General features: G+C 38.7%; 5 protein-coding genes and 1 pseudogene across 8 annotated transcripts in view; 4 read left to right on the forward strand and 2 right to left on the reverse strand.

The window, feature by feature from the left end:
• CD300LG (CD300 molecule like family member g) overlaps positions 1–2,673 on the reverse strand; it is a 7,635-nt gene extending 4,962 nt beyond the window's left edge. For 2 of the 3 annotated variants that reach the window (XM_074223772.1, XM_074223773.1), the window contains exons 1-2: positions 2,437–2,671; positions 1,481–1,813 (exon numbers count right to left, since the gene is read on the reverse strand). In XM_074223772.1, coding sequence (XP_074079873.1) covers positions 1,481–1,813; positions 2,437–2,476 — 373 coding nt within the window. In that variant the 5' untranslated portion in view covers positions 2,477–2,671. Of the gene's footprint in view, positions 1–1,480; positions 1,814–2,436 lie in introns of all 3 variants that reach the window. The other variant, XM_074223774.1, reaches the window with a different exon arrangement.
• Positions 2,674–17,424: 14,751 nt separating this feature from the next.
• LOC141512040 (cytochrome c oxidase subunit 5B, mitochondrial pseudogene) lies at positions 17,425–17,829 on the forward strand (annotated as a pseudogene).
• A 10,019-nt stretch (positions 17,830–27,848) lies between these two features.
• MPP3 (MAGUK p55 scaffold protein 3) lies at positions 27,849–71,258 on the forward strand. Its single transcript, XM_074223775.1, is given in 21 exon segments — positions 27,849–27,970; positions 29,173–29,257; positions 30,775–30,893; positions 31,442–31,519; positions 32,023–32,103; positions 33,981–34,118; positions 35,528–35,609; positions 37,163–37,248; positions 39,133–39,207; positions 41,719–41,915; positions 44,649–44,713; positions 46,919–46,939; positions 48,007–48,048; positions 49,936–50,091; positions 50,179–50,259; positions 53,582–53,675; positions 53,786–53,894; positions 58,710–58,832; positions 68,665–68,845; positions 70,660–70,682; positions 70,684–71,258. Coding segments are annotated over 20 exon segments (1,884 nt in total). The 5' UTR covers positions 27,849–27,970; positions 29,173–29,232; the 3' UTR covers positions 70,792–71,258.
• Positions 71,259–73,681: 2,423 nt separating this feature from the next.
• On the reverse strand, positions 73,682–80,388 carry CFAP97D1 (CFAP97 domain containing 1). Of its 2 annotated transcripts, none has more exons than XM_074223777.1 (6): positions 80,133–80,388; positions 78,875–78,945; positions 78,417–78,535; positions 76,223–76,346; positions 75,313–75,369; positions 73,682–74,297 (listed from the first exon to the last, which is right to left on the reverse strand). In XM_074223777.1, the coding sequence occupies exons 1-5, from the start codon at positions 80,272–80,274 to the stop codon at positions 75,313–75,315; spliced, it is 513 nt and encodes a 170-aa protein (XP_074079878.1). In that variant the 5' UTR covers positions 80,275–80,388; the 3' UTR covers positions 73,682–74,297. The 2 variants fall into 2 exon arrangements, with proteins under 2 accessions (XP_074079878.1, XP_074079879.1); XM_074223778.1 differs by having other exon boundaries at positions 73,873–74,297; positions 80,151–80,384.
• Positions 80,389–80,434: 46 nt separating this feature from the next.
• Positions 80,435–100,902, forward strand: DUSP3 (dual specificity phosphatase 3). The gene is made up of 4 exons (XM_074223776.1): positions 80,435–80,541; positions 82,917–83,479; positions 90,089–90,315; positions 100,699–100,902. The coding sequence occupies exons 1-4, from the start codon at positions 80,500–80,502 to the stop codon at positions 100,896–100,898; spliced, it is 1,032 nt and encodes a 343-aa protein (XP_074079877.1). The 5' UTR covers positions 80,435–80,499; the 3' UTR covers positions 100,899–100,902.
• A 23,462-nt stretch (positions 100,903–124,364) lies between these two features.
• Positions 124,365–129,217, forward strand: SOST (sclerostin). The gene is made up of 2 exons (XM_074220542.1): positions 124,365–124,756; positions 128,160–129,217. The coding sequence occupies exons 1-2, from the start codon at positions 124,540–124,542 to the stop codon at positions 128,582–128,584; spliced, it is 642 nt and encodes a 213-aa protein (XP_074076643.1). The 5' UTR covers positions 124,365–124,539; the 3' UTR covers positions 128,585–129,217.
• The last annotated feature ends 14,962 nt before the right edge of the window (positions 129,218–144,179 follow it).

Consider the following 144,179-nt stretch of genomic DNA (forward strand, 5'->3'; position numbering starts at 1 on the left):
TGAATTCAGATACTCCCTAGCTGTGAAATCCTGGGTCATTCACTTAACCTCTGTCTGCCTCAGCTTCCTCAACTGTAAAATGGGGATCATAGTATCACCTACCTTTCAGGATTGTTGTGAGGTTCAAATGAGATATGTGCATATATTAAATATTAAGTACTTATGAACTGCTGAGCATAGTGGTAGGCAGAAGGTACTTAATAAAGGCTTATTTCTTTCCCTGTATAGGTTAGAGGAAAGTTTACTGGATTATAGCTATGTGACTTTAGATTTAGTAACCTCTTGAGATCTCTGAGAAGGAATCTTAGAGAGAATTTAGATGTGAGCCCTAAGATCCCACAAAACTAAAAAATTCAATGAATTTAAACTCAAAAATTCAATGAACTTATGGCCCTAACCCCAAACTCTTCCCTTCCCAGTATCCCTCTTTGACCTTGACTTCGAGCACCCAAGGCTAGTCCTCCAAACTCTCAATGACTCTTGTCCCAAGAACCGTAATCCTCCAAGTGCCCCAGATTACTCAAACTCTTTAGGGTCCTCAGCTCTAACCCAAAGAACTTCAAGATGCTGGGTCGTGGGGGAAAGTTAAATATCAGCTGAGAACTACAGAAAGTAGTGACTCCATGATGTCCTGAGGGGAGTAAGGAGAGACCTCTTATGTAGTTTAGACAGAAACTAAAGAGTGTCTCCTAGTAGCCACCAGTGGGCTCTTAAGATTCCAGTAGACAGCAGTTCTACACTGAATAAATAGTAAATATGGTAGGGCAAGGTGAAGATGACTCAGAAATACAGTATCATCCCAGTGTCAAAAATACTTGGGAATGGCTTTGACCTTGGTGGAGGGGCATTCATTAGGGGGTCACATCTTTTGCTTCCAACCCATGGCAGCTCTGTACACAATAGTATTAAAATATCATAGTCTCCTCCTTTTACAGGTGAGGGAACTGAGATCTAAGGATGGGGAAGTGACTTGCCCAAGGTCACCTTGGTGAATGAAGGTTCAAAACTGTGCCAAAGGGAGGCTAGGTAGCACAATGGATAGAACACTGGCCCTGGAGTCAGGAGTACCTGAGTTCAAATCTGGCCTCAGACACTTAATAATTACCTAGCTGTGTGGCCTTGGGCAAGCCACTTAATTCCATTGCCTTGCAAAAAAAAAACTAAATAAATAAAACAAATTCCTTTTAATGGGGCGGCTAGGTTGCACAGTGAATAGAGCACCCGCCTTGGAGTCAGGAGTACCTGGGTTCAAATCCGACTTCAGACACTTAATAATTACCTAGCCATATGGCCTTGGGCAAGCCACTTTAACCCCATTGCCTTGAAAAATCTAAAAAAAGAAAACTGTGCCAAAGCCATCAGTTTCCAATACTGACTCTCAGAATATGTTTTTGTTCCTTTTCCTTGATCATCCCCATAACACTCTTCCCAGTCCATCTTGGTCTCAGTACTCTAAGTTTGGAAAGAGGAAAAAAATTACCTGAGAAAACAACCACAGTCACTGGAAGAACCTCATCAAATCCAAATTGGGCGATCCCACACTGATATTTCCCAGCATCTTTCAAGGTGACTTTCCTCATGATTACAGTGAATGTTTGAGTTTGGGGATCATCCTTGATAGACACGTTGCCTTCTGTCTTTTCTTTCCCTGCCTCTGTATTGATGACAGTGACACAGAGGCTCAAAAACAAACCATTGTCTTTGCACCAATATTTTTTCCTTTCTTGATGCTTATCATCATAGGAGCACTGCACAGAGAGAGAGCTTCCCTCTGGTCCACTGACTTCTTTTGGACCCACCATGACTCCATAACCTGAAATCAAGTGAAGAAAAGTTGGCAATGCCTAGAACTACACTGGCTCAGTTCCCTGCAAGGGAGAAGGAATGGGGTCTTTCCACTCAGAATTCCTCTGATTCTTCCTTTTAACACTCTCTGAGATCAGTAATTCCTCCCAGGTTCCCTTGGACAAAGGAGTCAGGATTATGAGCTCCACTGTCAGAAAAGTGGAAGAGTGAAAGGTGTGAGACAAGTAAAGCAATTTACTTGACTCACATTGTCAAACAGAGGCAAGAGTGACCTTATAACTTACAAGTTCAATATCCTGAGCTCAAGAACTTTTCCCTGAACTGAGTATCTCTCTCTAGGAAACCACAAGAACCAATACTTTCTTGGCATCTCAAGATGGAAGAGGGAGAGCAGATATTGTTGGTTTGGGAACAGTTGGGTTGGATGGGATAAGTGAAATGGGAGAGGGAGACTGAGGTGGATTGATCAGAGTTGGCTTGTAAGGCTGGTTCTGGGGAAAGAAAATATAATGTCCAAAGTCCTTCACTCTGGAGGAGCTCAGGTGTCTTGCAGATCTACAACAAAAGACTCCAAACCCCAGTCCTCCTACTACCCCAGGGACTTTCCAGTCAAATACATTCTGTTCTCACCTGGAATGATGATCCACCCCCAGAGCAGCAGAAGCCTCATTGTCTGTTCTGCAGCTAATTCTGAAGGGATGGGGAAGGATGATTCTTTGTCCTGGGTCTACAGTGAAGGATTCCCTGGGTCTGTGTACAACCTTGCTGATTCTCAAAATGTTAGTGGAAAAGTGAGATCTCAGCAGTCAGTCTCTCCTTTTAGGAAGAAGCATTTAGAAGCATCATTTCCTCAAGATATCCCAAATAAGAATGAAGAGGGAAGTGGAGAGGGTGTGTGCTTACCCATCTGGATGGGAGGGGTTTCTGTCAGTTGATTCATCAAGTTATTTTCTTGTAACAGTGTCCATCTACCTACTTTCCTCCCTAGTTCTGGGTACTCAGAGAAACCAGGAACTCCTGCCTCCCTCTGACCCTTCCCAGTCCTACAACTAAGAAAATACCAAAACTTTTTCTTCTGTGTTTGCTCACCCTGAATAGTCACCACACAGTCTGCAACTAGTTCTGGATGCAGACTACTTAGCTCCAGGATAGCCTTATCTTCATTCAGATCCAAGAGCCTTCATTTAGGACTATCAGAAAATGACCATTTCTGGAAAATGACCACTGGATGGCAGCAGAAGGTTGAGACGAAGGCTCTAAGAAGCTTCTGTCTTGTCTTCAGAATGGTCTGAAATTAAAGGGATGGGAGGATGGAATGGGAAGAATGGGAAATGTGGATTTTTTTTTGCATTTTGTCAAGGAAAAATGTGAACCAACTTTCTTTATTATTCCCTATAGAGACTATCCTGATCCTTTTAGCCTGTCTTAGATCATTTCCTCTCTTTCCACTTATAGGACCTGCCTGCTCTCATTTACTGAGAGGAAGAAATTGAAATGAAAATTCTTTAACTCCTTCTAGTCCTGCAAACTTCTCAGCACAAATCCTCACTCTCTTCACCTTTTCTCCAGTATTGGACAAACTGGTCTACTAATTACTCGTTGTATGTAACATTCCATTTCTCATATCTTTGACTTTGCATAAACTATCTCAAATGAAGGCAAATTAACAAGCTCAGTATGCACCATGTGGGACAGATAGGCCATACAGTAGCTAGAGAGAGCACCTGGCTTGAAGATCTGACCTCAGACATTTACTTAACTAGGTGACCCTGGGTAAGTCTAACCCATCTTTGCCTCAGTTTGTCATCTGTAAAATGTGTTGTGACAAACTGGAGAAGGAAATAGCCAACCATTCCTTGGAAAAGATGTGGCCCCATAAGAACATGACTGAACAGCAATAATATCATAAGCTGTGGTCATATAAATGCAGGATAAAAAGAAAGACAGACTCTACCTTCAAGGTACTTATATTTTATTGGAGTTAAAAAGGAAACTGAATGTAGTGGGGAGATGAAGGTTCTCTATAGGTGGATATTGTAGAGAAAGTCTAGGAGATTCAAGAGTACAGCCTAGAGAGGAATGAAGATATGGATGGCTGGGCTTCTTTCTTAAAACAGAAATTCTAGGAGGAATCAGCCCTTAGGAGGGAGAGGCTACAGGGCAGAGAGTACTTCTAGTATGAGGTTATCCAGGGTGGACTGAGTTGGTGGACTGAGTTTCTAGAGGAAAATAGAAAAGGTTCAGGAGAGTCAGAAGTGTAGCCTGGGGAAGAATGGAGGGAAGGTTTGTTTTTTGCTATGGGGAAGGATGAGGAGTTTAGGTTTCAGCTTGCTCAGTTTAAGGTCCATGTGGGATATCTGGTGGAGATGTACAGCCAACAGGAGAGATATGAGATTGTGACCTCTAAGTCATGATAATAACTTGTTCTTAGAAGATGAGAAGTATTTTAAGACTATATTCCTCTTTTTGGTGACTTTCTGCATCCCACAACAATTTAACAAGGAGTGCCCCCCTTTTAGACCCTCTCTTTTGTGTCTGTTGTATCACCCTGTTGCTGTATTAGTGTGGTGATGGCTCTTAGGAGTAGGCATCTCTCATGATTAGGAGGCCTTGAATCTCCTTTTCTACCCTCTCATCTGTACATGGGCCACTCAGTAGAGCCCGCTTCTTTCTACACCTTGAGTTCATTAACTTCTTCGTCAGGAGGTGGGTAACAACAATACTCTTTGTATATTTTATACAAGAGTGAGATTTAGCTGATACCTGTCCCCTTACCCCTTCCATTTTTTTTACCCTTCTTCCCAAGTACCTCAATTCTGAGGAACAAGTTACACTCCTTTCCTTTCCCTTTCTACACTAATGTAGCCTTTTTTTCTCTTTTGTCTTTTTACCCTTTTCAAACTCTCACAATGGAACCAATCCACCCTATTTTTCTCACTTCATTCTTTCAATGCCATTTGAAGATGTTAAGATTCTGAATGAATCTTTTCCCTTTATTAAAATATTGGGATTACAAAATCAAATGGCCCTTTCCAGTTGCTAAAATAAATGTACTTTTCTAGGTTTCTCTTGACTCTTGTGATGGCATTTCAAGGTTCCCACTCAGCTCTGATCTTTTCATAAAAAATGCTTAAAAGTTCTCTATTGCATAAAAGATCCATTTTTATTTCCCTCTGGGATTATAACTTTGGACTTCTGGAATGTTTGATGACAAGATCTCTGCTCATTTTTAGTAGAAGCTACTGGTTTTTGTGTGATACTGTCCCTGGGACTCACTCTGATTAGAGAATAGAGCTCTAGAGTAGCCATCTATTTACCATCTAACTGCATTTCTCTGAACTTCTTCATCAAGTCCTCAAATTGAATACCTTCTCTCTTTACCATTCCTCCCTTTTCAGTTTCTTTTTGTGTGCTGTCTTCTGAGCTCCTTGAGATACTATCTTCCTTCTTTGTTTTTGTACTCCTAATGCTTAGCATATAGTAGGTGAGTAATAAAAGGTTTTTGACTGACAGGTCATTCTTTCAGAATACTTGCAGTATCTTTTCCTTAATATGGGAGCTCTGGATTTTAACTTTGACATTTTTGAGATTTTGGGGACATTTCACTAGCTGATTAGATGGATTCTTTCTACACTTTGCTTCTGTCTCTAATAAATTTATTAAGTTTTCATTTATGATTTTTTGAAACATAGTGTCTTGTTTTCTTTTAAAATCATGATTTTCACCATCTGTATCCAGAGAAGAAACTGTGGAATCTAAACAAAGACCAAACCTATAATCTTCAATATTTAAAAGTTGTCTTATGTATTATATAATTTTGCTATCTGTAATGTTTTCTTTCTTCCTTTTGGATTTGATTCTTCTCTCACAACATGTTCAATTTTGATCTATTCTTATCATGGATGCAAATGTAAAACTTATATCAGATCACTGTCTGTTGGAGGGAGGCAGGAGGGAAGGGAGGGAGAAAAATTGTAAAACTCAAAACCTTACAAAAAATGATTGGTAGAAATTATCATTGTATGTAATTGAAAAACAAGTATTTATATAATTAAAAATGAAGTAATAAATTGCAAAATATTTTAATGACAAAATAAATCATTGTATTCAGGGTCAAATGATTTTAAAATTATCTCTCCTTGATTGATTTTCCAAGTCATTTTTTTATATCAGATATTCTAAATTTTCTTCTATTTTCAAACTTTTGATTTTTTTTGTCTTAATATTTGTTGCTATTTAATGGAGTGTCTAATTTTTATTCTAGTTTCCAGGGAGTCCATTACTTTGGTAAGGTTTGTCGTTTTTTTTCCAAGCTATTTATCCTCCTTCCAAATACCATATTTTCCCATGTATAAAATGCATCCTTTCCTGCAAAATTTAGGGTCTAAAAACCAGGAGCATCTTATAGAATGGTTATAGGGTTTTTTTACTTGCATTTCCCACTTTTTCATGCTTGTTTTTGCCTCATTGTTGTAGATTTTTTTTACTTGTCTTTCCTGATTTTTTTCACATTTGCTGTTTTCATGATCATTGTTTCGCATGTTACCAGTATATTAGGTAATGTTTTGCCACATTCTGCCCATAAATGGCTCAGAAAAGTTTTGTACAGTGCTGAATTTAAGTTCAAAATGATCCAGTTTGCAAAAGTGAATGGAAATCATGCTGCTGAACGAAAGTTTGATTGTCTTTCAACTGAGAAAACAATCTGAGACTGGCTACAGGAAGAAGAAACTCAACTGAAAATGCCCCAGCAAAAGGCCATGAGAGGCAAATCAGCCAAGTGGCCTGAGTTAGAGAGGGAATTAAAGACATGGATTGAAGAGCAAAGGGCAATGGGAATTCTTGTGTCCACAAAGATGGTTCAGTATGAGGCAAGAAGAATTGCTGATGAAAAAGAAGTGACTGTTTTTCAAAGGTGGACACCACTGGTGCTTCAGGTTCATGAACCAGATTGGACTAAGCATGTGTCCATGCACCAGACTTGCCCAGGGAGTGATTGTGATCAACCCCAGACCAGAGCAGAAGCAGGAGAGCTGTCAGAGCCTCTCCTAAGACAGTGAATCATCATCAAACACAGATGAGGACAAGCTAATGGATGGGAGTTTTGACAGTAATGAGAAGTTATATGAATTTTATGATGAATAAAACTCGGCTTCAATAACTTTATGTAATACATTTTTAATCAAATTTTGGACCCCCAAATTAAGGTGCAACTTATACATGGGTAAATATGGTATATCCTTGAGTATTTACTTCATTTCTTTTTTAAAAACTCTCTTACTTCATTTCCTCTAGGTATTCATGTAATCCCTGTGGAAAATTCATTTTTTTTCTTTAAGACACTACTAGAAGTTCTTTTTTCTTTTTTTCTTTTCTTTTCTTTTTTCTTTTTTCTTTTTAATATTTAATATTTATTTATTCTCATTTTGTACAAATGTTTTTTATACATTAATAAAATATTCTTGTTTAAGAGTAAACAAAATACCCCCTCCCTCCAAAAACATAGACTCACTTGAGCAATAAAGGGGAGAGAAAAAAATTAAAATTAAAAAATAGTAATAATTGTAGATATGGCCAGGTGGCACAGTGCGCAGAGCACCAGCCCTGGAGCCATGAGCACCCGAGCCCACATCTGGCCCCATACACCCAACAATCACCCAGCTGTGTGACATGCAAGCCACCCGAACCCCACTGCCCTGCAAAAACCAAAAAGAAAAAGAAAAAAAAGACCCAAAATAAAATAAAATAGTAATAATAGTAGGGGCGGCCGGGTGACAGACAGAGCCCTTGAGCCAGGAGCACCTGGGTCCAAATCTGGCCTCATACACCCAATGATCACCCTGCTATGTGGCCCCAGGTGGGCCACCCAGCCCCATTTGCCCTGCACCCCCCCAACATAATAATAATAATAAAAAATGTGCTTGAGTCTTTGTTCCAACACCAAGAACTCTGTCACAGGGGGATCACATTCTTTATGATAAATCCATGGCAAAAATTACTTCCATATTTTTCCACGGTTGCCATTGCTGATTGCAACTCCCTCCTTTCATATTTCTCTACTACCATGTACTATATTTTCTCTCTCCTTTCACTGACTCTGCTGTAGGGTTGCTGAGTGGTACAGCAGACAGATCCCCGGCTCTGGGGCCAAGAAGCCCTGAGCCCCCATACCACCCCTTAGGCCTAGCATCCACCTGGCCCTATGGTCCCAGACAGGCCATCCAATTCCAGCCCCTTGCAAGAAGTAAAAAAGAAAATGTGTTATATCTGACCACTCTCCCCTTATGGTCCATCCTCTCCTCCATCACTCACATCACCCCCCTTCCCCCTGTCCCCCTCTTCTTACTCCAGATGTCTATACCCCATTGAGTATATATGCTGTTTCCTCTCCTAACCACCTCTGATGAGAGCAAAGATTCCCTCATTCCTCCTTACCTTCCCCCTTTCCATATCATTGTAGTAGTTCATTGTAATAAAGAAAAATCTTATTATATGAAATATCTTGGCCTATTCCCCCTCTCCTTTTTCTTTCTCCCATTATATTTCCCTTTTTTCTATTGACTTCATTTTTACTCCATATTTTATCTTTGAATTCAGTTTTCTCCTGTGCTTCAACTATACAAGTTCCCTCTACCTGCTCTATTAACTGAGAGGGTTCATATGAGTATTATCAGTGTCATTTTTCTATGCAGGAATACATGCAGTTCAGCATCATTAAGTCCCTCACATTTTCCCCTTCTCCTCCAATCTCTATGCTTCACCTGAGTCCTGTATCTGAAGATCAAACCTTCTGTTCAGCTCTGGCTATTCCAACAGGAGCATTTGAAATTCTCCTGGTTCATTGAAAGTCCATCTTTTTCCCTGGAAGAGGACATTCAGGCTTGCTGGGTAGTTGATTCTTGGCTGTATTCTAAGCTATTTGCTTTCCAGTATATTATATTCCAAGCCCTATGAGCTTCCAATGTAGTTGCTGCTAAGTCCTGTGTGATCCTGACTGCAGCTCCACGATATTTGAACTGTGTCCTTCTGGCGGCTTGTAATATTTTCTCTTTGACTTGGGAATTCTGGAACTTGGCTATAATATTCCTAGGGATTGGTTTTTTGGGATCTCTTTCTTGGGGGGATCAGTGGATTCTCTCCATCTCTATTTTGCCCTCTGCTTCTAGAATATCAGGGCAATTTTCCTGTAGTAATTCTTTGAAAATGATGTCAAGGCTCTTTTCCTGATCGTTACTTTCAGGTATTCCAATAATTTTTAAATTATATTTCCTAAGTCTGTTTTCCATATCAGTTGTTTTTTCAATGAGATATTTCACATTTTCTTCTAATTTTTTATTTTTTTTTTGGTTTTGAAGTATTGATTCCTGATTTCTGGTAAATTCATCAGTCTCCCTGAATTCTATTCTTTGTCTGAAGGATTTGTTCTCCTCAGAGAGTTTTCTTATCTCTTTTTCCATCTGGCCAATTTTGCTTTTTAGAGCATTCTTCTCCTCAATAACTTTTTTTTTTTTAGGTTTTTGCAAGGCAAATGGGCTTAAGTGGCTTGCCCAAGGCCACACAGCTAGGTAATTATTAAGTGTCTGAGACCGGATTTGAACCCAGGTACTCCTGACTCCAGGGCCGGTGCTTTATCCATTGAGCCACCTAGCCGCCCCTCCTCAAATAACTTTTTGAACTGTTTTATCCATTTGACCTAAGCTGGTTTTTAGCATGCTATTTTCTTCAGCATTTTTTTGGATTTCCTTGACTAGGCTGCTGACTTCATTTTCATGTTTTTCCTGCATCTCTCTCATTTCTTTTCCCAGTTTTTCTTCTAACTCCCTCATTTGATTTTCAAAGTCTTTTTTTGAGCTCTGTCATAGCCTGAGCCCAATTTCTGTTTTTCTTGGAGTCTTTAGATGCAGGAGCTTGTGCTTCCTCATCTTCAGACTGAGTATTTTGATCTTTCTTGGGCTCATATGCAAAATATTTCTCAATGGTGTTCCTCTTTTTTCCTCTGCTTGCTCATTTTCCCAGCCTAAGCCTGTTTTGGGGATGCTTCCTGAGCTTTTGGGACACTCCCACAAGGGTCTCAGTGTGTGAGGCTCTGTCCTCCCTCCTGGTCTGTGAATGACCATATGCTCCCCCCTCTGCCACAGGGATGAGGTGGGGGGAGGCCCTGCTGTTCTATTGGGAGGGGGCCTAGACTGCGATCAGGATCTGAATATGTTCAGAGCCCCAGAGTCCTGTTCCAAGGGCAGAGCTCAGCAGTCTCTCTCTCTCTTCACTCCCCTCCCTAGGTTCAATGGGCTCATGCCCTGGGGTCTTCTGCTTACCAGCTCCTCCTGCTTCTGTTCCTGGATCTGGACTGTGATGGCCACTGCTTCTGGCTGTGTGCCCCGAGGGCTGGGCTCCACGTGCTCACTCTGGTAGAGGTCCCCTGCTGTTCCCCCAATTTGTGCCCGGTGCTCCCAGGGGCATAGCTCAGGAAATCCCCCGCTGCTGTGAGCCGTGGCTCCCAGCACCCTGGGACTGCCTCTGGGGGGCTGAAGTTCTTTCGCTTTGGCAGGCCACCCCTCTGGCGGGCTGCCCCCTGACCCCAGGAAGCAGAGCCTTTCTGCTCTTTTCCAGGTTACCTTGAGTAGGAGAACTGCCTCACTGGGTCCCTCTGTGGGTTTTGTATCTCGAAAATTTAGAGTCCTTAGCTTATGAGTTTTATGAGAGAGCACCTAAGACAGGATCATTTCTTGTTGCCATCTTCTGCTAGAAGTTCTTAAGGAGTTATTCATCTTTTCTTTGGAGAGATCTCTATATTTGCAGTTGTTTTTTAATATATTGGATTGTATTTTCTTTGATTTATTCATCTCTCCAACTTCAGATTGTGAATTGGGACTTTGTTTCAAGGCTAGATTCCACTTCTTCCAGCATGTTTTGGTGAGGTGGTCAGCTCAGCTTGGTCCCACCCTGGATCACCTAAATTCTTTTTTTTTTTTGCAAGGCAAATGGGGTTAAGTGGCTTGCCCAGGGTCACACAGCTAGGTAATTATTAAATGTCTGAGACCGGATTTGAACCCAGGTACTCCTGACTCCAGGGTCAGTGTTTTATCCACTGCACCACCTAGCCACCCCTAGATAGTCTTCCCTCTTTTGACCAGTTCAGAAGGAAGTTAAGAAATTTAAATGTCATCTACTTACCTCAATCCTTCCTCCTTGTTTATATGGTCTGCTACTTGAACATCCTATGTAAGCATACTATGTGAGATAGTTTTCCTATTCTACCCCCCCACCTCCAAGTGTATTCCTTTCCTTCCCTCTTTTCTATCTTCCAAGGTCATTAAAACAAACAAAACCACTCTGTCATCTCATGTCTTATATGACTTCCTCTATGATAATTAATGATGTTTATCATTCTGAGGGGACATTTGAAATCATATGATGATCTGGCTCTTTTATTCTCTTTTCCTTTCCTTTCCTTTTTTCCTCCTCCTCCTCCTCTTCCTACTTTATTTTTTTCTTCAGTTAGGTTCCTGGATATTGAGATTGAGAGCATTAAATATAGAGAGTCCCCTATGGTAGCTCAGGATAATGTTAGGACTTTTAGTATCCTGGAAATTCCCTGTCTGAGCCTAACTGACTCTGATGTCTGGTGTTTCCTGAAAAAAGGCAAACTCTGAGACTTAAAAACAATTTTTTAAAAATAGTATTTTATTTTTCTCAATTACATGTAAAGATAGTTTTTGCCATTTATTTTGTAAATTTTTCTTTTTAGGTTTTTGCAAGGCAAATAGGGTTATGTGGCTTGCCCAAGGCCACACAGCTAGGTAATTATTATGTGTCTGAGACCAGATTTGAGCCCAGGTACTCCTGACTCCAAGGCCAGTGCTTTCTCCACTACGCCACCTAGCCGCCCCCATTTTTGTAAAATTTTAAGATCCCAGTTTTTTTCTGCGCCCCTTCCCAAGACATCAAGTAGTTTGATATAGATTAAACATGTTCATATTTCCACATACTGTGGATTTTAAAATTTTACAAAAATGAATGGTTAAGTCTATCATTGTTGATCATTACACAATGTTGCTGTTACTGTATACAATGTTCTCTTGGTTTTGCTCACTTCACTCTGCATTAGTTCATGTAAATCTTTCTGGGTTTTTCAGAAATCTGCCTACTCATAGTGCCTTGTAGCACAATTGTATTACATTACATTATATACGAACTTGTTCAGCTAATTTCAATTTCTAATTCTTTACCACCATGTAAAGAGCTACTATAACATGAATGTGTTTTCCCTTAAAAATAAAAAAAAATTGTACTTTTAGATCCAAATTCTATTCTCCCACTTCTCCTCTACCCATTGAGAAGGCAAGAAATAAGATACCCATTATATATATATAATATATATATATATTATATGAAGTAATGCAAAATATATTTTCTACTTTAGCCATGTTGCAAAAAAAAAAGACAAGAAAAAATCTGCACTTAGTTTTTGGAATTGTAGAGCAGAGTTGTTAGATCTTTCACAGTTGATTATCATTACAATATTGCTATTATCATATTTCTCCCCATGCCCCCTAAAAAAATACCTAACTGGAAAATAAGCCCTAGCATGATTTCTTTGAGAATGTTTGTAATATAAATCCTACCTCCAAAATAAGCCCCATTTAAGATCATCAGTCAGATGGCTGCATTTAGTATGCTATTCCATTGCAACATATGATGGACTTACTGGATTATAAAATAATAATATTAATATATAATTATATATAAATAAATAATATTATTGACATTAATACTTAAAAGGAATGATAATAAAAATTATAATTAAGTATTTGTAACTACCCAAGTAAATGTCTGTGCATGGAGGTCCTTAAGAATAAGCCCTAATGCATCTTTTGGTGCAAAAATTAATAGAAGATCTGGTCTTATTTTCAGGGAAACATTATATTGTATACAACATTCTCTTAGTTCTGCTCACTTCACTTTGCATCAACATGTTTTAAGTTTTTTCCACCCTGGGGCTTTCTTCCTGGAACTTTGCAGTCTTGTAGATTCCAGACAGAGAGCCCTGAAGGCCACGGGTGCCCCTAACTCAATCCTCTTTGTTCTAGGAGCCTGTTGGCTTGGTTGCAAGCCATGGAGCAGTCTTTGTTAGTTGGGGAGGATTGCTTTTCCTACTACCTGTGGTCCTCTTGGTTAGCTTTTGTGCAGTTCCAAGAGTGAAAAATTACCTAAGTGTGGGTTTCTCATTAAATTTTTAAATCATAATTATTTAGTCTAATATGAATTCCAAGTTTTTGCTAGAGTAGCTGAGCTGGAAGCTTGCTTCTGTTCAGGCAACCATCGTGGGCATAAGCCTCTGGGAGCAAAACTTTCTCAGAAGTCATGGGGGGTGGGGTGGGTCATAAAGTTAATCTTTTCAACAAGACCCAGTGGTGACTTCTACGGGGGAACTAGTGAACATTAAAAGGATTTATAAGGTCATTTTGAAGGTAGAAAGCAGCTAGGAAAACCAGCTTGCAGAGTATGCTACAGTGATTGATGCTACTGGGACCAGATCTTGGCAGTTAGCAGAGCTGGTTGGCATTGGAAAGGGCCCCCTTGGACATTTTGCTAGGCACCATGCTTCCTGTGGTGTCAATAAACATTTATCAATTGAGTCGCTGTGTGAAGCACTGGAGTCAAGGAAAGGTACATGTATATGTAGTATATGTAGCATTACCCATGGAGACTTGAGCCAGAAGTTCTATTATTTGTTGACTAGTGGAGTTTATGCCCCTAGGTAGCTGTAGCTTCAGAGGAAAAGGAATCAGATATGCAAGTTCTTCCAGAAAAAAGATGAAGATACATCTAGCCTAGTAAGTATAGAGCTGAGAGTCTGGGGTTGCCTACTATGATTATAATTAAAACAGCTTGCTGGGTCTACACCCAGCAACATGCCATTTTCCATGGACTTCAATGAACAAAAGGTACTACCAGGCTCCTGTGACCAAGACACTAGAATTTCATTGTCATCTTCCTGAATCTCTTCTACCTTGGGAGCAAAAGGTCTTGGAAGATAAAATCATTTAAGTTTACCAGTTTAACCCATTTCTATATATGAATGGGATGGAAGCCATTGAGAGCAATGTTCTCAGAGATCAAGGATGAGAACTGAAGTCTTTTAAATCCTCTGTACCATTGCCTCTGGATTTATGTCCCCCTAGACCAAGGAAGAACTTAAGTGGTTCTTGGGATTACTTTCTGATCATAACTGGAGCATAGGAACCAAAGAACAAGAAATCAAGCTAGACATAGTACATCAGGAGGGCTGAAGGGCGCTACCTCATATCATCTTCTACTTGGCAAGGTAGGAAAATGAGGAGAGAGATAGACAGAGACAGAGAACATAGAGAGAGAGACAGAGACAGAGAAGAGAGGGGAGTGAGAAGAGAAAAGATAAGAAAGGAAGAGAAAATAAAAGGGAAGGGAAGACAAATTAGAGAAAGGAAAGGGAAGGAAAGGAAAGGAAAGGACAAAAAGGAAAAGAAAGGAAGGGGAGGGAAGTTAAAGAAAGAATAGGAAAGGAAAGGGAAGGGAAGTTAAAGGAAAAAAGAAAAGGGAAGGAAAGGAAGGAAAGAGAAGGGAAGTTAAAAGGAAAGGAAAGAAAAAGAAAAGAAAGAAAAGGGAAGGGAAGTCAAAGAAAGAAAAAGAAAGAAAAGGGAAGAAAAGGAAAGGAAAAGAAAGAAATAGAAAGGAAATGAAATGAAAAGAAAGAAAAGGAAAGGGAAGGGAAGAAAAGGGAAGTGAAGAGAAGGAAAGCAAAGGGAAGGAAAGTTAAAGAAAGGAAAGGAAAGAAGGAAAGCCTTGATCGTACTGTTGATTGTCTGCTGGAGGATGCATTCAGTCTAACATTGGATTTTTTTTTTTAAGAACTTGTGATTTCATTGGCTTGTAGAGTTCTAGGTAAAGGAATTCCTACCTATACAGGTCAGTATTTTCTCTGCAATTCTTGGTTTCTTGCTCAGTCTGTGTCAGATGTAAGATTTGAACTCAGGTCTTTGTGACTTTGTGGCCAGCTTTGTTTCTACTGTACTATGCCTCTTAGCATCGTAGGTTTTTTCTTTTTGTAAGGCAATGGGGTTAAGTGACTTGCCCAAGGTCACACAGCTAGTTAATTATTAAGTGTCTGAGGCCAGATTTGAACTCAGGTCCTCCTCACTCTAGGGGCTGGTGCTCTATCCATTGCACCACCTAGCTGCACTCCCCCCTGCATTATAGGTTTTAATGGAAATATAGTTCACCAACTAAGTCAGGATTCATTTGGGGCTTCTCTTTCTCTAAGTCAGTGTTTCCACTTCCTTTATGCAATGCACTTAGAATAGGACAGCTAGGTAACATAAAGAATAGAGCACTAATCCTGGAAAGCTATTCAGTGAAATTGAGTGACTTTATATACAGGAAGCATAATTGGATTAGCTGGAGAAAACTGGTCACATCTTGTAAGTCTTTTATAAAAGAGCAAGCCGATATGGGACCCAGTTTTGAACATCTGTCAATATAGAGGGAAACCATTTCAGCTAAGTCCCTTCTCAGGGAATAGCTGGGGAGAAAAGCAAAAGAGCCTTTGTCTCCTTCCCCTCTCCCCCTTCCCTCATTCAGTGATCTTATGATCTCTATGGTATTTGAATTTCTCATCAACATCTTAGCATTCCCAGAATATAAATAATTGACAGTAACACCTATATTTCTGCCTGAGAACAAACAAGCCATATTGAGGAAAGGCAATTTCAGGCTTTTTTTCTGGTTTTTGCAAGGCAGTGGGGTCAAGTGACTCACCTAAGGTCACACAGCTAGGTAATTATTAAGTGTCTGTGGTTGAATTTGAACTCAGGTCCTCCTGACTCCAGGACTGGTGCCCTATCCACTCACTACACCACCTAGCTGCCCCCAATTTCAGGACTCTTCAGAAACCCAGTAGAAAATACACCATATGGATCCAGCCTCAGACACTTAATAATTACCTAGCTGTGTGGCCTTGGGCGAGCCACTTAACCCCATTGCCTTTCAAAAACCTAAAAAAAAAAGAAAAAGAAAAGAAAATACACCATGTGGGATTGTGGGAAGATGACAGAATAAGAAGATATTACCTGACTCTCCCAATAACTTAAAGATATTACCTGACTCTCCAAGTAACTTAAAATGATGCTTCAAATTAAATTTTAGAGTGGCAGAAATAATGTCAGGTAAAGTAAAAAAAACTTGGGAAGACATTAGGAAAGGTATGACCTTCTGAGGTAGTGTTCTAACCAGAGCAAAGTACAGATATCACCAATCAACAACAAATGGCAAGCCTTGGTGGCAGTCAAATCAGTAGCAGCCAGAGCTTTGTGAACTTTATGCTTGACTGATGGTGAAGGAATCATGAGGCTGGTCAGGGGAAGATCTTGGGACCCTCTGCTGGCACTGGCCATGGAGCCCAGGAGTGTTGAATAAGATATATCCTAGACCATGGCTATGGGAAAGAATGAGCAATAATCACTATTTCAGAACAGAGAGGACCGAATACAGTTTTTTTACAGGAGAGTAGAACCACTGTTTTGGTTCCAGGTCAGAAGGGTGAACTGAGGTTTGTGGGGAAGGAGGGAGAATTGAGTCTGATGGTACATTTTTGGTGTAAGAGCATTGCAGCAGTGGTAGTGAAGAGGGTCTAGTAGTGGTTCACAGTTGGAGAAGCGGTCACTCATAAACCAAGATATGAACTGGAAGAATAGTGACCACATCTAGCCTTGGATCATAGAACATTGTTTGGAACAAAAAGTATAAGACCCCCAGATAAAGCTCTGAAAAGAGCAACACAAAAACCCCGAAACCTGAGACATTATCTCCCACATCTCAACAAGCACAAAAGAACCTGACCATAGATACCATGGTGATAAAAAAGATTATGGTTCAAACTCAGAAGAAATGAAGTCAAAACAGCTACTTGTAAAACTTCAAAGAAAAATGTAAAATGATATAAGCCCCAAATATATTTTTGGAAAAACTTAAAAGGACTTAAAAAAACAATAAGAATAGAGTAAAAATTGGAAAGATAAATAATGCAAGAACATTATGAAAAATTGGAAAAAGATGTCCAAAAACTTACTGAAGAAAATAATTTCTTAAAAATTAGAGTTTTCAAGGGGAAAGCTAATGACTGACTTCACAAGCCATCAAGAACATGAAATATTTCATTAGGAAAAACAACTGACCTGGAAAACAGATTAAGGAGAGAGATAATATAAGAATTGTTGGACTACCTGAAAAGTCATGATCAAAAAAAATCTAGATATTATGCTTCAAAAAATATTAAAGACAATTGCTCTGAAGTTCTAAAATTAGTAAAAAAAAATTGAAATTTAAAAATTCCACCTATAACAGCCTGAAAGAGATCCTAAATGAAAATCCATGGGAAGATTATAACTAAGTTTCAAAGCTCCTAGGTCAAACAGAAAATATAATCAACTAGATAGAAACAATTCAAATATTGTGGAGTTACAGTCTAGATAATCCAAGATCTAGCAGCTTCTACATTAAAATCCCAAAGGGCGCTCTTGCCTGGAGGCCTCATTCCGAAAGCAACGCTGCTGGTGAGGGTTGTCTCAGTCGTGATGGCTTCTACTGCGGGGCACCGGGGCCCTAGCGGTCCAGGCCCCGAGGGCCTCCGGTCGGGCCCGGGCAGCTGCGCGCTCAATGTCGAGCAAAGGAGGTATCCCTTCTGATGAGGAGCAGACCACTGGCTTGGAGAGAGAGATTATGATGGCTGCCAGGAATGATTTGGATCCATACAATATTCTAGCCCCAAAGGCAGCTCCAGGAACTAAGGAGGAGTCCAACCTGGTCCCTTCCATCGCTGACAAGCGAATAGTGGGCTGTATCTGTGAAGAGGACAACAGTGCAGTCATCTGGTTCTGGCTTCACAAAGGCGAGAAACAGCGTTGCCCAAACTGTGGAACTCACTACAAGCTGCTACCCCACCAGTTGAGCCACTGAGCCCCAGGACTGTTTACTTGAGATATGTATTGTTTTCTTCCCTTCAATAAAAGGCTAGCCATTTCCCTGGCTCTTCCATAAAAAAAAATCCCAAAGGACAAGAAATATGATGTTTCAAAGATCAAATGAACTGAATTTGCAACAAAAAATAATCTATCCAGCAAAGCTGAGTTTTATGCAAGGGGGAAAATGGATATTTAATGAATTAAAGGACTTTAAGACATTCTTAAGGAAAAGATCAGAACGGAACAGAAAATTTGACTTTCAGATACAAGAATCAGGAAAAATCATAAAAAAAAGTAAGCATGAAAGACTATTTATAAGGGATTAATAATGTTACACTGTTTGCTCTCCTTTATGAGAAAATGAAATTTATAATTCTTAATAATATTATCATTATCAGGGTAGTTAGAATGCAATGTACATAGTTAGAGGGCTTGGGTTTGAGTTGACTATAATAGGATGATCCTAAAAAAATAAAAAGGTGTAGTGAGAGGTAAAATGGAACAAATTATTTCATGCAAAAGAAGTGTGAATGGAGAAAGAAACTTTTACATTGGAGGGGAGGATGGGGTGGTGGGCAGGTAGTAAGGGAACCTCATTCTAATCAGAACTAAGTTAAAGAGGGAATAACATATATCTAGATGAGTACAAAAGTCTTCTTAACTTACAGATAGAAGGGCATAAAGAGAGGATAAGGGAGGGACTCTTAGTAGGGACTCTTAACAGATTATGGAGGCAGTGGTCAGAAATCAGAAGTAAACTAGACTTCTGAGGAAGGATAGGGTAAAAAGAGAGAGATAGAAAAAGTCAGTGAAAATAAATAGGATAAATAAAAATATACAACTAGTATTTAGAACTTTGTGAATGGGTTGAACTCACTAATAAAAGGGAAATATATAGCAAAATGGATAAAAAAAACCCAGAAATTGATAATATAATGTTTACAAAAAACACATTTAAAAATGAATGATATAAATTGAGTAAAATATTTTAAGTGTTGGAGTAGACCTTATTATGCTTCAGCTGATGTAAAAAAAAGCAGGGGTTAGCAATCATATTAGACAAAGTTAGGACATAAATATCTAATAGTTAAATGCAGAAAAGAGAAATATTAAATATATCTTTTTGGGATCATAATGCAATAAAAGCTATATTTAATAAAGAACAATGAAAGATTGAAAATTAATTGGAAACTAAATAGTTACATCTGAAAGAATGAATGGATTAAAGACCAAATCATGGAAACCAAATCATAAAATTATATAATTATATAATAAATTATATAATAAAATTATATAAATACTTTTATTAAATACAATGAGAAAACATACCAAAACTCAAAAGATGCAGCAAAAGTGGCAATCAGAAGAATATTTATGTCTTTAAATACTTAAGACCAATTAAATAAACAGCAGATCAATGAATTGGATATGCAATTTAAAAAAATACTAGAAAAAGAACAAATTTAAAAATCTCCATTTAAACATCTAATTGGAAATCCTAAAAACTAGAGTTGAAGGTAATAAAAATGAATGTAAGAAAACTATTGAAATAATAAATAAAACTAGGAACTGATTGACCCAAAAAAACCCCAATAAAATAGATGACTGGTTAATATGATTTTTTTTTTAAAAAGAGAGAAAAGAAAACCAAATTACTAGTATCAAAAATGAAAAGAATGAATATACCAATAATGCAAATGAAATTAAAACAACTGGTTAAAGTTATTTTGTCCAATCATATAGCAATAAATTTAACAATCCAAATGAAATGGAAGGGTACTTTTAAAATTATAAATAGCTCAGATTAACAGAAAAACCTGTTTTAGAAAAAGAAATTGAACAGGTCATAAATGAACTTTCTAAGAAAAAAATGTTCAGAAACAGATGGATTTACAAGTATATTTTGCCAGATAATCAAAGATCAACTAATTCCAATATAAAATAAATTATTGTGAGTAATAGACAGAGTCCTACCAAATTCCTCTTATGAAACAAATATTGTACTGACACCTAAACCAGAAAGAGCAAAAACACAAAATTTATGGATCAATTTCACTAATGAATATTAATGTAAAATACTAAATAAAATATTAGCTAAGAGAATGCAGCAAAAAATTCACAAAGATTATTCATAGTAACCAAGTGGGATTTATTGAAGGAATGCAATGCTAGTTCAGTATAAGAAAAATTATATACTTAATTGATTATATCAATAACAAAAATCATATTACACCAATAGAAACAGATAAAGTTTTGATAAAATATAATACTTATTCCTATTACAAAAAACACTTGAAAGCATAGTTATAAATGGATTTTCCTTTAAAATAGTAAGAAGCATCTACCTAAAAACTCAGTAAGCATTATCCATAATGGGAACAATTTAAGAAACCTTCCCAATGAGATCAGGAGTGAAGAAAGGATGAAGGGATGGCTAGGTGGCACAGTAGATAGAACACCAGCCCTGGAGTCAGGAGTACCTGAGTTCAAATCCTGCCTCAGACACTTAATTACCTAGCTGTGTGGCCTTTGGCAAGCCACTTAACCCCATTTGCCTTGCAAAATCCTAAAAAAAAAAGAGTGAAGAAAGGATGCCCATTAAAATACTACTCTTATTCTATATTGTAATAGAAATGCTTTCACTAACAATAAGAAAAGAAAAAAGAAATTAAGGGAATAGAATGGGCAATGAAAGAATAAAACAATCTCTTTTTGCAGATATGTGATGATATACTGGAAAATTCTAGAGAATAAACTAAAAATTAGTTGAAATAATAATTTTAATAAAATAAAGCTACATAAATCATCAACATTTCTATATATTACCAACAAAGCCTAGCAAACAGAAATAGTAAGAGATATTTCATTTAAAATAACCATAGATAATATAAAATACCTGGGAGTATACTTGCCAAGATAACCTCAGAAACAACAGGACCATAATTGCAAAACACTTTTAAAACAAAGTCAGATTTAAATTATTGAAAACATAATCATTATTCATGGGTGGGTTGAGCCAGTATAGCAAAAATGACAACTCTTCCTAAATTTATCTACTTATTTGGTGCCATCCCAATTAAACTACCCAAAATTATTTTCTTGAACTAGAAAAAATAAAAAACTCATTTGGAAGAAAAAAAGTCAAGAATATCAGAGGAATTTATGAAAAAAATGTAAAAGAAAGAATACAATAGATACACAATCAGTTGTGGTGAACTTTTCATGACCCCACTGAGTTTATTGGCAAAGATACTGGTATGGTTTGCCAGTTCACTTTACAGATGAGGAGCTGAGGCAAATGAGGTTAAGGGAGTTGCTTAAAGTCATGACTAGTAGGTATCTGAAACTGGATTGAATTCATGAGTTCAAATGATGTTTCCTGATTTCAAGTCCAGTGTTCTATCTTCTTCACCATTTAGCAGCAGTTAAATAACTATAGCAACCTTGTGGTTGATAAATTCAAAGATCTAGACTTTTATTTAAGAATTCACAATTTGGTAAAAATTGCTGGAAAAATGGGAAAGTAGTTTGACAGAGACTTAAAATAGACCATATCTCACATCATTTACCAAAATAAAGTCAAAATGGATACATGATCTAGACTAATAAAAGCACATATCATATTGGAGCATATCACCCATTAGATTTGTGGCTAAGAGAAGAATTTATGAATAAACAAGATAGAGAGCATTGTGGAATATAAACTCAGATAAAGGCTAAACATACAAATATGTAGAGAACGGAGTCAAATTTATAAGACTTTGAATCATTTCCTAATTGAAAGAAGGTCTAAGAATATGAGTGAACAATTTTTAGGAGAAGAAATCAAAACTATATAATAATCACATGAAAAACTGCTCTAAATCGGTTGATATCATCTCACACCTACTAGATTGGATAAAATAATAGAAAAAGGAAATGACAAATGCTGGAGTGGTTTGGGAAAATTGGGACATTAACAGAATTGTGAACTGATGGAAGTTTCTGTCAGCAATTTGGAATTAAGCCCAAAGAATTATAAAATGGTTTGTGCCCTTTGATCCAACAATACCACTATTAGGTCTATTTCCCAAGATGATTAAGGAAAAAGGAAAATAATCTATATGTTCTAAAATATTTATAACAACTTTCTTTGTGGTAGCAAAGTATTGGAAATTAAAGTGATGCCCATCAATTTGGAAATGGCTGAACAAGTTGTGATAAGTGATTGTGATGTAAAAATATCATGCTGTAAGAAATGAAAGATAAGTTGTTTACAGAAAATAAAAACCATGGAAAGACTAGCCTGAAATAATGTAGAGTGAAATGAGCAGAACCAAGAGAATGTTGTACATGGTAACATAAATATTTTTTGAAAGTGACTGAATGACTAAGCTATTCTACTTAATATGATCGTTCAGATCAGCTATGAAGGAAAATTCCATTCATCTCCAGAGAAAGAACTGATAGATGGAAATATATGTTGCATGATTCCATACATTTTATGTATGTATGTATAAACATTTTATATATGTATATACATTTATAAAATGTTGACCTCCAATGTGGGATTGGGAGGAGGGAGGAAATTTGGAACTCAAAATATAACAAAAATTAATTAATTCATTAATTATAAAAAAGAAAACTATACCTTAACTTTGCCGAACATCTTGAAAATTCCAGGAAAAGGACTTGCAGGATGCAGGATGTAAGCTTTGCACATGCATTTTTGTGTGTGTGATTAAAATGGCTTTTATTAAGATATCTTTTTTTGGGGGGTTATTTATTTTTATATTATTGCAATAAGTGAGAGTGAACATAAATCCCTCTCCCTCCAAAAAAGAGAAACCTCAGGAATAGTGAGAGAGAAAGAGAAGTGTACTTCAGTCTGTGTTCAGATTCCAATGGCTCTGTCTCTGGAATGAGTTGCCTTCTTTATCATAAGTCCACCAGAGAAGTTGCTTGACTATTTTTCACACAGATGCTATTACTAGCTGTATTTCCCTCTACCCTATTCTTCCTCATTCTTATTTATTCTATTATTTCTCTTCTTTCACCCTGTCTCTGCTCAGAAGTGTATTGTATCTGAGTACCCTCTTCCATGATCTTCCCTCTCTTCTATCACCTACTCCCCCTTCCCTCACCTCCTTTCCCCTTATCCCATCCCTTTCCTCTCATTTTTCTCTATGGTAAGATAGATTTCTATATCCTCTTAAGTGTGTATACTATTTCCTCTTTGAGCCATTTCTGATGAGAATAAAGTTTGCTGGTTTGCCCTGGCCCAGCTGAACCGTGCTGTGGCTGTGGCTCACTCATTCCCCCTTGCCTTTCCCTGTTCTACTCCATTGAAAAAGCTTTTTCTTGACTCACTTATGTGAAATATCTTAGCCTCTTCTTCCTCTCCTTTCCTTTCCTCCCAGTACTTTCCATTATCATCCACTGACTCTATTTTATTACTATATTATACCATTATATTCAGCTCCTTCCTGTGCCTTGTCTATATATGTTTCTTCTAACTGCTCTTATGAATGAGAAAGTTAATATGAATTATCAGTACCTTCTTCCCATGTGGGAATGCAAACAATTCAACATCATTAAGTTCCTTATTAGTCCTTCTCGTTCACCCCCTCCATGGTACACCTGATTCCTATACTTGAAAATCAAACTTTCTGTTCAGCTCTAGTTGTTTCAGTAGGAAAGTTTGAAATTCCCCTGCTTCATTGAAAGTTCATCTTTTCCCCTGAAAGAGGATGTTCTCTTTTGCTGGTTAGTTGATTCTCGGTTGTAAACCAAGATCTTTTGCCTTCCAGAATATCATATTCCAAGCCCTATGAGCCCTTAATGTAGATGCTGCCAAACCTATGTAATCCTGATTATAGAACCATTGTAGTTGAATTGTTTGTTTCTGGCAGCTTTTTGGTATTTTCTCTTTGACTTGGGAGTTTTGGAATTTGACTATAATATTCCTGAAGTTTTTCTTTTCAGATCTCTTTCAGGAGGTGACTGGTGAATTCCCTCAATTTCTATTTTACCCTCTGCTTCTAGGATCTAAGGGCAATTTTTCTGTATTATTTCTTGAAAAATGAAGTCTAGGCTCTTTTCCTGGTATTGATCTTCAGGTAGTCCTAATCAATTATCTCTCCTGGAATTGTTTTCGAGGTCAGTTGCTTTTCCAATGAGATATTTCACATTTTCTTCTAATTTTTGGTTCTTTTAGTACAGTTTTATTTCTTCTCGATTTCTCACAAAGTCATCAGCTTCCTTTAGTTCCATTCTACATTTGAAGGAGTTATTTTCTTCAGAGAGCTTTTTAAAATCTCCTTTTCCAGCTGGCTAATTCTGCTTTTTAAGCATCTTCTCCTCATTTGCCATTTGTATTGCTTTTCCCATTTGGCTTAAACTGGTTTTTAATATTTTATTTTCTTCAGTATTTTTTGTATTTCTTTCACCAATCTACTGACTTGGTCCTCATGATTTATCTGAATTGCTCTCATTTCTCTTCCCAACTTTTCCTCTTCCTCCCTGAATTGCTTTTCAAAGTCTTTTTTAAGCTCATCCATAGCCTAAGCCCATTTTCTAGTTCTCTTGGAGGTTTTGAATACAGAAGCTTTGACTTTGATATATTCTGCATATATATTTTGACCCTCCATGGAATCAAAGTAATTTTCTATGGTCAGATTCTTCTTTTTCTGTTGTTTATTTATTTCCTCAGTCTATGACTGATTTACCACACTTCCAAGGCTTTGGGTCTTTTTTGGGACACCCCTACTGGGACCTTAATTTCTCCAATGTCTTATGAGACTGCTCCTCTTGCCTATACTCTAGTGTGTGGACATCACAGGCCCTCCCCTCTGCCCTGGAGCTGTGAGGAGGGTCCCTGGTCTACTATGGTATTATGGGGCCCAGACTGCAACCTGGATCTGAGTGTGGACAAACAGCAGAATCCTGCCCCAGGGAAAGCAGAGGGACCTCTGCAGTCTCCCCTGACCCCCTTATTTCTGTGGGCTGGAAGTTCTGGAAGTGCTGGGTATCTTCCCCAATTCCCACTGCAAGCTCTCACCACAGGGTTGTTCTGAAGCCGGAGCTCCACTCACTCTGGTGAAACAGAGTTCTCTCACTATCCCTTCAGGCTCTCCCTGGTGATCCCTGGGCCACCCCCCTGCCATGGACCCAGGCACCCCCAGGCACCCAGGTGCTTCAAGGGGCTGCTCCTGTAAGGCTGGAGCTAGTTTGCTCTGGCCCAGCTGCACTACGCTGTGGCTCTTTCCAACTCCCAATCCAGTGAAACAAACCTTTCCTGCAAATCTTCTAAGTTGTCTTGGACTGGGAAATTGTATCACTCAATCTTTCTGTGGTTCTGCCCCTCCGCCCCTTTGGCTAGAGTCATGATTTGATGGCTTTTGGATTTTTTGGGGGAATGAGTTTCCAGGAATTCCTGCCTTCAAGCTGCCATCTTGGCTCTGCTCGCACGTGTACTTTTTAAGTTTGAATCCACTTTCCCCTGGACTTTGTATGCACTAGTGGGAGAGTATGTTACAGACTTATAGGGGAATGATTTATACCACCTGTTCTTCCTATACCACTTTAGTAAAAGATCCCTTCTAAAAGTTAGTTAATTCCAGCTGTCTAAATGATAACAACCAATAATAATGGAGATTGCACACCAGTGGACTTGTGAGGTATAGCTATTCAGGAGTCTGTAGAATCCTGAGGGGATAAGAAGCTTTGGGAACCTTATCCACCAGAGTAAGTGGGGATTAGGAGAGGAACATAGTGTCTAGATTAGGAAAAGATGGTCTTGCTATACTTTGCTTTGGTCAATCTAGGCCTGGAATATTATGAGTTATGAGCACATTAAGACTTTGACTTTCTCTGTGTCTTTGTCTCTGTATCTTTGTCTCTGTGTATTCCTTTCTCTTTAATTGCCATGCTCTAGAATTAAAAAAGCTGATATTTGGCCAGTCTTAGCTTCAGTTTGTCATTAATATTACTATTGACTTTAAAATTTTTTGGCAAAGTTCTTTTTTATACTTATTTTTTATTATTATTTAGGAAATTAGAAAAAGAGAAGATTGAGGGAACACATGAATATTTGAATGGCTGTTACGGGGAAAGGGAGTAAACTTGTTCTGGTCATTCCCAAGGGTCAAAACTAGGAGTGGTTGGTAGTAGTGGCAAAGAAATATATGAAAACCTCTGAACAGTTAGAGCCATTCAAAAGTAAAAGGAATTGTTTTAGGAGAGGGAAAATTCCATTTAAATGAAAAAAAATTCAAGTTGGAGAAGACACTATCAGTAGGCTGATGGTCTTTCATTTTGTAAGAAGACCAATAACATCACAAGAGTACTGTTTTGATTTGTAAGTGAATTGGATTTAAGTGAGGTAGAGCTTGACAAAGTTGGAATGGAGAGTCTTTTTGCTTAGGTGGGTGTTGAACTAAATGTTCTTTGAGGTCTCTTATGCCTCAGGAATTCTATGTCATGCCAACCACAGTTTGGGGGATTATTTTTATCTTCCCATATCATTCTCCACTGATTCTCACTCAGTTTCTTCTTTTTTTTTTAAAAAATATGGCATCTGTGAGCTTAGGGATACTAATTAAGGTATGTGTTACTGAATGTTTTACAACTGGAACTCAGAAAAAATGTAAACAGGACTTAATTTCCGGTTTTACTATCACTTTCTCAAATCTATACAGTCAACAAAGCTGGGGCAGCTAGGTAGCGTAGTGGATAGAACACTGGTCTTGGAGTCTGGAGGATACGATTATGAATCCAACCTCAGACACTTACTAGCTGTGTGACCTTGGGCAAATCACTTAATCCTGATTGCCTCACATCCAGAGTCATCTCCAGTCATTGTGATTCATATCTGGTTACTGGATCCAGATGGTTCTGGAGGAATAAGTGAGACTGGTGACTAAGCACAGCATCTCCTCATTCAAATCAAATTCATGTGCTTGTCATGGCATCATCTCCCTGATGTCATGGTCCTCTTGGAGAAGGAAGGACAAAAAAAAATTTCAGCCAACAAAACACGGAGCTCTTTGTAGTAGTAGTGCTTGCCGATTTCCAGGTATAAATGGTCACATTGAAAAGTTACACTCCTGCCTCTTTCCCATGAACATTATTATTGGAGTAGTCTTTCTATCTTCAGGATACTCCCCAAATGTGCTCTCTTAAGGACTCCAGTCCTGTTGATTTTACTTACCTCCACCTTATCTTCCATCCAAATTCTTCTTTGCTTTCCTTCCAACACTACCTCATTGTAGTCCTTGGGTACCTTTGTGTCTGACTAAACATCTTTTGGTGGGAGGGACCCTACTCAACTTTCCTGCCACAGATTCTGGATGCTTTCCTAGATACTATATTCCTTTTCTTCCTAAACACACATCACACTCCAGCTCCTGGTACCCTCCCTGCTCGCTTCCCTCCCCAGAACATCTATTCCCTCCCTCCAGAACACTGCTCCACCCCCCTCCACATATCCACACATCCACCTGCTCTAAGGATGCTTCTCTACCTCCATCCTAACAGCACATATATACCTTATAATTCCCTGACATTTACTCCATTCACACCTCAATGCACACATCCTCTAGCCCCCAGGGGTTCTCTTTCCAAGCCCTCCTCCATGTTCTCTCTTCCATTTTTTTCACGTCTTTCTCCCCTTAAGCCCTGTCTCCCCTCAGCCCCATCCCCACACAAACAGACATAAATAGGATGATAAAATTAGATTCTAGTTTTGAGTCAGTCTGACCCAAATGAGCTGAGAAAAGGCTTGAAGAAATCGGGCTTTCTGGGGCCAGATGTGAGGGGAGGCAGGGAAGAGTATTGTGAGGAAAGATCGTTCCTAGCTTAAGCAAGGGAGGGCTGGGGATGAGGCAGTGAGTGTATTGAGGGAGAGAGGGCAGAGAATACCGGTGAGCTGGCCAGAGAGGAAAGATGGGGCGAGCTATAGGGGCGGCGCCTCGGACTGGGGGGAATCAGATCCATCTCCGAGTGTTCAGTTCATCTCTTTCTCCTCCTCCACCCACACGCTACACGACGGCGGCAGCGCAGGGAGGAGCCAGGGAAGGCGGAGCAAGAGGCTGGAACGGCCTGGGCAAGAGAGCGGCCCCAGCTTTTGGACAGCATCCCCAGGCGCCTGGACCCGGGACCCTGTTTGACAGAGCTCCAAACTAAGGGTAGGTAAAGACCCCGGTGGGGGGACTTGAGAGACGAGGGAGTCTTCCAGGGGTACAGGAGAACATTAGAGGGTCTGGGGAGAGTGGGGCGTAAGGGCCAGCAGTGCCCGATCCTCACCCTATCCACATCCCCAGTTTCATAGAGAGCTTGCAGCTCAAAGAGCCCCTTGCTTGGAGCTGAGCGCTGAGATCCTTTCCGCTCTGGACCCCGAGGAACCCCGTGTTCCTTTCCTCTAAAGCACACTCCTTTCTCTCAATCTTTTTTTCTCCCCACTACCCTAGCATCCATCCTTTCCCAGGCCCTCCCTATGACAACCGCTAGGACTCTTATTCTCCTTCCTACAACCTCTTCCTGGTTACAGGTTTTCTTTCTCATCACCAAACCCCAAAGATATATGGACTTTCCAGTATCACCCAGGGAAGAGTTGATCTGAATGGGAACTTTGGGATGGGGGTCTGAAGGAAGACTGGAGTGGAGGTACACCCATCACTGAGGTCCAGATGGTTGTGTGTTGGCTGGTAGGGAGTCAGAAGGTACCATTCCCCTCCTCCTTTCCATCCTCCCCAAGAAGGAATATTACTGCCACTCAGTTCTTGAGGGCTATTAGTGGTAGAATTCTGGGTTGGATGAATCATTGGTTTGATTTAGCCTAACAGTTCTCATGTTTTGTATTCTCCCTTCATCCTGGAGCCTAGGGAATTGGGGGAGGGGAAAAGAAGTGGAAGGAAGGAATGTCATGGTAAACATTCAGCAAATACTTGTTGATTATGACTGATTGACCTAGGGCAGGAGGGTACCTTAGGAAACAGGGAAGAGGGAGGGATAGTATCTCTATAGAGGAGAACACTGAATGGTCAGCCAGGAAACGAATGAACTTCTCTGAGCCCAAGCCCATTATAAAGAAACCAAATAAAATTTCATTGTCAGAGAACCATTGAAAGTTAATGTGAGCAGTCTCATCAGTGCCCTTCATTTTACAGAGAAGGAAACTGAGGCTCTAGAGAAGAAGTGATTGACCCAAGGTCACACCAAGCCTGAGATCACCAGTGATTTCCTCCAGCCTGAGTCACCTCAATGATCTATTTCCCAACCATTCAAAAAGAACTGAACTTGAATATAGACACTTAACTAGTAACTGACTCAGTGAATGCTGGAGAGAAGATAGAATTACTACTTCATCCTCCTTCCTTCTCTCCCTTAGGTTAGGCAGTAGAAGAAGAATCCTTGATTCAACCAAAAAGTTTCCTTTGAAAGGACAAGCATGCCAGTGCTGTCTGAGGATTCAGGTGAGTCTCTGTCCCAGTGCCCATGGGATTAGGGGTGGAAAGAAATTAGGCAGTAAATAACGGTGGAAACTCTATACCTCTATACCTCCCCTACTCCCAATGCCCCAGTCTTATCCTAGTCTGCTGGTCTGTGCCTCAGTAAAATGTAGGGGTTGGACCCCTTCCAGCTTTAAATTTATGATCCTATGAGGGTTTCCTTGGGCAGCTGAGTAGCACAGTAGAGTGCCAGGTCTGGAGTCCACAAGTTCATCTTTTTGAGTTCAAATTTGGCCTCAGATATTTAATGTCTGTGTGAACTTGGGCAAATCCTTAACTCTGTTTGCCTCAGGTTCATCATCTGTAAAATGAACTGGAGAAGGAAATGGCAAACCAGTCCAGTGTTTGCTGAGAAAACCCCAAATGGGGTCACAAAGCATGGGGTACAACTGGAATGACTTAACAACAATACGAGTGTCCTCAGATTTAAGTTTAGACAAAAAGCCTGGAGAGAGAGCAATAAGTTAGAAAATATTTTCCAGGCTTAATTTGGGGAAATAACCTCATATAAAATGTTTACAGATTAAGTTGTTATAGACTAATTTGGGACCTGCCCCTGCCCTACCCTGAAGCTCCCCACTCATTGATTGGATTGTATGCTTGTCTTTCTAAATAGATGTCTCAACCCAATTAAATAAGGTTAGTGTTAGTTAAATAGAGATGTTTCTTAAAATAATAGCATCAATTCTTGCTATAGCTTAAGTAATATGTAATTGTCCAAAGCCTTTTTGCACTGTGAAGTCTTATATGGTACATTTAAAAATTTTATGCTATTAAAAGGAAAACCCCAGGTCACCATGAAAAATTACCTAAAGAGTTCAATGTCAGAGGATTTTTGGGTTCAAATACTTTGCCAATTATTACATTACCCAAGTTACTTTGGATAAGTCCTATCTTCTGACTCTTAGTTTTCTTATGTAAAAAATTGGACTGGATGACTTCCAAAGTTCCATATATATATATATATATATATATATATATAGATAGATAGATATATAGATATAGATATATATATACATATATATATATATTTTGGTAAGGCATTTGGGGTTAAGTAACTTGCCCAGGGTGTAACATAGCTGGAAGTATCACTAGGATCCTCTTGAGTACAGGGCTTTATCCACTGGGCTGCCTAGCTGCCCTTCCTTTCTATCTTTAAATTGTATAATTCTGAACTTCTTAAGATAGTAAGTTCCCATTCCAGTTTTTTTGTTTTATTAAAGATTTTATTTATTGTGAGTTTTACAATTTTTCCCCCATCTTACTTCCCTCCTCCCCCCCCACAGAAAGCAATCTGTCAGTCTTTACTTTGTTTCCATGTTGTACATTGATCCAAATTGAGTGTGATGAGAGAGAAATCATATCCTTAAGGAAGAAACAAAAAGTATAAGAGATAACAAGATCAGACAAGAACATATCTGTATTTCCATTCCAGTTTTCATTTCTTATCTGCCTCGTGTTTTCTTTTCCCTTTTCCTCAGGGTTGCATGAAACCCTGGCCCTTTTGACCTCTCAGCTCAGACCAGACTCCAACCATAAAGAAGAGATGGGGTTCTTGAGAGATGTCTTCAGTGAGAAAAGCCTCAGTTACTTAATGAAGGTAAGCTTCTGTTTCATCTCCATTTTCCATTTTCTTTCATACATAATATAAGTCCCCAAGGGCAGGGGAGATTTTATTTTTTTCCCTTTCTTCAAACAAATTTTAATTATCTTTTTATTAAAAATTGTTTTCAATCGATGACAATCCACCTTTTCTCCCTTTAGTCTCCTCCCATTGAGAAACAAGAACAAACAAAACCTCTGTTACAAATATGAGGGTATTTCATTTTTGTACCTCCCAGGACATACCATATAGGAGTTACTCAATAAATGTTTATTCAGTTCAATTTCATTTGGTCCACTTAGAATTTCCAGATATCTTTGCTCCATGAAGGTCATTCCATCCATTCCTCTGACTCCAGGAAGTTTTGTTCATCCCCTGGCTTGGAAAAAGAGTAGTCTGTTGTGTTGCAGAGTCACTAACCTCATGACTAATAACATGCTTTTGGGGACCAGATTATAGTTCTTTCTCCCCCAAAACCTTGGGGAAGGCTTGGGGAGTTAACTGAGTTTACATTCATTATCCAGAAACCCCATTTGTCATTTCAGATTCATGAGAAACTGCGCTATTATGAGAGGCAGAGCCCAACTCCAGTTCTACATAGTGCCACAGCTCTTGCAGAGGATGTAAGTATCCCCTCTGACAGATTTCCACTCTCAGTATTGGGGGCCATGCTGTCTTTAACCTGGTGGGTATTCACACTGGAAACTAAAAGGCCCAGAATGCCTTTCTTCCCTTTGCTTCTCTGCTTTTGACTTTCTTTTTGGTCTTGCACAAAATACTTAACCTGCAATGAGTTTGCTCATCTCAGAAATGAAAGGATTCTACTAGTTGACCTTAAGATGTTATCTATTCATAGTAGCTGAGAGTTGAGTTCTAGGTCTTGCTTCTTCCCCTAGCTTGCTCAGTAACAATAGATAAATTATTCCCCCTCTGTTTCTTTGTAAAGTGGGGACCTCTTGGTTGTGCAGTTGCTTTGAGGCTGGACCATGGGTCAAAAGTCCCAGGAGCATCTATTTAGATCAAGAAACTGCTTAGAAATAGTTGGGAAAAAAAACCTATCCTGAGTTGGAAATTGATTAATATTCAACTTATTCCCTTTTGCTTCTGGTATTCTGTCTCTGTTAAGGTAATAGAAGAGCTACAAGCTGCATCAGTCCACAGTGATGAGAGGGAGCTGCTCCAGCTGCTGTCCACTCCGCATCTCAGGGTATTGACCCCTGGCATTTCTCAGTCCTGGCCCAGATATATTTTTTAATGACATTGATGCATTTTGTTTTGATGCAACAAACACCGCCCCCCCCACTCAAATTTAATTCCCTCTCTATCTTTCCCTCTTCTTATTATTACCTATTTTCCCCTTTTCTCATCTTCATTCTCCCCTCCTCTTATTCTTCTGTCCCTTAATACCCCCTCCTATCTCTCCACTCCTTTTTTTATCTCTCTACTTCTCCTCTATTTATTTTATTTTTTAAAAAATTTTATTTATTTAAGGCAGTGGGGTTAAGTGATTTGCCCAAGGTCACACAGCTAGGCAATTATTAAGTGTCTGAGGTTGAATTTGAACTCAGGTCCACCTGACTCCAAGGCTGGTGCTCTATTTACTGTATCACCTAACTACCCCACCCCCTCTTTTTAACTCCCATTCTCCTTCCTCTCAAATTTAACAAGCATTTTTAGAAAGTATTTTCCCTAAAAAGGTTTATTGATTGGTAAAAGAAAGAAAGCATCAATCAGTCAACAACATTTATGAAGCACTTTCTGTATGCAAGGCTGGGTGTTGCAGTAGATAGCGTATCAGACCTGGAGTTAGGAAGATATAAATTCAAATCTAGCCTCAGACATTTGCTAGCTATGTAACTCTGAGTAAGTCTCTTAACCCCTCTTTGCCTCAGTTCCTCTTATGTAAAATGGAGATACACTGGAGAAGGACATGACAAACCACTCCAGTATTTTTGCAAAGAAATCTCCAATGGGGTCATGAAGAATGGGAAACTGAAAGGACTGAATAACAGCAACAATGTGCAAGACACTGGGGATACAAAAATGAAGGATGGAATCATCCTTGCATCCTTTAACTGTAAAAATATGACATTTAACCAGAATTGTGTTGCTTCTCCATGATGTTTTTATTTACATTCTTGTAATTATTGTGCATTGGCAAAGAGTATTTCCTTATCGCTGATGAAATTAGTGATGAAATCACAGGTTTGGTTTTAAAAAAATCATTTTATACGTATTGTTCTGCAAGTTACTTGCAAGTCTTAGTGTTTTATGGCAACTCTCTCAGACTTAAATTATAGAGAGGTACCAATTTGCATTAGTTGAGGAATTTTTCTCATCTGGGAATTCCAAAGAAATCACAACTCTCCAATCCCTAATTATACTGTTGGTTGTTTTCTTTGTTCCTTATAAGCTTCATCCAAATCTTCCTTTGCATTGTTCCCATCCATCATGACTTATGGTATAATTATATCCCATTAAATCCATATAGCATAATTTGTTCAGCCATTCCCCAGCTGCTGGGCATGTATTTTATTTCTTATTTTTAAAAAAATTGCAGGGGCGTCTAGGTGGCATAGTGGATAAAGCACCGGCTCTGGAGTCAGGAGTACCTGGGTTCAAATCCGGTCTCAGACACTTAATAATTACCTAGCTGTGTGGCCTTGGGCAAGCCACTTAACCCTGTTTGCCTTGCAAAAAAAACCCTAAAAAAGTTATATGTAAATGCTATTATCATTTTAAAAACAAACCCCCCCCCCAAAACTTAACCCCATTGCCCTGCAAAAACCTAAAAAACAAAAACAAAAAAAATTGCAGCTAATTCTCAACTCATGTGATTTTTGTGTGATGTAGTTAATGTCTTATAGGGAGAAAAAGCCACAGCCATGTGCAAGGACTACCCTGACTTTGTAAGGGACATTTCTGTCTGGCAGCCTCCCTGGGAGAGTTTGCCATGCTGATAGTTTTCTGATGGGTCTGTGTGCAGTCAGCCTTCTAAGACCTCCATCTTTTAATAACTGTAGCTCTGCAGCAGCTGCTTCAGGGCTGTCATCTTTCTCATTGGCTTTTCTTGGTCTTCTACAGGCCGTGCTCATGGTACATGATACTGTTGCTCAGAAGAATTTTGATCCTGTTCTTCCCCCTCTACCTGACAATATTGAGGAGGATTTTAACGAGGAGTCGGTGAAAATTGTCCGTCTGGTGAAAAACAAGGAACCTCTGGTATGTATAGTGCATCCTTTCTCCCATTCTCTCATTATACTCTCTTTAATTCCTCTTTCTCCATCCTTTCATATTCCTCTTTATTTTCTCTTATATTTCTTTTTTCTGCTTCTCATATCCCATCTCCCCATAATCCTCTCTCCCTCTCCTCTGGCCTCATCCCTTCCTTTCCTCTCCCATCTTCCACCCCCTCCAGTTCACTCATCTTTCCTTCTCAATCTTCCATTCCCTTTCTTCTCATTTCTCCATCCTTTCTTCTTCTCAGTTCCCATCTTCTTTTCCTCTTATTTTCTCCTCTTCTTATCTCCCCATCCTCCTCTTTTATCATTCACCTCCCCCCCCCCCAATTCTCCCTCCTCTTATTCCCTGCCTCATCTCCCTTTCTCTCATTTCTCTGTTCTGGCTTCCTCCTTCCCCTCCATCTTCCATCCTTCTTTCCTCTCATTCTCTTCCACTCACCTAGTAAATTGGTGGTTGGTTTTTCTGTTCCCTTCTTTGAAATATCAGAAGTCACTTTACTTGCCAAGCCCCCATCATCAATCCTTCAAATACATTTGAGAAAATATAGAACCTTGGCCATCCCTCTTCACTTGAACCAAAATGATTGTTCACTCTGGCTAAAAATTGTTCTCCTGCTAAAAAAAGTTTTGTGCCATGTTATGGTGAGAGCCTGGCCTGGGATTCAGGGGTGGGGACTGGGTTCTAGCTCCAGTTCAGCTATGTTGCCTGATGATGATTATAGACATATTACTTAGCTAGAGAGATAGAGATCTCTCCTGTCTTTCAGTTTTCTCTCTTGGAAAATGGAAATAACACCTGTTCTACCTATCTCATAGGGATGAGAAATAAGATAATAGATATGAAAACATCCACCAGAGATTTTTAATCTATACTCTATAAACTTTAATTATAGATAATTTTACTTACTTATGGTTGATTTCCTTTGTAATCCAATGGATTTTATCATATGCATTTAAAAAGCTTATTTTGAGAAGAGGACCACAGGCTTCTCCAACCTATCTAAGGGATTCATGGCACACAAAAATGTTGAAATTCTCTGGGTTAAAATTAAGATTTAATTTAATTTAAGTTAATTCACTCTATCAATATTTTGTACAGAAAAGAACAATAATGCAAATAAGTATCTGTGTAGGTGCAAAGTGTGGTGATCACACTTTGTACTTTGTATTCTAATTTTTCTTAATGAGATTTCCTGTTGAGGAAGATCTTTACTTAAGAGGGAATGGTCTCCTCTCAGTGTTAGGGAGTCTCCCTTCTACCCACTCCCCACCAACCCCAATATATCTAAGTTTCCTGGGAGGCAGAGAAAGGGACCTGGAAGCTTCAGGGATCTGGGATGTGGTATTTCTACCTCAGTGATTTGCCTTATGTCTGGGGAACTGATTCAGGGTGCTACCATCCGGAGGGATGAACACTCGGGAGCTGTCATTGTGGCCAGAATCATGAGAGGGGGTGCTGCTGACCGGAGTGGTAAGTGACTGAAGTCTTCTTCAGCTTTAAGGCAAAAGTTTGGAATGCACTGATCCTGAGGGATAAATTTCAGGGAGTGCATAAACTTGGATAGGGGAAAAATACATTTTTTATTTTACTATGTTTTTCTGTATATTTTTGCTATAATTATTTTCCTTTCTATGTATTTAAATATGTATTTCCTTTCTATGTATACATTATTCTATGTATTTAAAAACATGATTCTTAGGAGTCCATAGATTTCACCAGACTTCCATAAGGATAAGAAGTCTTTGAGATTCTGTATATGTATGTATATGTATATGTATATGTATATGTATATGTATATGTATATGTATATGTATATGTATATGTATATGTATATGTATATGTATATATATACACAAATATATTATATTATTATGTTTTATGTATTACACTTATATAAATATAATATTTACTTGTTATGTAAATATAGTATCTACCATGTTAAAAATGAAAATATCATAGTATTATTTTGACCTTGAGAATACCCTGACTGGGTCTCCAGGACTTCTCATAATTTTTGAATCAAACTATGAGAAGCACTGAATTATGTTGGCTTATATAAGGGGTTCTTAACCTGGGGTGCATGGACCCTTATTAGAATTGTAGACAGAATTCAGGGGTGTAGTCCATGTATTTGAGTGGAAAATTTTGTTACTTTGTGTTTACTAATTGAAATTTAGCATTTTCTTCAATTATTGAAAGACATTTAAAAAGAGATCATTAGGTTGCCTTTGAGTCCTTAATACACAAAAAATGACAACAAAACCCTGACTTATACAGTCAACCCCACTTTCAGTCTGAGGTTTCACCTAGTCAAGGGCAGCAAATGTTCAACCTCATGTGCCAGTAGAAATACAAACTCATGACCTTTGCTGTCATAAAGTGAAACTCTAAAAATATTGTTTGTACATGTAATTCTTACATTACCGTATTTTTAACATTTTGCCTGAGGCACTGAGAGATTATTTGACTCAAATACAATATCTGACACACAATAGGTCCTTCATAAGTGTTTATGGATTGACTTGTCTAGGGTCAAACGATCAGTATGTATCTGACGCAGAATTCAAATCTAAATCTTCTCCAAAACTAAAGGTGCTCATCAAGCTATAGCATGTGACTTCCCTTTCCAAGACTCATAACAGGTGGTTAATAAATTCTTGTTAGTGAATGAATCTTCACCTAGATTTCTAAACCTGCTCCCTTCCCACCTCTTTGAGGTGTGTGTATGTGTGTGTGTGTATGTTGATGTGTGAGAGAGAATGTGTGTGAGAGACTGTGTGTGTATGTGAGAGACAGACAATAGACAGACAAATAGAGAATGTGTATGTTTATTTTTAAATAAGTTTGTAAATTTGTAAATAAGAAATAGAATGTTATTGCTGCTTTTCAAAACATTAAAGGTGGCATGTCACAGGTGCTTCATGGGACAAGGCAGGGTCTATGGAGGTTTGGGGTGAGGAAGTGGGAAGGGAAGTATCACATGCTTCTTCTTTAATCCATCGTCTCCTCTGTCTTCTTTTCAGGTCTAGTGCATGTTGGAGATGAGCTGAGGGAAGTCAACGGGATTGTGGTCCTTCATAAACGACCGGATGAAATCAGTCAAATTCTTGTATGTTTTTCTTGGTGGGGGGCAGGTTCATCCTGATGACTTTCTGGGGACTCTGGGGGGTCAGAGTGAATATCTTAGCTTCTCTATTTACAGTCAGTTAATAGTGAGCAGGAATTATTAAATTCTTACTATGTGCCAGCAATTTTTTTTTTATTTTTGCAAGGCAATGGGGTCACAAAGCTAAGTAAGTATTAGTAGTCTGAGGCTGGATTTGAACTCAAGTCTTCCTGATTCCAGGGCCGGTGCTCTATCCACTGTGCTACCTAATGGCCCCATGTGCCAGCCAATATACTAAGCAGTAGGTATACAAAAAAAGAAAGACAAAAAAACAGTCTCCACCCTTTTTTTCTAACATCCCCTCCAACATGTAAGGAACAGGTTATTATTATTTCTATTTTATAGGTGGGGAAACCAAGGCATAAAATAAATTCCCCATCTTTCTGGGTAAGTGGCTAACTGGGGAATGTGAAATTATGAGGAAAGTAGCAAGAACATTGACCTGGGATTCAAGACACTTATTTCATAACTGTATATGTGTAACCTATATCAGATCATTCGCTGTCATGGAAAGGGGAAGGGAAAGAGGTAAAAAAATATGGAACTCAAAATCTTACCAAAATACGAATGTTGAAAACTATCTTTAATGTAATTGGAAAAAAGTAAAATTAAAAATGTCATTACTCAAGGAAGAGGGAAAAGTGTGATGGGGAAGGTAGAAAAGAAGAAAATAATTGAAATCTAGTAAAGGACAAAAAACATGTCAACAAGAAGCATTTTGAAGAATTACTTATCAGAAAAGAGTGTAGAAATCCATATATATTCTTCCTGGAGTCAATCTGAGCATCTTTCTCACTTGTGGATACTATTATTGAGGGAGATGCAAAGAAAAGTTAGGAGACCTATTTCTCTTTTTTCTTTTCTTCTTTCCTCTTTATTGTTTTTTCTCCTTCCTTTCCTCCTGCTCTTTCTTCTCTCTCTCTCTCTCTCTCTCTCTCTCTCTCTCTCTCTCTCTCCCTCCCTCCCCCTTCCCTCTCTCCCTCCCTCATTCCTTCCTTCCTTCCTTCCTTCCTTCCTCCTTCCTTCCTTCCTCCCTTTCTTTCTTCCTTTCTCTCTCTCTCTTCTTCCTTCTTTCTTAATTAGTTTAATTGATGTTTACTTCTTGCATCCCAGTTATTTCTGAATTTATCTCATCTTTTCCCACCCAATGAGCTTTCCCAAAGAGCAATTGAAGGAAAACAAAGCCCACCAGTGACCACATTTGACAACATTGTGCTCTCCCTAGTACTGACCTCTACAAAGCTTGAATTTCTAGAGTGCTTTAAGATTCACAAGATGCTTTTTATCTATGTTATTGTCATCTGATTCTCACAACAAACCTGGGAGGTAGATATTATTCTCATTTTAGATGAGAAAATTGAGGCTGACAAAGCTTAAATAATTTGTTCAAGTTCACTCAATTAGTAAATGCCTGAGTCTGGATTTGAACTCAGAACTCTTGAATTCTTGGCCCCAAGTCTAGCATTCTACTACCTGTGTCACCTAGCAGAAGGCAGATACATATCTTCCTATCTTCTCCAAAACTAAAGTGGTCATCAAGCCATAGCATGTGACTTCTCTTCCCAGATCTTTTCTTTCTTTTTATTTTGTTGTTGTCATCAGATTACTTTACTTTTCCATATATCCCTATATCAGCTTACTTTTCTTCTCCTATCTGCTGTTCAGGATGTCAAGGAATATTCTATCACAATTCTCTGCCACAATTTGTTTAACCATTTCCTGATGCGTCAGGTTTCCTTTCTTTTTCAAGTTGAATTTTTAGGAATGGAAAAAAAATCGTACTCCATTTAGGAAGAAAAAACTAATTCCATCTTCTCTGCTTTTCAGGCCCAATCCCAAGGATCTATCACTTTAAAAATCATCCCAGCCATCAAAGAAGAAGATAGATTAAAAGACAGCAAGGTATGAGCTCTTAATTGAGGTGTGTGGGGGTTGGAGTAAGGGTTGGGGATGAAATGGCTTTCTAAAGGATAACAGATGATGTAAGAGAGACCTTCATCTAACTGATCCTTTTCTTTCTGAGTAGCATGTTCTAGCATTTTTATCAGGATATTCTCCATGCCTAACTCAAGTCTCTCCTAGTTGGCATATAAGTTGACTTAACTTTGCCATTGGAGGGGGAAACTTCTTTGTCCCCTAGATAGGGATCCTGAGGGAGACCATATTGAAAATACACACATTATTTCCAAATGAAGATCTCATTTACCTCAGTGTTCAGAGTGGTAAGGGATCATATCAGGTTAGAATCTAAGACTGACCATAGCATAGGGCAATTGAAATGAGTCAGGACAGAACTGCTAAAATTCTGTATTTCATTTTTTAAAACTTGTTTTTCCAGTTATACATAGAGATATCTTTCAACATTCACTTTTTTTGGTAAAGTTTTTTTCTCTCCCACAATTCCCTCCCTCCACCTTAGGATAGCAATTAATTTGGGTTATATACGAACAATTGTGTTATACATATTTCATATCAGTCATGCTGTGCAAAAAGAATCAGAACAAAAAGGGAAATGCCACAAGAAATAAAAAGCAAAAAACAAAATTAAAAAGGTGAATATAGTGTGCTTTGATCTGCTTTCAGATTCCATAGTCCTTTCTCTGGATGTAGATGGCATTTTCGAATACTTTTTTTAGAATTTTAGAATTTAGAATTTAAAAAATTAGAATTTTTAGAATTCTTTTAGAATTGTCTTTGATAGCCATACTGGCTGAAAAGAGTTAAGTCCATTATAGTTAATCATCACACAGTTTTGTTGTTAAGTGTACAATGTTCTCCTGGTTCTGCTCATTTCACTCAAAATGCTATATTTTAAATGACTAATGTCCATCTTCAATCAAACAGCCAGATGGTATAGGCCCTCTATATACTGTAGGGGATAGAGGGTTGGAGATAGATTCTTGAGGCATTTCAAATCCTGCTCTGAGGTCTACTTCCTGTGTAATTCTGGGCAAGTCACTTAACTTATCTCAGTCTCAATTTTCCCATCTGAAAAATGGGGATGATAATGACCTCTACCTTCTAGGCATTTTGTGACTATGTATATCAAGTGCTTTATAAGCTTTAAAAGTGTTTTGTCCATAAATGCTAGCTATAATAATAATAATAATAATAATAATAATAATAATAATAATTTATACACTTGTATAATATTACATTGATAATTATTATAATTGTATTATAGCTATTATTACTATTATTAATTATTAGTATCATATTTATATAATATAAATTATTATCATTATTATCAACCAAGAAATGAATATATTCCTATTGTCTTTATTTAACTGGTAGCTTGGGACAGTGAGGTGGCAAAGTAGAGTTCTGGGCCTGTAATCAAGAGGACTCCTTTTTCTGAGTTCAAATCTGACCTCATATGCTTACTAGTATGTGACTTTGGGCAAGTCATTTAACCAAATTTGCCTCAGTTTCCTCATTGTAAAAATGAACTAAAGAAGGAAATGCCAGACTACTCTAATATCCTTGCCAAGAAAACTCCAAATGTGGTCACAAAGAGTAAGACTCTCCCGAACAACTGAACTCTTTTTTCATGACTGACGACTGTTCATATATCAGAAATTGTCTTTGAAATGACAAGATGATCATTTGTCTTGTGATTATTCTTTTCCTTTCATAACAAGTAATGGCCTTTTAAAATATCCTTTTTGGTATTCTGAAAACCCTTAATGAGGACTGTCATCTTTCTAAAAAGAAAAGCAAACCAGTGTTTACATTGGCACATTCTCTTCAATTTTTAGACTCTTGGTGGAATTTATCTGTTACTGAACTGAACAATGACTGTTACCCTCAAGGGAAGAAAGAACAATCAGCGAATTTGTACATTTGTGTTTCTGCTTAACCTTCTATTCTCAAAGCTAATCCTTCTTCTCTTACAGTAAACATTAATTATAGTTTAGTCTTTAGCTGAAACATATGCATATTTTTCAAGATTAGAAAATATTGCTTCCAAGAGAAACTGTCATGTAAATCTCAGGAGTCCAGTCATTAAGAAACAAAACAAAACAAAACAAAAAACAGAATAATAATGAATCTAGGGCAGTTATTGCCTTGAGAATTCCCCTAGCTCCTTCTATTACTATTTTACCCAAGTGTCCCTCTATTATCATAGACTTGAGACTGGAAGTTGAGGGCTAGACTCAGTCTACATGGGCCAATAAAAAGCAGACCCATTTGACACTAAAGCCAAATAGAATTTTTTTTTTCAGGAGGCTGTAAAACAAGGACCATTTAGACAACAGATTATGTAGATGTTGATTTTTTTCAAAGGTTAGTCATCTGGGTAATTGTGTCTTCCTCTTCTTTCCTCCCCCTTGTTTCATCTTGTCTATGAAGGAGATTTCCCTTGACAGATGAGTCTGGGAGTCTCACTCCAAGATTTTTCTCCTTCCCCAGGTATTCATGAGGGCTCTCTTCCACTACAATCCCAGGGAGGACAAAGCCATCCCCTGTCAGGAGGCAGGATTGCCCTTTCAGAGGAGGCACATCCTTGAAGTGGTGAGCCAAGATGACCCCACATGGTGGCAGGCGAAGCGGGTAGGGGACACCAACCTCCGAGCTGGCCTCATTCCCTCCAAGCAGTTCCAAGAAAGGTGGGTCTGTATTGTCAGTCACCTGGTACCAAGCAGAGTAGGGGGAGGGCAGCCATGAGAAGTGGGTAAAAATTCTAGGCTTAGTGTCAGAAAGACCCATATTTGAATCCTACCCTTAATACATAGTACTTGTGTAACAGTCAGAACACTGGTAAGTCACTTAACTGTTCTGAGTTCAGCTTCTTCCTCTGCAGAATGGCGGTAATGCTGTCTTTGGTATCTCCCCCTCCCCCATTACCTGGCATTCATTTTGTACACATTGTATATGTGCAATTAGATGTATGCATTGTGTACTCTGAGAGCATGGAAGCTCTTTGAAGGTGGGGAACGTTTCATCCTTTCTGTTTATCATCGCATCCCTGGCAACTAGGATAGTTTCTGAGATACAGTCGATATTTGATAAAGGCTTGTTGGCTAGTTAGTCAAGGGAGGTGTATTTACAAACACACAAACACACAAGCACATTCATATATAGGAAGAGATGTGCATGTACACATAGCACACATAGGAACCCAACACACACAAACAAGTGAACAACACACATAGACACACAAACACATGCATGTCCACACAGACATGTCAACACAAACACATATAAACACACATACATAAAACTTGCATATACATAGCAATATAAACATACACACATATGCAATTTGCATATGTAGGCACCTATATAAACACATGCAAATACATGCACACAAAAGGGCACATATACACAATGCACATATAGAAACAATACAAACATGTCCACATATACATAAACACTCCTTTGAGTTCCCTTTGGCTTGGACAGGATAGCCAAAGAGTTGTTGGCTATGCAGTGTGAGGTGGTTGGTAGGCAGCTAAGTGGCTCAGTGGCCTAGAGTTAGGAACTTCAAACCTGACCTTTAGAGACTTAAAAGCTGAGTGACTCTGGGCAAGTCACTTAACCTGTTGGCCTTGACCCATTGGAAAAGAAAATGGCAAGTCACTCCAGAACACCCGTGAACAGTATTGGCATGCTATGATCTATAGAGTCATGAAGAGTTGGAGATGACTGGACAATTCAATGACAGGTGTGTGGTGATTGGACCAGATGAACTCTGGGATCCCTTCCAGTTCTAAAGACTAAGGGATTTCTTCCTTTGGTATTTCAGATAATCCTGCTGCATCAGTATAGATGTACCCTCTATCAAAATTGACTCTCTTCCAATTTAATAAGATGCTCTCTGAACTTACCTCAGTGAATCCTTGGATGCCAGACACACTGTCTGTTCTAGGGATCTGGAAGTGATGAAATTGTGTTCTTCTGACTAGCAGTTGTTTTTTTTTTTTTAAAATAATCAGGGTTAGGCGACTTGTCCAAGGTACACAGCTTGGTACCAACACAGGTTGGTACTTTCTATATACATTGTGCCACCTTGCTGCCCAGCAGCTATTTTGTAAATATCCTTTAGGTATGCTATGATTACTTACTCTTTCTGGAAGTAATTCTTTAGTATTCCTCCTCTGTAAAATAAGTAGATCAGACAAGATAGTCTCTAATGTCCTGTCTAGCTGTTCTAGCCAGCGATTTATTAATTATTTTGTAGCTTTTCACTTAAGTCACTTAATCTGTATTCGCTTCTGTTTCCTCATTTGTTAAATGGGGATAATAATATCACCTACTTTTCAGTATTGCTGTGAAGATTAAATGAAATAATAAGTATAAAGTGCTTAGCATGCTGTTTGGCAAATAATCAGTATTTATTATTATTATTATTATCATTATTATTATTAATCTAGTGCATAGGGGGCAGTCTATAGAGTGCTGGACATGAGATCAGGAAGATCTGGGTTGGAGTCCTATCTCAGACATTAACTTAGCTGTGTGACCTGGGCAAGTCACTTAGCCTCCTTGAGCCTCAATTTTCTTATCCATAAAATGGAAATAATAAGAATGTCCACCTCAGGAAATACTGACTGGAATCTAGTGGTACAAGTTTGTAACTCCTCTGATGGGGAGGCTGATCCTAGTGGATCATTTGAGCTTTGAATTCTGAGCTGTAGGAATACTGATCAGGGGTCTGAATAAATCTTTTCACTATGATAGTGCCCCCACCCAAAAAAGCAAAGGGCCACCAGGCTGCCTACAGAAGAGTGAATTAAGCTGGGTTAAAATAGAAACATGTCAAAGCTTCCAAGGAGATCAGAAGGGGGGGGGTGTCTGTGGATGATTGTTGCTCTTTTAACCAGGACAAAATAACCAGTCCCAAAATAGTAACAACAATGATAACCACATTTATATAACAGAGTTATTGTGATGACCAAATGAGATTTTTGTTAAATGCTTTGCAAGTCCTAAAGAACTATTAATATTAAAGAGTTATTAATTAAAAATTAAAATAGCTAAAAAGCTATTAATATTACTAATTGTTGAGATTCCTATTGAGAGATGTGTGGAAATTTTCCTGATGAATAGATAGTTTCCTTAGGCCCCCTCTCTTGAAACACTCAGCTAGATAGGATACCCAAATTAAGCACTTGGTTCAGGAGAACTGGGGCTAAATCTGAATTCTCTCTATTCTCCCTCTATCCACATTCCAACCAACTCCCTTGAAAAATCTCTCTTGATGGTTTAGGGAAGGTCATTTAGAGTTCATTCCACAACAAAGGCAGGTATCAGGTGTTTGCCACCTGGTCTTCAACCCCATAGGGTCTTTCTTTCCACTGGTTTCTCAATTCCAGGTAACCCTTTGCCTCCTTCTACAGGCGCTTGACTTACAGGAGAGCCATGGGAACCTTACAGAGCCCCAGGAGCATCAAAAAGCCATCATGTAAGTTGAGTCTGAAGGGAGAATTTCATCATAGAATGTTTCTGTCCTGAGGGGAGACACCCTTGGGGGTTAGGTTCAGAGAGAGGGAGTTCAACATGGACCTGGTGGGCAATTTGATCCATAAACTGGATAAATCAGCAAGTATTTCCAAAGGACCTACTATGAATCAGTGACTGTGGCATTGGCTGGGGCTACAAGAACAAAGTATGAGGAATGAAATGATCCTTATTTCCAGTGAATTTACACTCTATTGGATGATTGTACAAATGTCTACTCTGACACTACTTGACTTTGTGGCCATGGGCGAGTCATGCTTCTCTCTGAGCCTGTTTTTCTCATGTCTAAAATGGACATGACGTCCCTCATGAAGATGTTATGGGAAGAACACTTTGCAAAGCTGAAAACCCTTCAAAAGTATGAGTTAACTATCTAGAGAAGAAACCAGAAAATAGATAATAAATCCATCATCCAAATTTTTATATAGTGGAATGAATGGGGGTTCAGAGAATATGGATCCTGGTTTTGGCTATTTACTTATTAAGCTAACTTTTTGAACTTAGGCACTTCCCTTCCCTGTAGTAGAGGAGATAGAGGGCTAGACCTGGAGTCTGTAAGACCTGAATTCAAGTACAACTTCAGATATTTATTTGCTGTGTGACCCTGGGAAGGTAACCTCACCTCAGTTTCTTCAACTGTAGTATTGGTACCTACCTCCTACCTACCTCCCAGAGTTGTTGTGAGGATAAAATGAGATGATACAAGTCTTAAAATGTTATATAAAGACTATCATCATCATCAAATTATAGAATTGGACTAGATGGACTTTAAGGTCCCTTCTAGTTTTAACATTCTATGATTGGATGATGTCAGGTTTCCTGCCTGTCTTATCATGAAGTTTTGGTGGGGAAGGGTAGGAAGGGATTGGAAGGGAGAGAAGAAGGGAGCAATTTAAAATGAAATGGAATCCAGACTATAGTTAACAGAAATGGAAAGAAAGGAATAAGCATTTATTAAGTGCTTACTATAGGCCAGGTTCTGTGTCCTAATGCTTTCCAAACTATTTCATATGATTCCCATAACAACCCTGGAAGGTAGGTGCTATTGTTCATATTCTACAGTTGAAGAAACTGAAGCAAAGGTTAAGGTATTTGTCCAGGGTCTCACAGTTAGTAAGTGTATAAGGCTGAATTTGAACTCAGATTTTCCTGATTCCAGTGTTCTATTCATTGTATGCCAAGCTGCCCTCATAGGGCTGCTAGATGGTGCAGTGGACCTTGGAGTCAGGAGGTCAGGAGTTTAAATTCAGCCTCGAAAACCCACTAGCTGTGTGACCTTGGGCAAGTCACTTAACTCTGATTACCTCCATCCAGGACCATCTCCAGTGTCCTGACCCAGGGTCACTGGACCCAGGAGAAAGTGGGGCTGATGACATAGTACAGCACCCCTCACTCAAATTTAATTCCTTTGCTTGTCATGGCATCACCTCCCTGAGAACGAAGGACAAACATCAATCATCAGCTGACCTAGTTAAGCGAGGAAAGCAAAAAGGGAGGGGTGTTTTATTATCTTCTTCAACCCCTGAATTAACATTGTCCTAGCCATTTTAAGGCTCCCTGGGTATTGGGGGTGGGCTGATGTGATTCTCAGATACTCTGTGAAAAACAGACCTACTTTTCTGACTCTTATCTGTGACCTTCTGGTATCTGAATTGGTGAAGAGTTCAGGATGGAAATTTGCTCCGAGATCACAAGTAGTTCCAACCTTTCAGAAAGGAGGCAGTAAGACCTCTTCCCCTTCTGTGGCCACCAAAGAGCAGATCTCCTTCAAGTTTTTGCTTGTTTATAAGCTGAGCATTGAAACCAATAGCAAAGTGTCCCTGGCTAAAGACTCTCCCCAGGAAATTTCAGACAAACAAAGGTGCCCATGAATAAATTAGCTTCAATCAGGCTGCTTAAGATGCATGTAATGAAGTTGGTTTCCTCTGGGCTTTTAATGAGCTAAACACAAGGAAACTAATTAAACCAAGACTGCTGGGTTTAATAATCCATTTCAGTTCAGGTCACTGGTTTGCTGGGGCGGAGGAAAAGGGGACATATGGAGAGTTCCTTAGACACCCAGGGATGCTGATGCCCCTCAGCTATAGTCTGTCTTGCCCACATTTCTGCCTTCTAACTCTGCTTTATCTGTCTTTTGTGCAAACGGAAGATGATCAGTCTTGTGATAAAGGTAGGCTTTGCATTTGTTTTGGTACACAGGAGAGCTAGCCTCTGTCCTCTTCTACATTCCTCTTAAATGTCTGACAGCCATTCACAACTTATGTGTTTTTAAAAATTAAACCCAACAACTGTCGTAGTCTTTTTGTATATTCTCTTCTGCCATTCCCACATCTTTCTCTGGAGAAGATCACAACTGAATTCATGTCTGATTCTGCTGCATGTTTGACTTTGGACAAGTCACTTCATCTTTCAAATTTCTTCATTTATAAAATAAGAGTGTTGACAGATATGAAAATAAAATAGCACACTGAAATATGCACCAAAATTTGGAGTCAAAAGATTTGAGTTGAATTTCTGAATTTTCTGTTAACTTCCTGGCAACATGCTTCACCGCTTTAGGCCCCATTTGCTTATTTGTATTATAGAGATTTAGATGACATGATTTTTCAGGCACCTTTCCTCTCTAGATCCTTTAACTTTGGAAATCCCTCTAATTTCCTAGCAAGCAGAAGATTGCCTCAGCCTGTCTAAATGCATTGGTATCCCTCCTGTTCCCCTTCCCTACTTCCTTATTCTTTGGATAATTGAGAGAGAGCAGGAAGGAGTGCTGGGTGGAAGGGTTGTATTTTCCCTGTATATTAAGATTCTTCCTTAAACCTAACTTCATTCCTTGATTCTATCAACTGAGGGGAGATGAAAAAAGTGTTCTCTAGCTCAGATAGGGGAGTAGATAACCTCTTGAAATACAGTTTGTTCCAAAAACCTTAGCCCAGCATTAAGCTATTAAAGCTTTTAGGATTACCTATATAGAATTGTTGTTTGGAGTCTAAGGTCAGACGATCAATAGGTTCACCACAGCCACATGAGAGCAATTCAGGTCGCCAGCCCAGCAAGACTTCTGCCTGGCTTCCTTCTGGTTTATCTGCCAGAGGACCTCGTTTTTTTCCCTCAGGTCCTGTGCAAATGATCAGTTAGAGTGATTTCTTCGTTGCCTAACTTTCAGTCCCTATAGACCCTTCTAGAATATTAGTTTATCTGTATCTCATTTCCCTGTCCTCTTTTCTCTCTGGTTTACAGAAAACTGTGACTGCGAGGGTTACTTCAATGGACATTATATTGGTGAGGACCTTGTGACTCTTCATCGTGACCCAGGTTGTAGGCAGTGCCTCATACAGTCATGTCCAAAAGGGAGAAAAAGCAGAGGCATAAGTGTCTTCAGATGCTAGATGGTTCTGTGGAACCTTGCCTTTTCCTTTCTTTGTCACCATAGAGGTCATCCTCTCCTGACTCTACTTTTCCTGGACTTTTTCCAGGAATCATCTAGAGTAGAACTTAAGATATAAGCACACTTGAAGAAATGGGAGTGGAGGGGCAGTCTTTAGTTAACTTGGAGCAGAGAAAATCAAGTTGGTGCTTGCTAGTTTTGAATCAAAAGGGTTATCTTTAGGAAGATAGCTTAGACTTTGTGGACTAGGCCCCAGAGGGCAGAACTAGGTGTATTGTGTGGGAGATGCAAGAGGCAAGTGAGCTTAAGATAAAGAAAGAATGGGCTCCCTTGGGAGATTGTGGATGTCCCCTCACTGGACCAGGGGGGTCAAAGATTTTAGGGAGTCCATGAACTTGAGTGGGAAAAAATTATATCTGTATTTTCACTAACTTCTGATTAAAATTTAACATTTCATTTAATTATCCAAATTAATTATTAAATTTTGAAAAAGAATCCATGAGCTTTCATTAAAGTGCTTCAAGGGTCCATTCACAAAAAATGCTGAAACATCCCTGGGCTAGTTGAATTTGAGGTCCCTGTGATCTCAGTCCCAGGTCCTGTGTGTGTAAGAAGGGCAATCAGTCAATGCACATTTTTAAGTACCCACCTTGTGCTACTGTGGTAGGCACTGGAGATAAAGAAGAAGAAAAAAAAATCTGTCCTCAAGGAACTTGTATACTTTGGAAAAAGTAAATGAACATTTAAATAAATACAAGATATGTACAATGTCAGCACAAGATAATTACACCTGGGCAGTGACACTAGCAAAGGTATGTTATAGGAGGTACTGCATCAGCTGTGCTTTGAAAGAAACTAAGGATTTTAAGTGGCAGAAGTGAGGGGGCATGAATTTTAGGTATAGGGGTCTGTGAGAAAGTTCAGAGTAGGAAGATGGAATTTCTTATATGTGAAGAGAAACAATGAATAGTTTGGAAAGATCAACTGAAGTCAGATTGTAAAGGGCTTTAAATACTAAACAGAAGAGTCTGTAATGTAAATTAATAGGCCAAAAAACAAGGAGGTACAGGAGCTTTCTGAGTTGAGGAATGACTTGACCAGAACTCTTCTTATGGAGCAAGGGCACTGATGTGAAGTTGGGAGATTAGATAGGTGGATATTGCAAAGGATGTTTGGAAAAAATAATTAGGGCCTGAACTTGGGGAAATTGAGCTATGTGAGAAGAGGACAGCTGTGAAAGAAGTTGTGGAAGGAGAATCTACAACACTTGGTAATTGATTGGATGTGCAGTGGGAGGGAGAGCATAAGTGGAGAAATCCTCAGCTAAGAGAAATGCAGAAGGAGGTGATATAGTAAACTTGAGTAAAGAAGAGATTTGGAACAACTTCTGTGGGGAATGTGTTAGCAAAACAATCAGGGAAGAGTAAAAGAATTTCTTTGTGGAGGCAAGATAAGACAGCAAAAATTTATGGGGACTAATTAGCACAATTGAATGACTTCTTTCAGTATTGCTCAGGGAAAGGGGGGGTGACGTTAGAGGAATGAGATTTGAAAATTATCATAGAAACTCCCATTTTCTTTTAGAGGGAAAAGATTGGGGTAGTTCCATCCAGTGGGACATATTCTCTTTGGGATCTTCCCATTCATACTCACACTTTAGCATAGTAAGCAGGATGGTATCTTATGCCCTAAGTCCTGGTTCTCACAGGAAAGGCTGGAGGGTGATGACTAGTAGAAATTCTTTTAAGTTGGATACAAATTGGTGTAATATTCCTTCTCAGCTGGGCTCCGGAGAAGCTTCAGAATGAGTCGAAAAGAGAGACCTAACAGCCAAAATGAAGGCAAGGTGCCAGAACCTCCTGAGCTCTTGACATATGAAGAAGTGACCAAGTACCAGCATCAGCCTGGGGAGAGGCATCGACTGGTTGTTCTAATTGGTGAGTGATTTCCTTTAGAGGGCAGGACCACTGGGATTCAAGAAAGGAAGATGGGCCTCTTGTTAACTTCATGTTCATTGTCTGCAGGGTCTCTGGGTGCCAGACTGAATGAGTTAAAACAGAAGGTGGTGGCTGAGAATCCCCAGCAATATGGTGTTGCTGTCCCACGTAAGGGGGTGTTTGTGGGTTTCTTCTGTGGGGGTTGTGTGTTCTTTTAGCCTTGTTTGATTCTCACCTATATTACATATTATCTCAGTGACAGTAGACACCAAAGTCAGGTGAGAATGTATGACAGTTTCAGATAATTCACAGAAATTCAATATGGAAAAAAATTGTCTTCTGGATTCAGGGAGCTGTCCTAGGTTCTACATTATCTCAAGTAGAGCTAGAAGACTGTTAGGGGTGTTAAAGGAGAGGGGTTCCTACATTAGCAAGAAGGTTCTTAGAAATACTTATATTGAATACAATTCTCTTCAGAGGGTAGTATTAACAAAACTGTACTATATTTAGTGGACTACAAGTTCTATTTGAGGCAGTATTGATAATATTGTGTTCAATTCTGCACAATACATTTAAGAAAGAACTCTAAGAGGTTAGAGAGTGATCACAGGAGAGTAGTCAATCATACCACATAAGGATCTTCTAAAAGATTTGTAACCTGTGGAAGAGAGGAGCATGATAATCCTCTTTAAGTACTTGATACAGGCTTAAGTAGAAGAGAAGTTAGTTTTGTTCCACATGACCCCAGAGTAACAATATGTGAAAGTTTCACAGAGGCAAATTTAGGGTTATGCTTTGAAGAAAGATCCTCACAATTAAAATTAGTGGTGGAATCAGCTGCCTTGGAAGGTGGTGGACTCCTTCTTGCTGGAGATCTTCAAGCAATGGCTAGATGAACCCATGTTGAATGTGTTCTAGTGAAGATTCTTTCTCAAAGATGAGATGGACTAGATAGTCACTGAAGTGATTTCCACTCTAAAATAAGTTCTGTGTAGGGGCAGCTAGGTGGCGCAGTGGATAGAGCACCAGCCCTGGAGTCAGGAGTACCTGAGTTCAAATCCGATGTCAGACACTTAATAATTACCTAGCTGTGTGGCCTTGGGCAAGCCATTTAACCCCATTTGCCTTGCAAAAAAAATAAAAATAAAAAAACCTAAAATAAGTTCTGTGGTAGCAAATATTTTGGAACTCTTATACTGGAAACTTTCCCTGTCTCAACAATTCAATTCAGTTTGGTTCAATTCAATAAGCACCTATTATGTGTAATGCTAGGAGCTGGAGAAATAAAGGCAGGAAAAAGATATAGTCCTTTTCTGCAGGAACCTTATACACTCACATTTAAGGAAGAAAAATAAAGCATAAGAAATAGCAAATTTATATAATAGGATAACTTTTTCCCCCTAAATAGAAGGTAATAGTCTTTGTTCAAACTCCACAATTCTTTCTCTGGATACAGATGTTATTCTCCAATACAGATAGTCCAAAATTGTCCCTGGTGTTGCACTGATGGAATGAGCAAGTCCATCAAGGTTGATCATTACTCCCATGTTGCTGTTAGGGTGTACAATGTTTTTCTGGTTCTGCTCATCTTGCTCAGCATTAGTTCATGCATATCCTTCCAGGCTTCCCTGAATTCCAATCCCTCCTGGTTTCTAATAGAACAATAGTGCTCCAAGACATACATATACATATACATATACCACAATTTGTTAAGCCATTCCTCAAATGAAGGACATTCACTTAATTTCCAATTCTTTGCCACCACAAACAGGGCTGCTGTGAATATTTGTAGAAGTGATGTTTTTACCCTTTTGTCATCATCTCTTCAGGGTATATACCCAGTAGTGGTATTGCTGGATCAAAGGGTATGTACATTTTTTGTTGCCCTTTGGACATAATTCCAAATTGCTCTCCAGAACAATGTATTAGTGTCCCAGATTTCCCACATCCCTTCCAACATTGATTATTGTCCTTTCTGGTCATATTGGCCAGTCCATCAGATCTCTTCTTACCAGCTCAGGCTCTCCTCTGAGAAAAAACTCCTGAGCCTCAGACATCAGAACATCCTATGCTTCAAACACAGAATTTCAATCTTCTTTGATGCCTAATTTCAGTCAGGCAAAATGGTACAATGGAAAGGGCATTTTTTCTGGAGTTGACACCATATAAGTTTAAATCTCAACTATGATATTTAACTTGGTCTTAGTTTCCTCATCTATAAAATGAAGAGGTTGAACTAGATTGTATCTTATGTCCCTTCCAGATCTAAATCTATGGTCTCATGTATGTAGTCTCCATTTTCAATGTCAAATCACACAAAACCATAAAAATGAGTTTTGAGGCTCAGTTCTGACTAGCTTTGATGAGATTAAGTAATACTTCTGGGCTATGTTGTTTTCTAAGCTTTCTAACTATAAAATACTACTCTCCCCACCCCACTGGAGTTAGTCTTAGTCAAGAGAAGAGGGAAAAATAGTAATAATTAATGAAAATAGCTAGCACTTCTACTATGCTTTGGGGTTTGCAATATGCTTTACATATTGTTTTATTTGATCTTTACAACTCTGAGGCAGGTCCTATCATTATCTTTATTTAACAGGTGAAGAAATTGAAGTAAGCAGATGTGAAATGATTTTCCAAGGGTCATACAGCTAGCACTTATCTGATACAGAATCTGAACTCAGATCTTTTTGACTTTAAGTTCTGTTCTAGCCTCTGATTTCAAATCTAGCCCTCTAGCCTTTAATGGCACCACACTATGTACCAAATTGATTAACTATTTTCTAAACTATGAGTACTTATTTTGTTTCTAGTTTTGAGCTACCATAAAAAAATCAGTTTTCCTTCCTTCCTTCCTTCCTTCCTTCCTTCCTTCCTTCCTTCCTTCCTTCCTTCCTTCCTTCCTTCCTTCCTTCCTTCCTTCCTTCCTTCCTTCCTTCCTTCCTATCTTTATTCATAGTAAATATTGTGTGTGTGTGTTCCCATTTAAGTGACTGCCCCATCTTATTTCATTATGGCTCAGAGGATTATAGATGATCCTGGCTAAGCCAGCAAGATGGCAATTTCAATTAGACCAGAAGGCTATATTTCAGCCTTATTCTGTTTTTCTTTTAGATCATGTATTGTACCTTTTATTATGTAATTGTTATGTCTAAAAATTAGGTTTCCTGAGCCAGAAGAACATATCCTAAATCTCTAATGAAAGTTAAAGTCAATGGGAAAGTATTCTACCTTTTATAATAATTTTCTTTAGAGCTAGTTTGCTGGAGACCATATAGATCTAGTGCTTAATTCTCAGCGGTTCAGGAGATACATGAACTTGGACAGGAAAAATCACATTTTTATTTCAATATATTTGGTCCCTTGATAATGTTTTATTTTATGCATTTATATTCATGTGAATGTTGTATGTTGCTCCAAGTTCTAGAAAAGATCAGGGAATTGGGCTCCTTAAAACACTCACTCCATAATCTCTCATTTTGTGTTTTAGATACAACCAGGACCCGGAAGAGTCATGAAAAGGAGGGAGTGGAATATAATTTTGTTTCTAAACAAGCATTTGAGGCTGATTTGCACCACAACAAGTAGGTTGAGGGGATCAGGTCCACATAGGTCAATTTTGGATAGATTTCCTTAGTTTTCGTTGTATCAGAGATCCCTAGAAGTAAATGTCTTTCCTCTTTTGATATTTTAGGTTCCTGGAGCATGGTGAATACAAAGAAAATCTCTATGGTACCAGCCTGGAAGCAATTCAGTCTGTTATGGCCCAAAACAAAGTTTGTTTGGTGGATGTAGAACCAGAAGTGAGTTATGGGACTAGTCTTATAACAACTTTCTATTACCACCATCTTTTTTTAAAATGGAAATCTGTTTTATGGACTTGGCAGTTCAGGAATTGCTAACTAGGGTTGTGATCTCTAATGTTGGGGCAATGGTATTACCTAGGGATCTGTGAATCATATGCTCCAGCAAGGTGTGATTAATCAGTCAGAATTTACCTACTTGGTAAATTCCAGTGGCTCTCTGGGATCAGACTAGCTGGGTGGTGCAATGGATAGTATTGGGTCTGAAGTTAGGAACTTGCTCATTTCAAATCTGGTTTCAGATACTATCTGTATAACCTGGGCAAGTCATTTAACCCTGTTTTCCTCAATTTTTTTCATCTATAAAATGAGCTGGACAAGTAAATGCAAACCATTCTAGCATCTTTTCCAAGAAAACCCCAAATGGGGTCATGAATAATCAGATACAACTAAACAGCAACATGAAGATTTAAATATTATTGTGTGACTTACCCAAAGTCACAGAGGTAATAAGTGACTTAACTAGAATTTGAATAGTGGTCTTCTAAGTCTAACCAACTTTTCCCCAGCAGTGAGGACCAGCTTCATGCCCCCAAATTTGGAGACTTCTAGAAGTTTAAGAAACAACTGAATTTAGCACTTTGTAAGAACAATTAGTTAAAACTGGAAGCTACCAGATGGCACATTGGCAGATAAACCCTAGGGGAGCCTTTCCTGAGGTTGCTGCCTCATTCTTCACTTCTTTTTTTTTAAAACATTTTATTTGTTTTCCAATTATATACAATAGTAAATTATACCCATCATTTTTTTCAAGGCTCTGAATTCTACAATTTTTCCCCCTCCTCCCTTCTCCCCCCCAAGGCTGTCTGATAGTCTCTACATTGTTTCCATGCCATACATTGATGTAAATTGAATGTTATAAGTGTAAACATAAGAATAAACACAAATCGCCTTCCCCCAAGAAGATGGGAAATCTCAAGAATAGAGAGAGAGAAAAAAAATTGTATTTCAGTCTGTGTTCAGATTCCAATGGCTCTGTCTCTGGGATGAGTTCTTTTCTTTATCATGAGTCCACCAGAGAAGTGCTTCTATATTTTCCCCACAGTTGCTATCACTAGCTGTACCTCCTCTCTATTCCTCCCCACTCTCATTTATTCTATTCTTTCTCTCCTTTCATCCTGGCCCCGTCCAAAAGCGTGTTGCATCTGAATACCCTCTCCCTTGATCTTCCCTCTCTTCTGTCACCTATTCCCCCTTCCCTCCCCCCATTTCCCCTCATCCTGTCCCTTTTTTCCCATGCCAGATCCTGTGTAATCCTGACTATGGAGCCTTGGTAGTTGAATTGTTTGTTTCTGGTAGCTTTTAGAATTTTCTCTTTGATTTGGGAGTTTTGGAATTTGGCTATAATATTCCTGGAAGTTTTTCTTTTGGGATCCCTTTCAGGGGGTGACCCGTGAATTCTCTCAGTTTCTATTTTACCCTCAGCTTCTAGGATCTCAGGGCAATTTTGCTGTATTATTTATTGAAAAATGAAGTTTAGGTTCTTTTCCTGGTCGTGGCTTTCAGATAGTCCAATAATTTTCAAATTTATTTTGTCTGGATCTGTTTTTAAGGTCAGTTGTTTTTCCAATGAGATATTTCACATTTTCTTCTAATTTTTGGCTTTTTGACGGGAGAGTTTTATTTCTTCCTGATTTTTTGCAAAGTCATCAGCTTCCTTTAGTTTCATTTTGCATTTGAAGGAGTTACTTTCTTCAGAGAGCTTTTTTATCTCCTTTTCCAGCTGGCCAATTCTGCTTTCTAAGGCATTCTTCTCCTCATTTGCCTTTTGTTTTGCTTTTTCCATTAGGCCTAAACTGGTTTTTAACATATTATTTTCTTCAGTATTTTTTTTTCTATTTCTTTCACCAAGCTTTTGATTTGGTTTTCATGATTTTTCTGCATTGCTCTCATTTCTCCTCCCAATTTTTCCTCCACTTCTCTGAATTGCTTTTCAAAGTCTTTTTTGAGCTCATCCACAGTCTGAGCCCATTTTCTATTTCCCTTGGAGGTTTTGTATACAGAAGCTTCGATTTTGTCATCATCAGAGTATGTATTTTGATCTTCCATAGGACTGAAGTAATTCTCTATGGTCAGATCCTTCTTTTTTTGTTGTTTACTCATTTCCTCAGCCCAAGGCTAATTTACAGCACTTCCAAGGCTTTGGGGTTGTTTTTTTTTTGGGGGGGGGGAGGACAGCCCACTGGGACCTTTATTGTTCCAGGCTCTCTAGCCCGTGCTTTGATATGTAGATGACCACAGCACTGCCCTCTGCCCTGAGGCTGTAAGGTGGGATCCAGCTATTTTAGTAAGGAAGCCTAAACTGCACCCTGCACCCTGAGTCTGAGTGCTGCCCTAGGAAGAGCAGAGAGATCTCTGCAGACTTCCATGTTCTGTGCTCCTCACTCCACACTCACCCAGGTGCAGCAGAGTTCTCTCCTCTCCCTTTCAAGCTGTTGCTGGTGATCTCTGGGCTGGACTGGGCTTTGCTGAGCTGGGCTGGGCTGAGCAGTGGCTTTTTTTCCCACCCCAGGTCCTGGTGAAGCACACCTTTCTTGTGGAGGTTCTAAGTTATCTTGGACTGGGAAAATGTATCACTCAGTCTTCTGTGGGTTCTGCCCCTCTAAATTTTGGCTAGAGCCCTCATTTGTTTGTTTTTTGAGGGTTTGGGGGGTGGGAGTTGTTGGGGGAAGGCTCCATCTTGGCTCTGCCCTCATTCTTCACTTCTGCAATCTCCCCAGCACCATTTGTAAGAACATACTTTGTGTCATTGACCCCAGATTCAATGATTAATTTTGACTCCTAGACCAGGAAGGGTGATGGGAAAAAAAGGTGCTTCAGAAGCATGGTTGATACTGAACCTCTGCCACCTCTTGAGTTTGCCATCATATTTGCCTCTTACTTGAGAGTGTATATCAAGATTTTAACCCAGTCTCTTTTATCTCCTTCTCTCTTCTCATGGAACACATATATTTCCTAAAAGAAACCAATGGGAAAATAGAATTCATCTTACTTCACAAATTTACAGATATGTTTATTGTATAGAGTTTGATGCTAATAAAGTAGGAGGGATCTGTCCTTGAGGGAACTGGCAGGAGAATTAATGAAAAGTCCAAGTTATAGGTTATATGGAAAGACATATAGCTTTATTTTATTATTATTTTTAAGCACATATATATTTTAACCCTTTCTACTAAAGGGTTTACTAGGAGAGACCCTTTGCTTTGGTAAATAAATAATATTCATTTATACTTAAAATCATCATTTGTAGAGAAATCGTAAGTGGCTACATACATTTTTACCAGTTTATTCTCATATTTAGATTAAAAATCTGCCTCCCCCGTGGAAACCATCTTTAAATCTTATATTAAGCCATTTCATACCCTTTTTATAAACTTTTTGAAGACAGGGACTGCTTAATTTTTGGTTTTCTGTCTCCAGCACCTAGCCCAACACTTGGTACATTGCAGATATTCATTAAATGCTTATGGATTTTATTCATTTACCCATCTATTCATTTATCTATTTATTATGTTTCAGTTCACTAGCATTTATTTTATCTCTCACCAGGCCAACTCCACTAAAAAAGTAGAAAAACAAAACCCTCATGACAAATATATCAAACAAAATAGACTCTCACATTAACTACATCTAGAAATACACACCATATTCTGCATCATGAGTCCATAACTCCTGTATCAAGAGGTGGGAAGCATTGTGTATCATCATCAATCAGTCCTGGATTCATCATTAGTCATTGCAGTGGTCAGTGAGCTTAAGTTTCCCATAGCTGTTCATTTTCAGCATGTTGCTGTTACGGTACTTATTGTGTTCTTGATTCTGGTCACTTCACTCTTCATCAGTTCATATGTCTTCAAAGATTTCTCTGAAACTAGTTTTTTTTTGTCATTTCTTAAGGCACAGTAGTATCCTATTATATTCACATTCCATAATTTGTTTAGCCAATTAATGGACACACTTATTAGCTACTACAAAAAGAGTGGCTATGAATATTTTTGCAGATGTACCATATTTTGCAGGTCCAGGGTCATACACTTAACTTTTCTGTGCATCAGTTTCATCATCTGTAAAATGAGGAACCTAGACTCAAATGACCTCCTAGACCTCTTCTAAACTCTAAATCTATGATTCTATTATAATTGATTTTTTTTGCAAGGCAAACAGGATTAAGTGGCTTGCCCAAGGCCACACAGCTAGGTAATTATTAAGTGTCTGAGACCGGATTTGAACCCAGGTACTCCTGACTCCAGGGCCGGTGCTTAACCCACTATGCCACCTAGCCGCCCTTTTATTATAATTGATTTTGTTACCTAGTGATTTAGACATTCAACAGGTTTTTGAGAGAACATCCTCTAGTACATTAATAATAGGAGGTGATTAGGTGGGACAATGTAGTCAAGAGGACCTGAATTCAAATACAGCCTCAGATGCATACTAACTGTATGATCCTAGGTGAATCACTTAACCTCTTAAAAAAAAACAGACATGGGACCAGACCAATGAAACTTTCTTAAAAGCTTCCAGCAAAAGCTGACTTTTTGCTCCCTTTCACCTCTCTGATTCTGAGTCCTATTGCTGAGATAAGAGGTTTGAAGAGGGATAGAAATGTCACTTCCGGGAAACTACTCCTCTTGTCTATTGAATTGAATGAAGTCTTTTTTGTACTGATGCCAAGGTGGTGCTCTGTGGGAAAGGTTAAAAAATACTGCTTTATAATCATAAGGCCTCCCACTTTCCCCAATCTCCCTTTCTCAGGTACTGAAACAGCTGAGGACCCCTGATTTCAAACCCTACATTATATTTGTAAAGCCCAGCATCCAAGAAGGGAAGACTAGCTCACCGATGTCACCAACTTCAGAGGAAACTTCAAGTTCGCTAGTAAGTATTCTCTCCTCTGGAAGTCTGGTGGTCAAAGGGTCTGCTGAGTGACATTTGTGTGGAAAGACATCCCAAGGGTCCTGGAAAAAGGAAAGAGAGTTACCTCCTCCACAAGATCCTCTTTAAGATGTTCCCTTTGAGAGAAGCCTGGAAATTCTAGTTTCTTCAGTTGGAGAGAGTTAAGGCCCTGCTGCTGAGGGTCTCTCCTTGCAGAGGATGAAAGTTTTGACTTTTGTGCTTTCCTGCTTTTCCTTAAGCCACCTTCTTGGTTTCTGTGTTGAAGGGGAAAAGCAAGGTAGGACTCTCCCTGTTATTCTAGCCCAGGTACTAGAACTAAATAATTAGCTAGCATTTTACATAGCGTGTTTGCAAAGTTTTATATAAATATTGTTTCAATTCATTCCTCAAAACAACCCTGAAAAATAGGTGCTGTTATTATAATACAGATGAGGAAACTGAGACAGGCAGAGGTTAAATGATTTTCCCAGTATCCTTCAGTATTAAGTGTCTAGGGTAGGATTTGAACTGGTCCCACAGGTACACACTGGGCCCACGTCAATGCCTCTGAACCACACTGTTCACCTTCCTATTGATCTTGGCAGGTAACTTCCTTTCTCTGGGGATCATTTTCATCCTTTGTAAAGAAGTTGGACAAGATAGCTCTAAATTTTGGGAGAATTTTTAGATCCCCATATTGGTTTGTTTTTGTTTGTTTGTTTGTTTTTGCAAGGCAAATGGGGTTAAGTGGCTTGCCCAAGGCCACACAGCTAGGTAATTATTAAGTGTCTGAGATTGGATTTGAATCCAGGTACTCCTGACTCCAGGGCCGGTGTTTTATCCACTGCACCACCTAGCTTCCCCAGATCCCCATATTGTTACAAGTTATAAATGAATGTTCTGAACTCTATACCAAAGTCAAATATTCATTCTATTATGAATCAGTACTTGAACAAAATTTTAAATTTGTTGTGACAGGTAATTTTCCTCCTAGATTCCCATTTACCTTATATAGACACACACACACACACACACACACACACACACACACACACACACACACACAAATGTAGGTGAGATGGTAACTTTAGTAGGTCAGGGGTAGGGAATGACTGGTTCATGGACCATATAAGACCTTCAAAATGATTTGGTTTGGCCCTGCCAAGGCAACTATAGCTGGGACTCAAAATTTAATATATCTAGGAGCTTTTTAGGAATGAATTAATTAAATGGTTGGGCAAATATAGCAGACTAATTTTTAGGTTGATAATTTTGTATACCCTGAGAATGATGTTATAAATATGCAAATAACCTTGGCAGAAAAAAGGTTCCTCACCCCTGCTAAAGGTTGTTTGATTTGTTACCTTTCTTTGTGCTTGATATAGTGCCTTGGATCCAATAAGTCCTTAATAAATGCTGCTTGATTTTCTCTCTCTCTCTCTCTCTCTCTCTCACTCTCTCTCACTCTCTCTCTCTCTCTCTCTCACACACACACACACACACACACACACACACACACACACACACACACACACAAACATTGGATCAGAATAAGTTCTCTTGTTTTCTAAAACAGTCTGCACAGCCCATCAAAGAACACTGGAGACTGAAGCAATATTCTTGAATCTTAGAATTGGAACTGGAGAAGAGACCAATGAACCCAAACCCTTCATTTTACAGAGAAACAAATGACCAGAGAGTGGGACTGACTTATTTGAGGTTCTTTAGGCAATAAGTAAGCAGGATGGGGTTTAGGCATAGGGAAATCCTAAATTCTCTTCTCCTTTGCTATTTTTGGCTCAAATCCCTGGTCTAGCCAGATGCTAATATACTCTTTCCTAAGAAGCCTAATGTTTTGGCAAAATTCTCATTGGAGAGAGTTGAGCATCCTTCCTTAAAAAAAAATCAGTCAACAAGCATTTGCTCTGTAGTAGTAATCTGTTAAACCTCGTGCTAAACTCTGGGGACAGATGCAAAGATCAAAATCATAATCCCAATCTCCAAATTCAAAATTAATTCCTGCTCAAAAGGAGCTTATCATTTGTATTGGAGGGGGGGAAAACAAGATGAGCAATTACAGGAAAATACAAAATTCAGAGTAAATGCAAACTAAGTTTTCATAATTACTCCTTAGATCTGTGTTCAGAGAGCTGTTATAGTCAGGAGCTGTCCAGCTCTAGTATATGATAGCTGGCTTTTGGTTAACCAAAAATAAAATTCCATATGAAATGGATTAATAACTTGATTTATTATAAAAGAAAAGCTTAGAGGGCCATATATAGATGATCTCATTTAAGCATCTCAACAGTTCTATCAGGTTACCATTTTACAGGTGAGGAAACTGAGTCTGAGAAATTAAGAGCCTTATACAAGATCACACAAGCTAAGAAGTACCAGAGGCAAGATTTCAATAAGGTTTTCTTCACTTTTACTCTAATATTCCATCTACTGAACCATGCCTTGCTTCTTAGCTAAAACAGAACAGCTCTGTTCTACCTCAACTTCTGTCCTAAATGCTTTTTTTTTAAAAAAAAGAAGTTTATTCCTGGACAGTATTTAGTTATTGAGATCTTTTTACTTAGCACCCAGGAGAGGACTAGGACTCTGGCACTTGTGTCCTAGGTAAGTCATTTCTGTCTTCATCAGTTTCCTCAAAATGATTATAATAACACCTACATTCCAAAATTATTAGAATCAAATGAGATAATATTTGTAAAGTGCTTAGTATTTGGCACTTAATAATAGTGGACTCTTAATGAATACTTGTTCCCTTCCTATTCCTTTTTCTACTTTGTGCTAAGTTCTGGGGTTACATAAAATGGCAAAACCAGTCTTTTCAGGTTTCTCTGCATAACTGCTTTCTAAAACTCTTAAAAAGCTTGTCATTTTAAGTTGGTTAAAATGTTTTCTCTAAAATTTCATTTACTTCGAAAGCTTTCTCTCTCTGCCTCAGTTTATCTGTCTTTATCTCTTTCAATACACACATACACAACATACTTATAACTACTTCAGAGTTCAACCAGACATTGCATTTTCATTCATGAAAATGCTAATGTTTTCCTTATTTGGGATTTTCCCTGTGTCCTTTGAATCTCAAGTAACAAATCTTACTGAAGTTTATTAGATATCATTGACCCTCCTTTTCATATGTGGGTGAGTTGAGATGGTCAGTGACTTGTGCAAGAGAATAGACAATATCTCCAAAAATCAGATGGAGGAATCCCAGATTAAAATTCCCTGAACTGACTGCTAGACAATGTTCATCTACTCACAGATACCAGGAGATGAAAGTCATATGATAAAATGGGAATGTGCCTCTCAAGGACAAGAATATACAAGACAGATTTGCAGACAGTTTCAACCTGAAGTAACCATTAGCATTAAGAAAAAACACAAAAATTTTTATAAAAACCAAAGAATCTGTTGGCAGATAGAATATGTTATACTTCTAGAAGAAAATAAAAGTTGACTTCTTCCAAAAAAAAAAAGAAAATGTGACTTCAAAGTTAGCTTGTGAGTTTAATGCTCTGATCCCTTCACCCTATTCCAACCCTTCTATTTTCCTTAAGTGAATCGATCCTGGAGTGATGATAGAGACCCAGGTTCTAGTCTTGCCTCTGACCCTAACTGACCAAGAACATGAACTCATTTAGCATCTCAATGCACTTAGGCAACTTGCTATGAAGAGGAGGTGCTAATTTTCATTGACAGAGGGAATTTTCTCTTTACATTGGAATAAAAGAACTAGCTTTTAATTCTGCTTCTGACATTTAAAGCTATGTGATCATGATCAGGTCACTAATCTGCTCTCAGCCTCAGTCTTTTCATCTGTAAAATGGTATTCCTCTATTGTCTTACTCCCAACCATCTGATGCTGATCATGACTGGTAGTAACAGGAGGAATATACCAGCATAACCCAAGCTCTACCAAGTCTTGTCAAGATTTAAAGGTGATTATAAATAAGTGTAGAAGGTCTCATGATGAGAATAGTCAGAGCAGGGGCTAAGGTTGGGAGAATGGGGGAGAATGGGGAATGGGGTGAACTTTTCAGATACACACTGGAAGACCTGTGAAATACTTGAAGTCATTGTAATCTTGTAACAAACTGAATGAAGTTATATATCCTTGAATCAATCAACTAGTCAATAAGCATTTGTTAAGCATCAACTTATGTGCTAAGCATTGTGCTAAGCCCTGAGAAGATAAAATTAAAATTGAAACAGTCCTGCCCTCAAGGAGCTTACCTTCTAGAAAGCAAGACAACAGATGCATATATAATAGATGGCAAATATAAGACTAGCAGTTGTGTGGGGCAGATAGTATTGTGCTAATGATGATCAAATTAAATATTTGTAAAAGCACTTTCTACTGCACTTGGAACAATTTGTTTCAAAAGGAGTATATGCTTATTTCCCCCCCCCCCCCATCTCCATCCCTGCCAGGGAATTAGCAGTGATTTACCTATCCTCTTTTTCATTCCTCTGCTACAGTTACTGGGGAAGTCAAAAGAGGTCATAGGACCAAGAAACATTTTGGAAAAACATTGTTTCATAGATGACCATGGCCAAAAATTTCATCACCAAGTGGCCAGCCTACAGATGACAAACTTCTCTTTACTTAGTTGTGCTGGTCCTTAGAAAGCAGTTATGATTTGTCTTTAGGACTGTCCTCAAAGCCTTTCTAGCATGTGCTTCCTTGGCACTGCCTTCAAGATACCATAATGAGACACATACATGGAAAGTTATATAATGTTAAGAGGTTGTTGTTGTTAAATTGGAGTCTGTGAGGAAAAAGTGAGGAAAGATTTCATGTGAGTTCCATTTTCCAGCCTTGATGTGGGCAGCACCACTCTTTCCCAGTTCCTCCCTTCAGGGGTCACTTTCTCTCTTCAGTACTTCTTGACTCCAACCCCTAGGGGAATGTTTTTTCTTTCAAATTTTTCCAGGAAAGACAATTGATAGAAGAGATGTTTGAGGCTCCTTACATGACAAAACCAGGTCTGAGATGCCTCACCCTTCCCCTCCACCAGAAACTGCCAACTTAATGTAATCTAGAACTGGCCTGGATCCATCTTCTCTTTCTCTGCTTTTAGGAAGCTATGAAAACATGAATTAATCTTTCTTCTTTTACAACTTTGAGTCCCTATTCTGGGATAGTCCCAGCAGTTATAAAAATCTATCCTTTTGTCTCCTGGACACTTTGACCACCTGTTATCTCTCTGCCAGAATTGAACAGGGACACAGGCACATCAGTAATTCATTGGTTAACCACTTTATCCCAGGGAAACTGCAAAAGGAAAAAAGCAAAACAAATTCTTTAGAAACATGGATTGGGAAACAGGCTCAGTTCCCTCCTTGGAGAGAATATGAATGAGGCAAATGGTAGGAAAGTACTAATTCGCTGTTATGTTCTTGGGAGTTTGAATTGCTTTAAACTCTTTCTACCTTTTCCATAGTATTTCTACACAGTTTTCTATAATATCTTTTCTCCAGTTGTTTTCTCTGCTAACCTATATGGTTCATTTCTCTAAGAAGTTATAGCATGTGCAGGGACCACACCACCATGTGGTACAGGGACCAACCTAGGTTCAGAGTAACTGACAGATTTCAAACCTGTCGGTGGGTTAGGGGGATGTCTTCCCCAAGCATGTGAAGACTTCCCACAGGTAGAATGTATAGATAAGAACTATTTGTTCCAATAGCCATGAAGGTGACTGAAGTAAACTCTGAAGAGCATGTGGAATTTGATCAGACATCTAAGACTCTAACATCCAAAAAACCTAGGTCACCTACTATTGCTTTGACTTTTGTCCTACCACTGGACTTAGATGACTTTGGAAGAGAAAGGCTGAGGACTTTTTGCAACTCTGCCTCACTTAAATTCAATTCATGCAGTCAAGACATCACCTGTGATGTCATTGGCCCTCTAAAAAATGAATATAAATAGCAAGAACAGGATACTCCAACTCTCATCAGCACCTAGTCTGATAAGGTTTCTCCATTTGAATGGCCTGTTTGCCTCTTGGTCCCATCCTTGCTTCAGTGTTCTTATTTTGGATTTCACCATTCTTACAAGATGACTTCTCTTCCCTCCCATAGGATAACATAGAGGTTAATCTCTTAAACACTGCTTTACAGCTCTCCAGGAGCTGTAAATATGGGGGAATTCCCTACCTGCCAGTGGATAGTGGGTTTCTTGCATCCATTTCATACCAAGTTCACTAATGAGAGGTACCAGGAAAGTTATCCTACAAAAAGGTGGTTCCTGCAAAAATGTGGTTCTTGAAATGAGTATTGAAGGAAAAAGAAACCAGGGATTCCAGGAGGTAGAATGTTCCAATCAAGCAAGACAACCAAAGCAGTATACTCTACAGCATAATGTAGAGTATGAGGAGGAGAGTAATAAGACTAGAAAGAAAGGTAGGTGCCATATTGTAATGAGCTTTGAATGCCAAATAGAGGGGTTTACATTTTACCTTAGAAAGAACAGGAAAACCATTGGAGTTTGTTGAGTCAAGAAGTGACATGGTAAGACCTTCCCTTTAGAAAATTCATGGGGGGTGGGTTGTGGGGAGAATATATTGGAATGGAGAAGAGACTGGAGGCAGGAAGTCTCTATAGAAGACTATTTGTAATTGTCCAGGTGTCAAGTGATGAGGGTGATGCCTATGTAAAGGAAGAGATGGGTACATAATGGAGAAGTGCTGAGGAGACAAAAGTGATAAGATTTGGAAACTGATTCTATTTGTGGAGCAAAAAGGGAGGAATTCAGGATGATACTGAAGTTGTAACCAGGGTAACCAGAATGATGGTGGGAAGTTCAGAAGAGGGATGGGATTTTTGGAAGAATAATGAGTTTGGAAAAGTAACGTTTCAATTGTGTTGAGTTTGAGATGTCAATGGAATATTCAGTTTGAAGTGATGAAGTGTGATTGGAGCTAAGGAAAGAGACCAAGGCTGTATGTATATAGATAGATGTCATATGCATAGATAACTGAATTGAATTCAGGAGAGCTATGGAATTCTTTTCTGCCAGCTGCTACTCTACAAAAAGGAGACATGAGATTTTATCATAAATGCAAGAATAATAATGTGTTCAGCAGCTTTCAGCTTATCCTTCAAATATTTATATTCCTACCAATATTACCTGTGTGACCTTGGGCAAACAACAACTTCTCTATTTCTCATTTCCCTCATTTGTAAAATGGCAAAAATTAGAAATGGGGGAAGAAGAGAGAAATTCCAGCTCTAATTTTATGATTTTTATTGTCAGCCAGGAAATCACAGATCCTTGAATGTACCTACTACAATAAATAGAATAGGTTCTTTGGAAAGCTATGGCCCTCCCCTCTCAAACTTGAGAAGTGAGTGGTGTTCCATGTTTTTATTGAAAAGGAGTTCTAAAAGTTTAAGACTTGGTGTTTGTTCTGACTTTTCCCAGATGGTTTTAGAAGCTGAATTGTGTGCCAGTTATTGGTGGGGGGGATATTCCCTGATAAGGAGTATTCTGCTACTAATACTGGTTGACATCTTCTCTGCAATATATTCTCTTAGACCAGGAGATCTTAATTCAATTTTTAGCATTAGAGAACCCTGAGGCAATCTGGTGGAGCCTTTGGACCTCTTCTCAGAAAAATGTTTCTATATGTAAAAAGTAAAATACATAGGATTACAAAAGAAGCCCATTATATTAAAGTAGTTATCAAACTTTTTAAAAAATAAGTTTACACTCAGGTCCTCCTGATTCCAAGGCCAGTACTCTATCCACTGCGCCACCTAGTGTGACCTTGGGCAAATCACTCTTAACTCCATTGCTTTAAATAAATTTTAAAAAGTTTACAGTTCCCAGGTTAAGAACACTTGTAGAAAGTTGCCAAGGTCACATAGCAATTATGTGGAATTTGAACTCAGAACTTCCTATCTTTTAGTTCAGTTCTTTAACAACTACTCTTTGTATAAGTTGTATTGTTGTTGAGTTGTCTTTCAATTATATCTGATTCTTTGTGATCCCTTTTGGTAGTGCCATTTCCTTCTCCAGCTCATTTTACAGATGAGGAAACTGAGGTAAACAGTTGAGTGAGCTTCCCAGGATCACACAGATAGCAAGTAGCTGAGTCTAGATTTGAATTCAGAAAAAGGAATCTTCCAATTCTGATATTCTGTGTCCCAGGTGTGTAGACTGGAAATTTTTAATTAGAAATTTATTTTATGGCATATCTCCTGGGAATGTTTTGTTTCCTCAGTGATCAATGAAACTTTCATCAAGCACTAGTCACTGTGCTAAGGGTTGGGATTACAAAGACAAAAGGTCATGGTATGGATGTGATCTTGCTATGTCTAAAGAGCCATGTTTTGAGCATTGAAATTTGAAGTGACTAGTCCAGGATCACACATGTAGTATGTGCACATCAGAGGTAGGATTTCAATCCTGCCTTTATAAATGCCAAGGCTATCTCCCTGTTTATCAGGTCAATGTATAGTACCTAATCTTGAAGTTTTAAAAGTTATTTGCTCTACGTTCTGCAGATGGGTAATGGGAGTAACATGTATATACCCAAATATCCTCATCTGTAAAATAAGGGAATGGAACTCCAGGACCTACCAGGTTCCTTCTAGTTCTAAATCTTGGTGGTGAATGCTATTGGTATTTTAATGCTAATTTTACAGGTGAGAAAATTGAGGTTAAAAAACTGGGAATTTTGATGAGGTATGAAGCATAGTTTATCCTTAAATCCTGAATCTTAGCCTGATTCCATGACAATATCATAAATTTAGGTGTTTGTACCCTCTTCCCCTCTCTACCTTCTGGAGATGATGGGGTCCCTCTGCTTTAGAGGTACTTCTAAACAAGTGCATACAAGTGAACCTGGAAACTTCTTATAATGACTTTAGACTGTAAACTATTTGCTGGTAGAGACTGTAGCTTTAATACCTCTACAATATTAACATTTCATAGCACAGAGCTTGAGGCATAAGGGCCCATTAAATGTCTAAATGAAATTTTATGGATTACTAAGTTTATTTCTAGTTATCATGGGACAAATATCATGGATTTAGGACTGGAAAGGACTTCCATTGTCATCATATTCATCCCCATCTTATTACAGACAAGGAAACTTAGGCTTCACAGACAGGGTCACAGGGACACTATAAGGTATTAAGTGTCAGAGCTGGTCTTCAGATATAGTTCTTCAAAGTCCAGAGTTTTTCTACATGTCTTCTCCCATGGACAGTTCCATTTTATCCCATTTATATCTTACTTATACATAGTTTGCAAGCTCTTCCCCACCTCAGTTAGATTGTGACCCACCTTGAGAACAGGCACTGATTTTTTTTTGCCTCTTTTTATATATCCTTAACACTTATCTGTCTGACTGTTAAGTAGTCACTTAATGGTAATGGACCGACTATACCTAATTTATGTTAAGTGACTTAGTTTTTACTATTAGTATTATTATACTAATCTCTGTTCATGAATTCTCAAGCTTAGTCATATTCATCTTTTCTAGGGTTCAGGTAGCCTGGTTGTTTGCGATCTTAAAAAAAAAGGAGGGAATGCTGAGTCATTGCAGCTTTTGTGAGATAGTTTTTCCAGTCTCTGGAGATGATGGGTGGTGCAGTAGACTGGGAATCATAAAGACCTGGGCTCAAATCTGGCCTCAGCTACTTTTTGGCTGACTGACCCTGGCCAAGCCCCTTACTCTCTGCCTGCCTCAGTTTCTTCTGCTCTACCAGATTTGAGGATAGAGTTATATATTGTAAAGCATTAAAGCACTCTGATAGCAGTAATCATATTTTCTTCCCTGTTCTGACATTATGGCTTCTTCCTTTGCAGAATGAGGAGCAACAGGAAATGGTCTCCTCGGCAGCCTTCATAGACCAGCATTATGGCCATTTGGTGGATGCAGTTTTGATAAACGAGGATCTCCAGAGTACTTACAATGAACTCAAAGTAATCTTAGAGAGGTTGAACAAAGACTCTTACTGGGTCCCAATCACCTGGGTCAGGTAATTCCGTCTGGCACCTGTCTGTCATCATCAATGCTTTGTATAGAAGAAATTTATAAGTGGGAAGTAATTTTTTTTAATTCAAACCTGGTCTCCTCTGGATCCAGGAAATCACTGGAAATGAAGGTGTTCTAAGAACAACACATTTTGGTCATGAAAATATCAAAGAAGAAAGTTGATCCTAATGCCTTGTACCAAAGTTCAATAGCTGTCTGTGCTCAAGTGTCAGAGACCTAATTAAGTTGGAGACCTTAATTAAACTAAGTTTGCCATGAGATCTTGAAAATAAGGTCACCTTTCATTTATTCAGCACTATCAGGAAAGGAGGTGTTTCTCATGATTGAATTTTCCACATAATTAAAGAGGCATCCCTCTTGCTCTTTCAACAACAAAAACTATCAGAATCATTTTGAATGGATGTCTTAATAAAAGGTATCATACATTTCCCTATCCTACTAAACCATATAGAGAAATAGCATGAAGTAGTATATAGAGAGCCAGCCTTCAGGGAAGAAAGACCTGGGTTGATACCTTCTGATATATGGTTATGTGACTTTAGGCAAGGATTTTCTAAGATTTTAAATTGTAGAAAAGTGAAAGACCTGAATTAGACGACCTGCATTCACCTGGGAATTCCCTTTACCAAGGAAATGTCAAGGCCAGGAAAAGTCTGCAGGAAAAAAAATGCCTGGCCATGAGTGTGGTTTATGCCCCTTTCTTTTCTCATGGGCTCTTTGCCCTATCCTAATTGGTCTTGGTCAACCATGATTTTTGAAATAGTTTCTGCTTTCTCCTTCACTCTTCAAAGTTGGCAGTCATGTCTAAAGTACAAATAAGAGTCGAAATGACTCTACTTCAGTCATCATGATCCAGTGGAATGTTGAATTTAAAAGAGGGATTCAGTTGCAGATCCCATATCTGTCACTAGAATTTTGAGACTGGGGGTGAGAGACTAGATGACTTTCAGCATCCCTTTTGACTCAGAAATATGATCCTACATAAAACATGTGAGCTAATCTTGAGTATATAGACTTTGTGAACTTTTTGACTTCTTAAAAAAGCATTTTCCCTCTTCTGAGTTCTTGACTATGAATCCATAAAACTCTGACTGCCAAAAGATAAATGAGATATTCTCAGCAATACTAAGATGAAAAAAAGGGTTGAAACCAATAAAAGTTAACATTTTTGACCCTTTTACTTATAAGAACCCATGTCGGCAAGGAAAATGAACCGGAGAGGAAAAGGTAATTATTCTAATTTAGCCCCTTTAACTTCTCCTTCTGCTTCTCATTACCTGTGTTATGCTCTTCTCTGCACAAGCTGCTGTATTAGAACCAAAACCTCTCATTTCAGCCAGGCTCACCCAGTTCTATCACTCAGTTTAGATGTAACCTGGATGTAACAGTGGCCTGACTTGTGCATCTATCTCTTTGGACTAGGTTTTACTGTCCCATTTGCTCTCTCTCCAATATGCTTAACAGGAGTACCTTAGACAATTTTTCAGGAAAGAAGAGATTTTCTGAAGTTTCTATCCATGTGATGAGAAGAAAATGCTGCATTGGATTTCTAGTTCTTATATTCTATTGCTATCATGGTGGTGATTCTGATATATATACATATGATCCTTAAAGTTATTATTGGTCTGCCTTTTTAGAAAAAATTTTAATGTCATTTTCTGATTGTTTTTGTCAGAGTGCCATCTATATAGGTCTCATTCTAAAACAGTTGTAACTGGTTTATTTTTTTATTTTATTTTTACCCACAAGTAATTTTCTACTATAGTTTCAATTTTTAAAATGTTTTATTGATGTTTTTGTCAAAGTGCCATCACTTCCCAATACCCTTTCACCCAGCTGACAGAACCTTCTTTTATAATAGACATGGAATTTATCAAAACAACCAAGACACTGATCAGCTTCGGCAGGGTATGCCTCTTTCTGCACCTGTAGGCTAACATCAACCTCTCTAAAAGAGGGACAAACAGGTGTGTTTCACCACCAGTCCTCTCCAGTAAGGACTGATTTCTGCATTGATCTGAATTTTGATGTCTTGAAAGTGTGTTTTGTGTTGTTTATATATGTGTGTGGTTTTCTTGGTTCTCCAACCCCATTCTCTTTCTCTTTACACAATGATTAAATTAATTAACCTTTGTTTTTGCAGATGTTCATTAATACTCATGGACAATGTATTATAATGTAGTGTCTTTGTTTTGCTGCCTGTAAAATGTAAGGTTCCCCTCCCCCCTAGCATTTTATAAAAAAAAAAAACCAAAAAACAAAAACTCTAAAATAGCATAGTCTCTTTTTTGAGCTTGGTTATTTTTTACAAAATATTTATTTAAATGATTTATTGTGTACTTTTAAAAAGGAAAAATAGAAATACATTTACAACTCTTTATACCTAATAAATTTCTACATAAAATATGACCATACCCATTTATTAGGTTCTCCCTCTTTATTCTCTTTTTTGCTTATTCTTTCTCTGTATGACTATTTTTCTTTTCTTGTATTCAAGTATATATATACTATTCTTTGCTACTATTTCCTTGGCTTTGTGTTCATATTATATGTTCCTCATAACTGCTAATTTTTCATGGCAGTATTGTATTCAATTACATACCATTCATATTATTCAAATACATACAATTTTATCTTGCCATTCACAGCAGTTGGTTGGACTTTTAGGTTGTTCCTAGGTCTTTACAATTACAAATAAAATAGCTTGATTTTTAAAAAGTCTTCTTGGTAACAGTCTGAATGTTATTAATTATGTAAATTAGAAAACACTAGAAGAAAATACTTCTTTAAAAAACACAGGAGAGTATTGATGTGAAGATAGAACACCCTAAAATCATGCTTCACTTGGAAAACAGACTAGAGACTTAACTAGGAAATGTATTTAAATTCTGGGCTCCTCCAAGTGAACTTTGGGCAACTGCCCCACACTCAAGCTTACTGATACCTCAGATTCACTCTTACATTTATCTATTTTACTTCTTTGAAAAATTGTTAAGAGGTACTGAATTCAATGTTTGTTGAATTGACTTGAACTTGGAGAGCTCTCTGTGTGGGGCAGAAGTGAGGTATCTATGAAATGTTGATTATAACTTAATAGATCCCGAAGAAATCAACTCTGCCAAATGAAAATGTCTTTTAACTTTTTTTTCTCACGAGAAAACAGTGGGTAGGGAGAGGATTGGATTTGGAATCAAGAGGCTTTGGGATCAAATCAGGGTTCTGCTAACTTGGGTGACCTTGGGCAAATAAGCTTAATCTCTTTGGGTCTCAGTTTTCTTAATCTGTCAAAGGGGACAGATAGTTGGACTTGATGACTCTCCAAGGTCCCCACTAGCTCAATCTAGGATCCTAGGAGGAGAGCAACAGAGAAAAGGCTTCCACCCAGGGAAGCAGCCTAGTGTAATGAGTCTCTGAGCATTAGATGTAGCTAGGTCTGACCCTTTTGGTAGAAACTTGCTAGATATGGTATTACACCAGGTTTCAGCTTCCTCATCTTTAAAGCAGGAATAATAGTAGTCTCTTCATATTGAGAGGATCAAACGAGATAGATATCATAAGTAAAGCACTATGTAAATATTGACTATTTCAGAGATAGGCTAAACTAATTCTGGGTGCTGACTTAAAATTTTCACTGTGAGCATTTACACCTTGGAAATCAGCAAACACTACAAATCAGGGCTTGATTTATTGAGTTTTTTTATTATCTGGACTTCAGAAGGTGATGAAGAAAATGTTAAGAATTTATATTAAAAGTATGTCCTATGCATATTTTTTTTCTTCTCAAGAGCTGATTGTTTAACATTTATCAAACACCCAACTGGCTGTTATACTAAATAGAGGTGGAGAATAAGGACTTGAAAGTATTGATTGAGATTAATAAGAGATTAAGTCACTTGACCATGATATCACAGGAGAAAACTTTTTTAAAAATCAAGCTATTTTATTTGTAATTTTAAAGAACTAGGAACAACCTAAATGTCCAGCTGGTGGTGAATGGCAAGACAAATTTGTATGTATTTGAATAATATGAATGGTATATAATTACCAGGCACACCATTGTGGCTATTATTAATCCTGAGTGGAGATGGAGAATATGAACTTAAAAATGATTGAGATCATTTGCAGCCTTAAAGGTTTTATCCACTCCTTAAAGGTTTTATCCACTCCACCAGAGGTATCAAATAGAAGGCCAACAGCCTATATGGCCCATAACACTGAATCAAATCAGATCAAAATGGAATTGAAAAATATTAAAAATAAATAAAGATACAACAGAAACATAGTTAATGGTTAAAATTTTTTTTAAATCAGGGATTCTTCTGTAATATTGAGTAATCTGTTTCTATTTCCACCTTTTAAATAATAATTATAATTATACTTGGCTGTCAACTCAGGCAATAAGCTCTTGGGGATGGTGTTGGGGTTTACCTTGTTGCTTAGATGCCTCCTTTTTTTTCAAAAGGATTCAAATTAACATAAGAAAATGACTCCAATTAATTATGTCACACTTTACTATATTCAAGTGGTCATGGATCATGCTTCATCTCTAGCATGCTAGAATACATACATATTTAAAGATATTAGTTTCATATCTAATTTTTGCAATTACCAGCTTGGCCTGGTCACAGCCTTGAGGGCATGAGCAGGCAATCACATATACACCCAGAGATATCTTTTAATAATTATGGGACTTTTTAAGAATAAGTACATTCTCAAAAGATATAGATCAGAATCAATGAACTATAGAAAATTATTTCTGTACCACATAGGAGTCAATGACATTCAAAAGACAGCAAATAATTTGTATACCCTATAAATAAATATGGGGATGTCAAACCATTCCTTCTAAAAGTCACATTTGCTGACCTATATAGTCAGCAGTAAAATCTATGCACTGTAGTCTCAATTTGCTTTGATACATTTTCATCATAGTTAATGGAGTATTTTACTGTTGCTGCAGGCAGATGTGAGCAGACATCCTTGCTCTGTGTATTGCGATTCTAAAAAAGAAGTTCTTTTTCCAGTTTTGTATAGCGACGGAATTTTTAAAAATGACATCTGTTCCACATGTCTTTTTTAACTTTGATTTTGTTACATGATTTTTTGGGGGGAGGGGTGGAGAAATTAACTTGTAGCTTGATGATCACCTTTTTCTTTTTGTTTTTGGTCTATGTCTAAAAGGGTGATATGGTCTGAGTGTGAAATGTTCTTTGTTTAAAAAAAATAAAAACATGCTTGCAACTTTTTTTTTTTCTGGTGGCAGGTTCCATTTCTGTCTCTAGATTCAGATGAGGAATATAATGTAACTTACTTATTTCATGTGCCAAGTTTTATTGTAGCTTCCTAAGATCCAGTCATTCAGCCATTAAGAATTCCATGTTAATCCAAGTTGACTTGAAATCACCGAGTCTTTTCTGGGTTTTCCCCCCCCAAGTTGACTTTTCTTTTAATTAATAAAAGGGAAAAAAGGTTGGGGGAGGGGAGAACATCAATTACATTGAATAACAATTATTTATAACATAGCAGCCATGAAATAAAGACCACCTGTGTTTACAGCCCACCTCTAACACTTATGGATGACCATAGGACAATCACTTATCTTCTCTGAGTCTCAGTTTCCTTTTTTGTAGAACTTACATTTCCCAGAGTGTTTGTAACTCTTGAATGATATAATTCTCAAATCTCCCTCTCCCTCTCCCTCTCCCCCTCCCTCCCTCTCTCTTTCTCTCTCTCTCTCTCTTTCTCTCTCTCATTATCTAAATTAATATTCCTAACTAGAGTATGATATTATAAAACACTATATAAATCTTAAAGCACTAGGTATTATTGGTTTCTTTCTTTTTACCCAATATCTAATAACTGCTAATATTGAAAGAGCATAGTCTTGGAGACAGAGTCTGGGTTCAAATTCCACTTTTCCATGTGATTTTTATGTCAACCTAATCCCCCTTGTGCCTCACTTTCCAAAACTGTAAAATGAAGAATAGATTGAATTAGATGGCATCTAGTCCATAGAACCCAACAACAACAATAATGGGCAGTCCTAGAGACCTCATGTTCATATATAAGTTCAGCATAATTGAAAAAAAAACAGTGGAAATTTGGATAACAGGAACCCATTCATGTCTCCTCTTTCCAGATCCCCCACCCCCCCGGGCCAAAGAACATACTTGATCTTATATGTCTGCTCTCTGTAGTCTCCATTCTTCATGGAGTTCAATATTAATGAATGGATCTTAAAGTTTAAAAACTATGACTTTTTAAAGTTAACAGAGAGGGGTGGCTAGGTGGCACAGTGGATAGAGCACTGGCCTTGGAGTCAGGAGTACCTGAGTTCAAATCCGGCCTCAGACACTTAATAATTTCCTAGCTGTGTGGCCTTGGGCAAGCCACTTAACCCCATTTGCCTTGCAAATAAATAAATAAATAAAGTTAACAGAGAAGGGGCAGGGACGTACCTAGTCCTTTTTGTAGAGAAGATACCTTGTGGTATTTCTTATGTAACGTCTAGAATTCTTGAAAGAAAAAGCAGAAATATTTTTGTCAGTTATCTTACATTTGCAGTATGATTTGATTCTGGAATTTGAACACACTATGGGTTAAGGTTTCCCTGGCTTCCTTCAAGTTACAAGTGAAATCCCAGCTTCTAGAGAGAGCCTTTCCCAATCCCTTTTAATTCTATCATCTTCCCTTTGTTGAATATTTCTTACTTATTCTTTGATAACATGTTTATATAAAACTGTTTGAACAATGTATCTTCCCCCCCAACCCCAACCCCTAATTAGACCATGAACTCTTCTAGAGCAAGGATTGTCTTTTATTTATCTTTTACACCTTGGACTTATCATGATGCCTGCCACACTGGAATTACAAAATTGCTTTTTAAAAATACCTTCTGGTGTTTTCCATGAATCATAGTGTCATGGCATCAATAATTATGCTATGACAATAAGATGTACCAAGACGTCACAGGGTTCTATTTTGCAAATTGTAAAGCACTTTATTAAGGGACAAAATTTGTAATTGTGCTATTAAGCAACAGGAAAAAACATTAACCAATGAAGCTTGGAGCTACATTCATTTCTTCTGTTTGTTCTCACTTTCTCAAACCCACATTTTCTGTTCTATTTTGATAAGTTAGAAGCATCAAGGTAGGTGGTAAAGGAAGCTTCTGTTACTTGGAACTATCTGAAGACATCTCAGAAAGTCCTTTTTTTTTTACCTCCTTCCTCTTTAGTGAACTTTTATTTTCACTGACTGTTAAGGTCAGCTACATGGGAATCCTATTGAAAGTTCTCCTCACTTGGAACTTGAAGAAATATGTATGTCTAAAGAAAATAAAATACATATAACCCCATCCCCACATGCCTGCCAATCTATCTCTGATGCTCTTCGGTCATAGTGAGGTTTACGGTCTCCAAGTCTCCGAAGAATTCCTTGATTCTCTACAGTAATTCTCACCAATTCCCTGTTGCGAGTTTCCCTGTTTAAGCTGGAAAAGAGAAAAAATCCATGAAACACCAAGGCTAGAGAAAAGCAAAAATAGCAAAAACAAAATTCTTATTGGGTTGGGCTGAATGAAAAATCAGAAGTGAAGGAGTGTGAAATTTCTGGGTGGGCTGACCTTGACAGACTTCACCTGCCATTTCTTGTGACCTCTGCATATTTGTTAGATTAGAACAATTACAGGGAACTGGCCATGATGCCCTACATTTAGATGCTAGGGAAATCATCTTGGAAAACAACAAATCATCATCTGAAAACTTTGATTGTACTGACTTAGGGAGGCAATGGGATATAGTGGAAGGAGTTCTGGGGTGGTGGAGTTAGAATAAATATAGATTTGGAAGTAGAAGGGAAAAGTTCAACCTCCCCTCCCCCTTTTTTATAGGTGAGGAAACCAAGGTACAAATTGAGTGATTTGACCAGGATCACAAAGTTAAGGGTACCTTAATGAAAACCTGAGCTGTCCAATTCTCTACCATGCTCAATGAAATAGTTACACTTCTGGTTTGTATGGGGTCTATGAGAGAAAATAAAAGGGCACCATTCCTTTGGCTGCTCTGGTCAGTTGGCTGAGTTTACAATGCACCTATGATAACACGATATGATTTTAGGCAAGTTACAGTCTCTCTGAGTCTCAGTTTCCCGATCAGCAAAATGAGGGTTCTAAGGTCCCTTCCAGTCCTAGATCCATATCCTATGAATCCCCTAATTCCAATGGAAGAAACATTACCTACCTGTGCACAAAGCCCTTTGCTAGTTGGTAGGGGGAAAAGAAACTGTCCTATTTCTGTCCTTGAGGGGTTTATAATCCAGAGGGAGTAAGATGACTATACAAACAAGAGCCCAAAGAGCTATCTTGCTGTTCTGTCTTTGTGCATCTTGTCCCCATCTTCAACACTGCCTCTAGTTTCCTTCAAAGCTCAACTCAAACAACACAATCCTACACAAGATGTTTCCTGATTCCCTCCCTACTTCTACTCCCTTTCCTCAAAATTACCTTGACTTTTAAAAAATACATACATTTTTGTCCATATTGTATCTGTACACATTATATACATGTCTCTTTCAATAGAATATAATTTCCTTGGGGCAGGGACTTTTCATTTATATCGGTTTGACACATAGGAGCAGACACCAGACACCAGGCAAAATATGATAATGAAACTAAGGAAAATTTGAGGAAGGAGAGATTTGTTTCTGCTTTGAGTAGAATGGGGTTGGGGATCAGGGAAGGTTTTCTTGGCACCTGAGGTTGGGGGAGATGGTGGGAAGTACCCTATCAGTCAGAAGTAGAGGTAAAATGAGGGGGTTGGACAAGATGGCCTTTTCACTCTAGGTCAGTGCTCCTATCATATCTCAGCTCCCTTCTGTGGGATTAGACTGCCCACCCTGGAGTCAGGAAGACCGGAGTTCAAATCTGACCTCAGACACTTACTAGCTGTGACTGCCCAGGGCAAATCATTTAACCCTGCTTGCCTCAGTTTCCTCATTTGTGAAATGAAGGCAGTGGTCTGTCCCTCCAGTTCTGAATCATAGAACTGAGTTCTATTCTAACAGGGAAAGATGTGAAGAAAGGGAATTCCAAACATAGGAATTTGCCTACCAATATGGACAGAGGAGTGTGGAGGTAAAATCAAGGTCTCCTGTGCTAATACAGGCTTAATATCAACAGGCTCTCTGAAAATGTACATAATACATTTTTAAAATTAAAATCTGTATTATTAGTGTTTTTCTCCATCACTTTCTTAAGATAATCAAATACGACAATAAATTAAGCCCTGATTAGTAATGTTTGCCTAATTCTAAGGAGTAAATGCTCACCACCTAAATTTAACAGTCAGTTCTGGCACTAGTTCAGCTAGCACATGACTATTAAAATGAAATAGGAAGCCTCTCTCCTAAGCAGCAAAGGATCTTAGTTAGATTTTTGCATGAGGAAATTTGTTTTGGTAGTTGTGTGCTAGTGAAGATATTGGAAGCAGGATACTGAGAGCTAATAGTCTTTCAGAGATGAGATTCATGATAGTAGTGTTGGGAGGAAAAGTGAGAATAATACCTCTTGGAAAAATATTCATTCCAGCAATCCACCTTGGCTGGACCACGCTGGGCATCGGCAATTTTTTGACACAGTTGTTTGTTTTCATATTCGATTTTATTATTTCTTTTTTGTTCACCCTGGTAATAAAAATGTCACCATGATGGGTATGTCGTTTCCATGTCCAAGAGCTGAACTACATTTAGGAGAGATACATTTATTTATTTATTCCTATACCAACAGTGGGAATTTGAGAGAAAGGTTCCTCTCAATTGACAGAGAAAGGAACAGGGTTGGTTGAGGGGGAAATGAGAGCTGGGTAACATGGAGCTTTTAGAAGAGGAAGAATTTCAGATAAGGACTACAAAAATGCTTTGGGGGTTTGGACAACCAGGTCTGGGTAACTGGTTCTCTTTAAGAGTTTATATCTATTTCAAAGTTAATACAGAAGAGATTCTGGGAGTAGTCAAATCACCTACCTGTAATTTACTTAGTTTTAAAATATGATGTGTTTGTGCCAGTGGAGGTTTTGTATCAACTGTAGGCTTCGCTAGAAAAAGATAAATGAATTTGTTATATCATGATTAAATTAGTTACCCTGCATATATATATATGTATATATATATATATATATATATATATGCCTTTCAGATTTAGGAAAAGTTTATAGTTTGAGCCAAGATTATTTATATATATGCATATATATTATTCATATATAATTATATTAATGTATTGATTCTAATGGATTAATTATATTATGAATTATTTTTAAAAAATTAAATATTTTTGGATTTCTCCCAATTATAACAATTTAAAAAATTTGTGTTTTTTTTTTAAGTTTTGAGTTGTAATATTATCCCTCCCTCCTCCCTAGCTCCCAAATGGTAAGCAATCAGATATAGGCTATACATCAATCATGTGAAACATTTCCATATTAGTTATTTTGTACAATAAGATTCAAACATATCAATTATATTAAGAAGGTCAAAAGATTTAGTTAGGTTTGATTTCCCAAAGCAACATTGCTTAAGATTGCCTATGCTGTAACAAAAAATGCTAGATCTATAAAAAGGAACCCTCCCACAGATGAAAAATCTCTTTGGTATTTGTAAAACTGACTTTTTACACTTCTACCCCACACAAATCTAGAAATAAAGGCACTGATATCTTATTTTCTCTCTTACTTCCCCCTTCATTGAGAGCCTCAGGCCCCATCATCATTATGAACTCAGGAGTGGACATGGTAAGGCATTTTTAGGCCTTCATTGTCCCTTGACCAAATCTAGGATGGCTTGTCTAATGCCTTGTTTTTGTTTTTTTAAATAAAATAATTTTTTAAAATTATGAATTTAGCAATCATCAACAGATATTTTAGTACACAAATAGGAACACAAATTAATTCTATGTGAAATTATGAACTTTACTAGTTTTTTTTTAAAGCAGAGATTAAATTGAACACAATAATAAAATTTCTCCATATTCTCTTCTGAACTTTGCTTTCTAGTGTATGTTTTTAATGGAGTTTTTGCATCTCTATCATTCCCCATTCACCGTTGTGTTCTCTTCTTTCCTTTCTCCTTCCCTCAAGTCCTTCCTTTTGAAGAGAAAGAATTCCATGAAAATAAAATCAATTTATAAACCAAGTCTGAGAAACCCTATAGCATTCTGAAATCAAGAACTGTTTTATGTTTTAAACATCACCAAGTTGACCACACCTTCGGATTCATGAATACCTACCAACACCCTCAGACCCACCTACTTCCACTCTGTTCTTGTGAGACACGTGGTGGCCAATATCCAGTTTCTTCTTAAAGTTTGTGCTTTGTCTGTGATTAGAAACAATTGCAGGATATGCTAAGTATTCTAAGGAGCTATTCATTTTCTGCTCTCAGTTCAGAAATGAGGCTCCTACATATTAACTCTGAGGTCTACTTTGCTTTACCCATTAATGACTGTCATAGTCAACCTGTTATGACATCAGTGAAAAGCCCAGTCAAGTTGCTAAGAAAAAGGATTGCAAAACCCACAGAGCATGTTTGTGTTGGCTTGGGGTCGTAGCATCCCATAGTCTACTTCTCTGAACTAAGGTTTCCTGGCTTGTGAAATGGGGATGATCACAATTATTCTCTTGATGCCTATTTCACAGGTAAGTAGTGAATGTTAAATTTTTCTGTAAAGTTCCCTGCAGACCAATGTGCACCATCATAATAATGAATAGTGACCTGTTCTTGTTTACTGTTGATATTATAAAGTTATATTTGCTCATGTAGGGTCCACATGGTCTCAGATTTAGATGGGAAGAGGGAAGGAAAGAAAAATAATTTCCTTTGTGATTAAGAAGGGGATGGGGTTTAAGAAACCAAATTTTCCCTAGTGTTTTCATTTTCCTTAGAATTCAAGGAATAGGAAAAGTTCAGATTGAGAAAATTGAATAATAGTTTAGTTTAATAGCTGTTCATTCATTTTGGCTGGGTGATATACAGGGGAGACCACAGTAAAAGTAGAAAAAGCCAAATTGGGATCATGAAAAGGGGATGCCTGCACACTGGTATATTAAAATTAATTCTCTCTCTCTCTCTCTCTCTCTCTCTCTCTCTCTCTCTCTCTCTCTCTCTCTCCCTCTCTCTGTCTGTCTGTCTTTAGCTATTTGTATCTATCTGTATATCTGTCTGTCTGTTTCTATCTATCTAGCCATCTATCCATCTATCTATCTTATCTATCATCTGGCTTCAGACATTTACTAGTTGTGTGACAAGTAACTTCACCTCTTATTTAACAGTTTCCTCATTAGTAACATAGGGAAATAAGGCCATACCTCCCAAAGTGGTTGTGAGGATCAAATGAGATTTATAAATATCCTTATTGAAGTCCCTGGAATATAAAAGATGTTATATAAATGCTAAATATTATGATTATCATTATTATCTGCTCTGTCATTTTTATAGGTAGTCAATAGTCTTGGGGTATAGACTAGAGACTACCTACCTTTCAGCCCCCCATGTGGCCTGGGTACAAGTGACTGAACCTCTATTCTCCTCCCCTTAAAATGAATAGGGTGGGGGAGGAGGGAGGGGTGGAGGTATCTAAGGTAGTACTACCAGCCAAGTTGTGTTTAAAGAGTCTATTTATTCCTTGAGCTAAATTTGAGGTCCTACAAGGTACCATATTTCTTAATAGTCCCGTTTCTGAAAATGGTTTTAGGCAGATTAGAGTAGAAATTCTTGTGTGAAATGGAGAGCTTTAAAAGATTTTCTTAAATGGTCCTATTCATGAGCTCTTAAGTTCCTTTCTAGCCCTGGATCCCATGATCCTGTGATCTCTTAATGTCTCTTCCGATCTAAGGATCTAATTCTTTTTAGATATTCAGGTAATATTAAATGACTGACTCCAGTTACACTTCAGAGACTAATGTTCTCTGTGGATGTAGTCACCAAGACCAAGGGAGGAGGGAGTACTAATGCCATGTTCCAGGCATATTGTACCAAATTACCAGTGTCCGTTGATTGTCCTATTTAACCTTAAGGGATCCCATCTAAAGATGTGACCCATTAATGTTATTATTTTCTGTTCTGTGCCTTAACCTTGGACTTGCTTGGTCATTTCCCTCTTCTGAGGAGTTTAGTAATTTCTTTTCAGAGTGGACTTAGAATTTCACAGCTATTAGGAACTCTCTTAATGATATGCCTGGTCACTGTCCTTTCTCCAAGAGTTAGCATTTTTTAACTCCACCCATTTCCCTATCATTCACACTCTTCCCCCACCTTTTCTTTTGAACAGGATCACAGATATTGAAAACTCTACCTTCTTCTGTTCATGATCTCCAGTTTATTCATTATAGCTTGTTTGTAGATAACTGGTTACATCTTGTTCTCCTCCATTAGACTTAGAGCATCAAAGACAGGGACTGTCTTTTGTTACTTTTATAATCCCCAGCTTTTAACAAAATGACTGGCACATAATTGGTGTCCAATAAATATTTGACTGACTGACATATGTGATGATCACCATCCTTCTAGGAGTTAGCAATTTATGCTCACCCTACCCCACTTTGGGGCAAAATCACAAATATTAAGAAATCAATAAATACATTGATCCCTCTCCTCAAGGAATGAGTTTTTCTTTTCTTCTTTTTTCTTCCCTTCTTTCTTCCCTCTCCTCTCTCTCTCTCTCTCTCTCTCTCTCTCTCTCTCTCTCTCTCTCTCTCTCTCTCTCTCTCCACAATATCCTCTCTCCAGCAACGAGGTTTTCAGAACTCCACCAGTGACATACATAGTCCACTGTTCTCTCTAGAAGAGTTGACAATTTACCTTTTCACCCCTTTTTTTCCCCACAGGTTTTGGAAATCTACCAATGACATACATAGAACTCTGCCCTTTCTGGGGGAGTTAGTAATTTACCTTTTAGGGATGGGAAGGGCAGATCTCTATTGGGAAATCTATTAAAGCAGATCTGCTTCTGCTTCTTAATTGACCCTCCAAGAGGCCCCCCACCCTTTATTGAGAGCTTATGTAAATTGCTCAGGGTCAAAAGTCAGAGGACAGAACTAGAACTCAGACCTCTTCCAGCCGCTTCGGGAAGCAGGCCCAGACCGCCCCCTCCCCCCCCTGGAATCGATCCACAAAGTCGAAGCCCCAAAGTTCGAGCCTGGGGTCGGGTTGCCTGGTCCGGACCCGCGCCTGCTCGGCCGGGCCACCCTCCGCGCTGGACCGCTCGCAGGCCGCCCGCCAGGCCGCCGGCTGCCCGGTCAGGCACGAGGTAGCGGGGCCCGGGGCGGTGGCTGGCACCCAAGAGGTCCCCGAGCTGGGGCACGCCCAGGAGGCGGGGTCCGGCGGGCCTTGCCTGTGGGGGGCGGGCCCCCAGCTGAGCCACCGCCCCGTTGTGCTGGGCGGGCCAGGGGCGTCCTGCTCCCGGGCCTGGGCTCCCGATCCCGATCCCGCGGCCGATCCGGCCTCCGACGAGGCCATGGAGGAGCCCTACGGGCTGTCCGTGCGGGATCTGAACGAGCTGCTGTCGGAGGGCGGCTGCTACAGCCTGCCGAGCCAGTCCTGCAATGAGGTGATCCCCAGGATCTACGTGGGCAACGCGTAAGTCACGGGCGGGGGCCGGGGGGGGGGGGCCGGGCCCAACAACCCCGCGTCCTAGGGCATTCTTCTCCTCGGTGCCCCCTCCCCCTGTGGAGGGGAGAAGCGCCGCGCTTAGCACGGGATGGTCAAGTGCATCCCCCACCCCATCCCCATAAAGGTCAAGTTCAGTGCCACCCCGGGCCGCAAAAGTCAAGTTTATTGGCGCTCCCCGGGGTGGAAAAGTCAAGCACATTGTCACTCCGGGTCTGAGAAATGAGGGGGGAACTGGGCTGGGCAGGGCAAGGTCAGGGGTAGGGCATGAGCTGGCAGGTGCCTAGCTGCCCCGGAGCTGGGGCAGGTCTATTTTTGGGGGATGCAGGTTGGCATTTTCATGAACAGTTGACCTAGCCAGTCAACCTCTTCGTTAGTCATGTGATCATTGCTGCCAGGATCTGCAGAGAAAGTCACGACATATTTCTGAAATTCCTGCCCCAGCCCCTCTGGGGACTGATGTCATAGACTCAGAATTAGAACTTTGCCTGCCAGGGACTCTAAAAGGGAGCTGACACTCTGGAAGCGCATTTCTGAGCAGCCACTGTGGGCTCCCTGGGCCCGTTCCTTCTGGTCAGGCAGGGGCATGAGCCTCCGCTCTCCACAAAGAGCTTTTGGTTCTCCTTACCCTCCTTAGTACACACAGGAGAGAGACATGGGCTGAAGGGGGGCCCTAAGGTTTAGACTCCCTCTTGGTGATGAAAGGATAGCAGGAGAGGAAAAGAAAGAAACCAAACCTTTTGGAAAGCATACCACTGCTAACTAATATTTACATGGGGCAGCTACCTTTTATGTAATGATCTCATCTGATGAGGTAGGCACTAATCCCCTCCTCCCCCCATTTTAAGATGAGGAATCCGAGGCTAAGAGGGGTTAAGTCACTGAGATCAGACAGCTAGTAAGTATCTAAGTCAAATTTGAACTCGGGTTTTCCTGATTATCTAATCCAATACTAGTCACTGTACCACCTCAATCTGAGGAATCTGGACAGTATAACAAGGATTGAGTATGGGGGTGAGTTGAGGAGAGGGAAGAAGTGGAGGCAAAAGCCCCTGGTAGGAAGCCATTCCACAATGGTATTCAAGTCAGCTTTCAACAAACACATTTAAATAGTTTTTAGTAAATATGTACAAGACACTTCTAAGTATTGGGTTGACATATGTGATGATCACTGTCCTTTGATGTGGTGCAGACCCTCTGATGAGGGAAGACTAGGGTGAGAACAGGGCAAAGGGGAGGCCGGGAAGTGCAGTGAGGAATTTGAGGAGGAAGAGGTCATTTTTCACGTGGGGGTGGGGGGTGGGGAAGGGGATCGGGAAGAATTCTTGAAGTGGGGGGATGTTCTCAAGGAGAAAGGACTCCCAACAGCCAGAGATGGGCATCCAGGTGGGGAGACATATCCTAATCACTGAGGAGAAGAAGGGATGAGAAGGGGTGATGGAGTTCTCAGTACAGTTTGGCAAGAATGTACAATGAATGAAGGGGGGGGTGGGGAGTAGAATGAGGTCAGTCTGGCCAGTTAGATTAGAGGCGTATTATAGAAGGCATGACCTGCCAAGATCAGGAGTCTGTCCTTATTTAGTAGGCAGCATGGAACCACTCAAGTCTGTGACATGATCCTCTTAGATTACTTAAACAGTAGGAAGAATAGACAGCAGGAAGGGAAGACGCTGCTAATAACTTTACAAATACTAACTCATTGGATCCCTACAATGACTCTGGGAGAGAGGGAGGTGATACTAAACTCCCCATTTTATAGTTGAGGAAACCAAGGCAAATTAGAAACATAGTGAGGTTGGATTTGAACTTGAGTCTTCCTGACTCCAGGCTCAGCACTCTCACTCCTGCACCACTTAGCTAACTAGAATTGGGAAGACCATTTAGGGAAGCATGACGGTCTAGGCTAGAGGGATATATAAATCTTGAAATCGGGATATGGGGAGAGAAGTTGGGGGTAAAGTGGGAATTCTTTATGCCAGGCCAGGGGAAGCTAGGTGACATATTGGATAGATAGAGCTCCAGACCTGGAATGAGGAAGACCTGAGTTCAAATCCCTTCTCAAATCCCCCACCCCACCCCAGCTTGTGACTCTGGGCAAGTCATTTTACCCTGTTTACCTCCATTTCCTCATCTATAAAATGAGCTGGAGAAAGAAATGGGAAAGCACTTTACAATCTTTGCAAGAAAACCCCAATGAAGAGTTGGATATGACTGAATGAACAATATGCTAGACATGAAACCAATCCTTGTCTCAGGGAGTTTCCATTCTCTCCAGGATAATGGCACACATGCATTTTAGGACCATTAGATTAAGACTTAGAAAGAATCTTAAAGGTCTTGGGTCCAGCCTCCTAATTTTACACATGAGGAAACTGAGACACAGAAGAATGACTTGTTCAGGATTACAATATCTATCCAACTTAAAGGCTCTTAGAGGCCTTTGGGTTAAACCTTGTAATTTTACAGGTAAGGAATATAGAAAAATAAAATGACTTGTCTAGGGTTATAAGTTCTTTCCAATTTAGAGGCTCTTAAATAAGGTGTTTGAGTCCAGCCTCCTAATTTTGCAGATAAGGAAACACAGAAAAATAAAATGACTTGCCCAGAGTTAAAAGGTCTTTCCAATTATATCCAATGGTTTTTATCTACCATCCTACCTCACAATGTAATTATATATAAAATAAATTCAAGACAGTATCCAGAGGGAAGTACTGTAATTGAGAGGAAGCAGGGAAGGTTCCAGGTAGGAGCACCTGAGCTGAGCCTTGAAGGAGAGAAACTAGGGATTCTAAGAGGTTGAGTTGAGGAAGAAGGGTATTGAAGGAATGGAGGTGAGGAGGCAATCAGCAAAGGCCCAAAGATGGAGGATGGAATCTCATGTGAGGAAGAACAAGAAAATCTGTTGAATTCCAAAGTATGTAAAAGCAGGGAGTAATATGTAAACAGCCTAGAAAAGTAGGTTGTAACCAGGTTGTAAAAAAGACTTTTTAAATGATCATATTTTGTTGTTTATTCACGTCTGACTCTTCATGACTCCATTTGGGGTTTTCTTGGCAAAGATATGGTATGCTTTGCTGTTTCCTTCTCGAACGTATTTTACAGATGAGGAAATTGAGTTCAGTTAAGTGACTTTGCTAGGTCACAGAGCTGGTTAGTATCTGAGGTCAGATTTCAGTTCAGCCTGGTGCTTTTATCCGTTGTAGCATCTTTTTGCCCCCTAAATAACAATTATATAAGTTGAAATCTCATCTTAGGAAAGGCAATAGAAAAGCACTGTAATCCATGACAATGGGTCCTGGTCAACACTGGGAATATGTATAGAATAAGTGAATTAGTGCTCTTAAGAGGTCTCACTAATTGGAGTCAGCTTCATGTAATAGAGTTCAGTTGAAAGACTTGTGGCATGGCCCCAGATTTCTCAGGGTACGCTGGAAGGGCACACTGTCAGTACTTGGGCAGGGGAAGTCCATGGTAGTGTAGATGGTAAGGTCTACTGCTCCTTCATTTTACAAGCTTGTACTAGATGACTGCGAGTTCCATCTAGTGGTCATTGAAGCAACGACAGGAATGGGTGAGATCACTGCTCAGGAAAGACAGAGGGCCAGGGACAGAACATTAAGGGACATTAACATTTAAGGGCAAGTAGAGGATGCAGACCAAGAAATGATTGAGCAATAGGAAACAAGTCATAAGAATGTGTTGTCATGAAATTAAAGGAGGAAGAGAAGCGGATAGCAACTAGGAGGGGATGCAATATACCTTTGGATACTGCAGAAGATACGAATGCAAAAAAAAAAAAGGTCATTCATTATATTTAATGTTTGTTGATCATTAGTGACATTGGAGGAAAGTGTTTCAGTGGAATGTTGGGGAGAAAAGACAGTTGAAGGAGTTGAGTGGAGATGGGGAAGTATAGATTACTTTCAATATTTGTCAGAGACGGGGGAGGAAAGGAGAGAGAACAATATTCTAGTTGAAAGAAGCTGTCAAAAATAAGCTGAGTCAAAGGAAGATTTTTTTTAAGGATAGAGAATATTTGAGTCTACTTTTTAGGCTGAATGGAAGAAATCAGTAGAAAGGATGATATTGAAGGTATGTTAGAAAGAATGATTGCTAGAGCAAGGTCACGGAGGAGATAGGCAGGAAGGAAATCCAGGATTTATTGAGGGAGGAATTATTTTTATCAAGAAAAAGGTGTTCACTCTTTGCTTAGAAATTGGAACTGCTAAGTGGGTGGTATCCACAGCCCATACTAGGATGGTGGCTTTGGGAATAGAAAGGAGGGATGACTTTAAAAGATTCTGCTGAGAGGTGGAATCAACAGATTGAATGTGGGAGGGAAAGGAGAGGGAAGAATAATTCCAGACTGTGAACATAGGAAGTTGGGTAAAAGCCAGTACCATTGGACAAAAAATAGGGAAATCAGTAGGAGGAATACACTTTTGGGACAAGGTAATATATTTATCACTTATTATTTATTAAGCACCTGAATTATGCCAGTCACTATTCTAAGCTCTAGGGATCAAAGAAAGGTAATTATCTTTGCCTTCAAGAAGCTTAAAATTCTAATGCAGAAAACAACATGTAAATTAGTCAGTACATGCAGTATAGACAGAAAGTAACCTTAGAAGGGGAAGGACTCATATGGGGGAATATGTTATGATTGAGGCACTAGCCAAATGTCCAGCTCTGGAGATGGGTTATAATATGTATTTGGAGATGTGGATCCGGAGCTTTGGGAGCCATCTATGTAGGGACCATGGTGGAAATCTTAGGAGTTGGATAGGACTGCCAAGGGGAGTATAGAATGAAGGGGAAGAGAATTGATGACCAAAACTGGAGGAACACCTGCCTTGAGGAGAGGAGACCTTAGGAAGAGTGACAACCATACAAGGTGGGTAGGAGGGGGAGACTGGAAGAGGATGGGGCCATAGAAGTAGAGAGGGAGATTCAATCTTTAAATACTGCACAGGGGCTCAGGATGCTGGGGAAAGACCATTGGATTCATTCTTTGGAAACTTGGTCACCTTGGAGTGAGCACTAAATACAGAGAACATTATGGTAGAGTGGATAGAATATTAGACTCATCAGATAGACCTGGCTTCCCCATTTTTGTGTCACACAAGGAAGTTGGACTTAATGGACTCTTTTTTTTTTTTGCAAGGCAATGGGGTTAAGTGGCTTGCCCAAGGCCACACAGCTAGGTAATTATTAAGTGTCTGAGGCTGGATTTGAACTCAGGTACTCCTGACTGCAGGGCCAGTGCTCTATCCACTGAGCAACCTAGCTGCCCCTACTCAATGGACTCTTAATTGTACTTTCTAGCTCTAAAGCTAGTCCTCTAATTCTACCTCAAACATTTGCTGGCATTGTTAAATCACTTAACCTTTCTGAGCAATTGGCTATAAAATGTTAGGAATGGGAGGTAGGGGAGAAGAAAAATGAGATAATATATGTATATAAAATACTTTGAAGATCTTATAGAACAGAAATGGTCACTATTAACAATAATTGCTAAGATTTGCAAAGAAAACATTGCAAAAGAAAACATTTATTTAAGGTTTGCAAAATGCTTTGAATAGATAATCTCATTTGAGTCTCACAACAAGCCTGAGGTAGATGCAATTACTATATCCTCATTTTACAGATGAGGAAATTGAGACTCAGAGAAGTCAAATGACTTGTCCAGGGTGGAATGTCCAGGGAACAGTTAGAACAGTTGAGTATTCTATGAAATGTCAGGTGCTGTTTCTGATGCTTCGAAGATATGGTGGGGGGGAAGCTAGGATACAAGGAATTAAGGAAAGAGAATGGGTGAAATGGAAGCATTATGAATAAACCACTTTTTAAAATTTTTAAGTTTTTACATTGGTTTTTTTACATTACATTTTAAGTTTTACATAGCTTTCATTTCCTAATATCTCTCTCCCCTTTCCCCTTTCCCCTACCCCTTCCATAACCAAAAAATAAAGAAGAGGAGAAAAAACAGTTCAGTAATACTAAAACATCAATGAGTACTTTTTAAAGAAATTTAGGAGTAAAGGAAGAAGAGAGAAAGGAGGGAAGTAGAGAGGAAAGAGAGCAGAGAACGGTGGGGAGAGGGGGAGAGAGGGAGGGAGATGGGAAAGGAGAGGGGGAGAGAGAATAGAGGAGAAAAAAGAGAAGGGGGAGAGAGAAGAAGGAAGGGAAAGAGATAGGAGGGGAGAGAGAAAGGAAAGAGGCAGAGAAAAGGGAAGGGGGAGAGGCAGACAAAAGAGAGAAAAAGAGGGGAGAGACAAAAAATGGGGGAGAGATATTTTTAAAATGTTTTTTACAGATAGAAATACAAAAAGACAGTCTCTGCTTCCCAATGATCACATTTTAATAGGAGCAGACAACTCTTTGAGGAATTTCAGTGAAGTATTTTCTTCTATAGCCTGGCAGAAGGCATGAGCAGTAGCTTCTGAGTTCTATAAACAAACAGAGGCAGATTGGAGTCTGATGAAGACCCTCCCCCTCTTCTCCCCACCCCCACCCACCCCTGGGGCTGGGCAAGCTGTCACATTAATGATTCATTCTCTGGTGGTCCTTGCCATGCAGGATTGTGGCGCAGGATATTTCCAAGTTGCAGCAGATGGGTATCACACATGTGCTGAATGCTGCCGAGGGGAGGTCCTTCATGCATGTGAACACTTCTGCCCAGTTCTACGAAGGTTCCAACATCACCTACCTTGGCATCAAAGCCAATGACACCAAGGAGTTCAACCTCAGCGTTTTCTTTGAGAAGGCGGCAGAGTTTATTGACAAAGCCCTGGCCCAGAAGAATGGTAAGGCTAGCTCCAGGAATATCATTACTGCCCCAGGAACAGGCAAAGAGCCACTGCTCTATTAGAGTGGGACTTCCAGGGATGGTTGGAAGTAACCACGATGAGACCTGGCTCTTTCTGGGCCCACCTGTCTGCTTAGCCAGTAGGTCCCAAACCCTCTAAGACCAATGAACTTCATCAGACTGAGAACTTGAGAAGTGACCCCCTGTCTAGTCATCACCATTGCCTAAGTAATGCATTGCCATGGACTCAATATTCACAATGAGTCACTTTAATGGACATGACCAGTGTGGGAATTTGTTTCATTTGACTAGCAAATTGGTTACAGGATTTTTTGGATTTTTCTTCTTTCAAACTGAGGGGAGGGAGAAGAGGAGTGTGATAGGTGAGGAAAATAAATGACTGTCAATTGAGAAAAAAATTAGTGAAAAAATAATGCATTGGTCCAGAGCTGTTCTCAGTGACTGCCTGCTGGTATAATTGCAAAAACCCTTTAAGGCCCTCCAGGGTCTCCAGAAAAAGCAGAGCAGTCATGCTGACAGATAAGTAGTTGTGCCTAAGGGAAATCCTAGGTGGCCAGAGTGCAAAAAGGCCAGTTCATCCTGCTCAGCCATCTTCCTTTACCAGAGCTGTTTTGCTTCTTTGCCACTTTTTTTCATCACTGCTCTCAAATGTGTCTCTGTTATGATTTCCCCTAAAATAATGCAGTGACTTAACAACCACTTTGAAATATTCATTCCCATTCTAATTCCACTTCAATTTAGGCTTTAAAATTTTTTCAAGGCAAAATGGGGGTAAGTGACTTGCCCAAGGTCACACAACTAGGTTGTGTATTAAGTGTCTGAGGTCATATTTGAACTCAGATCCTCCTGACTCCAGGGTCAGTGCTTTATCCTCTATGTCGCCTAGCTACCCTGCCAATTCAATTTCATAAGCACTTATTAAATTCCTCCTATGTCTAGGCAAGGTGCTCAACTTGGGGGATGAAAAGCCAAAAGGCAAAGCAGTCTCTACCTCCAAGGAGCTTCCCTTCTGGGACTGGTGGGGGGGGGGGGCAGTGTGTATAATGGTGTGCACAAAATTGGAGGAGGGGTACTGAGTAGGATAGGAAAAACTTAATGGAAGGAAGCTAGAGATTCTAATAGGTGGTTGTGAAGATGAGGGCATTGCAGGTATGGGACGCAGCGACTGAGAGAAACTAGGGTGGGGTGTGAAGATCCTAATCCATCCATGTGATCACTGAGAGTGTAGACAAAGAAGAGCTAAGGTGTTCGGGACAGAATCTTGATAAACTTAGGGAACATGATCTGGGTGCTGAGCTTCTTAATTTGCAAAATAAGGGATGTGGACTTGATGGCCCATCTCTAAATCTTTCCTCTTATGGCATGATGCTCCAGCAAAGGAGGCTTGAAAGAAATCTCCAGACAGGCAGAGGGAGAAATAAAAGGGGGAGCTGGGTCCTGAAAATACAAAGAAGAGAGATTATTCCAAAGGAGAGGCTGGCAAACAGTGCCACAGGCTGCAGAGAGATCCAGAAGTTAAAGGACTGAAAAAAGGTCATTAGATTTGTCAATTAGATTGTCACTGGATAGTAACTGAGTGATGAAGTCACTATCATAATTACAAGGTTCTGAGGAAGAAAAAGAGAAGTGCCCACAATTGGAGATGTTTTTTTCAAGAAGGGGAGGAGAAATCATGACTTATTTAGAGTTGGGTATTAGAATTTGAGGATAGGGAAGGATAGGGAGACTTGGACTTGTTTTCATAGGCAGTAAGAAAGGAACCAAAATATTTTATTTTGGTTTTGTCAAAGGCAAATGGGGTTGCCCAAGGCCACACAGCTAGGTAATTATCAAGTGTCTGAGGCCAGATTTGAACTCAGGTCCTCCTGACTCCAGGGCTGGTGCTCTATCCACTGTGCCACCTGGCCGCCCCCCAAATATTTTCCTTGTAACAAATATGTATAGTCTATAGTCAATAAAGACTAATTCTCACATTGATTATGGACAAAAATACATCTTTTAGTCATAGTTCAGGCTGTGAGTCAATCACACCTAGTAGCATATTTCATCCTCCAGAATTATGATTAGCCATTGTATTCATCAGGGCTCTTAAAAGTCTTTCAAAGTTTTTATATTTACTATATTGTCTAAATTTTTCTCCTGGTTCTCCTCACTTCATTCTGCCTTAGTTCATGTAGTTCTTTCCAGGTTTCTCTGAACCTTTTCCCCTTCATTATTTATGTATTTATTTATTTTCGGTGTTTGCAAGGCAAATAGGGTTAAGTGGTTTGCCCAAGGCCACACAGCTAGGTAATTATTAAGTATCTGAGACTAGATTTGAACTCAGGTACTCCTGACTCCAGGGCTGGTGCTCTATTTACCACCTAGCTACCTTCCCCTCATTATTTCTTAAGACAAAATAGTATTCTATTTTATTAATATATCTTGATTTATATAGTTAATTGATAATCAGCTTTAAGCTTGTTTTTTGTCCCCCACAAAAAAAAATGTTATAAATATTTTTACACATACAAGTCTTTTTCTTCTTTCTTGAATCTCCTTGGGTGGGTGGGTGGGGAATAAACCTCTGGTAATAATTTATTATTACTGTATTTCAGAGGTTATTCTCAGTTTAGTAACTTTTGGAAAGTATTTCCAAATTGCTTTCCAGAATGTCTAGGTTAATTCACAGTTACACCAACAGTGCATTCATATTCCTGCTTTCCCCTCAGGCTGCCCCTAGGTCCAATATTATCATTGTCCTTTTTTGGTCAACTTTGCCAATCTGATTAGTTGGGAGGTAGTACCTCAGAATTGCTTCAATTTTTATTTCTCTTTATAATAGTGATTTTGGAGCATTTTTGCATATGATTATTGGGTGGGTTGGATTTTTTCCCCTGGAAATTGTCTGTATCCTTTAACTATTTATCGTTGAAGAATGCCTCTTATTCAAGTGGTTTTTATTCTAATAAATTTGAATCAGTTCCCTATATAATTTGGAAATGTCTTTTTTTTAGAGAAATTTGCTGCAAAGATTTTTTTACCCTAGTTGTTTTTCTTCTAATTTTGCTTGCATTAGTTTTGTTTGTGCAAAACCTTTTTAATTTTATAGAATCAATGTGTTCTACTCTCTTATTATTCTCTTTCCTTCACCCAGAGTCTAATTACAGTTTCTTTCCCTTTCATTCTTTTAAAACCCTTCAAGATCTACCATCCATGAGTTAGAGTTTCTTTTGCTTATGCCAAATCCTTCCCAGAATCTACCTACCCTTTGCCTCACTGTTGAGTGAAATATATTTCTGTGCCCAATGGTGTAGTCTTCCCTCTTTTTTTTTTTTAGGTTTTTGCAAGGCAAATGGGGCTAAGTGGCTTGCCCAAGGCCACACAGCTTAGGTAATTATTAAGTGTCTGAGACCGGATTTGAACCCAGGTACTCCTGACTCCAGGGTCAGTGTTTTATCCACTGCACCACCTAGCCGCCCCTAGATAGTCTTCCCTCTTTTGACCAGTTCAGAAGGAAGTTCAGAAATTTAAATGTCATCTACTTACCTCAATCCTTCCTCCTTGTTTATATGGTCTGCTACTTGAACATCCTATGTGAGCATACTATGTGAGATAGTTTTCCTATTCTACCCCCCACCCCCAAGTGTATTCCTTTCCGTCCCTCTTTTCTATCTTCCAAGGTCATTAAAACAAACAAAACCACTCTGTCATCTCATGTCTTATATGACTTCCTCTATGATAATTAATGATGTTTATCATTCTGAGGGGACATTTGAAATCATATGATGATCTGGCTCTTTTATTCTCTTTTCCTTTCCTTTCCTTTTTTTTTTTTTTTTTGATCTTTTGAGTCTTAAATTATCTTGATTTCTTTTCCAGGCCATTTTTTTTGATACTAGATACCTTATATTTCTATTTTTTTTTTAGTCTTTTGACTTTGCTTTACTATTTTTTGTTATCTCTTAGAATGGACTTCTACATTCTTATTTTTAAGGAGTCTTTTGCTTAAGTAAGGCTTGTACCTTTTGTGCTAAAAGCTGTTAATCTTATTTCCAATTTTTTTCCTTCAAAACTCTCATTTCTTCAATTATTCTTGTATGCTCTTTTGATATATGAAATCATTTTAACTCTTAAAAAATCCCACCAAAATTCTTTCTTCACTTCTTCCAGGAATGCTAGGAATCCTATTTATAGGAACTTGTGACCAAACTGTGTTTTTCTGTGAGATTTTGCTTGAAGGTGTTGCAGTCATTCTTTTCTTTTTGATTTTGTCTTGGGACCTCCCTATCACCATATTAGCTCTTTATAGTTTGTTGTTATTCACTTATTTCTTTGTGTCTGACTCTTTGTGACTCCATGAATCATTGACCCCTAAGACTTTCTCTCCTCTGATAACTCTTGAAGTCTGTCCAAGTTCATACTCATTGATTCCATGATAATCTTCGTCCATCCTCTTTCCTTTCTGCCTTTAGTCTTTCCCTAAATCAGGACTTGTTCCAATGAATCCTGTCCTCATTATGTGGCCAAAGTATTTAAACTTCAACTTCAATATCTGATCTTCCACTGAATTGCTTGAATTAATTTCTTATCTCCTCTAGTCCCATAATTCAAAAGCATTGATTCTGTGGCATTCAGATTTCCTTATAGTTTGACTCTTGTAAACCTACATGGTTACTGGAAAAACCATAGCTTTGACTATTGGCAAGGGGATATCTTTGCTTTTTAGTAGGCTGTCCATATTTGCCATAACTTTCCTTCCAGGGATCCTTTAATTTCATGGCTGCATTTTGCCAACTGCAATGATCTTTGAGCCCAAGAGTATAAAATTTGATACTGCTTCCATTTCATCTCCCTCTATTTGCTAGGAAGTGATAAGACTAATTGCTAGGATCTTAAGGTTTTTTTGATGTTAAGCTTCAGACCAGATTTTACACTCAAGTTCTTAGATTTTTTTATATTAAGCTTCAAGCTTGATTTTAGGGGTTTTTTGGGGGGCGGGGGTTAGGGGTTTTTTGGCAAGGCAAATGGGGTTAGGTGGCTTACCCAAGGCCACACAGCTAGGTAATTATTAAGTGACTGAGCCCAGATTTGAACCCAGGTACTCCTGACTCCAGGGCCAATGCTTTATCCACTGTACCACCTAGCCACCACTAAGCTTGATTTTACAGTCCCCTCTCACCCTTATCAAGAGACTTCTTAATTCCTCTTCATTTTGCCATTAGAGTGGTATAATCTTCATATCTGAGATTGTTGATATTTCTTCTGGCAATCTTAATTCTGACTTTTGATCATCCAGCCTGACTATGATGTACTTTGTAAGTAAGTTAAATAATGTGACACAATATACAATTTTTTCATACTCCTTTTCCAATCTTAAACCAATCCATATTCAGTTCTGCCTCCTCATGAGATAAGTAAGATAGTCCAACACTCAGGGGCAGCTAGTGGCACAGTGGATAAAGCACCAGCCCTGGAGTCAGGAGTACCTGGGTTCAAATCTGGTCTCAGACACTTAATAATTGCCTAGCTGTGTGGACTTGGGCAAGCCACCTAACCCCATTTTGCCTTGCAAAAAAACCTAAAAAAAAAAAAGATAGGCCAACACTCCCATCTCTTTGAGAACTTGCCATATTTTGTTATGAACCATCCAATTAAAGGATTTAATGTAGTAAATAAAACAGAAGTCAATGTTTTTCTGGAATTCTGTTTTCTCCATAATCCTGGAGAATGTTGGAAATTGGGTTGCTAGTTCTTCTGTCTTTCTGAAACCAGCCTGCTCTTCTAGTCATTCTTGGTTCATATATTGCTAAAACCTAGTGCAGCATCTTAACCTTGCTAGTGTATAAGGACTATTGTTCAGCACAATTATTCAGTAATTTGAACATTTCTAGACATTACTCTTCTTTAGGATTGGTATATAAATCTATCTATACTAATCCTGTGGCCACTGTTGGGTTTTCCAATTTTGCTGGCATATTGAATGCAGCAATATCTTTTAGGGTTTTAGGTTGCATCACCTCCTCTAACCTTATTGTTAGCAGGGATTGGATTCTAAGGCCCAATTGACTTCATTCTCCAGGATATCTGACTTTCGATAAGTAGCCACACCATGGTAGCAGTTGTTTATTTGTTCTTCTAGGCTTACTTCCTGAATGTGGACTTTGTGTTGGGTCAGACTCTACACACTTCTTGGAGGGAGGGTCTTCCTTGATCTTATTTGGTTTTGGCCAAACTGCTGCTGCTGCTTTCTTCTACTGTTGAGTTCTGTATTCTTCAAGGGTCTTAGAAGTGATCCAGGTTTGGGACTTGCAAGTTGTCAGCAAGCTCCAAGCTGTCCAATCCCTGTTTACCTAATTCTAGGTAAATTCTGATTGACAACCCTTCTGGTCTCAGTGATACAAGCCCCCTCATCTGCATTTGGGTCTGGAAAACACCCTTGTGAGCTTTCTCCTGGTTGATCTACATTTGTTGTTGTTTGGCCAAAAATGACATCACGTTGTTGGGGGTCAATGTACACTTTGTCCAGCTGTGGCTGATCAGACCAATATGAACTTGGAACTTCTTCCACAGGTCAGTCACAACAGTCCATATGAATATGTGGAGTAGAGATGGCTCTAAATTTATGTGGCTCACATTCCTGTTGAACCACCAAAACAATTCTGCTTTGCTCTTAGAGCACAGTGCCTTCTTTGATGAAGCATGCTATCCTGGGCAGTCCTGTGCCACTCTCTCCCATGTCTCATAACCGACTGCAAAGTGCTTTAGAAACACTCCTGCTCTAAGTCAGCTTAGCTGCAAGTCCTGCAAGTTCAGCATGACAGAAATGCAGATCGGAGCTTCTCTGCCCTGGTAACACTACTGCAGGCTTAAAGCTGGGCTCTATTTGAGACCCTGTTTGGCTCCAGGGGTCAGAACTACATGATTCTTGTTCACTTCTGTTCCTGCTTCTTGCCCAGGACACAACCTCAGGCCCATGACCCCACAGTGCCCAACACCAGCACCTCTAGGCTCAGGGCCCCCCCTCTGTCCTTCTAAGAGCTATATGAGATCTAGGGTATAAGTTAGAGGGTTTCTAGTTGGTACCTGTTCCTGCTCCCAGCACTGTCAGGCTCCTCTGTAGTGAACCCCCTAGACCTCTTCTGTACTACTCCTGTTCTGACATCTTGGCTGATCTCTTCAGATTAAAAATTATAAATAAAGTGAATGAATATCAAAATGAATGACAAAATAAATGACAAAAACAATATAAAATTATTTTAGCTTCTGGCCAGCCCATTCTATATTAGCATCTTCTTACCCACTTACCTTGTCATCCTAATGCTTGGGGCATGATCTTGAGAACATCTCATTTCAAAGAATTGAGAATTTCTTGCTCTATGTAAAAAATTCAGCATTTAGGGAAGACTTTTTTTATGTTCAGATTAAGCAAGTCATTGTTGTGTCTAGAGACAGTGCTAATACTAAATATAAATAATATAAATATAATAAATTAATTCTAAATATAAATGATACTAAATAACTCTGTAGAGTGTTTTGAAAACCAGATAACCATTTTTTTATCATTTTTAGTGTAGTTGACAGGACATTGGACTTAAAGGTCATTACAAGGTCAACTGCTTCCTAATTAAGTAACCTTGAACTAATTTCACTTATGTGACCCTCAGGTTCTTTAAATGGGTTATATCTAGACCTGGTAGTGTTTGATTCCCAGCTACTAGAGAGGCTGAAGCTGGTGGATCATTTGAATTTTAGAATGCTGAACTACCCCAGGTTAAGTTGATTGGGTGTCTACACTAAATTGTGTACCTATATGTTGAATCCCCTGGATCTCAGGGGTCCACCAGGCTGCCCAGGGAAGGTGAACCAGCCCAAAAACCATAATAAAAATACTTGAACTATCCTCTTCATGTGGTTTTTACAAAGGTCAAATGAAATGATAGATGTAAAAGGAAAGCAATATAGCACAGTGGGAAGAGGGCTGGCTTTAGAGTTAGAGGTCTGGAGTTTAAATTCTGACCTTGCCACTTAAGATTCTTGTGACCCTGCATGAATTTCTTTTCTTCATTTGTAAAATGAAGGGTTGTTTAGATCACTTTGATGGCCCCTTTGCTAAGTGCTGTGTATGAGTATCAGCTTCTCCCTCCCTTCCATGTTGACAGCATTTTAGACTGGGATGATGTTTCTGTGCCAAAGAGACCCAGAAGATGAACTCTAGGATTATGGCATTGGAACCAGGGGAGGAAATTCAGCTCTTGATGAGCTTGCTCAGGAAGTGAGCCATCTGACATGTTTCCCTGAAGCAAATGTCTGGGAACTGTTTTGGATTTGTGTTTCATTTCAGAGAAGAAGAACATGCAGGGCCAGCATTCCCTCTTTTTCAAACTTTTGGATGAGCTGTTGGGGAAATACCCTGGCAGGTGTGTGCCTGTGGAGTGTATATTTTTGGTAACAGTGTTTCAACATCATTAGTTTCCTTGGCAATCCTGCAGGCTTCATTTTATGCTTTTAAAAAGATTATTGTGGGAGGGGGTCTCCTAAGTTTTACTAGACTGTGACACATACAAGATGAAGAACCCTTGTTCCAATGGATTTCCTTTAGCATTTGCCCTTAGAAACAAATCCTGCATCTTCTCCACTCTTGAAAATCTACTTAAGAGGGCTGCTAGGTGGCGTAGTGGATAAAGCACCGGCCCTGGAGTCAGGAGTACCTGGGTTCAAATTCGGTCTCAGACACTTAATAATTACCTAGCTGTGTGGCCTTGGGCAAGCCACTTAACCCCGTTTGCCTTGCAAAAACCTAAAAAAAAATCTAGTGAAGGGATTGGTTTGAACTCTGGTCCCTTTCCCATTTGATAATGACTGGGTTTGGAAACATCCTCCTGGAGCCACCACCTAGCAGATGAAAAGATGGGAAAAGAGGGATCTCTAAACTTTTCTGTACTGATTCCTACCTGAACAAGAATCTTAGCCAGCCAGTGAAATAGAGCCAGAAATAGGCTGTGTTTGTGTACTTTGAATTAATGGGTAAATGATACTTTGCATTTATTTGGTGAATGAAGAAAAATCCGACTTCCAACTCAGACAAAATGTAAATTCTCTAAAGATGTTATGATCTGAAAAAAGGATCCTGTAACAGGTAAAATGGAAATGGAGCAAAATATCCCTAATCATTACAGGACTCAGAGGCCTGGAGGATGCTGCCACATAGACATCTTAGAAAAGAGATGGAGTCAGCTAGGTCGCACAGAGGATAGACAGCACCAGCTCTGGAGTCAGAAGGACCTGAGTTCAAATGTGACCTCAGACACTTAATAATTGCCTAGCTGTGTGACCTTGGGCAAGTCACTTAACCCCAATGCTGTAAATAAATAAAATTTAGAAGAGATGATCAGAAATCTTTGTGTTTTTGTTTGATCTGTGTTTCATTAGTACAAGGAAATCCTGGTATGGAAATACACTTTGCCAATGCAGATAGACAGCTTATTCTTAGGGGACTGAAGCTGAGGACTTTCCTGTGGTACCAGAAGCCAGTTTATGAGTCTAAATAGCTTGAACCCAGGTATTCCTGACTCTGAGGCCAGTTCTTTTACATGTACTTCCTCTGAGACTTCAGACTGAGTTACTTCAGCTTAGCAATGTTCCCTAAGACTTGGCCTGTACACTAATCAGCTACTAAATAAGGAGACTTTCTTGTCAGATGAGTGTGAGTGGATCTGGCCCCAGAGTCAGTGTCAGTCCTGGTTTAATTAATAGTCTTGTTGGTGGGATTGATTTTTAAATTTTTTTCCACAAAGATGAAATTTTTAATATACAAATGTTAACAGAAAAAGGAGATTGCTTATGAAATATGAACCTGCACTGTACAATTTTTTTTGAATAGTAGTTTCAGCATAGTAGTTCCAATGCTGCTTTGTGTATCTATGCTCCCTTTCTAAACTTCCTTCAGCTCTCTTCTGTGTATTTTTACATTTTCATGAATAGTTTTCTTTTTTTTATACTGCTTTCATTCTCCCTACCTCCACAATTCTTCCCCTCTTCCAGTAAAAGTTCTCCCTTGTAACAAATAAGTATAGTCAAACAAAATGAATTTATTGATCTTGACTGAAAATATGTGCTTAATTCTGTACATATGGTCTCTCACCCTTCTGCCTTCCTTATTCTCAGCCTTTGGAGTTATGATTGGTCATTGCATTGATCAGAATTCTTAAGTCATTTACTATGCTGTATTCTTTGGATAAATGGTTCTCCTCGGATTACTGCACCATTTTCTTGGAATTCTTTCCTTTTTTGTCATTTCTTATGTTTCGATAATAATATTCTGTTACTGAATTTGGTTCAGTGCTGATGTGATTCTTTCTCTCTTTGGTCTTTGTTTCAGGTAAGGTGCTTGTCCATTGCCGAGAAGGTTACAGCCGCTCTCCCACTCTGGTCATCGCATACCTCATGCTTCGCCAAAAAATGGGTGTCCGAGATGCACTGAGCATTGTGAGGCAAAATCGGGAGATTGGCCCCAATGATGGTTTCCTGATCCAGCTCTGCCAGCTGAATGAGAGACTAATTAAGGAAGGAAAATTGTAATCCACTGAGAATTGATGCCTAGGTCTGTCAGGGGTCTTGGTTCAGGGAATTATTGAATGAATCCCAAACAAGCTGCCCCACCAAATTAGGTTATACTACAAGCACTTTTCCAACCACTTGTTTAATTACCTTCCAATGAGTCTTTCTGAAAGAAAGGGCCCCTGCCCCAGGGTCATCTGCAGGAGTCTTCAGGGAAGGGAGCTTCTTTAGAACAGTCATTCCTGGTAACATGGGTATTTCCTTACTCTGTGTGAATTCTAATGCTTTCCCTTTCCCCAGAGATGGGATACTGACCTTACAGGCTCGTGACATTTACCTTCACCTCATCTTGGCTTGGAAGCTGTCCAATTCAGATCCTTTTAGAGTCCAAGATGAGCAAATCTTTCTCTGGGGTCTTGACCTCAGCATTCTGAGACCTGGAGGAGCCATTCCACCAAGTCACTGGCAGCCTCTTACCTTGATACCCTTCCCAACACCCCTCCCCTTCAGGTTTGTACACTGACATCTTTACTCTCTGATCTGGCAGCTTGGGCTGGGTAGTAAAGCCAGGTGATCCTCTCCTGCCCCTCTTGGTTCAGAGGACCCCAAGATGCCTGTGACTGAGGGAATCCCTTGGGGAAAAAAATGCCTTTAATTTAAAGGCACCTAGAGGAAAAGAAACTGGAAGAGTAGAAAACATTAAAAAAAAAGGAAGAGAAAATTAAGGAGATGTGTCCTCTTTTCCCTGTTCCCTATAATGTTTATACTAATCCTCTGAAAACCTGAATCCAGAATTGGCTTCATTGAAATTTTTTGTCCCCCATATGTACCTAGTTCATTAGAAGATTAATATTCTTGGCATGTTTTATATTAGAGGCTCAACCTCTATAAAAATATCTCACCATTTGGAGGGTTTTACTATAGGTGATGGGGATGATGGGCATCTGGAATGCTCTCTTTGGTTTGGTTTCTGTTCAGAGTTTAGAAAGAGGGCATCAAACAATTATAGAAGATGTGAATGTGTCTTTCATCTGTAAGGAGCATGTGAGCAGGGAGAGACTGCTGAAGTGTGTTATAGCAAGGGGTTATGCTCCTGCTTGCTCTCGGGGAGTTGGGGAGCTCTTCACACTTTGTAATTTTATCTTCAAGATTACCAGAACCTTTCAAGCAGCCGCCAGAAATAAAATATATTGTAGTGTCTGAATGGAGCCTTAATTGACAAGCAAATTACAATTCTCTCCCTGTCTTCTCATCCTCAAACACATTTTCTCATATTTCTTCTGATCCTACATATTTTAGCATCATTGTGGCTGCGGGGAAGGGCCTGGGGATGGTCACATTGCAAACAGATGTGCTCCCCTAACACCTTGTGAGAATGAAAGAAAGGCTTATGTCCCCAGTAGGTGGATAGTGAAGGAGTTCATTTGTGTTACTAATCTCTCTTCTGCAGATGTTCGGAACACCTGTTCTAACCTGTTCTATTCTGATAAAAAAAAAAATGAGATTTCTGTGTGTTCTTTGGACTTGTCAAACCAAGTCAAGCTTTGAGGAAGTTTTGTTGCTTTCTTCATTTTGGAATGGCACCCCGGTCATGAAATTGGCATTAGTTACAGTAGTTTGATCCCTAAATGCTCTTTATCCTTCTGGCCTCAGCACATGACTAAGGAAGACCTGCTGGGTGGGAAGGCATTACTCTAGGAGACAGATGGAGTGTTCCCAAGCCATATGGAGCTTCCAGTCGCTTAGCATTCTCATTGGGGTCGCCCATCCAGGTACACTAGAAATATTTCCCTGAAGCATATGGCAGGGAACTTCTTGGATTTGTATTTCAGCTTTGAAATCCAAAGTGGAACTTTTTTGTTTCCAGAAGTGACCAAGGGGAGGGAAGGACTTTGAGCTCGTCTTTAGACATACCTTATTTGAGTACACCAAAGGCATAGAGTATAGGAATGTGCTGTATCTTTGACTTTGCCACAGATATGCCTGCTCTGGAGAAAGGAGGATTAATAGGCATATAGATAAAGGCATAAGATAAACACATACATTTCTATGCACACAAATGTATATGAGTATATGTGTATATGTTTATACATAAATATTTATACATAGATACTTAGCATGTGTATATAAAATACATATATTTATATACACATAAGTGATTATATAATCCACAGTTATGTATTTCTAATTTCTAATACAAAATACATAACACAATTAGGTATTTATAGTACATAAAATCTCTCTATATAAAATCTAATTAAAAAGACATTCTACTGCTCAGGTGAGACTTGAAGTGCCAAGAGAATTTGCTAACACCTGGGGGTTTGGCATATATTCTGTTGATTTCTGGGCTTGGAGTTGGGAAGTCTGATTTCAAATCTGAGGTATTAGCTGATTTGGGCAAGTCACTTGACCTCTACTTGCCTTAATCCATTGGAGAAGGGAATGGCAAACCATGAGGAAACTCCTTATGAGGTCATGAAGAGTCAGATAGGACTGAACACCTGTACAACAATCTGGCTTCACAAAATCTTTTCCCATGGGGCAGCTAGGTGGAACAGTGGATAGAGCACGGGCCCTGGAGTCAGAAGTACCTGAGTTCAAATCCGGCCTCAGATACTTAATAATTACCTAGCTGTGTGGCCTTGGGCAAGCTACTTAACCCCATTGCCTTGCAAAAAAAAACACCTAAAAAAAAATCTTTGGCCACGACAGCTCTGTGTGGAGGTCATAAACAACAGCAGACATTGATATAGCCCTTTAAGGTATACAAACCTTTTTATAATCTCATTTGAAGATTTAACTGTATTGAAAGTCAGGAGAGCAGCCTGGAGCTTGGTTAGATGACCAGACTGTCATATCAGCTATGTGACTTAGGGAAAGTCACCCAGCCACTGGGGGGACTGTCCAATATCTGCTGAGAAGGGATCAGTGGACTTTGGATGTGGACTCATATGGGTGAAACTACAGGTTTTGTGAATAACGTAATAATTCAGCAGTCATGTGATATAAGGTGGGACCAGAGAGCAATATTTTGTCATCAGAAGGATCTGGATTCAAATTCTGCCACCTCGGTGTTTTCTGCATAACCAAATGCAAGTCATTTCAACTCTTGTGACCCCAAGCAACATAAAGGGTAAATTATAGGCTTGTGGTAATTGGATTTAGTGGAGGGACCATAGTGCACAAACTTTATCTGCAAGTAATTTTACATGTGTAGACATGTCAAATTCAAGGCTGTTCTCCATAAATGGAATCAGATTAAAATATAATTGAGAAATATTTAACAAAAGGAATATAAATGCAATACAACATAGATCTTATTTGTAATCCTATTTCTAAATCATTATGGGGCCTGCAGGAAATCTATTTGACCTCTAGTATACTATTAGTATAAGAACTGCCCACCCCAATATAGACCAGCAACTTAGAACCTTAGGAAGTGAGAGGGTGATTTGCCCATGGTCACACAGCTGGTATGTATCAGAAGTGGAATTTGAACCCAGGGCTTTTGCTTTCTATCTTTGTGTCTCCTTGCTGCCACTTGCAAAGGATTCTCAAACTCTGAAAGGTCACCAACATATCAACTTTCACTACTGGTGTAGACAAGATGAATTACTATGGCTCAAAGAAAAAAAAATATTTGTCCCTTGGTCAGACTTCTGTTGATCAACTAGGCCTCAGGAAATTGGACATGATTGTTTTCCAGGGCCACACTTGAAGCCTTTCCAGCTTAGCAGGACCTTTCAGAGTGCTGATGAGTCTTCTAAATCTACAGTCATTTCCAAGCTGCTGGAGAATTTTAGTAACAGAGACAAAGAGTAACCTGCTTTTGCTCCTATCCCAGTTGTTGCACTTAAAAGGAAAGGGTGGAGTCTGTAGATAGATGGGGGGAAAAGGGGTGTCTCTAAACTTGGGTAGTAAAAGAAAGTTATTTTTATTTCAATATAATTGATTTTCTGTGCAATCTTCTAAGTTTATTTGATGCATTTAAAAGCATGATTCTGAGAAATTCTGAGTTTTATCAGACTGCAGGTTCCTTGATTCAAAAAAGGTTGAGAAAACCCTAAAGTAGGTAGAGAATTTTATTGAGACTGTCTCTTCCAGGGTGACCCACTTTTCATTGCATTCAATGCATTTCATTAAATTCAAATAAATAGTAATAATAGTATTTATATAGCAATTTAATGTTTTCAAAGTACTTGGGGGGGGCAATGTTGTACTTTTATTTTTTTTTTTTTTAGTTTTCACCAATCTCTTTTTTCCAAGGTTTTGAGTTTTACATTTTTTTCTTCCTCCATTCCTTCCCTCCCCTGACAGAAATTAATCTAGCATAGGCTCTGCAAGTATACTTATGCTAAACATAGATCCATATTAATCATATTGTGAAAGAAGAATCAAATCCAAATGGAAGAGAAAAAAGATTAAAAAATGACATCATATATAAGACTAGTTTTAAAAATTGAGGATAGTATTTGAGGATCTGTATTTAAACTCCACAGTTCTTCCTCTGGATATGATGGTTTTTTCCCATCAAGGTCTTCAGAATTGTCTTTGATTATTGTACCGCTGAAATGAACGAGCCCCTCATAGTTGATCATCATCCAGTGTTGTTGTTAGTGTGTATAATGTTGTTCTGGTTCTGCTCATTTCACTCAGCATCAGTTCATATAAGTCTTTCCAGGTTTTTTTGAAGTCCCATCCCTCATGATTTTTTATAGAACAATAGCTTTCCATCATATACATATACCACAATTTATTCAGTCATTCCCCAATTGTTGTGTAACCCCTCAATAATTCTTTGCCATCACAAAAACAGCTATTATGAATATTTTTGTACATATGGGTTTATTACCCTTTTTCATGATCTCTTTGGGATACAGACCTAAAAGTGGTATTTTTGGATCAAAAGGTATGCAAAGTTTTAATGTCCTTTGGCCATAATTCCAAATAGTTCGCAAAATACTTTATATAGATTATTTCATTTGATCTTCACAAACTTGTGAAATAGGTGCTATCATCCTTATTTTACAGATGAGGAAACTGAGGATAATAGAGATTAAGTAACTTATTCCAGGATTCCACTACTAGAATGAATCCAAGTCCAGTCCTTTCCCTTGGATACCACCCTAGCTCCCATGACTAGATTAGAATGGTTCTTTGCTGATTTCCAGCCCTGATATTCTGAAGTTAATGCATGCACCAGAATTCAGGGTGGTCTCTTTTCCTTCCTTGTTCTTCCCCTCCCCCAATTTAGGTTGCTGCCCAAAGCAATATTCACATTATTTTTAAAATTCTTCTGGATGTGAGCAGAATAGGAGCCATGAATACATTCCGCTGGCATCACTGAATTATCTGTAATTGGCCAGACTCCTGATTCAGTCCCCAGCCATATAGTTATGTGAATTTGTGAAAAACTGGTATTCAACTTTTGGCTTGACTACCTATGTAATCATGGGTAAATTTCTTCCCCTCTTGTTTCAGTTTTCTATAAAATGAGGAAATTGGTCTGGAGGTTCAATTGTTAAGAGGGTTACCTTTTAACTCTGACATTTAATGACCAATTTGCTTGCATAGCTATGGAAAAATAAGAGATAGAAGTCCATGACCTAAAATTTATATCCCAACATCCACTGCCACATTCTGTCAATGTCACCTCATTGTTTTAATAGTCTAGATGAGAGAGTCTGGATTCATTTGATGAAAGACCTAGATCAGGATGTCTATAATTTGTATGAGTAGATCTAGACTATTATATCTTCCTAATTGATTTCCCACTTCCCAATCCTTCTGTCAGACACCTGCCAAATTAATATCCCTAAAGTACAGATCTGACCTTGCTACTTCTCTACTAGAGAAACCTTGCTAGCTTCCTATTGCCTTTAGGATAAAATATAGACTACTCCTTTGGGCATTTAATCCTCCTCCATATCAATTCCTTTCCCAGCTTCTTATGTATCACTTGCCTTTGCCCATTCTATCCTTCAGTCAAACTAAACTACTAAATTGTTCAAACTTAGTGTTCCAAGATGGTCATCCTTTTCACACTATAGAGCTCCTTAAAGGATCAGTTCCAGTGCTACCACTTTTTATTTTTGCAAGGCAATGGGTTAAGTGTCTTGCCCAAGGCCACACAGCTAGGTAATTATTAAATGCCTGAAGCTGGATTTGAACTGAGGTACTCCTGACTCCAGGGTCTGTGCTCTATCCACTGTGCAACCTAGCTGCCCCTACTGCTACCACTTTCAGAAGGTCTTCTCTGATCAAGTTTTTGTTGTTCCTTCACCCTCAAAAGACTGTAGTTATTTTGCACATGTCTAGTATTTATTCATCTGTGTAAATGTATCTGTTTAGTTAGATGTAAACTTGATGAAGTCATTGTCTCACATGTTGATTTACTGATAATATAAAGGTCAATTGGTGGTTTTATGTTACACAGAGATATAAGCAAGAATATCAATAATCTTTAACAAATTTAATCCAATGATTAAATGATTATAATAATTATAATGATTAAATGATTATTATAAAAAGATAACCAGGTTTTCCATTGGTAAAAATGCACCAAAGCAGCAAGGGTTTGCTGGTGAAAGATATATAAGAACTGGGGTTAGATAGGTGGATAACAATGATTTGCCTCTTTACCTTTTGTTCTGGCTCAATTTTTTTTGCAAACTAGAGAAGATCTTGGGAATATCATTAGTAGTTATCTGTAACAGAGGTCTGATCTCTACTCAGTCGGGATTGAAAAGGCAAGCTTTAATTTGTCTGAGGATGCTGTGTAAGAAAAAATTCTATCCATTTTACCTAGCTGACTAGAGCCAAGAGGACTGGTGGATGACTCTGAAGGAAGTCTGGAAGCTGATAGCAAGAAACAATACCCTGCAGAGACTATACAACCATAATATAGTGTTATCACAGAAATTTAGAAGCCAGAAATTTGGAGACTTGGGCCTCCACATATGTATCAAGTAACTCATGTTAATTGCCATGTATTTCCCATGTGTTCCTCTTTATTGACCTACAAACATATATATGGAGATTGTTCCTTTTGTTTATGGAGGGAATAATGCCACTTTCCTATTTCATGAAATACCATTTGAAAAAACTAGTTGTGTCCTTAGGACAAACAGGGTTAAAATAAAATCACCAGAGTGGGACTCATATTGAGGGAATGTGGATCTACAGAGTACTGTGAACATTGGATAGCTATTTTGGAGTGTGTGTGTGTGTGTGTGTGTGTGTGCGCACGCGCACGCACACACACCATTAAGCTGATAAATTGCAACCAAAATGTATATAATATGTTTACTATGCATATATATATATGATAAAAATAACTGGATTTTTTAATCTATGAGAAAAATCAGTGTGTTTCGCTAATGCTTTAAAGGGACAGAGAATCCTAAAGAACCAACTATGTCATGATTCTTGCTGCAGTGAATTGGGGGTTGGAAAAATTCCCATGAAATAGAATTGACTTTTACTTCTTTTATTGTGATTTCTTCTCAATCTGGAAAGTTAATATGGAACTTAAGAGCTTTGCTTTTAATTCTCCTTTTGTATTACCGCCACCTATTGGTTAGTTTTGAAGAGTCTATCCTAAGGTATCCTCGGGTCGTATTAAATTTTTACACTACTCATCCCCAAATCCTATAAAATGGTTTCTTCTTGACTCTGACTACTATCGACAGATGTCCTAATCTGGCACATGACCATCTGAGAACAATTTTCATTTTAATACTATGAGTTAAGTGTTAAGTGATCTGTCATTGCAGTGTCTTATTTTTTTGAAGTTTTATGGCTTCTTTTTTTTCACAATATATGTGAAAAAATTTCCTTGTATTGAATCATCTTTTTTTAAAAAATGTATTTTTCAAAGTACATACAAAGATAGATTTCAACATTATTTGGTAAAATTTTGAATTCCACATATTTCTTCCACTCTCCCTTTCCTTCTCCCTCCCCTTGACAATGAGTTTTAATCTGATATAGGTTATGCTTGTATAATGATGTTTTACATATTTCCATAATAGCCATGTTGTGGCTATTTTAAAAATGGAAAATAATATATTTTGGTCTGCATTCAGACTGCATGGTTTCTTCTCTGCATACAGATGGTATTTTCTATCTGTCTTTTATCATTGTACTGCTGAGGAGAGTTAAATCCATCATAGTTGATCATCACACAGTGTTGCTGTTAATGTGTTCAGTGTTCTCTTGATTCTGTTCACTTCACTTAGCATCAGTTCATGAAAGACTTTCCAGGCTTTTCTGAAATCTGACAGTTCATGATTCTCTATAGAACAACAGTGTTCCATCACATTCATAAGCCACAATTTGTTCAGTCATCCCCCAATTGTGGGTCTTCCCCTCAATTTCCAATTCTTTGACACTACAAAAGATTCTATATTTTTGTATGTGTGGGTCTTTCCCCCATTTTTATGCTCTCTTTGGAATACAAACCCAGTAATAGACTAGATCAAAGAGTATACATAAATTTTATTGCTCTTTGGATATATTTTCCAATTTCTCTTTAGAATGATTGAACCTTCTCATAAACAAAAAAAAAATACTCAACAAAATCAATGGACACATCAACTGCACCTGCAGGTTTATGCTACATTTGTATATCTGTAGTTCCCTCATCTTTCTTCCATAAAGATAAGTCTTAAAACCCCCTTTTGAACTTCAGATAGTATCCATATGAAAAGGTCAGGTACAAAGCTAATCTGGTAGAACAATGTTTCCTGGCTTAATTCTATTTCTGCTTCCCTTATCTCTCCTTCCCCAAGAATTAGGTTTGAAATGGGAATCCCTGTACCTGGATCAGTTTGATAATTATTGGGAAACAAATCAGTTACATAATGTTGAGGTTGTTATTCTGTATCAGGTAATTTTTTCAGAACCAGAGGGTTTAACATTTGTTTTGCTAAAAGATTAAAATCAAGGTTTCAAAGTAATCTAGAGGACTACTTTCTTCTGGCAAGAAAGTTTATTTTTCAAAAGGCCGTCAGCAAGGAGGCTTCCTGGAAAGGAGTTCAGTAGATCCCTTTGCTATCTTTCCCTAAGGCTACCTGAACCCTCTCTTATTGCCACATTTTGGTGGGCAGATATCTGAAAGAGGCTTCCTTCTAGAGGGCCTTGGTGAACACTACATTAACAATTTGATGTTTATTGGACCAGCAGAGGCTATTGGTGGAGGCTATCTAGATCAGATGGTAATCTGATGGACAAGGGGTGGGAAATTCACCCTATGAAAGTACAAGGATCTGCCCACTTAATGAAGTTTAGGGGAATAAAATGGTTGGGGGGAAAACTGGAGCTTTCTATGCACAGTCTGGAATGAGCTATTGACACTCTCTTACAATCTGGAAGACTAGAGGTTTATTGTTTTAAATAATTCACATCTACCACCTGGGTATTTTGAGTCACTTTCAAGTCTACCTCTTTTTAAACAGGGTCTATAATAAACTATAGTCCAGCAAGAGTTAAAGCAGCTCATCTGGCAGTCTCTTCCCTTGGGCCTCTATGACTGTGAAACCTTTGTTTTTTGGAAATGTCCCTTCTTAAAAGCCTGACTGTGTAGAGCCATTGCAGACACCAGGGAGTAGCAAAAATAACCATTAAGCTTCTGGAGCTTCAAGTTCCTCAAAAAGAAGATTCACCATATCCACTTTAAAATAGTTTTTTTACCTGTTTATTGGCCTTTGTTGCTGCTGAACAGATTATGTGGGAACAGACAGTGGGTCAAATATAAAAGAATTATCTATTATGAAGTGAATGATGCAAGACAGTCATTCTAATGATGTATATAGCACAGATGATTACCATTTAAAAATTATTGATATTTTATTTTTTCCAATTATATATAAGTAAAATTTTTAGCATTCATTTTTCTAACAAATTAAGTTACAGATTTTTCTCCTTCCCCTTCCTAAAATAGTAAGCAATTTGATATAGATTATATATGGACAAACATTTCTATATTAGTCACAGTTGTGAAAGAAGAGAGACCAAAGGAAAAAAAATCACAAAAAAATAAAGTGAAAAGAGCATACTTCAATCTGCATTCGGAGTCTATCAGTTCTTTTTCTGCACATGGATAACATTTGCCATCATGAGTCTTTTGAAATTGTCTTGGATCATTGTCATGATGAGAAGAGCTGAGTCATTCATAGCTGATCAGACAATGTTGCTGTTACTATACCCTGTTCTATTCTGCTCACTTCATTCAGTATCAGTTCATGGAAGTCTTTTTGAAATCTATCTGATCATTTTTCATTGTATAATACTATTTCATTACATTCATATACTACAACTTGTTTAGCCATCCCCCAGTTGATGAGTTCCCCTAAATTTCCAATTTTTTGTCACCACAAAAAGTGGTGTAACTAGTTTAGTACATGTAGGTGATCTCTGTTTTTAAATAGGAATGGTATATTCCAAATCCCACTTATCTAGGTCCCTCAAAGGTTAATACCCTTCACATATAGAGTCTTTAGTCCAAACCCTTAGAAACTTGCCTCTTCTGCTAATTCAATGGGCCCCAATCCATAAAAACCTTATACAAGGCCTGTAAGAAGGCAAAGATCTGGTGGTATTCCTCTAAAGTGACTCCCTGGGAGGGAGAGTTTGGATATGTGAGTAAGGAAATACTGAATATGTGGGCAGCTAAATGGCATAATGGATAGTGTACTAGCCCAGTAGTCAGCAAGACCTGAGTTCAAATTTAGCCTTAGATACTTCTTGGGTATGTGACCCTGACCTTGGGAAAATCATTTAACTTTATTTACCTTAGGTTCTTCATCTGTAAAAATGAGCTGGAGAAGGAAATAGCAAATCATTCCAGTTATTTTGCTAATAAAACCCCAAAAGGCAGAGTTTTGTATATGACTGAATAAAAGACCTAACGACTGAGTGGTGGTATAAGGGGAAAGCTTCAGAATCAACTTAGTTTCCAGTATATGTTACCTGCAAGAGGCTTCTGACCTCTTACTTTATTATAGATTACCTTGAGATGGGATGATGGTGCCAAAGGTGTAGTCATTTATACCTTGATGCTCCCGGTGCTGCTGCTTCTCATTGTCACCGGGAAACTCATTGTGAATTGCAAAGATTTGGCATCACCACCTCACTGGGCCAGATTGTTGAGATATAGGACTCAACCTTTCTCTAGGGGAGAGGGAAGGGCTGGGATTTCTGTTCTTTACTCTCTTGTATTTTTTGCCACTCCTCCTGGAGGATGCTACTTTTGTTATCATTGTATATTTGTTTTGTTTTTTCTATATTTGTAGTTTTCCCTTTTAGTATTGACTGATATCAGCCTCCCTCCATCTATGAGAATAGAATTACCTAGTAAAATCCTAAAGACATTTAAATGGTGGAAGATTCTAGATCTTTAGAATCTTTCTGCCAAGGGGTAGAATGTGACAGGAACATCTAGACATAGGTTAAACACATTTTTTCATGTAAATGATGTCAAAGCTGTCCCTGGTATTTGATTGGCTGAGAGGGCTAAGGTTCAAGCTGGGCCATGCTTGATAAATCCCCTGGTAGCCTCTAGCCATATGGACTGGTCATCTAAGGTCAATAACAAATCCATCCTTGTGGAATCACAACCTTCAGACTTGGCAGGTCTCTCAAGACTATAATAAGCCATAAAACTCTGCTATACTGATTGGAAGAGTTTTCATACTAACCTAGCTATATATAAACCTCAGCCTGAGTGCTGGAATTTTCTTGTTGGAAATCATTGCTGTATTGTCATTAAGTAAACCTTATTTTAAAAAATCAGGGAGTCTCTCTAGGTTCTTAGGGGCTCTCAGAAACACTTTGTATATTCCAGTTAGAGGGCTAGGTGATCAGATAGAGCATTGAGTTTGGGATCAGGAAGACTCATCTTGACTAGTTCAAAACCTGCCTCAGATACTTACCAGCTGTGTGACCCTGGGCAAGTCACTTAACCCTGTTTGCCTTAGTTTTCCTCATCTATAAAATGAACTGGAGAAGGAAATGGCAAACCACTCCAGTATCTTTGCCAAGAAAATCTCAAATGGCATCATGAAGAGTTGAAAAATGACTGAACAACAAATAATCCAATTGCCCAAAGAACCCATAGCTGCATCCCAAATTTATCAACCTAGGGACAAATTTAACTCCAACTGCCTCAGATCTGCACCACAGCTTTCTTGTCTTCAATTGTCCCATCTGGTTTTGGGGGAGGCTAGGAGGTCAACTTACAGCTTCCCAGTTCCATCAGTGTCTTAACCCCACACACATAGCTTATAATTAAACTTCTAGAGACTAACAGTTGCATAACTAGATATTAATGGCTTATTAATTAATTGCCCTTCCATGAATATCTCTTAGTCTCTTGTGTTCCTTATATGTGTACCTCTTCATACATGTTTTCATATAATTCATTTTTCCTTACTAATTTTCATACTTAATAAATGTTTTCATTCATTCATTAATTCTTGGCATTAGGGGCTGAGAATCTCTTTCTCAGGAGGTAGGAGGCTTCATATCCAAGACTTTGAGGAAAGACAAGAGAATATGTGGGCAGGTCTTTCTTGTTGCAGGCAGGATTTTTGCAATTAAAAAAACAAAAAATAAACCTAGGTGGTAGAGTGGATAAAGCACTGGACCTGGAGTGAGGAAGACCTGAATTCAAATCCTGCTTCAGACGCAAGTTGTGTGACCCTAGGCAAGTCACTTAACCTTGTTTGCCTTAGTTTTCTCATCTATAATGTGAGTTGGAGAAAGAAATGGCAAACCACTCCAATATTTTTGCCATGAAAATCCTAAATGGGGTCATGAAGCATCCCACATGACTGAAAAGTAAGATGTGCATGTTTGTTTTTATTTAAATCTGGTTGACTATTAAAGATAGAAGGACGCTGGTAAATACTTAGCAATCAATTCTCCAAAAATGTACACATGGCAGACTTTTAAGTTTAATCTTCACTATTTTTTTTTGGTGAGGTGGTTGAGGTTAAATGACTTTCCCAAGGTCATAGAGCTAGAAAGGGCGAAGTGTCTAAGGCAGGATTTGAACTCAGGTCTTCCTGACTCCAGGGTTGGTGCCACCTAGCTGCTCCAACCTGCACTATTAGAATTTTTTTCATTGATTTATTAAGCCTATGTATTATCAGCAAAAGCAATAATCAAGCCCTGATTTGTAGCCTTTATCAATTTCCAAGTTAGGGTTTTAGGGAACGTGGACCTATAGGACACCTTGACCTTGGAATAATTTTTCTCAGGTGATCTCTCCTCAAAGTTGTATTGGGGCAGGGGGGACAGGAAGGAGGAAGCAATGTTTTGTCAGAAATATTACATAAAGGAAGGAGATGAATTTCATCATTTGTTCTCTGGGACCAAGATTGGTTATTTCAAAAATTCAGGACTCAGTTATTGAATTCTTCATAGGGTTAGTTTTATTTATGTTATTGTGATTATGGTGTAAATTGTTTCTTTGATTCTGATTCTTCACTGAATCCCTAGCTTCCTCCAAGTCTCACTTCTAATATTACCAAGTCTATACTGATACCCCCAGTTGCTTCCCCATTCCTGGAAATTATCTTGTATAAGTGTTGAAATATTTTGCTTGACTACACACATTGATTATAAGGGAGGGCTTTGTTCAGGAAAAGGGAAGGATAGATATGGAAAAAAGAGTATCAGTATGAAGAATGAATCCCAATCAGGACCTAGAGAGAGTGACTGAAAAATTATGATGTTTAATGTTATAAAGTAATTTAAACGTTAATAATCATGAAGCAAGGTTCTGTTATAGTAACTAGAATGCAGGACCTGGAGTAAGGAAGACCTGAGTTCAAATCCTGACTTAACTATGTGATTCTCGACAAATTATTTAACCTCTCTCTGTCTCCATTTCCTCATCTATAAAATGAGGATGAGAATAGCACCTTCCTCCCAGGATCAAATGAGATAATATTTGTAAAGTTTTGCAAAACTTAAAAGTACTAAGGATGGCTAGGTGGAGCAGTGGATAGAGCACCGGCCCTGGAGTCAGGAGTACCTGAGTTCAAATCTGAACTCAGACACTTAATAGTTACCTAGCTGTGTGGCCTTGGGCAAGCACTTAACCCCATTGCCTTGCAAAAGCTTAAAAAACCCCTAAAACTTAAAAGTACTATATAAATGCCAGCTATTATTATTATTATGGTTACTCCTTTGTGTTAAGCTTTTATTTTTAGTGCAGTTGCAAAATAATTATTTGCTGAATGGTATTAAATCAAAGAGAAGAGGTTTCCTCATTACATATCCCTGACATCCTCCTTTTTTTCTTTGTTGAATTTGTTGAATCATCAGTGAGTGGTTTTGTGGGTTGCTAGGAAATAAATGTCAGAACAGAATAGGAAGCTGATTGGTCTTCTGTGAAAAGAGAGAGTTAGTGTCACCCTGGTACCCACATACTCCCTAGATACCAATTTTCTCATTTGAAAAATAAGGGGTTTGGACTAGATCACCCCTGAGTTGATAGAGAGCTGAAAGGGTCCAACCCTTTTGTGTTCCTTACTTGTATCCCCTTCTACACCTTCCCTCTGTAAATATCCATTGCTCCTGCTGATGTTGTGTATACTTTTTTTGAGAAAATAACGTGGAGGTTAGGAGCACAGTGCCCCTATGTTTTGGAAAGTCTGTGTGCAAAATTTTTTGGTCCTTCCTTCATACCAGAGAAGCAATCTGAATTTTTTAATCTTTTTTTTTGTGGGGTATTTACAGTACCTTACTGTAAAATTTGGGTTAGGTATTTGGTCATAGGTTCTGTGTTATTTGCTGGCCTTCGAATGACATCTGCAATTCCTGAAAAAACTCCCTCAAAATAACTATTTAATTCCTGAGGTAGACCCTAGATCTATCAAAGCCTCAATAGGGAATGTTGAGATGTGGAAGGAATAACTGTGCTTTGTTTTTACATTAAAAGACTTTGCTTTGAACAGATTGTGTCTTCTGACTCCAAGGTGACAAACACGAGACTGGTGTGATTTGCAACACTCCAGTGGGGCTCAGAAGAAAACATAATTAGGAAATATTTAACAGAATAAATAAAACTATAATAGAACATAGATAACAGCCCTCATGAGTGAAATTCCATTAGCAGCAATGTAGTAACTTCTCATTAAACATTCTGCTCACCTGTCTCATCCTTTTATTCCTAGAGCATATCTTTAAATCCCTAACAATTTCCATCTGAATTACTTTGCCAAATCGGCTTCTCTCAAATCAAATGATTACATGAGGCAATGTATGTAAAGTGCTTTGCAAATCTTATGACATTATAATCATTCAAGTTTCCTACAGTGTGCTAAGGGCTAGAGATTCAAAAACAAAATAAAATATAGGTTCTGTCTTCAAAGAGTTTAATTCCTATTGAGTTCCTTTTACAGGCAGGCAGAGACAGAGAGATAGAGACAGAAACAGAGAGGAAGTTCACAAAACAGCATTTCCCACCAGTCTGCTTATTACATTCATTTGCAATTATTCAGTGAATAACCACCACTGCCATTAACTCAAACAGAAAAAAGTTCTGAGAAATATGGTAAGGCTCAAGGCACCCTTAAAAGAGAGATATGGGTAGGAAAAAAAGGAGATGATTTTTTTTCTGCAAAGATAGATGGCCAGCTTTACAATCTGGGGAGGGGCTGGCCCTAGATAGCCTGATTGCCTTACCTGAGCTATGCCTCTGGTTAATATTAATGAATTCCACCAGGAGGCAATGTTGGTCTGTGATTCTACTACCAGGAGACTCCCCAGGGAGCACTGCTCTGTCCATAGTCAAGTTCCGTCAAATTATACTGTCCCCTTTAAAAACAGGACTTCTTGACTTGGAGTCTGTGAGCTTATTGCTGTTGTTTTAAAAATTAGATAATGATTTCAGTGGAATTGAATTCCATTATAAGAAATATGTATTTCATTTATATGCATTTTCAAACATTATTCTGAGATGGAAGGGGTCCTTTACCAGACTGTGCTTCAGGGATCCATGACACACAAAAATTTAGGGGAAAAAAAGTGTGGGGGGGGCAGTGTAGTATTGGAAAGTTGATTTGCAAATATGTCTTATAAGAAAATCATACTTTTGGTTCATTCTCTCCTATTTTTCATACTCTTCTGTCCCTGGTATGGTAAAGTTAAAGGACTTGGGTCTGGGTCTGCCATGATTCCTTCTGTGACTACACGTTTAAAGATCTAGAATTGGAAAGGACCTCAAAGGTCGTCTAATGGAATCACCTCACTGAGATGAGGAAATGGAGGTCTAGGGCAAGTGAAGGGATTGTTATATATATCCTAGAGTCATATTTGTTTTAGGGAACTGCTAGCAAATGTGTTATCCACTGGGAGCCCCTGTTCTTCCTACCTGAACTGTTGTTAAGCCTATTTCTTTCTTACAATTGTGTAGGGAGGGCTCAATATCTCTCTCTCTGTCTCTCTCTGTCTCTCTCTCTCTCTGTCTCTCTCTCTCTGTCTCTCTCTCTCTGTCTCTCTCTCTCTCTCTCTCTCTCTCTCTCTCTCTCTCTCTCTCTCTCTCTCTCTCTCTCTCTCTCTCTCTCTCTCTCTCTCTCTCTCTCTCTCCTCAATTAGCCAATCTAAGAATAGAAGGGAAAGAGATGATTCTAAGCCTAAGGAACAATGGGGGAAGAGAGAGAGAGAGAGACAGACAGAGACAGAGACAGGGAGACAAATATTGGTAGACGGACACACAGATAGAGATAGAGAAAAAGACAGAGAGGCAGAGATACTGGCAGACAGAGACAGAGAGACAAATAGACAAAGAAAGAGAAGCAGAGATAGAGGCAAATAAGAGAGACAGAAAAAGAGTTAGAGAAGACAAACAGAAAGAGAGAAAGGCAGACAGAAACAAAATCAGAGATAGAGACAGAGATATTGGCAGATAGACAGGAAGAGACAGAGGGATAAGAAGCAGGTGGAAATAGAAATAGAGACAGAGACAGAGATATTGGTAGACAGAGAGAGAAAGAGAGAGAGAGGCAGAGATAGAGAGCTAGACACATAGGCACATAGGCAAATTTTAACAGAGAAACAGAGGCAGACAGAAGCAGATTGAAAGAAACAGAAGGAGACAAAAACAGATCCAAAGATAGGTAGACAGACAGAGAAATAGAGATAAAAATAGTTCCCAAGTGTTGAGTCCTTTTTCGGACTCACTTAAACTTTCCCCAGGTGAACACTGAAGGGGTGAGAGACAAGAGAGACAAGTTCTCCCTATACACCAAGATCTCCTAGAACTCTGTTTATTTACCAAAATACAAGTGCTCAAATATCCTCCCCAGTCCCTAGTCTACTCCCATTCCAGTGTCACTTAGTAAAACAACAATCTGGTGCTCAAGGACACAAGGTGATAAAGGTTTACAGTACTCCCACACACAACAGTCCCTAACACAAAAGGATAGATTTTTCTCTTAGCTGTGATTTGCTCTTCCTCAGCCCCTCCATCAGGACATACACACATCATATTCCTTATTCAGATCATTAATTTCCTGGGGACATTTTTTTATGATTGCCATTGCCATTATTAGTACCTGCACTCAGACCAACATATGTATAATCCTGACCTCTTATATCTGTGTAGAACTGTGTAAGCTACAACTCTCAGGGCCTCAGTTTCCTCATTTGCAAGTGGCACTTCCTCTGGGTCCTCCCTCTCTAACTCACAGAAGTTTGCTTGGTCCTTTGGCATATGACTTTCCCAGGTTCAAGGTACACAATGGGTCTATGCTACTAAAACTATGTCTTATGAGCCCCCATTAAACCACTGACATTTAATAATTAGCCAGAGAACACAATTAACTTGAAGAGGTAATTTTTTTGAGATCATACTCTAAGAGCAGTAGCCATAAAACACACCTACCTAAAACTAGCATTCACTCTCCCACAAATATACACAGTATTAGTGGGAAGAGCAGGCAAACAGAATTCACCAGTAGAGGCACATATAGAAGGACACATGTAGCCCAAGCAACTTCCACCTCTTGCACAGCAAACCTGGATAGCCTTCTCTATCATGTGGCATCCTGATCCTACCCCCATCTCTGTCTGGTAGGTCACTCACCCATGTTCTCTGTACCAGTTTGTCTGCAGCTCAACTCTCAATGACAAAGGCTAATGCTCTCTTTCTTCACAAGGCATCTCCAGGCTTATGGCAGCCAAAAGGTGCTGTGGACAAAATGCCAGACCTGGATTCAGGAAGACCTAAATTCAAATGTGACCTCAGATACTTATTATCTGTGGGACCCAGAGGCAAATCTCTTAATCCTGTTTGCCTCTATTCTTCATCTGTAAAATGTGCTGCAGAAGGAAATGGCAAATGACCCTAGAATCTTTGCCAAGAAAACCCTAAATGGGGCCATGAAGAGTCAGATATTGTCATGAAGAGTCAGATTGAACAACAGAAATATGTGCTGCCTAGATTGTCGCATGTCTCCCCTTGAAGCTTGATTTTTAAATGACCACTAGGGGGTCCCCAACAGCTAACTAACTTCTGATTCCACAAAGTTTGATTGAAAAACTTCCCCCCCTTGTATATGAACAACAAATTGTAAGTACTTCTTTATTTAAGAATTTATTGTTGGGGGGTGGCTAGGTGGTGCAGTGGATAAAGCATGGGCTCTGGAGTCAGGAGTACCTGGGTTTAAATCCGGTCTCAGACACTTAATAATTACCTAGCTGTGTGGCCTTGGGCAAGCCACTTAACCCCATTGCCTAGCAACAACAAAAAAAAAACCTTTAAAAAAATAAAGAATTTATTGTTTCTGAATATTTGCAATGTGCTTTGAAAAGTTTCATGCCACATATAAATGCTATCCAGTATTTTAATAATAATAACCTGCCTCTTACAGTTTATAACTCTAAGATCAAGTTGCTCAGCTGAGACTGGGAAAAGATCAATTTTTCAGAGATTCCTCTGTTCAATCCCTACTCATATTTAAAATGGGGATGAGTGGGAACCAGATCAGTTATACCATGGTTATGTTATATGGGGTAAACCAAAAATCTAATCATATTACACAGAGATTTGAAATTTTTTCCATGTATGTAACCAAAATAAGACTGAGATAGAGAAAAGTCTCAGAGGATATCTGACCCAATGTACCCTATTTCTATTTGGAGTGGACTCACCCAGAAGCACTTCAGCCTCTTCAGAGAAGGGATTCTGGTGAAATAGAACCTGACCTTGAGATCTAGTTCTTTAGAGTCTGAGGGAAATAACAACAATATCAAGAAAAGTAAGAATTAGTTATATAATAACAATAGCTAACATTTCTATAGTACAGTCAAGTTGGCAAAATGCTTTTTAAATGTTTTCTTATTTGATTTTCACAACAAGCCTGGGAATTAGGTTCTATTATGACCATTTTATAGTTAAGTAACCTGCCCAGGGTCGGGTCACATAGCTAGTAAATATCTGAGACTATATTGGAATTCAGATCCTTCTGATTTCAAATTCAGTACTTTATACATTGTGCCATCCAATCATAACACAAACTTTAACAATATGCTCAGGATATTCTTCTAGCACTTGTCTTTTATATAGTCTAGTTGCTCCCCTTTACTTTCCCAGCTGAATCCTGCTTATAATTATGCCAAACATAGGTTTTCTAGAAGAGATCTTAGGGAATATCTAGCCTAGTACTCATCTTTAAAAATTAATTCACATTCTAATGTGAATTTTAAAAACCCACTAGAATTGTTTGTGACAACGTATAACAGGTTATTTTAGTTTCTGTTCTGTGGAAAGTGTAAAACATTTCAAGAAAAGGTTTCAATGTTATTTTTTGCACTCATGTTGTTGATTGCTAAATGTAATAGTCTGATCATGATAACAAATAAATGTCTTTCTTTTTTAAATCATTTTCAATGACTTAATACTTTGCCCTTCCTGGGGCTACTTGCATTTTTCACCAAAGTTCTTAAACCAAACAAATGAAATTCTAATTGGTGAATTCATTAGAGTCATAGTAGATTCTCATTCAAATATGAGTGGTATGTGGTGGGGAGAAAGTCAAACCAGGGTCCTCAATACAGGGGGGCCGGCTCTTCTAGTTATATGCAAGGGTGATCCTGCTGCCAAGTCCTGGATTTTCCCTGGGTTCCACTGGAAGAAATGTGATAGCTTGCCATTATCCCAAAGGACAATAAAAGTAGCATCCTACTATATCAATGTAGCTCTGACTACTTTATCTAGAGACTTTGCTGGTCTCTTTTCCCCACAGGGTGGCATGAGTGTTCAAATGATAACTTCCCTTGGCCTCCAATGCCCATTTGGTAGAGGCTAAGGTAGGTAGGGCTCTGAGCATTTACCCTTGCTATTTCAGCTAAGTAGAGCTGGGAAGCATAAGAAAGATTTTTTTAAAATATCAAAACACTGATACTGTTTTGGACCTGATAGGATTAACATGACCACAGTCCTTAAGTAAAGGTAAGGAGGGCTGAAGGTGATTCATAGGAACTCAGAACTGAAAGCGTTCTAATGGTACCCACTGGCCACCGGGTAGTGTGGTAAATAAAAGTACTGAACTTGGAATTGGTAAGATGGATTCAGAACTATAAATGAATCAACCTTCCTGGGTTGTTGTGAGGATCAAATGAGAATATATATATATATATATATATATATATATATATATATATAGTGTGTGTGTGTTTATTATATATACATGTATAATATATACATATATATATAATGCTTTGCAAATCTGAAAACATTTTATGTATTATTTTGTATATGTGTATTTTTATGTGTATATATATATATAATATATATATACACCTATATAGAGATAGAGAGAATATCTAGTCCAGTACTAGATCTTTAAAAGTTAATTCTTAGTAAGATGCTAATAATGACATTTAGTGGCTTAATGTTTTGTCCTTCCTGGGGCTATTTACATTTTCACAGGTGATTTCTCAACCCAAACATGAATATTACCAATTATTTTTATTATCATCATAGTCTAGCCCTATCTCCCCCATTTCATGGACAAAAAACTGAGGCAAAGAGAAATTACTTGGTCTGTACAAGACCATGCAAAGAGGTTGGAGGTGGGATTTGAATCCAGATCCTCTGACTTTATAATAAGTTCCATTTTTATTTGGTAGACAAGGGTAAAGAGTAGTGGAAGTGGGGGCAGAGGAGGTTCTGTAAGGTTTCCTTACCAAGGAGAGATATATCATTCCTTCCCTTTCCCCTTCCCCTTCCCCCAATAATAGCAACAGCTGTTTTTACCTTCCCTGCAGGAAACTAACTTGGGAAACAGGTATGGGAGAAACTCCTTCCTGAGGGGCTTCTGTCTGTCTTGTAAAACTGTCAGGAAAGCACATTCAAGCACCTTAAGTGATTGATCTGGGGAAGGAGGGACGGAGTCGGAGGGGCACAATGGACTGACCAACTTTGCAAGTTAAGACAGGTGGCAAAAGATGCAACTTATGAATTTAGGCTGGGGAGGGAGGAGCTATACACACTCTCCCCAAATAAATATCTGAATGCTCTTCTGCATGAGATTTTCTGCCTTGGGAGGTGGAGTGGTGGGGAGGGGAAAGGGAGGAGAGAAGGGACCTTCCCAGCCCTTCTGGTGCTTCATCATCCAATTATAAACTCATTCTTCATTTGGGATGGGATGGGGAGGGAAGTTTGATGGAAATGGAATCAGCTTGGAGGAGGAGCTAAGGGAAATGAATCAGCCATAGATATACAATAACATGGAAATGAGAAGAAAGAACTTGAACCGGAAGGGAGACTGAGAAAAAAATCTTGTCAATAGAAAACAGTCATGTCCCTGAGTAAATGGGCTTATTTCCTTTGCTCCTTTAGAAAAAGTCATCTGAAACCAAAACTTTCTGGGATCATTTGCATTTAAGTTCCTAGGGAGTTCAAATAACTTTAGTTTAAAGTGACCTCAGACTTAAGTGGTTGTATAACCTGGGGGAGGTAGTTAGATACTTCAGTTTCCTCTTTTGTGAAATGGGATAATAATCAAACTTCCCTCATGATAGTGAAGCACCCAACAAAATAATAAATGTAACATATTTTGTAAACCTTAGAATAATAATATGAATGCCAGCTTTGATTATGAGGATGGGAATTTTTTTCAAGGCTGGAAATAACTTTTGCCCTAGACATTTCATTCTCTGAGGCACTGATTATGCGGGAAAATCACTGGATCATAGAACTGGAAAAAAGCTTGGAGGTCACTTTTGTAATTTTGCAGATTAAGGAAACTGAGGCCTAGAGAAGTTACATGGAGTAATAGTGCTGTTGGAATTTGAATCCAACTCTAATTTCAAATTCAGTCCTTTTCTTGCCTAGACAAGCTACTTCCTGCTTATGGAAGTAGTCCAAGGTGTCCAAGAACTATGATCTGTGACTTGGACCTCATGCCAAAGCTTGGGATGTGTGACTCTATCCGGCTTCTAAATAAGGGGTTATTAATCTGGGGTTCATGGACCTGAGGTGGGGAGGAGGATCTCTGAATTTGTAACTTTGAAAATATTTTAATAAACATTTCAACATAATTAGATTTCAATTCCATGAATTTTGTCTTATATATTTAAAAAATACTATTCTGAAGCAAGATTAGGGGAAAAATTATAGAACTCAAAATAAATAAAATCTTTCTAAAAAAATACTATTCTGAGACAGGATTCAAAAGTTTCATGAGACTGTGAGAGATGCTGGAGAGGCGTGCCCTATATTTTCCTTATGCTTTCCTGATGAAGATAGAAAAATGTTTTGAACTAGTTACTCCACACTGATTCTGGGGTAATAATAATACTAATAACTACCATTTATATGCTATTCCAAAGACCCTACAACTTACAGACTCATATGCTAACTCATTTATTCTTGAAACAAATTCTGTAAAGAAGGAGATGTTATTATAATTCTGGTTTTACAGATGAGAAAACTGAGGCAGACAGAGGTTAAGTAACTTAACCCAGATTCTTAGAGCTAGAAGTGTCTGAGGCAGGATTTGAATTAGACCCATCTATGAATACTGTTTGAAAGCCCCAACTCTTCAGGGTTTTCAACTAATATCATTAAATCCCTTTCTCTCTTCTTTCAAAGAGAGTACAAGTTTCATGTACAAGGGTGCAGATGCACACCCCATAAGTGATTTGGAATTGCTAATGACAGATCTCTGAACTTTCACAGACTAGGAAAGGGAGACTGCCTGTGCCCAAATATTCTTCAAGGAGACTTGGAAGTTTACTTGTTTTGAGAAGTATGAAGAGGTCCAAAGAGGTCATCAGTCTGAATAGGGAGGTAGCTTTTGAATATCTGAAAAACAGCTGTTTCCAAGGGCTAGACACTGAAAAGGATCCCTCTTCCTTGCAAATCTGAGTCACCTGGGATGAAACTGGAGCTATTTGGAAGTTTGGAGAGCATGAAGAGAAAAGTGGTGGGGTGGGTTGACTCTGAACACACCCCTTTGCCTTCCCTCTCAGCTTTCTACCACCCCTCCCCCAAGAGAAATGTGGGACTGGCCCTACTCTGTCTGTGTCCCCATTGGTTGGTGAAGCAGCAAGGGGGGATTTAAAAAAGGAGAAAGTGCTGAGAGAGGGACTGGAGCCCTTGAGTGCTGAAGGTTTGGTTGCCCCCACTCTAGCTGGCACCATGAAGTTCCCTCTAGTCCTCTGCCTGCTGTGTCCGCTGGTCCAGGTTGCTTTCCACTCTGTGCAAGGGTGGCAGGCCTTCAAGAATGATGCCACCGAAATCATCCCTGAGCTCAGTGAGCACCCGGAGCCTCCACCTGACCTGTCGAACAATAACAAGACGATGAACCGGGCAGAGAATGGAGGGAGATATCCACACCACCCCTTGGAGCCCAAAGGTATTCAAAGTACAATGATCAAAGACAGAAGGGTCAAGAGGGTTGTCCTGTATGAGGGCTCCTGTCTGTGGATGCTGTTATATTCAGCATCTCAGAACCATTAGTGATATTGAGTTCTTCCCATCACTAGGGGATACCCAGCTCTGCTTAGTCAAGAGAGTAGGGTCACCCAACTCACCCCCCCCCATTCCACTGCCCCTGGGTGGTCTGGTAGCTGGGGAAGTTATCTAATTTCCTTCATCATAGAACTTTTAAAGAATGGGGAGACAGCCCTCTCTTTTAAACCCACTAAGTGCTTCAAAGGAGCTGGTAGGGAAAGCTAACTGCAGTGTCAGGATTTTGCCACAAAAGTATGAGACAGTGCAAAGAGTAGTCACCTTACGATGCAGCAACTGTGACAAATATGCTTCACTGCTGTAATCATCAGATGGTGATAGGTATGTAGAAAAAGGAATATAAATGACAGAAACTTTAGAACTGGAAGGAACCTCAGAGACCACCCAGTCCAACTTCCTTGTTTTATATATGAGAAAACTGAGGCCCAGAGATTTGAAGTAGTTTGCCCAAGATTATACAAGTTGTAAATAGCAAGTTCTCTAATTCCAGACTTAGAGTGTTGGGGGGGGTTCTCCCTTTATAGCTTGGATCTCTCTGAGTAAAGTACAGGAGCTAGAGGCTCAACTTCTGAGAAGCAGAGAGCAGAGACATAAAAGGATCAGGACAAAAAGAAACAAACAAAAAATGATTCTTTATGAGCAGAGTGGAAAAAATCTACCTTAAAAATCTAATTCAGTGAGCTTGTGATATGGGAGGGGAGTATGGAGGGAGAATCTGAGCCTGTCCCTAACTATCCAGTGTTAAGAATTTCTGATTTTGAGAATTTCCAATTTTGCCTTAGGTTAGAAGAGTAACCCTTTGCACTTCAGGTTTTTTTCCCTTCCTAGTTTCTGACTTCTGTCACTTCTCTGTCCCCTACAGTAAGTACAAAGATGTTTTTAACAGCATCTGTAGTGGATATAGGCATGTTGGCTTATGTTCTGTTTAACAAATCCTCAAACATAATTTGGGGCTACAAAGTCAGAGGGAAATCTTACTTGAGAGATTCTCAAGCTAGCAGTAAGAAATAAGAAAGACTGGGCCTGTAAACCTACCATCATAGTGTGGAAAAGAATGGGTTGAAAGGGGCTCCCATGGGTATTTGTGATAAGGGGATCTATCTAAATTATTCAGAAGTCCCCAGGAAAGAACTCAAGGGAAGGGATGGTTAGCTCCCCTAGGCAGAAGGCAAACAGGAAAATAGTCCCAGCTCCAGAGGATGCAGAGTCTAGACTAAGTGGGGCAGAAGTTGATTCCTGAATTCTGCCCAAAATAGTTCAAACTTCAAAAAGACTTTTTGGGAATAATGGTAACTGCCACTTTTAGTATACTTACAAAATGCTATATATATATATATATATATATATATATATATATATATATATATATATATATAAAGAGAGAGAGAGAGAGAGAGCCTTTTGTGAGATAAGGACTACAAATGTCTTAATGCCTATTTTACAGATTTTACAAGTCTAAGGTTTGATAGGGGAGGGTCTGGGTTTAAATGAGTAAATGCATTTGCCCTGAGAATCCTACCACTCAAAATACCATCTCTTTTTCTGCAGAGGAAGTGCCTAAACTGGGCAGTGCTATTCTTAGCCCTAGAAGTCTCTTTCACTGGGCAAACACAGGCCACCCCCACACTCTGCAACCCCAGCTCTTAACTAGGAGTACAACCTGGTGAGGGAAACCAAATAAAAGTACTCTGGAACCAAAGCTAACACTGCTGCCCACAATGCCCCTCTCTGGCTTGATGCCCCTAGACCTGTGGAATAGCCTTGGGAAAAGGTTTTCTCTTTCCCTCATGCTTTCAGTCCTGGGGTCCATTTTTCATCACTTCACACCTTCCCTCCCCCAGTCTCTCTCAGCAGTTAGTTCAACTACCCTTTGTTGGAAGGAGTTCAGAGCTCAGCCCAAAGGTAGGAGGTATGGTCAACTCCTAGAGAAAGCATTTCTGTTCCAGCCTCATCTAGGACTCAGATACCGTATTTTGGGCAAGGCTTTCAATGCTACTAGGGACCTGAAGCTCATGGATCTAGAACTAGAAAGGACTTCACAAACTATCTAGCCCAATACCCTCATTTTACAGATGAGGAAACTGAGGCCCAGAGAGGTTAGGTGACTTTGTTCAAGTTCACACAGGCAACAAACTTCCTAGAAGAGATTTGAACCCTGATCTTCTGACTCCACTACATCATTCACTGACAGAATTTTAGTCAGAACTCTGCTCCCTTTCCTAATTTCAGTTTCTGGTTTTCAAAGTATTTTACCAAATTTGAGCCTTGAAAAGAGATAGTTACTATTAATATCCTTTTCTTGGATTGTTTGACAGCTAAGAAGTTTCTGAGGCATATTTTGTCCTCTAAGGCTACAAAGAAGCCCACATTTGGCAAGAAGGCAGTGCCTTCTTTATTCAGCTCTGGGACTTGAAACCTGAGTGTAATTCTCCCAGAAGGCATAGAAAACTCTTCCCTGTTTTCCTACCAATTCCATCCACAGGGCCTAGATTGTTCCTGTCCACTACTTCCTGTCCCCACTCCCAGCCATCAGAACCTTACTCCCTTGAACAGGTCCAGTAGGTTCCCATGCCTATAATGATTTCCTTTCCCTGTCTTGGTTTCCTGAGAGACTTTCAGAGCAGAATAAACAAAGTGGAATTCTCACTGCCTTGGTTTGTTACTGCCTGTAAAGGAATTGAGGCATCTTGACACCTTTAAATCTGGGGAAAACAGACGTTTACCTGGGGGGGAGGGGTGCTCACCACCCACTACAGTTCACTTAAAGTTCTCTTTTTTTTCCCAGTGAAATGGTTCCTACATCTGCTGGACAAATCAGTACTAGAAGTCTGCCCTTGATATTCCTTCCACATCCCTTGTCTGTCTAATATGAGTGATTGTCAAATATATTGGAATATTTGGGAGCAGGCCAGAATCAGGCAAGAGGGACTTGGTGACCCTGGAAAATTGTCTGAGCTGGGGTGGGTGATGCGGGTGTCACTGACTGGTTTGAGTGGTGTTCCCAGGACTTTGGGGGGGGAGGATTTGAGGGACAATCCAGTTAGCTTCAAAAATTCAGATGTGTAGTCATGGACAGTTCACAACGTGCATCCACTGGTCAAAGTGCAGGGCATCCTTTGACTCCAAAAGGAAAAAAAAATGTGACTTGCTTGAGGTTATACTTGAAGAAAAGAACTTCTAGGGGTTGGGCCCAGGGAGAGACTTGCTTGATGCAAGCAGTGGAAGGCAGCTGACTGGACCCCCCTTCCCTCTGGTCGCTAGCATCTTCTTTCCCTTTGTCTCCCCAGACGCCTCGGATTACAGCTGCCGAGAGCTGCACTTCACGCGCTACATCACCGACGGGCCCTGCCGCAGCGCCAAGCCGGTCACCGAGCTGGTCTGCTCGGGTCAGTGCGGGCCAGCGCACCTGCAGCCCAACTCCATCGGGCGCAAATGGCTGTGGCGCCAGAGCGCCGTGGACTACCGCTGCATCCCGGACCGCTACCGCACGCAGCGCATCCAGCTGCTATGCCCGGGAGGTGAGGAGGCCCGGACTCACAAGATCCGTGTCGTGGCCTCCTGCAAATGCAAGCGCTACACCCGTTTCCACAACCAGTCGGAGCTTAAGGACTTCGGCAAGGAGGTGGCTCGACCCCCCAAGAACAAGAAACCCCGGCTGTCCCGGATCCGGAGTGGCAAGTCCAAACAGCCAGAACTGGAGAATGCCTACTAGGGCGCCCCAAGTCCCTGCCCCAGGTCGCTTCTCTCTCTAAGACGTGCCAGAGCCGAGATGACCCTCCAACAGCGGCGTCTGGGTCTTTGCCTGTTTCTTTGTTTTGTTTTCTTTCCAGAAGCTCGGGACTGGGTCTGTCTCCCCAAGTCCCGAAGCCTGAACCAACCAGTGCAGAGGCTGAGGTCGACAGATAGATGGGCCACTGGGCAACTGGAAAGGGAGCGTGGAGTAGCACGTGGGGGGGAGGGGGCCTCCTGCCTGCCTTTGAAGGGAAGGGGAAGGCAGGGCTACTAATAGGATATCCAGCCACCAAGACACCCCGGGTCCCACCACTACTAGCACAGGAGTTAGAAGGGGAAAATCTTTTCAACACCCTATTCCTTCCGCCAATTTGCTTCTTCTCCTGGGGTTAAAAGAGAGCGCTGCGGAGCAAATAAAGGGTATATTAAGCCCAGGGGTTTGAACCTTTAGTAATATTTGTGATCTACTGATTAGAAAAGAAAAGTGACTTGAGATTAGTCCTCCTTTGTCTCCTGATCCCAATTGCCTTTGAAGGCCTTTACATCAGGTTGTCAAAAACAAGCAAACAAATAAAAAAGAAAGCCCCACCTTTAAAATGGAAGGGGAAAGAAATTGGACCAAATAATTTCCAAAGACTGAGAATATGAGCTATGAGATCATCTGGCCCTTCTATCAAAACCTAGATCTGTTCACTGATGTTTAAGGAGGGAAGAGAGATGGTCATAGATTGGCTTTCCAGTTTAGTTTTAAGTAAATTCTCCCCACCCCCCCCCAACCCAGGGGTGGTTGCAAAGATTAAAATTGTAAAGCTTGTAAACTTTCATTTTTAGCCACTGCTGAACTGTCAGCAGGGCAAAGAGATGAATTAACTCTCAACACTAAACAGGAGCAGGGGAGGTAAGGAAAGACAGTATTGGGCTTTTTAGAATAAGCTCAGAGTGAGGGTGTTGGGGGAAGTGAGGAAGAAACTGGAGAAAACATAGTTCTCCTTCCCCAATGGCTAGTTCTCTTCCTGACCTAACATTTTTTTTTCTTTTGATAAACTCTGCAAAGTTCTCTTGTGACCCAGCCCCCTGTCCCCTACTCTCCTTGACCCAGTACCTGGGGTCTGTGCCCACAGGCCTTTTTGACAGAGGCCAGTATTGGTTCAGTATGAAAGATGAACCAACCAAAAGGCCTGGTCCATGCACATGTAGTTCACTGGCACATTCCTATCCTGAAAATAGCTTAGCACCAAGCATACATGTGTTGATGCTCCTTCCAATTAAAAAATTATTATTGGAAAGCAAAATCAAAAAAATTGCAACTGCTGTACATATGCTGAAAAACCACAAAATACAATAACTACAATCCAAAAATCTTTTGGCAAAACACTTCCAGACACTTCTTTCTGTTTAATTTTTAAAATGTTATGTTGTGTTTGTATGTATGTGTTTTTAAGTGTATTCAATGTGAAAGCTTGCAGGTCTGGTAGCTTGCATTTGCAGTCCCTCCAGGTGGGACCCTGACGCAGGAATGAAAGTAATTGTTTTTAAAAGAAATAAGTTACATATTTATTTTCTCGTTTAAGTTATTTATGCAAAAGTATTTTTCTCATAGAGAACAAAAATTAATATTGCTTTATGAAATAAGTCTGGTCTTTCAGGATCCCAAATGTATTGTTAATAAAGACAATGGATTATTAAAGAAATGATGTGGGCTTTTTTTTTTAAACTATACAAATCTTGTCGATGGTACTACCCTTCTTCTAGTCACCTAAGCTTGACGCCTCAGAGTCACCTTTGGCTCCTCCATCACCTGAATCAATTCAGTTACTAAGGCCTGCCAATTTTTGCTTTGAAATGTTTCCCTTTATCCTTTAACCCTCTAACCTTTCCATTTTCACTGTTCTCAGACTAGTTCAAGCCCTCATAGCCTCCAGCCTGCATTACTATAGTAGTCTATTAAGTGGCCTTTCTTGGCCTGGTTTTTCTCCCAACCGAATACATCCTATCCTCTGTTGCCAGATTAGTCTTTCTAAGGCATCTCTTTCATCTTGTTACTGCCTCATTAAATGCCTCCAATGATTCCTCTTTGCCTAAAGGGAAACATCACCTGGGCATTCCAGGCACTTGACTACAAGATAGCCAGACCCCATTATCTCTAGGTAATTTTATCCTTCTTACACTCAACACCCCCCCCCCCACTCCCCAAGTCTGAAATCTCTTTGGCCAAGTACTTTTTTCTGAGATATTCATTTCCATCTTTGTGTCTTTGCTATTCTCTCCACTTGAAATTCTCTTCCCTGTAACTTATACTAAGAAATGACAAAAATGGCCATTACCTTTGACCCAATTAGTCAATAAGTATTAATTCCCTGATTATATCATGTCAGGAATTAAACAGTGCTAGGGATAGGGAAGAAAGCAAAAGACAGTTCCTGTCCTCAAGAAGCTCACAATCTAATGATGTTGTTAGCCTACAAAAAAAAATTATATACAAACAAGTTATATACAGGACAAATAGGAACTAATCAAAGAGGAAAGACTAAAATTTAGAGGGAACAGGAAAGGATTTCAGTAGAGATCATATACTCAGGCATATATTCCATGGAAGTCACTGATAAAAAGAAATTCATATACATCAAAATATTCATAGTAACACTTTTTGAAATAGCAGAGACCTAGAAACAAAGTAAATTTCCAATGATTAGAAACTACTAAACTGTGATTCATAAATGTTACCATGTCATAAGAAACATGGAAGTCACTGATAAAAAGGCAGTAACTCATATACATAAAAATATTCATAGTAATCCTTTTTTGTAGTAACAGAAACCTAGAAACAAAGTAAATTTCCATTGATTAAAGACTACTAAACAAATTGTGGTTCATGAATGTTACCTGAATGCTATAAGAAACAATGAATATGAGGACTATAGAGAAGCATGCAAAGGCATATGAACTGATGAGAAGTGAAGTGAGCAGAAACAGAAAAACAATATATACAAAGACTTAAAAGAAAATGGAAGTATAGTGATATTTCACTAATATAACAAATCCTCAGAAGAGGAAACTCCTCTAGTAACAGGGTCAATGCCCTCTTGCAGTTTATCCTCTTAAAGAGATGTTGCCTAGAATACTGGAAGGTTAAAAGGTTTTCTTTTTTGTATCACTATCATTCTCTACATGCCCAAACTTCTTCACTCTTCCAAAAGGTAGTTTTTCCTTATAACAAAAAGTTATAACCAAACATAGAAAGTATTTTTTTTATATTTGGATCAATTCTCTATTTATCTTGGATCTCAGACCTTTATCAGAGAAATTTGCTGCAAGTATTTTTGCAGCAAGTCATATGCAAATGGATGTCTCATTTGGGAAAGGAATAAATATTTGTATAGCACCTATCCTGTGATAAACAAACATCCCATTTGATCCTCATAACAATGCTGCCAGGGTATTAACACCTCCATTTTACAGCTGAGGAAACTGAGGCAAACAGAGATTTTTTTTTTTAAGTGACTTTCTCAAGGACACATGCTAGTTAGTATCTGAGGAAGAACTTGAACTCAGGTCCAGAGTTCTATCCTCTTTGAAATCTCTAAGAAGTTTACCACTTCTTTTCAAGAAAGCCTGATTCGGGGGCGGCTAGGTGACGTAGTGGATAAAGCACTGGCCTTGGAGTCAGGAGTACCTGGGTTCAAATCTGATCTCAGACACTTAATAATTACCTAGCTGTGTGGCCTTGGGCAAGTCACTTAACCCCATCTGCCTTGCAAAATCCTAAAAAAAGAAAAAAAAAGAAAGCCTGATTCATCTTCAGTTTTCTAGATTCACAATTACTCATTGCAATTGATCTAAGTTTCACAGTTGTTGTTTTTTACAATACAGTAATTATCATATGAATTATTTTCCTGGTAATCTTCACTTCATTCTGTATCAGATTATAATCTCAGATTTTTCTGAGTCTCTTTCATAATTTCCTTTGATGCTACAACATTGCATTACATTCATGTTCCGTACTTTATTTAACTATTCCCCCAATTCATGAAGACCCTTCCCTTTCTTTCCAGTTCTTTGCTATAACAAAAAGTGCTGCTAAAATATTTTTGTCCAAAATTAGTCCTCTTTTTTCCCCCCTCTGGGGTAGTGGCATTAGGAACAGGATAAAAAACACTTTACAAATATTATCTCATTTGAGTCTCACAATAACCAGGGGAGGCTGGTACTATTATTCCCATTCAACGGATAAGAAAACTGAGACTGAAAAGGTAACACAGACAAAAAATGTCTGAGGATAGATTTGAACTTGTCTTCCTGACTACAAATCCCTCTCTCTATTTACTGTAGCACCTAATCAAGTCAAAGGTTAGGTATAATATAGTAACTTTTTGGGTAGAGCTCCAAATTGCTTTCCAGGATGACTGGACCAATTCACAGCTCTACCCGCAGTATATGAATGTTCTGGTCATTCTAAGTCCCTGAAATAATTGGTCTTTTCTTTTCTTTTCTTTTCTTTTCTTTTCTTTTCTTTTCTTTTCTTTTCTTTTCTTTTCTTTTCTTTTCTTTTCCTTTCTTTTCTTTTCTTTTCTTTTCTTTTTCTTTTCTTTTTCTTGTCATCTTGGTTCATACTCAGAGTTGTTTTCATTTATATATCTCTTACTGTTAGTCACTTGGGTTATTTTTTCATATAGTTCACTTTCTTTTATAAACTATCTCTTCATATCTTTTGACCATTTTTCAATCTTGTTCTCATATATTTGAATCAACTCCCTATATATGTTGAATATTAGACCTTTATCAGATCAATTTGCTATAAAAATTCTTTTCCCAGTTAATGGTCTCCATGAATTTTGATAGAAAAATTTCAATTTTATGCAATCAAAACTGTCCATTTCAATCTCCTATGAGCCTCTCTATCCTTTGATTAAGAATTCTTTTCCTATTCATACTTGTGAAAAGTATAGCCTTCCTTGCAACTCTGTTATTTATGATATAATCTTTTTTTTTTAGGCCTTTGCATTTCTTTGATTTATTGGGGGTTATGGTGTGACATGTTGGTCTAAACCTAATTTCTGCTAGACCTAATTTCTAGCATTTTTGTAAAATAGCAAGCATTAATTTATTGAGCAACATATTCCTATACTTGTTCGCTTCTGGATACTGAGAACATAATCTATTATATTGATCAACTTTTTTTCTGTTTTTAATTAGTACCAAAAGATTGTGATGATTTCTGCTTTGTAGTTTAATTTGAGATCTTGTACCATTAGCTCCTTCCTTCCTGCTTTTTTTAGAGTATCATCATGATCTTGACCTTTTTAACTTCAGATTAATTTTATTTTTTTAGTTTTAGAAAATAATTTCTTTGTAGATAAATCAGTATAAAACTGAATCTGTACATTAATTTAGGTAATATTATCATTTTTGCTCTATATATGAGTATGAGCAATTAATATCTCTAGGTTTGTCTTTATTTTTGTAAATTTTGTAAAGAGTATTTTATATTTGTATTCATATACAATCTGCAGTAATCTTGAATTTAATATTGTCTGTCTCTTCCTGCTGGGTTTTTGTTTGCAATATTTGGAAAGATCAATGATTTTTTGTGGGTTTGTTTTATATTACACCTGCTATTCTTCTGAAATTATTGTTTCAATTAATTTTTAGTTGACTCTCAAGAATTCTCTAAGTAAACCATCATATCATCTGCAAAAGAAAAAAAAGCATATATTTTCTTTGTCAAAGCTCAGCCATCAGGGAACTTAGGAGCTTGCAGGATAAGTTTAGAAACAATGACTAACTAAGGGCACCAGGATAGAGTTCTCCTTTAGTTGTAAAGTGTGAGGAAACTTATATAGGATTTGCTCTTTCAAAATCTTTGGAATCAGTCAGAGGCTCCAGGTAGGGATTGCCCTGTGTTCTTTTATATTTTATTTATTTATTTAGGTTTTTTTTGCAAGGCAAATGAGGTTAAATGGCTTGCCCAAGGCCACACAGCTAGGTAATTATGAAGTGTCTGAGGCCAAATTTGAACTCAGGTCCTCCTGTCTCCAGGGCTGGTGCTCTATCCATTGTCCCACCTAGCCACCCCACTCTCTTCTTTTTTAATGTGACTTAAATGGGAATTATGGTTCCACAAAAATGTTCTTTCTGCAACTGATGAGTTGATGGGGGGCTTCAGTGGAGGAAGTAAGAGTACTAAAATATGGGTTAGGCAGGCTGCATTTATATCTTCTCTCCATAACTCTCCCACTCCTTATAAGCTGTGTGACCCAGGACATCATTCGATCTCTCCCAGTGTCAATTTCCTTATCTGTAAACTGGGAATGATGATAACATTTATTGTATAGCATTGTTGTAAGGATCAAGTGAAATAAAATATGTACAGTTTTTTTGTGAACCTTAAAGTATTAAATGCTGTTTTAAAAAAACCCCAAAAGGTATCAATTAAATATTTTCTTAAATCCAAAACATTATTAAGCATTATTGATTACCACCTCCTTTTTGAAATCTTTTCCTTTTGGAAATATAAAAGACAGTCCTTTCATTGGGGAATAGCTAAAGAAATCATGCATATGTGAATATAATGGAAATGAGGAAATGGATAATTTTAGAAGAAACTGAAAAAACCTTTATGAATTGATATAGAGAGAAGCAGAGTTAGGAGAATAATTTATACAATAATACTAAAATTATTGAGAAAAATCATTTTGAAAGACTTTTAGAATGTTGATCTATAAAATGTAAAAGCATTAATGCAAAAGAATAAAGATAAATTACACACCTCACTTCTTCCCAGGGTATGGATACACTTAAAATACATAAAGTTATACATTTTTATACATGGCTAATTTGAAAATTTATCTTGCTGAATATAGGTAGATATATACTGAGGGATTTTGTAAAACTGCTTCTTGGGAGGGGGTATTGGGAGGAACATATTGAGGTTAAAAACTTATTACTCTAAAAATTTTAAAACAATTTAAAAAAAGGAAATGGTATAGTCAAGATTATTTTCTCTTTCTCTCTCCTTTGGTTGTTAGTCAGATTTATGAATAGGTTGAGGCTCTCTACCAAAATCTAAGATCTTAAGTCCTGGCCTCAGTCCTTTGCTTCCTTCACTGATTCAATAGGGCCCATGTCTTGGCTCTTGAGGAATGTTCTTTTACCTGGTTTACTGCTGGTGCTGTCTACCATGAAAGAAATATATGCAATTGAACCTCAGCAGCCATTAACTAATAATAGGAGATAGCCTGAGGGATGGGATTGGAAGGAATGGTCCTGGCAAGTCCTTCCAATGTACTTAAGCTATGAGTTGAAAGATGGCATGTGAGAAAGCTCTGAGAGATGATGTAGATAAAGTTTGCATTTACTATTGATTCTTGAGTAGTGACCATGGGTCTGAATGTGAGCAGTTTGAGTCAATGGAGGGAGAAACAAGACGATTTGGGATCAGGACAAATGGAGGAATTTTGATAATGCCTCTCATCACATACAGATAGTTCTGGGTGTGAATTATACATATATATATATATATATATAATATCTCTCAGAGATATTATACACTTTCTACTAAAATTGATAATCATGTTGATGCCCTTCTGAGAATGACAGAGCCTGAGGACTGGATCTGATTATGGGGGGGGGGGGGATGTGAGGCTATGTAAGTTCAAGACCATATGACCTCAAGTATACAGACTGATACAGGGATATCTACTTAACAATATTTTTTTGTGCCAATTGGAGCATCTGTCTTTGAAATAGAGGTATAAAATGATCCCTGTGGTTATCCACCTTTTTCTGTCTGGTAAATTGATTTTAATGGACTTCTTCCATCTAGAGCACTTGCTGCAGGTGATACTTATTCAGGTTATGACATTTCTTCTGTTCAGGCATTTTCTACCATGTCCAGCCCTTTGTGATCCCATTTGGGGTTTTCTTGGCAAAGATACTGAAGTGTTCTGCCATTTCCTTCTCCAGCTCATTTTATAGATGAGGAAACTGAGGAAAACAGGGGTAAATGATTTGTCCAGAATCCCTCAGCTAGTAAGTGACAAATCAGATTTGAACTCAAGACAATAAGTCTTTCTGATTTTAGACCCTTGGACTGTGCCACCTACTTGCCCCAGTTCACATACACACATATAATAAAATCAGTCTATAGCTATCTGTATCTATATATGTAGCTATATGTGTATAGTATATATGTATATATATATGGAGAGAGAGAGATGCTCTTAACTTATTCTGCATTTGTCATATCTCTGTAATGTTTCATTATGGGTCCTCTGGAATCATGAATAGTCGGTCACTGTATGAATTATAATTCTTACAGCTTTCAAATTTCTTACAGATTTGTTTTTACAGTGTTGTTATTATACAAATTGTCCCAATTCTACTCATCTTATTCTTCATTGGTTTATAAAAATCTTGAAAATTATTCAGTTTTATAGTATGGATGTTAGAATAAAGTTATTTTTCTAGTTCTGCTCATTTTTCTTTGCAGCAGTTCAAATTAGCATTTCCATGACTTTTTGGAATCATTGAGTTCTTTTCTTATATCATATTAATCCATCATATTCATATACTACAACTTAGTCATTCTTCAATTATTGAACAGACTCATTTTCCATTTTTTTTACTATCTCAAAAAAGAGTTGCTATATATATTTTTTGTCTTTTCTTCTTTCTTTTGTCTCCTTGGATATAGACCTCATGGTATTAGAGCTGAGTCAAAGGGCATTGTATTATAGTAACTTTGTGTATACTTCCAAATTGCTTTCTGGAATGATTGTATCCTTTCACAGGTCCATCAACAGTGCATTAATGTGTCTGTTCTCCCATAACCCCTGAAACACTTATCACTCTCCTTTTTTGTCATCTTTGCCACTCTGCTGGGTATAAGGAAGAATCTCATAATTGCTCTAATTTGAATTTTTCTAATTAATAGTGATTTGAAGCATTTTAAAAAATATATGGCTATAGAGATCTTGGGTCTCTTCCCTTGAGAACTACATGTTCATAGCCTCAGACAATTTATCAATTGGAAAATGAGACTCTGCTCTTTTAATGACATATGGGCAAAGTGAAATAGTTTTTACCTAGTTATAGGAATGGTGAATTTGCTTCAAGAAAAAGATCCTTTAGCAGATATAATCTGATCTAAAGCTGAAGGTAAGGAGGAATCTCCATCTAGCTCCTGCAAAAGAAGGAAGTAGTCCTTCAAAAGAGGACTCTAAAAGGGGAATGTTAGTATTGTCCCCTAATGGGGTATCCAGGGAGGGGGGAGGCTTTGACTGATGATCCAGGGAACACGTAGTGGGAGATGGTATGGGGTGAGTTTCTGTATCAACTTAGACTCTGGGATATTGTATGCAAGAGGCTAATGGTCTCTTATCTCTGCCCCATGATAGGAGGTAGATTTGTAAATGTCACAATTTGTCCTATGATCCTGTTGTTCCTAGTGTTGCTTCTGTTAATTGCTGCCACCTTATATTAGAAAAATCATTATGAACTGCATCCACATTGGACTGCACTTTTTAAAGAAGTTATGGTAAATTGTTTTATATATTCATATTTTTTTCTAAATTAAGCTTCTCCCTTAATGTTGCCTCTGTTAGCTTTTTTCCTGAAGCCAGAGCTATTTTAAAGCCATTTCAGTGGTGGAAGGTCCGTTGGAGGGTTGGAAAGTCACTGATTTCTTATATAGACTTTGGTGGTTGTCTTTCAAGGAGGCAAGGAAGCTGTACTTGGGACTTGGTTGGTCCACAGGAGTGTTGTTATTGTTGTTGTTCTTGAGTTAATTCACTCATGTCCAACTCTTCATGATTCCCTTTGGAGTTTTCTCGGTAAAGATGGTACCATTCCTTTCTCCAGTTCATTTTGCAAATGATGAATTAAGGCAAACAGAGTTAGATGCTCAGCATCATACAACTAAATGTCTGAGATTAGATTTGAACTCATGAAGATAAATCCAGAGGAATAAGACTTATAATAAAATTCCTACTGCATTTTTAGTGCAGGGGAATAGGGATTTTTAAAAAAAGACCCAGTTTATGTGGAGTTGATCTGCCTGAGGTTTAGCAGAATCTCCACTATCCTTCAGGAACACTTTTCTGACCCAGTTTTGCCATTGATGTGAAGAATGTCAAGGGCAATAGTGTTTCATCTGAAATAGCAGCTAAGAGTTATATCCATTTAGATCTTATTATAAAATTGTTGTTATTTCATTTTGTGGCCTACAAATGGTTTGCTGCATTCCTAGAGTCAGAAAGACCTGAGATCAAATCTAACCTCAGACATTTATTAGCTGTATAATATGGGCAGGCCACATCTGTTTGCCCTAGGTTTCCCATCTGTAAAACTGAGCTAATCATACCATTTATCTTCCAAGGCTGTTTTTGAGGATCAAATGAAATAATAATAATAAAGCACTTATCATGGTGCTCAGCACACACTTAAGTGTTAGTTTTTACTATTTCAATATAAATATTAACTATTGTTATTTCAATCCCAAACCAGAATCATTGGTTGATCTCAGACCTGGTCCAGAATATAATAACATAATAGACATTTCCTTCATTTTTGAATATATGCCTCTGTCTCTTTTACCCAGTATATGAGTCATCCCTTATAACAAAGAATAAAAAAGAAAGAGAAAAAAAATCAGCTCAGCAACACTAACCAACACATTTAGCCAGTCTAACATGCAATGCCATATATCCATATGGCCTGCAGGAGAATTTCTGGTTTAAGAGGTATGGATATTTTATTCCCTTTTACAAAGCATCATTCCAAATTGCTTTCCAGAATTGTTAGAATATTTGTATCATTTCATTTTAAACTGAATGGATAACTTCAGAAAGTTGAAAGGGTTTTTGCTCATGAAGATGCCATACAGAAATTCAGTAGTTTATGGAGCCTTAGAGGCCTCTGATAATTCTCTGCAAATTGCCTTTCAAGTTCTTGCCCCAGGGGAAGCCTCTGCAGCTTCCAGATGCTCAAGACTAGAAGGGGCTGCTTGGGTGATAGTTAGGACAATGGGTTGACACCATTTATAGATTCTGTGAGTTTCAAACTCTGGAATTGCAAATCCATCAAATAGCCCAGATGTCAGGAAACTCTTTCTGAAGAAAATAGGTGATAGAACTGAAGAATTAGCCCAACCCACCAAAGGGACCTTTGTATCAGGTGAAGAGGTAATTAATTTGGATTTTGACAGTTAAAGTTCAGGGCTATTAATAAGGACAATCTGGTTCTTTGCATTCCCAGGTGTGAGGCCTCCCCTCCAGTCCTGAAAGATCAGGTTGCCCCTGTATTCTGAATACTCCAGCACCATGGAAGGAAGAACTGGAAGGGGGAATGGAGAGTCACACAATGAACTACAGGGCAATTAAATGATTATTTATCATATATATCAAAAAAGAACCATTTTAAAGACTGACATTTAAGACTCTACCAAATTCACAAATATTTGTGTCTTCCTGTACTCTACTTTCCTGTAGTTTAGTAATTCAATTCAATTCAATGCAATAAAATTAAATTAAATTCAAACAATTCATTACTTATTCTTAGCAAGGTACTATATCAGACCCTGGGGATACAAAGTTAAAGAAATTTCTCAGCCCTCAAAGAGATTACATTTTAGAAGGGAGGTACAGATAGGTAAAAGCAAAGTACATAGAACATAATAATCATAATAATAATGTCAGGAGAGATAATATATTGATTATTTGGAGAATCAGGATAGACTTGGTATAGGAAATGAGGAAGTATCTAGAAATGTGGGACCACAGTACGCTCTAAACATGGAAGGTGTTTGATTAGAATTTCTTCTAAGAGCACACCCTCACCACTAAAGGAAGCTAATAAATGGAATCATTTCCTGAGTAATCAGCATCTATATTAAAAGTCTGAGTCAGGGACCTTCTGGGTAACTAGAATTTTGCTTTGTTCAATTCATCTTGTCAAACTGGAAGTATAAAATGGGTGTAAGGCCAGATCTACTCTTCATTTCTAATGTGCTTTCCTTGTCTACTTTCTTGAGAATCTGGTCCTGTACATAAAGACAGCAATAGAGCATCAAGATGCACTGACCCTGGAGTCAGAATTCAGTTCAACAAACAATTATTAGAGGTAGTTGATGGTGCAGTGGATAGAGGGCTAGAACTAAAGGCAGGAAGATCTGAGTTCAAATCCTACCCCAGATACTTCCTAACTATGTGACCCTGATCAATTCTTTCCACCTCTATCTTCCTCACTTTCCTTAACTGTAAAATATGGATAATAAGAGCACCTACCTCCCAGAGTTGTTGTGAGGGTCAAATGAGATAATATTTGTAATATGTTTCTCATAGTGCCTAATATAAGAGTGCTATGATTATAATTATATCTATTATTCAGTACCTATAATATACAAATCACTATGTTAGGTAGTTAAATAGAAACAAAAAATGGAATGGCCCTGCCTTCAAGGAGCTTATATTATATCTAGATAGGTAAATAATAATAATAATAATAATAATAATAACTAATATTTCTATCAAATGTAACAATCACAACCCTTGCTTGATCTAAGGGCAAAGGGTAATGCCTCTCACTCTCCACTAAGTGGACCTCTCTACTGGATTCAGACATAGAGTGACCAAGTTATGTCCTGGAGGGTAATGACCTCTGTTTTTGAATCATTTCGGTCTTTTCTTATTCTTCATGACCCCATTTGGAATTTTTTTTGGCAAAGATACTAAAAATGGTTTACTATTTCCTTCTCCAGTTCATTTTACAAATGAGGAAAGTGAGGCAAATTGGATTAAATAACTTACCCAGGGTCACACAGATAGTGTCTGATGCTGAATTTGAACTCAGGTCTTACTGACTCTAGAACTAGAGTTCTGCACCACCTAGATGCCTCCAGTTCTGCCTAGCTGACCCCTCTACTAAGTCAGATTAAAACTCTATCCTTAAATTCCTTGACTATTTCTTACTTAAAGCTTATTATTTGATTTGTGTCTAAGATAACAAGTCTCAAAATATGGTCTGAGGATGCCTAGAAGCCCCCAGGAGAGGAATAGTATTATAAAAACTCACAGAAAAAAGAATATACAGGAGAAGATGATGATAAAGTATAAGATGCTAAAGGTTGAGGATTGGGAAAAGATCATCAGATTTCACAATTAAAATATTATCGATAACTTTGAAGAGGGAAATTTCAGCTGGGTGGTAATGAAAGCCAGATTATAAATTACATATTGAGTTATATATTATAATATTGATTATAATTTGAGAAGTGAGAAGGGAGTAAATGAATGCTCTGAATAGAAACTTGTTTTTTTAGAGGTCTGGTGGAAAAAGGGGAAAGATTATAGGATCAATTTTTAAAAATTAATTAATTTATTTTGAATTTTACAATTTTCCCCCTAATCTCACTTCCCTCCCCTCTCCTCACCCCCCCCCCCCACAGAAGGCAGTCTGTTAGTCCTTACATTGTTTATAGGATGAAATTTTTTTTAGATTTTTGCAAGGCAAATGGGGTTAAGTGGCTTGCCCAAGGCCACAGAGTTAGGTAATTATTAAGTGTCTGAGGCTGGATTTGAACTCAGGGACTCCTGACTCCAGGGCCTGTGCCCTATCCACTGCACCACCTAGCTGCCCCTTTATAGGATGAATTTTTAAGAAGATAGTAGGGAATAGCAAATGTTTTTTAGTATGGGGAGACTTGTGCATGCTTGTAGATAGCCAGAGAGGAACCAGTAGATAATCTTTTGGAGAGGACAGGAAGATTTTGGTATCAGGGGTACCTGTAGAAGACTTGGTCTTGCCAAGAAGAAAGTCCACCTCATCAGAGACAGAAATGATGATGAGATTTAAAAATATGTACAGATATCTTGAAGAAGTTGGGGATATTTAGCCTAGAAAGAAGGAGAAATAGAACGATAGGCTGGCTGTTTTCACATATTTTTAAGAATTATCATATGGCAGAACCGGGTGGAGGCCTTATAGATTTAGCAGGTCTATGAAAATATGAAAAAAATTATCAACTTACTATTTAGTTTATTTCATAAATGAGATGAGCTTCCAGAGTGAGTAGAACTAGTCCTGGAAGCCTTCAAGTAGAGTCTGAATTTGTTTACAATGATGTAGAAGGATTTTTATTCAGGATATGGCTGGATGAGATGGCTTCTGAAGTCCCTTCTAAAGCTGACATATTGTGGTTCAGCATTGACCAACCCATGACCATGTTTAAAGTTAGGATTCTAAAGCTTTTTCACATCATGGACTATTTCAAGGGTTCCTCCTGTCATATATTTCCCTCTGCTCCTATTTTCCCATTGACTACTATTACTTCAATTTTTTTAAAGTCCACTGGTTCATGAATGTGATGCATGGTAAAACTTTTGTCATGGGATACATATCTAGATTTCATTAAGTATCATCAATTGAAGTGACAAACAAATTAAAGAATTTGCCAGTCCCCTACTCAATTTTAGTGACTTTAGGATCAAATATAATTTCCTCTGTTTAACTTTTAATTTTTAATGCTCTATACAACCTGGTCTCAATCTATCTTTCCAGCCTCATTATTCATTATTTCCCTTTCCATACTCTGTAAATCTGTCAAAGTAATCTCTCTGTTATTCCCACGACCCTCTATTTCTCATCTCTGTGCATTTGCACTGGCATCACCATAACCAAAATGTACTCTTTCCTTATCTTTCCCTTCTTGTCCATTAAGAGATAAATCAAGTACAATCATCTGCATGAAGTTTTCCAAATTCCTTCACCTATTAGTTCCCATCTAACAGACTTTGAACTTAAATATATTTGTATTTATTCTCTTTCTAGTTATGTTGTGTTTAAAGTTATATGTACTAATCTTACTCTATAGAATATAAGCACATTGGAAGGATGAGGCTGTTTTATTCTTTGTATTTGTATCAGCAGTACCTAGAATAGTACCTCACTAATTTTAGGTGCTTCATAAATGCTTATTGATTGTTACATTATGGATATCAGTGGAACAAGGGACTAGTACAATGACCACCTAGAGAACCAACACCTAAGCACTAAAGATTGAAAGATCAGATCATTATTTCTTTATTTGCCAAGAACCTTCCAAGTGCATCATATTAAGCTAGGAGACGTATGGATAGTGCAGCATATGGATATCAAGGAAGATTAACAATGCCCCACAAAGAGGCCAGCAAAGGGGATACTTTCATAGAGGCTAGTGATCTAGGAGGGCCCATCCTGTTAGCACAAGGGGGAAAACCCACAGGCTAAATTGTAGGGCGTGTATTGGGCTATTTATGGAAAGTCATACACTATCCATATGGGATTTGTGAGCCCAAGGCCAATTAGGGAGGGGAGGGGAAAGGGCACTGTACAATAAGAGGTATCCTCATAAGAAATAATGGATTCTATTAAGTTGATTCTCCCTCAGGAAGTTTATGATTGGTTTACAGAAATTATACCTACATATCCAGAAAGTTAAATAACAATCATGAAAATGTGATTGCCACATTTGTACAAACTCAAAAATGGGCTCATAATGAGTAAGAAGTTGGATCTGGAGATCTATCCATGGCACAATAAAG

This window comes from Macrotis lagotis, chromosome 2 (assembly GCF_037893015.1).
Source record: "Macrotis lagotis isolate mMagLag1 chromosome 2, bilby.v1.9.chrom.fasta, whole genome shotgun sequence".
Classification (NCBI taxonomy): Eukaryota; Metazoa; Chordata; class Mammalia; order Peramelemorphia; family Peramelidae; genus Macrotis; species Macrotis lagotis.

Coding starts and splice junctions, on each gene's coding strand:
- CFAP97D1 (XM_074223777.1), bottom strand. CDS start 80,274: ATGAATAGCTCCTTAGAATACTTAGCATATCCTGCAATTGTTTCTAAT. Junction 78,946..80,132: donor AGGTGGGTCTGAGGGTGTTG/GTAGGTATTCAT, acceptor ATCTTTTTCTAG/CGAAGCCTACAGTTGATACA. Junction 75,370..76,222: donor CATCAGAGATAGATTGGCAG/GCATGTGGGGAT, acceptor TTTTCTTTCAAG/AATTCTAGACGTTACATAAG.
- DUSP3 (XM_074223776.1), top strand. CDS start 80,500: ATGGGGATGATCACAATTATTCTCTTGATGCCTATTTCACAG. Junction 80,542..82,916: donor TCTTGATGCCTATTTCACAG/GTAAGTAGTGAA, acceptor TAAATTGCTCAG/GGTCAAAAGTCAGAGGACAG. Junction 83,480..90,088: donor AGGATCTACGTGGGCAACGC/GTAAGTCACGGG, acceptor CTTGCCATGCAG/GATTGTGGCGCAGGATATTT.
- SOST (XM_074220542.1), top strand. CDS start 124,540: ATGAAGTTCCCTCTAGTCCTCTGCCTGCTGTGTCCGCTGGTCCAGGTT. Junction 124,757..128,159: donor CCACCCCTTGGAGCCCAAAG/GTATTCAAAGTA, acceptor TTGTCTCCCCAG/ACGCCTCGGATTACAGCTGC.